This window comes from Aquarana catesbeiana, linkage group LG10 (assembly GCF_042186555.1).
Source record: "Aquarana catesbeiana isolate 2022-GZ linkage group LG10, ASM4218655v1, whole genome shotgun sequence".
NCBI classification, from domain to species: Eukaryota; Metazoa; Chordata; class Amphibia; order Anura; family Ranidae; genus Aquarana; species Aquarana catesbeiana.
In genome coordinates this window covers 252,043,750-252,171,105 of record NC_133333.1, presented here as the reverse complement: position 1 = coordinate 252,171,105, position 127,356 = coordinate 252,043,750, and the positions used below count along the sequence as shown (strand labels likewise).

At 43.8% G+C, this 127,356-nt stretch overlaps 6 protein-coding genes and 1 long non-coding RNA gene across 7 annotated transcripts; 1 reads left to right on the top strand and 6 right to left on the bottom strand.

Annotated features, from left to right (window-relative positions):
* Positions 1-2,181: 2,181 nt before the first annotated feature.
* On the bottom strand, positions 2,182-8,354 carry LOC141111381 (transcription factor HES-5-like). Its single transcript, XM_073603635.1, has 3 exons — positions 8,164-8,354; positions 6,570-6,750; positions 2,182-4,196 (listed from the first exon to the last, which is right to left on the bottom strand). The coding sequence occupies exons 1-3, from the start codon at positions 8,239-8,241 to the stop codon at positions 3,943-3,945; spliced, it is 513 nt and encodes a 170-aa protein (XP_073459736.1). The 5' UTR covers positions 8,242-8,354; the 3' UTR covers positions 2,182-3,942.
* Positions 8,355-50,549: 42,195 nt separating this feature from the next.
* Positions 50,550-52,323, top strand: LOC141111383 (transcription factor HES-5-like). Its single transcript, XM_073603637.1, has 3 exons — positions 50,550-50,606; positions 51,676-51,850; positions 51,965-52,323. Exons 1-3 carry the CDS (start codon positions 50,550-50,552, stop codon positions 52,192-52,194), a joined length of 462 nt encoding a protein of 153 aa, XP_073459738.1. The 3' UTR covers positions 52,195-52,323.
* Positions 52,324-61,587: 9,264 nt separating this feature from the next.
* LOC141111382 (transcription factor HES-5-like) lies at positions 61,588-64,422 on the bottom strand. Its single transcript, XM_073603636.1, has 3 exons — positions 64,288-64,422; positions 62,790-62,964; positions 61,588-62,673 (listed from the first exon to the last, which is right to left on the bottom strand). The coding sequence occupies exons 1-3, from the start codon at positions 64,339-64,341 to the stop codon at positions 62,447-62,449; spliced, it is 456 nt and encodes a 151-aa protein (XP_073459737.1). The 5' UTR covers positions 64,342-64,422; the 3' UTR covers positions 61,588-62,446.
* Positions 64,423-69,380: 4,958 nt separating this feature from the next.
* LOC141111379 (transcription factor HES-5-like) lies at positions 69,381-73,138 on the bottom strand. The gene is made up of 3 exons (XM_073603633.1): positions 73,011-73,138; positions 71,636-71,810; positions 69,381-71,520 (listed from the first exon to the last, which is right to left on the bottom strand). Exons 1-3 carry the CDS (start codon positions 73,062-73,064, stop codon positions 71,294-71,296), a joined length of 456 nt encoding a protein of 151 aa, XP_073459734.1. The 5' UTR covers positions 73,065-73,138; the 3' UTR covers positions 69,381-71,293.
* A 13,317-nt stretch (positions 73,139-86,455) lies between these two features.
* Positions 86,456-88,724, bottom strand: LOC141111380 (transcription factor HES-5-like). The gene is made up of 3 exons (XM_073603634.1): positions 88,668-88,724; positions 87,193-87,367; positions 86,456-86,685 (listed from the first exon to the last, which is right to left on the bottom strand). Exons 1-3 carry the CDS (start codon positions 88,722-88,724, stop codon positions 86,456-86,458), a joined length of 462 nt encoding a protein of 153 aa, XP_073459735.1.
* Positions 88,725-99,045: 10,321 nt separating this feature from the next.
* Positions 99,046-103,401, bottom strand: LOC141111377 (transcription factor HES-5-like). Its single transcript, XM_073603631.1, has 3 exons — positions 103,268-103,401; positions 101,921-102,095; positions 99,046-101,806 (listed from the first exon to the last, which is right to left on the bottom strand). Exons 1-3 carry the CDS (start codon positions 103,331-103,333, stop codon positions 101,571-101,573), a joined length of 477 nt encoding a protein of 158 aa, XP_073459732.1. The 5' UTR covers positions 103,334-103,401; the 3' UTR covers positions 99,046-101,570.
* Positions 103,402-112,069: 8,668 nt separating this feature from the next.
* Positions 112,070-118,431, bottom strand: LOC141110182 (uncharacterized). The gene is made up of 3 exons (XR_012236254.1): positions 118,310-118,431; positions 114,324-114,394; positions 112,070-112,494 (listed from the first exon to the last, which is right to left on the bottom strand). It is a non-coding gene; the product is annotated as an uncharacterized lncRNA (long non-coding RNA).
* Positions 118,432-127,356: the final 8,925 nt, after the last annotated feature.

Below are 127,356 nucleotides of genomic sequence, written 5' to 3'. Positions count from 1 at the left end.
ACATTAGTGATCATTGAGAGAAGCCCCCTATACATTGGTGATCATTGAGAGAAGCCCCCTTATACATTGGTGATCAGTGAGAGAAGCCCCCCTATACATTGGTGATCAGTGAGAGAAGCCCCCTATACATTGGTGATCAGTGAGAGTAGCCCCCCATGCTTTGGTTATCAGTGAGAGCAGCCCCCCTATACATTGGTGATCAGCGAGAGAAGCCCCCCTATACATTGGTGATCAGTGAGAGAAGCCCCCCTATACATTGGTGATCAGTGAGAGTAGCCCCCCATGCTTTGGTGATCAGTGAGAGAAGCCCCCTATACATTTGTGATCATTGAGAGAAGCCCCCTATACATTGGTGATCAGTGAGAGAAGCTCCCCATGCTTTGGTTATCAGTGAGAGAAGCCCCCTATACTTTGGTGATCATTGAGAGAAGCCCCCTATACATTGGTGATCAGTGAGAGAAGCCCACTATACATTGGTGATCATTGAGAGAAGCCCCCTATACATTGGTGATCATTGAGAGAAGCCCCCCTATACATTGGTGATCAGTGAGAGAAGCCCCCCTATACATTGGTGATCAGTGAGAGAAGCCCCCTATACATTGGTGATCATTGAGAGAAGCCCCCTATACATTGGTGATCAGCGAGAGAAGCCCCCCTATACATTGGTCATCAGCGAGAGAAGCCCCCCTATACATTGGTGATCAGCGAGAGAAGCCCCCCTATACATTGGTGATCAGTGAGAGAAGCCCCCCTATACATTGGTGATGAGTGAGAGAAGCCCCCCTATACATTGTTGATCAGCAAGAGAAGCCCCCCTATACATTGGTGATCAGTGAGAGAAGCCCCCCTATACATTGGTGATCAGTGAGAGAAGCCCCCCTATACATTGGTGATCAGTGAGAGAAGCCCCACTATACATTGGTGATCAGTGAGAGTAGCCCCCCATGCTTTGGTTATCAGTGAGAGAAGCCCCCCTATACATTGGTGATCAGTGAGAGAAGCCCCCTATACATTTGTGATCATTGAGAGAAGCCCCCTATACATTGGTGATCAGTGAGAGAAGCTCCCCATGCTTTGGTTATCAGTGAGAGAAGCCCCCTATACTTTGGTGATCATTGAGAGAAGCCCCCTATACATTGGTGATCAGTGAGAGAAGCCCCCTATACATTGGTGATCAGTGAGAGAAGCCCACTATATATTGGTGATCATTGAGAGAAGCCCCCTATACATTGGTGATCATTGAGAGAAGCCCCCCTAGACATTGGTGATCAGTGAGAGAAGCCCCCTATACATTGGTGATCAGTGAGAGAAGCCCCCCTATACATTGGTGATCAGTGAGAGAAGCCCCCCTATACATTGGTGATCAGTGAGAGAAGCACCCCCCCCTATACATTGCTGGTCAGTGAAAGAAGCTCCCTTTACATTAGTGGCCACTGGGAGAAGAATGTCCCTTACATTGGTGGCTAGTGGAGAAATGCCACATTCTCATTGGTAGTCAGTGAAGTAATATCTGCTTACATTGGAGGTAAGTGAGAGTAGGGCTCCCTTTACATTGGTGGCCAGTGGAAAATTGGTACTCTTTACAATGATGGTCACTGGAAGAACGACCCTCTTTACATTGGTGGTCAGTAGGAGGAAACTAGCTCGTAGCAGAGACTGTCAGGTGGAAGGTCGATCTGTCACTATTCACTGCTCAAGGAACCCTTACCAACCTTGGAGGAACCCTGGTGGAAGAAGGGCGAGCTAAGCAAACACACAAACACATACTCAGGATTGGATTAACCATCAATCAAAATAAACACGTGCTTAGGGCACCTAGACTTCTCCCCTAGCTATAATACCCAGGATAAGTGCACTCAAAAACAAAGTTTCCTTCTCATTTTTGCCCCTGTGCCCTGAGCTAACCAATCCCACCCCATTCAGATCTATATTCACCAAGAGCAGTGGCCTCAAGTTCTCCCCCTCCTGGCTCCACAGGAGCATTACAGCCCCATAGACTTCCACTGAGCTTATCTACTGTCACCTCTCAGCAGGTATATGAGCCTCATAGACTCCATTGTTGGGTGGTGCTTAGGGCATCAATTCCCCCGATCCAGTCCTGCACATACAGTGCATGTTTAGAAACCAAAGAGAAGACATTTAACTCAAACCATTTTTTATTGTACAGATAACAATGTAACATTTCTGTATAAACTCCACAAATATTGTAGATAAGAACCTACAATACAAAGGTTCCTCCACACAGTACCATTGTGCAATAAGGTACAGTACAGAAACCAAAAGATTTCCTAAGGCACTGACATCCTTGGTGGGCGACCATATTGGCCGTCCATAATAACTAAATGTCGGGGTTGAGAGATATTTTGGAAACACAATTTATTGGCTGCTCTGGGTTACAAGGATTTGACATGGTGGGCTGACTATCTAAGACGAAGAGCAGACAGTCATATTCTACCATAGAAGAGGACACGGAGACCTCGGACAAGGCCTTCTCTTTATACCAGTCCTGAAAATGAGCCTTAAGTCTAGATTCACAACCTATGCGGTTTTTTAGTGCCTTTTGCAGAAACGCACTACAGTCCATTTAACATGGTTTCCTACGAGACTGGTTCACATCTATGTGTTTTTCAGCCTCTGCGTTTCTGGAAAGGGTCAGGGACTTTTTTCCCTGCAGCAGATTGCGTTTTGCGCGTAACAGACCCGCAAGAAAAACAAAATGTTGCATTTTTGATGCGTTTTGCATTTATTTTCTCTGTTTAACAAACTGTGACTAGCCGATTGTTAAGGAGCAGGCGGCCGCCGCATCCTTAACAACCGATGAGTCATCAGCTGTCAGCAGGGTTCCCCACTGACAGCTGAATGTAAAAAAAAAATTGGCGGCAAAGAAAAAAAAAAATGGCGTGGGGTCCTCCCCAATCCATATCAGGGCCTTCGGGTCTAGTATGGAATTTAAGGGGAACCCCATGCCAAAATGTAAAAAAAAAAAAAAAAAGGGCATGGGGTCCCCCCCTAATCCATACAAGGCCCTTCAAGAAAGGGACAGGGACTTGGGGGGGGACCACATGCTATTTTTTTTCTTATTTTTTCTTTTTACATTCAACTGTCAGCGGGGAAGCCCGCTGACAGCTGATGACTCATCAGTTGTTAAGAACGTGGTGGCTGCCCACTCCTTAACAACCAGCTATTCACAATTTGTTAAAGAGAAAAAACGCAAACTGCATAAAAAATGCAGGTTTAAAAATGCACCGGAGAACCGCATCAACCGCAACCGCATAGATGTGAACCTAGCCTTAAAGAGGACCTGTCATGACAGATATATTAAGGTGAGCCCCCTCTGATCCTCATACCAGTTGCCTGGCTGTCTCTACCCTTAAAAGATGGAATTGGAGGACCGGGCTGGCATACTTATCCCGGGTCAGCGACTTCAAGTATGAAGATGGTGAATGAGCATGACAGCCAGGAGGAGTGGTCAGCACTGGCAGCCTATTAGTTTCAATGGGCTGCCAACGCAACGCACATTAACATGTAACATAACGCGCCTTAACGCACGGACATCGAAGCAACGCACAAATGTAAATGGGGCCCCCCATGCTTTCTGAGTCGGTCACCTCGTAAGTGGGAATCAGGAATTGTAATGCCATTTTCTGCATGCTTGGGTCAGACCAGAGAATGTGGAGATCAGAGACAGACAGGCAATTAGCATTTTCAGAAGGAGGTCAGAAATGTTTTTTTTTTTTATAATGGATTGTCCCATCCTATAAGTGCATGATACATTCTTCATTATGAAGCAGACATTGATCTCCATCAGATCACCTTCCACTAGGGAAATACAAGAGGGAAAAGGAAAGACTTTAGATTGCAGCAATCTCTGCGTCCTCCTGGGTTTACAGTCACTCATAAAGTCCTATCAATGTGATATGACATGGGGATGGTCCAGCTCCTCTACCATGGTCTCCACAAAGGCTTGAAGCTGCCGGTTGGGGGTTGGTGCTTTGCCTGTTGGATGGAGGGCTGAGAGGAGGCCTGGAGGTGACTGGGATCTCGGGGTGTCTCCAGTCGGTGGAAGTGGTTCAGTAGTCTGATCTGGGCCTCCTCCTCAACACGATGGATGGTGAGATAGGACAGGGTCTCGTGCAGACACTTCGAGTAGCCTTGTCTGAATTGCTTCTGCTCTGTTCTTGGGAATGGTTTGCCACCTGGAACAATTAACAGGAGAGGAGACTTGTGACTTCTCTGTGCGCAATACAGATTACAGAATGATATTCAAAACATGAAAGAACGACCAGCGGAACATGGGGGGTCATTGGCCATTGGCTTTACCAAATGGTGTTGGAGGACACATGCCATAGGGATCCCACCAGTCTGACTTCTGGTTTTCTACCAGATTATCAGCTCTTCTCTAAATTGTGACTTGTTTACTTTCATGTCATTTCATTTTTTTAAAATGGGTGGAAGTCAGATTAGTATTCTACGCTGAGATCCGGGGTGGAGCAGTCATCTGTGCAGGTTTATCAGTCTTCTGGGAGTAGGGGCCTCTAAATACTATTATCTATCTATCTATCTATCTATCTATCTATCTATCTATCTATCTATCTATCTATCTATCTATCTATCTATCTATCTATCTATCTATCTATCTATCTATCTATCTATCTATCTATCTATCTATCTATCTCTCATTCCTTCCCTTATTTCCCTCCTCTATCCATATGTCCATCCATCTTTCTATTCACCTGTCCGCCAATCTATCCTTCAATCCATCCACCCATCTCCCCCTCTTTCTATTCTTCAGTCCATCCATAGATCCATCTGTCTGCCCTTCCTTCACTCCCTATATCTATATTTCCATCTGTCTATATGGTCTGTCTGTCTTTTCTCTATTTATAGCCCACTATCCATTCATCTATCCCTATCTACATCTTTTTATTCACCTGTCTGCCCATCTATCCTTCAGTCCTTAGTTTCCTCTATTTATCTGTCCTTCCTTTACTTGCTCCCCCCCCCCCTATCTGCCCAACAGTCCATCCATCCATCCATCCAGTCACCCCCCCCCCCCAATTAATCCATATATCCATCTGTCCATCCATACCTCCCTCTATCCATATGTCTGTCTGAACAAACATCCATCACTCTATCTATCTATCTATCTATCTATCTATCTATCTATCTATCTATCTATCTATCTATCTATCTATCTATCTATCTATCTATAGCCCACCATCCATTCATCTATCCCTATCTACATCTTTATATTCACCTGTCTGCCCATCTATCCTTCTGCCCATCAACCCATCCCTCCCTCCATTCATCAATCCATCTGTATACCCATGTGTCTGTCCTTCCTTCACTCGCTCCCTCAATATGTCCATCCATCCATCCACTCATCCATCCATCCATCCATTTATCTATCCAAGTGTCCATCCATTCATCCACCCCCTATTCTTCAATCTCTCCATATACCCATTTGTCTGTCCTTCACTCGCTCGCTCCCTCCCTCTATATGTCCATCTGTCCGTCCATCCATCCATCCACCCATCCACTCATCCATCCATCCATCCATCCATTTATCTATCCAAGCATCCATCCATCCATTTATCTATCCAAGCATCCATCCATCCATCCATCCACCCATCCATCCATCCATCCATCCATTTATCTATCCAAGCATCCATCCATTCATCTGCCCCCCTATTCTTCAATCTCTCCATTTGTCTGTCCTTCACTCGCTTGCTCCCTCCCTCTCTGTCCATCTGTCCGTCCATCCATCCATGTATCCATCCATCCACCCCCCTATTCATCAATCCATCCATATATCTATGTGTCCATCCCTCCCTCCATATGTCCATCTATCCATCCATCCACCCATCTACTCACTCATCCATCTATCCAAGCACCCATTCATTCATCCGCCCCCCTGTTCATCAATCCATCCATATATCTATCTGTCCATCCCTCCCTCTATCCATATGTCCGTCTGTCCATCCATCCGGCCCTCTGTACATCTACCTCTCTATGTATGTATGTATGTATGTATATATATATATATATATATATATATATATATATATATATATATATGTATGTATGTATGTATGTATGTATGTATATATATATATATATATATATATGTATGTATGTATATATATATATATATATATATATATATATACATACATACATACATACATAGAGAGATAGATGTATAGAGGGCCGGATGGATGAACACAATGGTTAATATAGTTATATACAAAGTTATACTTTATATTCCTCGGTTAGCTGTATTCATATCTTTTGGCCACACGAGGGCGCTGTCTGTCTGTCTGTCTGTCTGTCTGTCTGTCACACTTATTGCCTTCAGTCTACTATACAGCAGTCTGAGTTGTAGTAGATGATACAAAGTTGAATATAAAATAGAGCTATAAAAAATAAAACAATGTCCTTTGTAAACCAACCCTCCTCAATGGAATCTTTATTGTAAAGTACTGACTGTGATCTGTCATGTTATACTGTTTATTATGTGAATAAACTTATTTCTGTTAAATAAATAAATACATAAAACAATGTCTTACCATCGCTGTCTCTGCCCATCGTCTGCCGCAGGAACTGCACAGCGATTTCCAGCACGTCGGCCTTCTCAGGCTTGGAATCCGGTTGCAGCAGCTGGAACTCTTGCTCCAAAATTTTGCGCAGCTGATTGATGCTGCTGTTAATGCGATCTCTGCGCATCTTCTCCACCGCTGGCTTCCTTATCTGTAACATGGATTTAAAAAGTAAATACATTTTCAACTAAAACATTAAAAAAAAAAAAAAAAAAAATTTAAACTCTGCGGCAACAAAACGGAGAGGAAAAAAAAGATCACCAAATACACAATAAAAACAAAGTATATATATTTTTTAATTACATTTTTTTTCTTAATTATTTAATTAAAAAAGGAAAAACATTTTTAAAACCAAAAAAATTTGGGACCCAAATGCAAAATGGAAACAAGAGGCTTGTTTATTGTTATATATTGTTAATGAACTTGTTTATTGTTATTATATATTGTTTATTAACTTGTTTATTGTGTGTGTGTATATATACATATATATATGAAAACAAGTTTATTGTTTCTATTTAGCTTTCAGGTCTCAAATCTTTTTGGTTTTATAAATGCTTTTCATAATAATAGTTTTAAAGTGCATCTAAACCCAAGAACAAAAAATAATAGTATTGCGGCTTATGTGGTGGCTGCATTCGTTTTTATATTTTTCATCCCCCCCCCCCCCCCCTTTTATTTTATCCTGGTGATCTGGCCTGAAACTCACTTCCTGTCCTAGGGTGACAACTCTACTGAGCAGCATTGTTACCATAGGACAGGGAGTGTGTTAGGGCTACATAACTCCTCCCCTTCTTCTCTATAACAGGGGGAGGTGTTTTGTAGTCTATGGAGATAGCTCAGGCAGGGACTGATGTGAATATACAATATGTAAAGTGCTGCATAAATTATCAGCGCTATATAAATGTCTGTAATACATAAAAATACAGTAATACTACTACTACTACTAATAATAATAATATTAATACTACTACTAATAATAATATTAATACTACTACTACTACTACTACTAGTAATAATAATAATAGTAATAATAAAAATAATAATACTAATATTATTATTACTAACACTAATGATAATAATAATATAAATAATAATGCTATTATTATTAATACTACTACTACTGCTACTAATAATAATAATACTAATATTATTATCAATAATACTGATAACTATAATAATAATATAAATAATAATGCCAATATGATTAATACTACTACTAATAATAATAGTAATAATAATACTAATACTATTACTACCACTAATGATAATAATAATATAAATTATAATGCTAATATTATTAATACTACTGCTACTACTACTACTACTACTAATAATAATAATAATATTATTAATAATACTGATAACTAAAATAATAATATAAATAATAATGCTAATATGATTAATACTACTACTACTAATAATAATAATAGTAATAGTAATAATAACACTAATATTATTCTTACTACCACTAATGATAATAATAATATAAATAATAATGCTAATATTATTAATACTACTACTACTACTACTACTACTAATACTAATAATAATAATAATAACGTACCCTATTCTTCTCCTTGGTGGTGAGCTTGTGTTCGGAATACTCCGGGGAGATCAGGCAGGTAGCGGCATTGACAGCCATGATCACTAATCCTGGTCACCGCGCGGCGATCTGTTGGCGGCGTGGTGTCCCGGCTGTATTTATAGCACACGATCTGCATATCAATGTATGAGTGTCTGTGAGCTCTGAGTTTCCCACACTGGCTGACCAATCACAGAGGGCGCTGGACAAACAGACACATTCATTCATGCCTGTGAACGGAACCCCCCCCCCCCCCCCTCCACCCATCCCTTCCCTTCAGCTGTCAGGAGTGTGTGCTGTACAAAGGACACAGACTCATCATACAGGGGGGGGGGGGGGAGGCCACAAGACCTGGGAAAGCCCCACCCACAGCGTTTGCTACCTGCTGGGGGAGTGGGGGGGGGGGGGGCAGGATGACAAAAGCTGACCTGTTGTTGTAACACAAGAACAATGGCCTGGGGGGGGGGGGGTAGGAAGCGACGTCTCAGGTGATAAGCAGAAAGTTTGGTGTTTAGGGGCCCCATTTACACTGCTGTATTTTAATACATGCGATCGGACGGGCTGAAATGCATTTTGTGCGTTTTGAAACAAAGGAGGCGTTTGCTTATCCTGCATTTTAGTGCGTTGTCAATGGCAATGTATCGAAATGCATTTTGATACGTTGGCAACAGGTATTAACAAGGCTTGGCCAATGGCTGTCAAAACGCATGTGGACTCACTAAGAAGATGCATATTGAAGTATGACAACGCACCTACCTACAGCGCCTGGAAAAAGTATTCATACCCCGTGACATTTTCCACATTTGGTCATGTTACAACCAAAAACATACCGTGGGGACGGAAAGTATTCAGACCCCCTTAAATTTTTCACTCTTTGTTATATTGTAGCCATTTGCTAAAATCATTTAAGTTCATTTTTTTCCTCATTAATGTACATACAGCACCCCATATTGTACACACAGCACCCCATATTGTACACACAGCACCCCATATTGTACACACAGCCCCCCATATTGTACACACAGCACCCCATATTGTACACACAGCATCCCATATTGTACACACAGCATCCCATATTGTACACACAGCACCCCATATTGTACACACAGCATCCCATATTGTACACACAGCACCCCATATTGTACACACAGCACCCCATATTGTACACACAGCACCCCATATTGTACACACAGCACCCCATATTGTACACACAGCCCCCCATATTGTACACACAGCCCCCCATATTGTACACACAGCCCCCCATATTGTACACACAGCACCCCATATTGTACACACAGCATCCCATATTGTACACACAGCCCCCCATATTGTACACACAGCACCCCATATTGTACACACAGCACCCCATATTGTACACACAACACCCCATATTGTACACACAGCACCCCATATTGTACACACAGCACCCCATATTGACAGAAAAACACAGAATTGTTGACATTTTTGCAGATTTATTAAAAAAGAAAAACGGAAATATCACATGGTCCTAAGTATTCAGACCCTTTGCTGTGACACTCATATATATAACTCAGGTGCTGTCCATTTCTTCTGATCATCCTTGAGATGGTTCTACACCTTCATTTGAGTCCAGCTGTGTTTGATTATACTGATTGGACTTGATTAGGAAAGCCACACACCTGTCTATATAAGACCTTACAGCTCACAGTGCATGTCAGAGCAAATGAGAATCATGAGGTCAAAGGAACTGCCTGAAGAGCTCAGAGACAGAATTGTGGCAAGGCACAGATCTGGCCAAGGTTACAAAAAATTTCTGCTGCACTTAAGGTTCCTAAGAGCACAGTGGCCTCCATAATCCTTAAATGGAAGACGTTTGGGACGACCAGAACCCTTCCTAGAGCTGGCCGTCCGGCCAAACTGAGCTATCGGGGAGAAGAGCCTTGGTGAGAGAGGTAAAGAAGAACCCAAAGATCACTGTGGCTGAGCTCCAGAGATGCAGTTGGGAGATGGGAGAAAGTTGTAGAAAGTCAACCATCACTGCAGCCCTCCCCCAGTCGGGGCTTTATGGCAGAGTGGCCTGACGGAAGCCTCTCCTCAGTGCAAGACACATGAAAGCCCGCATGGAGTTTGCTAAAAAAAACACCTGAAGGACTCCAAGATGGTGAGAAATAAGATTCTCTGGTCTGATGAGACCAAAATAGAACTTTTTGGCCTTAATTCTAAGCGGTATGTGTGGAGAAAACCAGGCACTGCTCATCACCTGTCCAATACAGTCCCAACAGTGAAGCATGGTGGTGGCAGCATCATGCTGTGGGGGTGTTTTTCAGCTGCAGGGACAGGACGACTGGTTGCAATCGAGGGAAAGATGAATGCGGCCAAGTAGCCAAGTACAGGGATATCATGGACGAAAACCTTCTCCAGAGTGCTCAAATTTTTTTGGGGGGAGGGGATTTTTGCCAACACATAATGTTCATACATCTTGGGGGGGGGGGGGGGGCGTAGTTTGGTATGTTCGCCATGGGCTCTAGATTGCCTTGTCCCGGCACTGGGCGTGAGGCCAGCTTAAGGGCTCGTCTGCTCTAGCATTGGTGGGGCAGTAAAATCCAATGGTTGAGTGGTGGTTTTACCGCGTCCTCAACCGTTACCCCCCTTTAGCAACAGAGACAGCGGCCGGGGAGTGTACACATGCCGCAGCTGTAATGCTTTGCTTCGTGGCAGGAATTATACCACCTAGAGTGCCCACCGAATGCAACCCACTTGAATGTGCATGGGGCCAATCTGCAAGCACCCTATAACCGTGGGCAAAGCACGTGGTTGCAGCACGCCAGTGCAAGGTCCATGGGGTTAAAGTAGGCAGTAAGGAGACAATACAACTCCTCACTGACTGTAAAATGCTCTCTGAAGAGGAACCTGAATACATACCGCAAGTGTGAACAAGCCCTAACCATTCCTGTACAAAGCACCTGTGGAGCCTCTGGAAGAACCCTATGCAAATACAGGCTTTCTGAAAGTCAATATTTGCATACAGTGCATCCGGAAAGTACTCATTTTGTTATGTTACAGCCTTATTCCAAGATGGATTAAATTCATTATTTTCCTCAAAATTCTACAAACAATCCCTCATAATGACAACGTGAAAGAAGTTTGTTTGAAATCTTTGCAAATTTAATAAAAATAAAAAACAAAAAAATCCCATGTACATAAGTATTCAAAGCCTTTGCCATGACAACTTAAAATTGAGCTCAGGGGCCTCCTGTTTCCACTGATCATCCTTGAGATGTTTCTACAACGTGATTGGAGTCCACCTGTGGTAAATTCAGTTGATTGGACATGATTTGGAACGACACACACACCTGTCTATATAAGGTCCCACGGGTAACAGTGCATGTCAGAGCACAAACCAAGCCATGAAGTCCAAGGAATTGTCTGTAGACCTCCGAGATATGATTGTATGGAGGCACAGATCGGGGGAAGGGTACAGAAAAATTTCTGCAGCATTGAAGGTCCCAATGAGCAAAGTGGCCTCCATCATCCGTAAATGGAAGAAGATTGGAACCACCAGGACTCTTCCTAGAGAGGGCCACCCGGCCAAACTGAGCGATCGGGAGAGAAGGGCCTTAGTCAGGGAGGTGACCAAGAACCCGATGGTCACTCTGACAGAGCTCCATCGTTTCTCTGTGGAGAGGGGAGAATCTTCCAGAAGAAGAACCATCTCTGCAGCACTCCACCAATTAGGCCTGTATGGTAGAGTGGCCAGACGGAAGCCACTCTTCAGTAAAAGGCACATGGCAGCCCGCCTGGAGTTTGCACCTGAAGGACTCTCAGACCATGAGAAACAATGTCTGATGAAACAATGATTGAACTTGTTGGCCTGCATGGCAAGCGTCATGTCTGGAGGAAACCAGGCACCACTCATCACCTGGCCAATACCAACCCTACAGTGAAGCATGGTGGTGGCAGCATCATGCTGTGGGGATATTTTTCAGCGGCAGGAACTGGGAGACTAGTCAGGATCGAGGGAACGATGAAAGCAGCAATGTACAGAGACATCCCTAATGAAAACCTTCTCCAGAGCGTTCTGGACTTCAGACTTCCAACAGGACAACGACCCTAAGCACACAGACAAGATAACACAGGAGTGGCTATGGAACAACTCAAGTGGCCGAGCCAGAGCCCAGACTTGACCCCTGTGAATATCTCTGGAGAGATCTGAAAATGCGACGCTCCCCATCCAACCTGATGAAGCTTGAGAGGTCCTGCAAAGAAGAATGGGAGAAACTGCCTGAGAATAGGTGTGCCAAGCTTGTAGAATCATACTCAAAAAAGAATTGAGGCTGTAATTGGTGCCAAAGGAGCTTCACCAAAGTATTGAGCAAAGGCTGTGAACACTTACTGTATGTACTGTACATGGGATTTTTTTCGATTTTTAATAAATTTGCAAAGAACTCAAACTTCCTTTGCATTGTCTTTATGGGGCATTGTTTGTAGAATTTTGAGAAAAATAATGAATTTAAAGGGGTTGTAAACCCTCGTGTTTTTTTCACCTTAGGTGAAAAAACTTCTGACAGTGACACACCCCCCCCCCAGCCCCCTCGTTTTACTCACCTGAGCCCTTCGATCCCTTGGCAGAGACACGCTGGACCTCTCTGCCTGGGGTTCTCGGCTCTTCACTGGATAGATTGATAGCAGCGCAGCCATTGGCTCCCACTGCTGTCAACCAAATCCAATGACCCGGGCGTCGGCTTCTCCTAGAGGGTTATACGATGCGGGGAGGAGCTGATAGCGCCGCCCGTGGACCCCAGAAGAGGAGGATCGGGGCCACTCTGTGCAAAACGAACTGCACAGTGGAGGTAAGTATGATAGGTTTGTTATTTAAAAAAAAAAAAAAATGAGGGTTTACAATCACTTTAATCCATTTTGGAATAAGGGCTGTAACATAACAAAATGTGTAAAAAGTGAAGCGCTGTGAATACTTTCCGGATGCACTGTACATATAGGATGCACTGCACATGTTGTCTGCTCAGATTAATCAATCAAACAAAAAGTCTTCAATTGTCTAATTCATTTTTTCCTTTTTACCGATGTTCAGCCAGGACTGTTTACTGGCAGCACAGACACAGGATGATCGCCAAATCAGGTGTCACATCTAGAGACACTCACCTCACCTACATCTACAGGGATGTGCAGTCAGGGGAGGCAGGTGAGGCAGAGCCTCATCTGCCATGAACATTAAAAAAAAGAAATAAATACCAAACCCCCCAAAATAAACGATCAAGCTTCGAGGGTCGTAGCTTGGCGACTTGGGGTCACAGAGACCCCAAATTTAGGGAGTAGGTGGCTGAAGACCTGCCCCACTACTTACATCTATAGTTCCGGAGATACGGGGCTCCTTGCGCAGAGCGCAGAGCGGCCACTTTAAATACAAGCCGACACGCTCTGTTTGCAGCAGACAACCATCTCATACAACCATCTCATACAACCATCTCGTGCAACCATCTCATATAACCATCTCATACAACCATCCCATACAACCATCTCATATAACCATCTCATGCAACCATCTCATGCAACCATCTTGTGCAACCATCTTGTGCAACCATCTCATACAACCATCTCATACAACCATCTCGTGCAACCATCCCATACAACCATCTCATGCAACCATCTCATACAACCATCTCATGCAACCATCTCATGCAATCATCTCGTGCAATCATCTCGTGCAACCATCTTGTGCAACCATCTTGTGCAACCATCTCGTGCAACCATCTCATGCAACCATCTCATGCAACCATCACATACAACCATCTCATGCAACCATCTCGTGCAACCATCTCATGCAACCATCTCGTGCAACCATCTCGTGCAACCATCTCGTGCAACCATCTCATACAACCATCCCATGCAACCATCTCATGCAACCATCTCATACAACCATCCCATGCAACCATCTCATGCAACCATCTCATGCAACCATCTCATGCAATCATCTCATGCAGCCATCTCATGTAGCCATCTCATGCAACCATCTCATGCAATCATCTCATGCAACCATCTCATACAAGATCATGGTGCTCATTGGAAAAAGTAACTTTTGGCTAAAATCAGTTCTTTCCACAATTTTTTTTTTCTTTTTGCAGTTTTGAGCACAGAAAATAATCTGGCGAATGTGCGCGGTGAACGCTCGCCTTCTTTTTAGAATTAGATTAAAATTGTGGGAAGTTGCACACAATTGTGCATGGTCACATGGCCTTAATGGGCAGTCCATTGCACAAGTCTAAACTTGCCCCTGTAACTTCAGACGTCGTCGGCCAGTCCCGGGGATGACAGTTTCCCAGGAGTACAATGCAGGAGACAGTCACCAAACAAGTCGTTTTGGTTCCACACAACCATTCATCAAAGAACAATACAGTGACAAGTGAGCAGCACTTGTGGCCTTTGGCCTTTTAATGGTATGATCTCATGGTTGTGTGCACTCTCCCCTCGTAACCCACTAGGGTCGGGGGTATTGGCCAGCGGCCAGGTCTGTAAGCACACCGCCTTACTGGAAATTCAAGACCAGCTGGGTGCTTTGTTCTCAACTGTATGTTATTTTCCAAAGACACATTTAATATGCTGAGACAGCCGGCTAAAGGTTACAAGTTCACAAATCTGACTCATCTATAGAAACTTTTCTTAGATTATTTAATAGCCCGGGGTGGGAACTTGACGTGTGTCTTCATGAGAAACATTTTTGTTCCTTTCTGTTTGGCCTGAAGAAGATTTCAGATCTTCCCACAAATGTATTCTGATTATGTTCTAAAGAGAATGACAGCTGTAATAGGGGCGACAGAAGCAGCCATATCAGGACTAGGTCTGTTGGTGGCCCAACCCATATGTACGATGGACAAAGGCGTCTATCTGGTTGACCTGTTATGTGGCTTATCATTTACCTGCTAATCTTCTGGGCAAAGCCAACAGTAGGCAAATCCCAATTTGGGACTTGGTCCATTGATGGCTTGACCCATATGAATGATGGACAAAGGCCTCTTTTTGGTTGACCTGTCATGGGACTGACCATTTACCTGCCCATCTTCTGGCCAAAGCCAACAGTGGGCAAGACCTATATATATGTATGGGGCATATCTTGCGACTGGACCAATTTTGCGACTGGACCATTGATGGCTTCACCCAAATATATGAGGGACAAAGGAATCCTTTTAGACTGACTTGTTATGGGGCTTATCATTTAGCTACCTGTATCCTTTGCATGGAGGTTTTGGGCCTAACAATACTGAACCTGACCCTAATGTACAACACTTATACAGTGTGATGGAAGCCATTTTCTCTGCAAAGCCAACACAGGGCAGAGCCAATTTTGGAACTGGATCATTAATGGCTTGATCCATATGTATGTATGGGGCTTATCTTTTTCTGCCTGTAGCCCTTGCATGGAGGCATTGGGCAGAACAATTCTGGGCCTACCCTTAATGTACAACACATATACAGTGAGAAGGAAGCCATGTTCTGGTCAAAGCCCATTTTAAGACTGGACCATTGATGGCTTGACCCATATGTACAATGAACAAGGGACTTTCTTAGGTTGACCAATTACGGAGCTTATCTTTGCACAGAGGCTTTGGGCCTAACTATTTTGAACCTATCCTTAATGTATAACACATATACAGTGAAAAGGAAGCCATTTTCTGGACAAAGCCAATGCTGGGAAAAGCACATTTTGAGACTTGATGGCTTGACCTTCAAGTACAATGCACAAATAAATCTTTTTAGGTTGACTCCGTATGGGACTTATCATTTACTTGCCTGTAGCCTTTGCATGGCGGCATTGGGCAGAACAATATTGGGCCCATCCTTAATGTAAAATACATCTACAGGGAGAAAGGACGCCATTTTATGTGCAGAACCAACACTGGGAAAATCCAATTTTGAGACTAGACCATTGATGACTTGACCCATATGTATGTACAGTATATGGCTTATCATTTACTCACCTGCAGCTTTTGCATGGAGGCATCGGGCAGAATAAAATTGTCCCCATCCTCATGTACAACACATCTACAGGGAGAAAGGAAACCATTTGTTGGGCAAAGCCAACACTGGGCCTGTTGTTAATGTACCACACATAGACATTAAGAAAGCAGCCATTTTTTGGGGCAGAACCAAAAAGATAAATGCACCAGGTAATGAGAAAGGCAGATATTTATTTTTGTGGAACCAATATTAGGCCTATTAATAATGTATCATACATATACAATGAGAAAGGCAGATATTTTCTGGGGAGAGTAAGTAGGGCTAGATAGAAAGGCAACAGTAACTCAAATAACCACTCGTTACACCCAAGGTATGCAGAATACCATCTCACACAACACATCCAATCTTGAAGCAGATGGGCTACAGCAGCAGAAGAGCACACCGGGTGCCACTCCTATCAGCTAAGAACAGAAAACTGAGGCTACAATTGGCACAGGATCACGGAAATTGGACAGTAGAAGATCTGGAAAAACGCTGTCTGGTCTGATGAGTCTGGATTTCAGCTGCAGCATTCAGATGGTGGGGTCAGAATTTGGCGCACGGATCCATCCTGCCTTGTGTCACTGGTTCAGGCTGGTGATGGGGGTGTAATGGTGTGGGGGATGGGATATCACCGGTTCAGGCTGGTGGTGGGGGTGTAATGGTGTGGGGGATGGGGTATCACCGGTTCAGGCTGGTGGTGGGGGTGTAATGGTGTGGGAGGATGGGATATCACCGGTTCAGGCTGGTGGTGGGGGTGTAATGGTGTGGGGGATGGGGTATCACCGGTTCAGACTGGTGGTGGGGGTGTAATGGTGTGGGGGATGGGGTATCACCGGTTCAGGCTGGTGGTGGGGGTGAATGGTGTGGGGGATGGGGTATCACCGGTTCAGGCTGGTGGTGGGGGTGTAATGGTGTGGGGGATGGGATATCACCGGTACAGTCTGGTGGTGGGGGGTGTAATGGTGTGGGGGATGGGGTATCACCGGTTCAGGCTGGTGGTGGGGGTGTAATGGTGGGGGGGGATATTTTCTAGGCACACTTTGGGCCCCTTATTACAGATTGAACATGGTTTAAACACCACAAACTATGTGAGTATTGTTGGTGACCATGTCCATCCCTTTATGACTACAGTGTCCCCATCTTCTGATGGCTCCTTCCAGCAGGATAATGCACCATGTCACAAAGCTCCAATCATCTCACCACTGGAAAATGAGGTCACTGAACTCCAATGGCCTCCACACTCACCACATTTCATCCAATAGAGCACCTTTGAGATGTGGTGGAACGGGAGATTGGCATCATGAATGTGCAACCGACAAATCTGCAACAACTGCGTGAAGCTACCATGTCACTATGGACCAAAATCTCTGAGGAACGTTTCCAACACCTTGTTGAATCCATGCCACCAAGAATGAAGGTCAAAGGGCCAACCCAACCTAATAAAGTGGTCGTGTACATTAGACAGAGGCAGATATTTTCATAGCTGATCCAGTCTTTGGTCTATCATTACAGCAGACAGGGAAAGACTTTTTGTGGGCTGAACCAGTTGTGGACCTATCCATACCCTCTCAGCCACACAAGGTGGAAAGAGGCGACTGTTTTGTTGTCTTAAGCCTTATTGGGTTTATCAATCACCTGGCAATGATATTGGACAGCGGCACGTATTCTTTTGACTGGTCCAGTCTTTAGTTTATCAATAAAGTATTCAGAGGAAGACTTTTTGTGGACTTATAACCAGTTCCGGGCACACTCAGCCACACAAAGTGGAAAGAGGCCGCCATTTTGTTGGCTGCATCAGTTTTTGAATTCAACAAGAACCTGGGACTTTACTATAAACACGTGGTCATTTTGTGGTCAGATTTTTCCATTGTTCCTTCTCCTTTCTGCAATGTTTTCTTTATTTTTTCCCCACCCCCAGCACATATCACCCTTATGGTAGGTAGATAGGGATGCATTTCTGTGGTGTCTTCCCATCTCACAGCCAAGAAAAGAGCTGATTGTTTATTGTGGGAACGATGAAAACACGGGAGTCGGGAGTTTCAATGCACAGCAGCTACAGAATAAGTCAACAAGAGCTTTGTGCTTTATTGTGTTTGCCTTTGTGCTCAATGTTTACCTCCCAATGAGCGACACAGAACTCTCTCCCCATCTTCCCACACTTTCTTCTTTGTTGTGTCCTGAAACAGGACACTACTGTTAGATATTTAAACAAGAAAATAAAGAGAAAAAAAGAAAAAAAAGTGACCTTCAGAACGCAAAAAAAAAAAAAGGGTTCCATAAATATAGCACTACCCACTGAAGGAGCCACTGGATGGAGATCGAGCTGAAGAAGGGACTTCTCTTCTGTCCGACACTCCTGGTAGTGGTGACATGAAGTCAAGTGTAATGACCCCGATTTTCCGACGGAAAATGTTCAACGGGAGCTTTTTGCCGTAAATTCCGACCGTGTGTGGGCTCCATCGGACATTTTCCATCGGAATTTCCGTCACACAAAATTTGAGATCTGGATCTCAAATTATCCGACAACAAAACCCGTTGTCGGAAATTCCGATCGTGCGTACACAATTCCGACGCACAAAGTTCCACGCATGCTCGGAATCAAGCAGAAGAGCCGCACTATTGAACTTCCTTTTTCTCGGCTCCTCGTACGTGTTGTACGTCACCGCGTTCTTGACGTTCACAATTTCCAACCAACTTTGTGTGACCGTGTGTATGCAAGACAAGTTTGAGCCAACATTCGTCAGAAAAAATCCATGGATTTTGTTGTCGGAATGTCCGATCAATGTCCGATCGTGTGTACGGGGCATTAGGACACAGAGTGGCACAAGGGGATAATGTTGCAGGCAGCGCCAGCTGTTGGATGCATGACTAGGGTGGTTCAGATAACACCTACTACCATAATAATGAAACCTGTACCTTACCACCCCCCTTATCTTCCATAACGACACCAAAAACTGCGTTGGAGTTAAATGGCCGGTTTGGCCTTCTATTTAACCAAAAAACCATAGTTGAACATAAAACATTCCTAAACACTCCAGCTCAAAGATGAAGAAATGGTTGTAGATCCTTGACGACACCATCTTCAGACAACTTTGGAATCTGTGATATAGTTAAGTTAGGTTCTGTCCCCAGCCGCCAAAAACACTGCCTCGAGGACTACCCTAACTGACCACAGACCCCTACCATCTCAACTACCTGGTCGGTCTAGACTGAACCAGACCAACCGGGAGGACTCCATACCCGAGATGGGTCCCGCCGTTTCATCAATATACCTCATGTTTTATACCCTCGTCAAGGACCCCAACCGCCAGCGACCATCCTCTTCAGGATAAAGGAATATAGTGTAGCGCTAAATAATAAATATACGTGACATAGGACCAGAGTGATGAATGAACATAAATCCTGAGTTCACTGTTTGGAACAAAAGAACACAAATAGTGATAAAGTTCAATAAAAAGTGTCCATCAAGTGCACAATGATGAATCCTCAATCCAGAGTATAAATAGTGTAGATAACATAAAACTGGCAGTATAGTTGTAGGTTGTGAAGAGATCCTCTGTCATAAAATTATATAGATGGGTACTCTTACCAGATATGGTGGACCTACTTACCAGCAGTAGTGAGTCAATCGAGCTTATGTGGGTCGAATGCCTCACGGTTTAGGCTTAGGCAGGAGAGGGATCACTTCGGACAGGATACGACCACTCTTCAGCGGTGATGGTCCAGGCAGGGTTCCTCAGTCCTTGTAGTTCTCCAATATATGACAAAAAACCTCCACTCAGTGGGGAAACCCTCAGGGGGTCAGAGTATAACCAGAGGTCAATCAACCCGAGGTGAGAGTGGGAAAAAGAGAAAAAATTGCGGTACATCATATAAAAATGAGTACAAAAAAACTGGTGATCACGAGTGTAAAAATGGAACAAAGAGCAATATGGGGAGCAAGCGTAGCAAGCCCGACGCGTTTCGTCCCAACGGACTTCAACCGGGGCAGGAACTCTAACCAGACATCTTCACCAGGGCGGGAGGGAGGAACATTCCTCCTACGGTTTCCAGACTGCAAGTGATGCCCCCTTCGCTCCTCCCCTCAACTACTATCTCTTCTGCTACTCCCCATCACCCCATCAGCTCGTCCAATCAGTTAAGAGTACCCTGACTTCTATCCCCAACCCCCTAAAATGTAACCTGCTACTGCCTGGTTTTGCTTCCACCCTGTCATGTATGTCCTTCGCTTATCATTTTATTTAACCACTTACGGACCGCCTGCTGTTATTATACGGCGGCTGTATAAAGAGGAATACTGTTGTTATGGCAACAGATAGCTGCCATAACCCCGGTATCCTCTTCTTCAGCGGGCGGTCCTCCTACAGATAAAAGTGGATTCGCCACAAGATCACTTTTATCGGAGGAGGGAGAGGGCCACCCCTTCCGCCGCGCTCCAGTGGTCTCTGCCGCTTACCGGACGCGCCGGTGGCGGCGGAGACGATCACGTCCCCTCCCCTGGATGCCTGGCTGCCGAGTGAGGGGAAGATGGCCCCCCACTCGGCTACACAGCATTGACTGCCAGAAGCGTCGTCAAAGGTTACTTCCGCCCAATGCTCTTAACCGCTTCCCGACTGCCTCACGCAAATATACTGCGGCAGAAGGGCACGTACAGGCAGATTAACGTACCTGTACTTTGCCCTTTAAGAGGCGGCTCGCGGGCGCGCCCGCCGGGAGCTCAGTGCCAGTGATTGCGGGTCCCATGGACTTGATGTAACCGATCGTCATAACCGATCGTCTCACGGTGAGGAAGAACGGGGCGATGCTAATGTAAACAAGCATCTCCCCGTTCTGCCTAGTGACACTGACACTGATCACAGCTCCCTGTAAATCGGGAGCGGCGATCAGTGACGTGTCACACATAGCCCCTCCGCCCACAGTTAGAACAGTTAGAATCACTCCCTAGGACACACTTAACCCTACAGCGCCACTTAGTGGTTAACCCCTTCACTGCCAGTCACATTTTTACAGTAATCAATGCAATTTTATAGCATTTATCGCTGTATTAATGCCAACGGTCCCAAAAATGTGTCAAGATTGTCCGATGTGTCCGCCATAATGTCGCAGTCATGATAAAAATCGCTGATTGCCGCCATTACTAGTAAAAAAAAAAAAATTAACAATAAAAATGGCATAAAACTATCCTCTATTTTGTGGACGCTATAACTTTTGCGCAAACCAATCAATAAACGCTTATTGCAATTTTTTTTACCAAAAATATGTAGAAGAATACATATCGGCCTAAACTGAGGAAAAAAAAAAAAATTTTATATATATTTTTTGGGGATATTTATTATAGCAAAAAGTAAAAAAGAATGCGTTATTTTCAAAACTGTCGCTATTTTTTGTTTATAGCGCAAAAAATAAAAACCGCAGAGGTGATCAAATACCAGCCAAAGAAAGCTCTATTTGTGGGGAAAAAAAAAACGTCAATGTTGTTTGGGAGCCACGTCGCATGACCGCGCAATTATCAGTTAAAGCGACACAGTGCCAAATCGCAAAAAGTGCTCTGAGAGGGATTTGGGAGGCTTTCTCTCGACGTTCAGGGAAGTAGCTTTTCAGGTTCCTATGGAGCCACCCCGACATGCACACATCTGGCAAAGGGAGGCTTCCAGTTCAAACTGATGCTGCAAACTGCAGAAGCAGCTAGGGAGGACTGACAGGGCATGCATGAGCAGTGGTGGTAGCAGAGGGGGAATTCTGGGACTTGTAGTCTTGAGGAGGGGAGTCAGGAGGACTTTTTCTGAATGTTCAGGAAAGCGACACACAGGAACCGCAGAGGCTTTCCAGGTTCCCATGGGATCACCCTTACGTGCCGAGCTCTGGAGAGAGAGTGAGAGGCACCAAGCTGATCCTAAGGCACACATGAGCAGTAGAGGTCGTGGAACTGTGGGACATGTAGTCCCAGGGAGTTGGATTAGGGAGACGTTCTTTGGAGGTTTGGGGAAGTGGCACACAGGAACCCAAAGGCTTTTCAGGTTCCTATGGAGCCACCCTTACATGCAAGCCCCTGGGAGAGAGAGAGAGGCCTCAAGTTGATGCTACGAAGTGCACAAACAGCTAGGGAGGACTGACAGGGCTTGCATGAGCAGTGGCGGTGGCAGAAAGGGAATTCTGGGACTTGTAGTCTTGAAGAAGGGAGTCAGGGGGCTCTTTCTCTGCAAGTTTAGGAAAGTGGCATACAGGAACCCAGAGGCTTTCCAGGTTCCTATGGGGGTCACCCTTATGTGCCGAGCTCCAGAGAGAGAGGCTCCAAGGCACACATGAGCAGTGGAGGTTGTGAAACTGTGGGACATGTAGTCCCAGGGAGTGGGTTTAGGGAGACTTTCTTTGGAAGTTCAGGGAAGCGGCACACAGGAACCCCAGAGGCTTTCCAGGTTCCTATGGGGTCACCCTTACGTGCCGAGCTCTGGAGAGAGAGAAGCTCCAAGCTGATCCTAAGGGACACATGAGCAGTGGAGGTTGTGGAACTGTGGGACATGTAGTCCCAGGGAGTGGGATTAGGGAGACTTTCTTTGGACGTTCAGGGAATTGGCACACAGGAACCCAAAGGCTTTTCAGGTTCCAGTGGAGCCACCCTTACATGCAAGCCCCTGGGATAGAGAGAGAGAGGCCCCAAGCTGATGCTACGAAGTGCACAAGAAGCTAGGGAGGACTGACAGGGCTTGCATGAGCGGTGGCAGAAAGGGAATTCTGGGACTTGTAGTCTTGAGGAAGGGAGTCTTTCTCTGGAAGTTCAGGGAAGTGGCACACAGGAACGCAAAAGGCTGGAATGGTGAATTACCGGTAATAAGGTGTAAATGTTTCTAGACATTTCTGATACAAAGGACTTACATCCCCCCCCCCCCCGCTAGAGTCCCTACAATTATATTTCCTATCCCTTGGAAAGCTGAATGCTTGCTAGCAAACCCAGAAGTCTTGATTGGCGGGGTACACCTAGCCCACTTCATGGTCATGCAGATATTTATCAGGTTTACAAGGAAGAGTGGAGAAATGCAGCATGCGTCTGACAGATGAGGCCTCCTTAGATATTCATCTCACCTTGAAGGTAAGGCGTGGGGACAGAATGTGACACTGGAGACACTTTGGTGTCAATCAGGACCTGCACAGTTTCCCACAGTCTACAGCCCCTGGCAAGACAATAGGAGGGGCTTCTAACGGCCATATGCTGATTTGTGTGTGAATTGGCCTGAGATTACAAGACAGAAGGGAGGCAAGCGCCGTCTGTCATAACCAGGAATCAGCACAAGGGCTGTCCTGCAGATACATGGAGTGATACAGAAAATTAAATGACCCCCCATATCCCCCCCCCCCCCCCCTTATTTTTACCCCTGCTCCACACTCCAACATAGGCTGGTAGTTCAATTGGCTTTAGTTTTGTGTATATACACTCACCGGCCACTTTATTAGGTACACCTTGCTAGTAGCGGGTTGGACCCCCTTTGGCCTCCATTCTTGGTGGCATAGATACAATAAGGTGTTGGAAACGTTCCTCAGAGATTTTGCTCCGTAGTGACATGATATCATCACACAGTTGCTGCAGATTTGCCGGCTGCACATCCATGGATGCCAATCTCCCGTTACACCACATCCCAAAGGTGCTCTTTTGGATGAGATGTGGTGAGTGTGGAGGCCATTGGAGTACAGAGACCTCATTGTCCAGTGGTGAGATGATTGGAGCTTTGTGACATGGAGCATTATCCTGCTGGAAGGAGCCATCAGAAGGTGGGGACACTGTAGTCATAAAGGGATGGACATGGTCCAAAAACGCAGAGGCACAAAAATGCATTAATGTGAACATGGAACCCATGTTAAAAAAATTCCCTGCATTTCTGCAAAATACAAAAAGCATCAAAAAACACATTAGTGTGAATCAAGCCTTAGTTCTGCTTCAAACTATCCTGGATTGTTTCCTGTGTGACCAATAGGGGGCAGCGTTCGATCCCTGAATTACCTAAAACTGCGGCTCTAGGTGGGGCTTGAACTCCCAACCTCAGCATTGCTCATCAGTTACTGTCCTATGAGAACCTATAAATGGATCCTAGTATTGATTGGCTATCAGCAGGGGGGAGGCAGTGAGCCTGCACTCCACAACTATTATTATTACTATTATTATTATTGTCATTATTAATGTTACTATTTTTATTATTGTTATTATTGCTAATACTGCTGCTATTATTATTATTATGATTATTATTGTCATTATTGTTGTTACTAATACCTTTGTTATTATTTACGCTATTATTATTTTTATTGTTTTTATTATTATTGTTGTTATTATCGTTACTATTTTAATTACTGTTATTAATGCTGCTGTTATTATTTTTAATTTTGTCATTATCATAGTTATTGTCATTATTATTGTTGCTAATACTGTTGTTATCATTATTTTCGTTATTATTATTTTTCATTATTACTATTGTTTTGATTATTATTATTATTGTTGTTATTATTGTTACTAATACTGTTATTATTATTTTCGTTAATAATATTTTAATAATCATTTTTATTATTATTGTCATTATTATTGCTACTATTACTGCTGTTATTATTATTAATTTTTTTGTTGTTATTATTGTTACTATCTTTATTATTGTTATTAAAACTGTTGCTGTTATTATTATTATTTTCGTTAATAATATTTGAATAATCGTTTTTATTATTATCATTGTCATTATTATTGCTACTATTACTGCTGCTAATATTATTAATCTTGTTGTTGTTATTATTGTTACCATCTTTATTATTGTTACTAATACTGTTGCTGTTATTATTATTATTTTCATAATTATTATCTTTATTTATTATATATATATATATATATATATATATATATATATATATATATTTATTATTGTTGCTAATAATTTTTGTTATTATTATTACTATTGTTGTTATTATTATATAATAATATATTGCAGCATGTATATATCGGCAACAGTGTGCAAAGAGCTGCATATTTTTCCTAACTGTAGCCTACATGTGAACTATTTCGGGCTCCCAGCATATATTGCACACATAGCTTATTAGGGTTGGGTTTCAGAAACAGATGGTATATTTCATTTTTTTAAATAATTTTTTTTACTTTTCTTCCTCCTTTTTACTATCTCTATGCAATACTCCAACGTCAGCTGCACATCATTGCATAGTGCCGACAAGGGGACCATGCCCGAGCATTGTGCATCAATGCTTGTAATCTCCACTGGGGGGCGCATGGGACAGCGTGACAACACAGAAACACAACTGGGAGACAGTTGTCACCCTATGACAAGAAGTGTCTGAACAAGGAACCTTCATGCCAAGGTGTTTTTTTTTTTCAAGCTAAAGAGTTAAAAAGACTGAAAACTTTAAGAATTGAGTTTATATCTATTTTAGGATAATTTATTAAATAAAAGTTCTCTGGATCGATTGCTTACTTTGAATTGTATTATGGTGTCCTAATTGCTTTATAGCCAAAGCTTTTTTTTTTTTGTTTTTCATTTTGGAGTCAGGAACGGTTATGACCCGTCAGGATTTTTTTTTTCTATGGCCATCTGTATCCCATTTGGGAAATTTTCCTTCACTTCCTGTCCCATAGCCAAAACAGGAAGTGAGGGAATCCCTTGTTGTCAGCAGGACTAGTGTCCCCACTGAAGATTTTCCCTGTGTTCCTGTTCTGGTGACAACCCAAAATTTGTGATTTTCTTTCACTTTCCTCAGGGTGATAAAATGGTTAACAGGACAAATAGAGAGGGTGACGCTCCCTAAGGGAAACAAAAAAAAGTTTTGCTGTTAGATATACATTGAGTTGTTGCAGACCTCCATAAGCAAAGTTTGGATTTAACACGGACACATAAGTATATTTGTATATGTTATGATTATTGGAAAATCCACAATGCTTTCTATGGAGAGGCAACTTTTCTAAGTGCCATAATAATGACAACAATATAACAGTAATAGTAATTTAAGAAGACTGGAGTTTTTTTTTATATTTTTATACAGTTTTGATTGTATTTATTTTGAAAAGATTACAATAATGATAACAATAAAATATTAACATAATAACAATAATAATAACAACAATAATAATAATTTAACAGTACTGGAATTCTTTATATTAAAATACAGTTTCAAGTGTATTTATTTTGAAGTTATTATAATATTAATAACAATAAAAACAATAACATTATAGCAACAATAACAACAATAGTAATAATTGAACTAAATTAGGAATCTTTGTATTATAATACAGTTGAATTGTATTTATTTTGCAGTTTTTATTATTATTATTATTATTATTATTATTATTATTATTATTAATAATAATAATAATAATAACACCATATTAGTAATATTAATAATAATAATTTAGCAACACCTGAATTTTATATTATAATAAAAACAACAACAATAAAAGAAATAACAATGTAACAAAATAATAACAATAACAACAATAATAATAATGTAACTAGACTGGGGTTCTTTATATTATAATACAGTTTTGATTGTATTTATTTTGAAGTTTTTATTATTATTGTTATTTTATTATTATTATTATTATTATTATTATTATTATTATTATTAATTTATTATTATTATTATTATTGTTATTATTATTATTATTATTTTACCATTTTATTATTAAATAAAATACTACCATTAAACAAAAACAACATACAGGGATATACAATGTAATACTGACATAAAAGCACACTCATAGGTTGGACTTGATGGACTTGTGTCTTTTTTCAGCCTCACCTACTATGTAACCAATACCTGAATTCTTGATAATAAAATACAATTTTGGAAGCCCCTATATTATAATGCAGTTTCAATTGTATTTATTTTGATATTATTATAATAACAATGTAACAATATTAACAACAATAATAATAATAATTTAATTAGAGGTACTGTAACTGGGGTTCTTTATATTGTCATACAGTTTTGACTGTATTTACTTTGAAGTTTAAAATAATAATAACAAAATAATATTATTAGGACAGGGACTGATGTGAATGTATAATATATATGTTAAGTGCTGCGTAAAATGATAATGCATTATAAATACCTGTAATAAATAAATACAAAGATAATAAAAATATTATTATTACTTGTAGTAGTACTAGTAGTAGCAGTATTAGTATTAATACTACTACTAATAATAATAATAATTTTATTGTTTGCTATTACAATTCCACAATCCAATAGCCACCAGCTATATGTGTAGGTGTTGAACAGAAAAAAATTGTTTTGTTAGAAAATGAAGTGCAAAGCCCACATCCCTGATATACTACAGCAACAGACCCTCTAAATGGGACTTTTAAGGGCATGTACAACAACAAAAAATGTTTAAAAAAGTAAATTTTATTGGTACATATTAAAACATATTCCGTACAAAAGTTAAAAATGGGATGCAATTCAATGACAGATGATTATTTCTGACGTACAGATATGATGAGGACAAAAAAATCCCAACGCGTTTAGAATTTAAGCTTTTTCTTCTTCAGGGGAAAGTTATTTGTCAAGAAATAGTTATCTACAATATAGAAGATAATATTAGAACCATCATGAATTGACCACATTTGTAGTTTAGTAATGGTATATACTTTTGTATGGAATATGTTTTAACCACTTAAGGACCGGAAGGATTTTCCCCCTTAATGACCAGGCCATTTTTTGCGATACGGCACTACGTCGCTTTAACTGACAATTGCGCGGACGTTCGATGCTGTACCCAAACAAAATTTATGTCCTTTTTTTCCCACAAATAGAGCTTTCTTTTGGTGGTATTTGATCACCACTGCAGGTTTTAATTTTTGCGCTATAAACAAACAAAGGGTGACGATTATGAAAAAAAAACAATATTTTTTTACTTTTTGCTTTAATAAATATCCCCAAAAAAATGGAAAAAACAAAACAAAACAAACTTCTTCATCAGTTTAGGCCAATATGTATTCTTCTACATGTTGTTGGTAAAGAAAAATTGCAACAAGCGTATATTGATTGGTTTGCGTAAAAGTTATAGCATCTCCAAAAAAGGGGATAGACTTATGGCATTTTTATTATTTATTTATTTTTTACTAGTAATGGTGGCGATCTGTGATTTTTACCAGGACTGCGATATTGCGGTGGACAGATCGGACACTTTTGACACTTTTTTGGGACCATTGTCATTTATACAGCGATCAGAGCTAAAAAAAATAGCCACTGATTGCTGTATAAATGTCACTGGCAGGGAAGGGGTTACCACTAGGGGGCGATCAAGGGGTTAAGTGTGTTCCCTAGAGAGATGTTTCTAACTGCGGGGGGGGGGAGTGTAGTGACTGGGAGTAGAGAGAAATCGCTGTTCCTGATCACTAGAAACAGCAGATCTCTCTCTCTCCTCCCCTGTCAGAATGGGGATGCATTGCATGAATCTATCTATGGTCGCCGCTGCCACCCCCCTATTCAGGTGTCTGGCCCCTTGTCGGGTGCCGGGCACCTGAATTACTGCGGCGGGGTTTTTTGGAAGCGCCTGATTAGAGCCGTAGTCTCTAATAGGCTTCCAAAATGGTAAACAGCGGGCGCAACAGTGTTGTGTTGTTCGCCTCTCAGCCAATCAGGTGCTCGGGTCTGGTTACCTGTCACCTGACTGGCTGAAACAACAGGCGCTGTGATTGGATGCCTGATAGAGAGGACCGGAGACATCAAGGAGCGTGGACGTGGAGGATGTCACTGTGACCCGCTGCGAGACAGGTAAGTCCCGACTCCCGGGTGATGCACACTGGCAGCATTTGATGGAGCACAGTAGCGGCAAATGATGGGCACACTGGTAGCAATTGATGGGGCACACTGGCAGCAATTGATGGGCACACTGACAGCAATTGATGGGGCACAGTAGCGGCAAATGATGGGCACACTGGCAGCAATTGATGGGGCACAGTAGCGGCAAATGATGGGGACACTGGAAGCAATTGATGGGGCACACTGGCAGCAATTGATGGGCACACTGGCAGCAATTGATGGGCACACTGGCAGCAATTGATGGGGCACAGTAGCGGCAATTGATGGGCACACTGGCAGCAATTGATGGGGCACAGTAGCGGCAATTGATGGGCACACTGGCAGCAATTGATGGGCACACTGGCAGCAATTGATGGAGCACAGTAGCGGCAATTGATGGGCACAGTGGCAGCAATTGATGGGTACAGTAGCTGCGTTTGATGGCACAGTGGTGGAAAGTTATGGGTACAGTGGCTGCGTTTGATGGGCACAGTAGCTGCATTTGATGGGCACAGTAGCTGCGTCTGATGGGCACAGTGGATGCAATTGATTATTTTTTTTAGTTTGTTTGCGCCCCCCCCAAAAAAAATTTTGAGCACCAGCCGCCACTGGTGTAGATATTGAATCGCATTTCCTCTCCCAAGGAATCATATCAACTGATGTCACCCGTTTTGTACGTCTGATAAATATTCAGCATTCTCGTTGCCGCATTTCCCCGCCAATTCGCGACCTTCACCACTGAGCAGACTATTTATCCTCCCCCGGTGAATGGCCCCCCAAATTTTTAATTATGTCTTCCTGGGTGTCCTTTCAAATTAATTAGCCTTTTCCACTGCGTGCGCTTCCAAAGATCCCGGCGCCCCCCCGGGCCTTTTCCTGGGAGAGTTTCAGCCAGCAGATCTTCACAACAATGGGCTCCGTCTTTCTGAATGGGGTGCGGTTTCAACGTTGCCGCAGTTTTTTTATTTTTATTTCGCGGGATTCCAGTCTATAATCCACTCCATCAGCGCACGGCTTGTGAGGCCCTCGCCGGCCGCCCATTCCCACACTCCGTCGGCAATTGTTAACTTGTGCCAACAATACAGGCTAAATTGACTGTGAAGGACCTTGGGGTAATGACTGATGAACAGGTGGAGGGTGAGCTGGGGGGGAGGGGGGGGGGACCGCGGGGTCTGAATAGGGACGAGACCTCGAGAGTGTTAATAGCTGAAAAAGTTTAAAAAAAAAAAAAACTCAGCCTGATGTTGGGAATCAGTGACATTCCAGTCCCACGATAATAAAGAGACACGCTTCTAGGCGGGAGAGAAAAGATCAAAAGAAAGGAAGTTGAAGGCCATTCATGTTCTGCCGATTGCCTCCTCCAGCTTCCTAAAAAAAAAAAAACTCGACCAGGCCTCTTCCCTATTCAGAATATTTATCTTGCGATGAGATCATGGCGATTCTGGGAAATAAAAGCACGCATTCTCCCAATGGAATGTTGGCCAGAACGCACTTCACAAAGCGCGGCCGCAAAGGGCAACGCTCCTTTTTTTTTGGTTTTCTTGAGGCCGAGTGAAGAAAAAAAAATTTCTTTTGTACTGTACTTCCAGTTGCGTCATTAAGGGATAGAAATGCTGCGACCGAATCTTTTGTTTCTTTTTTTTTTAATTCACTTTGAAAAGGAGAGATTTGAAAAGGAGTTTCGGTAGTATAGGTAATCCAAAAGAGATTAAAAAATAAAAATTTTAATTTTAGAGATTTGAAAAGGAGTTTCGGGAGTATAGGTAATCCAAAAAAAGATTAAAAAATAAAAATTTTAATCTTAGAGATTTGAAAAGGAGTTTCGGGAGTATAGGTAATCCAAAAAAAATGAAAAAATAAAAATTTTAATTTTAGAGATTTGAAAAGGAGTTTCGGGAGTATAGGTAATCCAAAAAGATTTTAAAAAAAAATTAATTGTAAAAAAATAATTTATTTGTATCAAACAAGTAAAAATGTATCAAAACGATAAAAAAAGATATAAGTTGTTTCTGCTTGTGAACCCTTTTTTAATGTTTTGATACATTTTAATTTTTTTGCTATTAATAAATGTGTTTTATTCGTTTTATTTACTTTAAAAGAAATCTTTATTTAGTTTTTGTGTTTTTAATTCTAATTGTTTTTTTTTTTTTAATTTTAGAGATTTGAAAAGGAGTTTCAGGAGTTTAGGCAATCCAAAACAAAAAAAAAAAAAAACCCAAAAAACAAAAAAACAAGAAATGTATTTGTATCAAACAAGTAAAAATATATCAAAACGATTAAAAAAAAAAAAAAAAAAAAAAAAAAAGAATTAGGTTGTTTCTGCTTACAAACCCTTTTTTAATGTTTTGATACATGTTTAATTTGTTTGCTATTAATAAATGTGTTTTATTAGTTTTATTTACTTTAAAAGAAATCTTTAAATCTTTATTTCATTTTTGTTTTTTTAATCCTAATTGTTTTTTTTTTTTTTTTTTAATTTTAGAGATTTGAAAAGGAGTTTCAAATCTCTAAAGGATGCATTAAGGTGAAAAAACAGGAGGGTTTACAACCCCTTTAAGTTGTTTCTGCTTGTGAACCCTTTTTAATGTTTTGATACATTTTAATTTGTTTAATAAATATGTTTTTTTAGTTTTATGCACTTTAAAATAAATCTTTATTTAGTTTTTTTTTTTTTTTTAAACCTAATTGTTTTTTTTTAATTTTAGAGATTTGAAAAGGAGTTTCGCGCGTGTAGGTATTCCTAAAATATTTTTAAAAATCAAACAAGTAAAAATGTATCAAAACAGTAAAACAATAATTAAGTTGTTTCTGCTTGTGAACCCTTTTTTTTTTTTTTTTTTTTTTTTTTAATGTTTTCATACATTTTAATATGTTTGCTGTTAATAAATGTATTTTATTATCTTTTTGGATTATCTTTGCTTCCCAAATTCCTTTTCAAATCTTTAAAATTAAAGAAAGAAAATCAGGATTAAAGAAAGATTTCTTTTAAAGTAAATAAGTACTTTTTTTTGAGGAATCGGGATTTGGTTCCAAAAAGGGAAATCATATTAAAGATTGGTGGAGGAAATACCATTTTAGGATCCCCTTTTTGTTCTAAAGATTTAGTGGTCTATTTATATAAAAAAAATGTAAAAAATGGACAAATATTACACAAGTAGAACTATAGACAAAACTTTTTTTTTATTTTTTTGATATAGTAAGGAAGGTTTATAACCCCTGTCAGTTTTTTTTTTCCATCTGTGTCTCAAAGGGAGATTTTCCTTTGCTTCCTGTCTCATAGCCAAACAGGAAGTGAGAGGAAATCCCTCCAAAGTGAGGGAACTCCTGATTGTCACCAGAACTAGTGTCCCCGTTGGAAGATTTCCCCTCTATTCCTGTTCTGAGGACGACCCAAAATTTAGAATTTTCTTTCACTTTCAATGGTAATGGTAAACGGGACAAATAGTGAGGGAGAATCTCTCTAATATGGACACAGACAGCAATGAAAAACAGATGTTCTAATCCCTCTCCTCCCTATCCAAAACTAAAAAAAAAAAAAAAAAGAAGGTTTGCCTTTATTTATATATTGATTTCCTATGATTGTCAGCTCCATCTAGTGGCCATAGTGCCTTTTTTTCCCCATTAAATGCAGGAAAATACCACATTATGGCCATTAGATGGAGCTCCATACACTGTATAATCTGATTGTAAAATATTCTTTAAGGTAACCATACACTAGACCTTTGATGGCGAACCTTGGCACCTCAGATGTTTTGGAACTACATTTCCCATGATGCTCCACTACACTGCAGAGTGCATGAGCATGATGGGAAATGTAGTTCCAAAACATCTGGGGTGCCAAGGTTCACCATCACTGGTCTAGACTATATGTTAAAAAGAGTTATCTTTTAGTTGTGTTGATACATTTCTGTTTGCTATTAACACATTTTTTTTTTCAATAGACGTACTTCCAAAATCCTTTCTTTCTTGACCCTTTTCAGTTGTATTCATGAGGAATCAAGATTTTGTTCTAAAAAAAAGGAATTCTCATCGGTGGAAAGAATCAGGCAGTCACGTGACCACCGTAATTGGCTGTCAGAGTGGTCACATGATCGGGAGCTGGTCCTGCCATCATTGTTAGAAACCGAGAGCTTGGTAACTGCACTGGGAGTTTGCAGTGAGTGCGCCCTCGTGCTGTGCCGCCCATGGACGCATACGTGCCCATCCCATGATCTGACGTTCGTGGCGATACCTCACATGTGTGGGACAATCGCTGTTAGCGTGCGTGCGGGACAGACGGGGGATGGGGGCACTTACATTATTTTTTTCTTAATTATTAATTTATTATTATTATTATTATTTTTTTTTACAATGTTGCTTTGTTTTATTAATTTTTTTTAATCACTTTTATTGCTGTCACAAGGAATGTAAACATCCTCTGTGACAGCAATAGGTATGTGACAGGTACTCTTCATGCAGAGATCTGGGGTCTATAAGACCCCCAAATCCCTCCTCTGCCCTTGAAAGCATTCAAAACACCAAGATCAGTGTTTTTGAATATTTCCAATTTAAAAAATATGGCGACATTGACATCCGGGAAATTCGGAAGTGGTGTCAGGTCATCACTTCCAGGTTACCATAGCGGAGACTCAATCAAAGCCAATCCCGGTTTTGTTTGGCTGTCCGGCCAGCCTGCCAACGTGCCAGCTGGTCCCAGTGGGACAGGAGAGCACAAGCAAACTGTGAAAGGTGGCGAAGACATCCCCTCCCGCTGCTTGTAATAGCAATCGAGTGGCTAGTTAGCCGCTAGGTTTGCTATTACAAGTGATCGGACCGCCGGCTCTAAAAAATGTTACCGGGTGATGCCTGCCGCTGCATATCACCAGTGTCAAATGATGTACTAGGTATGTGATTTGGTGGCTAGTGGATATACATATATATCCACTTGCCACTATACACTATATTACCAAAACTTTAATGACATCCCAGTCTTAGTCCGTAGGGTTCAATATTGAGTTGGCCCAACCTTGGCAGCTATAACAGCTTCAACTCTTCTGGGCAGGCCGTCCACAAGGTTTAGGAGGGTGTCTATGGGAATGTTTGACCATTCTTCCAGAAGCGCATTTGCGAGGTCAAGCACTGATGTTGGACGAGAAGGCCTGGCTCGCAGTCTCCACTCTAATTCACACCCAAAGGTGTTCTATCGTGTTGAGGTCAGGACAGTCAAGTTCCTCCACCCCAAAATCACTCCTCTATGTCTTTATGGACCTTGCTTTGTGCACTGGTGCGCAGTCATGTTGGAACAGGAAGGGGCCATCCCCAAACCGTTCCCACAAAGTTGGGAGCATGAATTTGACCAAAATCTCTTGGTATGCTGACGCCTTAAGAGTTCCCTTCACTGGAACTAAGGGGCCAAGCCCAACCCCTGAAAAACAACCGTTCTGGCAACCGCCAAACCCAGACACGTCCATCAAATTGCCAGACAGAAGCGTGATTGGTCACTGCAGAGAAGACATCTCCACTGCTCTAGAGTCCAGTGGCAGTGTGCTTTACACCACGGCATCCAATGCTTTGCATTGCACTTGGTGATGTAAGGCTTGGATGGAGCTGCTCGGCCATGGAAGCCTATTCCATGGAGCTCTCTACAACTGTTGTGCTAATCTGAAGGCCACATGAGGTTTGGAGGTCTGTAACTATTGACTCTGCAGACAGATGGTGACTTCTGCGCACTGTGAGCTTCAGCTTCTTCTTCTGTCATTTTACGCGGCCTACCACTTTGTGGCTGAGTTGTTGTTGTTCCCAGTTGCTTCCACTTTGGTATAATACCACTAACAGATGACCGTGAAATATTTAGTAGCCAGGAAATTTCACAAATTAACTTATTACACAGGTGGCAACCTATCACAGTACCACACTTGTATTCGCTGAGCTCCTGGGAGAGACCCATTCCTTCACAAACGTTGGTAGAAGCGGTCCGCATGCCTAGGTGCATGATTTTATACACCTGTGGCCATGGAGGTGATTGGAACACCAGAATCCAAAGATTTAGAGGGGTGTACCAATACTTTTGGCAATATAGTGTGTGTGTGTGTGTGTATATATATATTTATATTTATTTATAGCTCTAATGAAGGGTGAGTAAATTACATAAACATGTTGACTTGATCTTATTGCTATCAGTCAATAAAATATTCTTCTGGATTTTTATCACCTTTGATGTAGCGCTGTTGCTACATTTTCCATATCTGTATTTATGAGGTTACGTGTTATCTAGCTGCCTACACACTGAGAACATTTGAATTTTCCTAGCATTTGGTCCTCCTTGAGAACATTTGGTGAGGTCCTCCTTGAGAACATTTTGTGAGGTCCTCCTTGAGAACATTTTGTGAGGTCCTCCTTGAGAACATTTGGTGAGGTCCTCTTCGAGAAGTTTTGGTGAGGTCCTTCTTGAGATCTTTTCGTGAGGTCCTCCTTGAGAACATTTGGTAAGATCCTCTTCAAGAAGTTTTGGTGAGGTCCTTCTTGAGATCATTTGGTGAGGTCCTCTTCGAGAAGTTTTGGTGAGGTCCTTGTTGAGATCTTTTCATGAGGTCCTCCTTGAGAACATTTGGAGAGGTCCTCAACGGTGCTGGTTGAAGCTATCTTGTATCGTTACATTCATGTAGAGCACTGTTCGTGATACTTTTTTTATTTGCACCAACATACATTTTTTCAGGACAAGCTTTTGGGGTATGCCCCCTTCTTCCAGGTCCTGATAAGTATATGTACATTCATGTACATATACTTATCTATTTCTGCCCATCTACCTATCTTTCTTCATATACCCCAATCAGAAGGGAATTCTGTGAGTCCTCGCTGCCTTGGAGTTTCCCACACTCAGCAGCCAATCAGTGCGTCCGGCTGAACAATACCCGGGAGCTTCAATTACTGGAAGCCAAATGAAGTGTGGAATTGCCTTAGGATAACCAGGCTGTGCTGAGCAGCAGGTGGAGTGTGGAGGGACAATGGGGTCAGTGGCGGTAATGATACATTAGATGCTGGGAAAGTCTGGTGTGGTCAGGAGACACGTGCTCAATCTGCCTGATGGGGACAGATCAGAAGTCTGGCGGAGGAAGGAGATCGGAGATCAGATGACCACAGTGCTGGGCGATGGCCATTAGGGCTCATTCACACCGCGTCCTACGCAGGTCAACGCAGACTCAGCACGAGGGCACATAGAAAACTATGTCATGTTTATGTCACAGAAGTCTTCTCCTGTTTTTATTGAAATACCTCCTATTATTCCTTTCGTTTTACTATTTGCCATCAAATTGTTGGGATTTTTGGTACTTGCATGTAAGATTCTGAATTCAGACATTTTATGCAAATGTGTGTAAATCCCTTGAAATTTTACATTAATTATTTTTTATTTGCCTGTTTATTTCTGTAATAAAACTTATTTATTTGCATAATTTATAACTTTTATATTATTTTTTTTTTTTATTTGCATGTTTATTTTGTATATTAACAACTTTTCTATTTTTGTATTTATTTATTAATATTTATTTATGACATTTCTATTAATTGTTTTTTTTATATAAATTTTTATATTTTTATATTTGACTGTCAATTACTTTTATACTTATGATTTTTTATTTGCATAATTATTTTCATATTAAAGCCTTTTTTATATATATTTTTCATTCTTATAGTAATTTTTATTTTTTTTTTCCATATTATTTTTTTCAATATTTTTTAACATTTTCATTTGTATGAGTTTTTTTTTTTTTATATTAATGACTTTTGTAAATTTTTTAATTTGCATTTGTTTTTTATATTTATGAAATATTTAGATATACAGTACATATATATATATATATATATATATATATATATATACTGTAAGTATAACAATAAAACAATAAAAACAAATACAAGTATACAAGTACAATATATATATATACTGTATATCTAAAAATTTCATAAATATAAAAAACAAATGCAAAAAAAAAAATTTACAAAAGTCATTAATATAAAAATGACAAAAGTCACTAATATATACTGTAAGTATAACAATAAAAACAAACAAACATATATATATATATATATAGAGCGGCAAGGATGTGGAATGGAGCGGCAAGGATGTGGAATGAGCGGCAAGGATGTGGAATGAGCGGCAAGGATGTGGAATTCCCTTCCACAGGCGGTGGTCTCAGCGGGGAGCATTGATAGCTTCAAGAAACTATTAGATAAGCACCTGAATGACCACAACATACAGGGATATACAATGTAATACTGACATATAATCACACATAGGTTGGACTTGATGGACTTGTGTCTTTTTTCAACCTCACCTACTATGTAACTATGTAACTATATATATATATATATATATATATATATATATATAAATATATTTATTTATGTATTTTTTTTTATATTTATACAAACACATACACTGTATATATAAAAATGAAAATATCATAAACATAAAAACAAACAAATTGCAAATTGATTTTATATTTATATACAATTTGTTTGTTTTTATATATAAAGTGTATATATATATATATATATATATAGCTGCAGCAAGCCAGATAGAGTTCCGCCTCATTTCCTGGCTGATGGACATCAAACATCATCTAGCTCTTTCCGCCGCAGCCTGATTGTCCCTGACCCCGCCCCCTTTCATTCATTGGGTTTCGGTTCTTTCGGCTATGAACGGTCAGCATCACGTTACCTAAGGTGATCGGCATGCAGATGAACACCCGCTCTTCTGGACTGACATCCACCCAGCAAGGTATTTTGATATTTGCATAACTCCTCCCCAAGAGCCCGCCCACTGCTTACATCAGGACTCTTGAGAGGAGTATGAGGGCGGGGGCTGTGATGTTCTTAGGAAGCCATGTACAGCACCCTGCTGGCTCCTCCCACCAGCCATGATCTGCCTGCATTGGATAGAGAAGCACAGAGACCCGGTGATGATGTCACAGGCTCTATAATAAGGTCATGAAAAGATTTTATTTCAGAATGTTAATTGGGGGGGACCAGGGAAGGCAATATAAACTGTTCCTATTATCAGCAGCCCCCCCCCCCCCCCCCCCAGTGTCATGGTGGGAACCAGTTCTGCCTCTTGTATTATAAAGCCCCCGGACTGGGAGGATTGGGAAGTGGATGAGTGGGAGGAGCCAAATAATCATGCTGCAGTTGGATTGGCTTTACCAGACAATGGGCTGATTGGATTAGACATCTCCAATGATGTCGCCCCTCATTTACATATCACAATGAATCACCGAGAGACCTACAAATGGACACCAAGGGGTTTTATTTTTTATGTATTTCCCGGATATTTGTAGATTTCATTTTAAATAAAATAATAATTTCACCGGGGGGGGGGCATTCTGGAGGTGGGGAAAGTGGTCTGGTGCTCACATTGGCTGATTTACTAACTTGACACATCCAATCACATCGCGGGGAATTTGAGAAGAATGTAAGACCAAAACCTTTATTTTTAGCTTTGTATAAAGTAGGGAAAGTCTACAACCTCTGTCGGGTTTTTTTTTAATCAAAAGTCCGAAAAGAGCGCCAGACCAGCGAGCTGAAAGTGCAAAATCATTTGTTCGTTCGTTCGTTCCGTGTTCATTCAACAAGTCGATAGATTTTGCGCCTGCGTGCCTTCTATTTCTTTGTCTTCAAACTATTGTTGAGGTGCTGATTCTGCATCCCCTTACACCTTACTCTACACCCCCTGCATCTCCTTACATCTTACTCTACACCCCCTGCATCCCCTTACACCTTACTCTACACCCCCTGCATCTCCTTACACCTTACTCTACACCCCCTGCATCTCCTTACACCTTACTCTACACCCCCTGCATCCCCTTACACCTTACTCTACACCCCCTGCATCCCCTTACACCTTACTCTACACCCCCTGCATCTCCTTACACCTTACTCTACACCCCCTGCATCCCCTTACACCTTACTCTACACCCCCTGCATCTCCTTACACCTTACTCTACACCCTCTGCATCCCCTTACACCTTACTCTACACCCCCTGCATCTCCTTACACCTTACTCTACACCCCCTGCATCTCCTTACACCTTACTCTACACCCCCTGCATCTCCTTACACCTTACTCTACACCCCCTGCATCCCCTTACACCTTACTCTACACCCCCTGCATCCCCTTACACCTTACTCTACACCCCCTGCATCTCCTTACATCTTACTCTACACCCCCTGCATCTCCTTACATCTTACTCTACACCCCCTGCATCTCCTTACACCTTACTCTACACCCCCTGCATCTCCTTACACCTTACTCTACACCCCCTGCATCCCCTTACACCTTACTCTACACCCCCTGCATCCCCTTACACCTTACTCTACACCCCCTGCATCTCCTTACACCTTACTCTACACCCCCTGCATCTCCTTACACCTTACTCTACACCCCCTGCATCCCCTTACACCTTACTCTACACCCCCTGCACCCCCTTACACCTTACTCTACACCCCCCTGCATCTCCTTACATCTTACTCTACACCCCCTGCATCTCCTTACACCTTACTCTACACCCCCTGCATCTCCTTACACCTTACTCTACACCCTCTGCATCCCCTTACACCTTACTCTACACCCCCTGCATCTCCTTACACCTTACTCTACACCCCCTGCATCTCCTTACACCTTACTCTACACCCCCTGCATCTCCTTACACCTTACTCTACACCCCCTGCATCCCCTTACACCTTACTCTACACCCCCTGCATCTCCTTACATCTTACTCTACACCCCCTGCATCTCCTTACATCTTACTCTACACCCCCTGCATCTCCTTACACCTTACTCTACACCCCCTGCATCTCCTTACACCTTACTCTACACCCCCTGCATCCCCTTACACCTTACTCTACACCCCCTGCATCCCCTTACACCTTACTCTACACCCCCTGCATCTCCTTACACCTTACTCTACACCCCCTGCATCTCCTTACACCTTACTCTACACCCCCTGCATCCCCTTACACCTTACTCTACACCCCCTGCATCCCCTTACACCTTACTCTACACCCCCTGCATCTCCTTACACCTTACTCTACACCCCCTGCATCCCCTTACACCTTACTCTACACCCCCTGCATCCCCTTACACCTTACTCTACACCCCCCTGCATCTCCTTACACCTTACTCTACACCCCCTGCATCCCCTTACACCTTACTCTACACCCCCTGCATCTCCTTACACCTTACTCTACACCCCCTGCATCCCCTTACACCTTACTCTACACCCCCTGCATCCCCTTACATCTTACTCTACACCCCCTGCATCTCCTTACACCTTACTCTACACCCCCTGCATCCCCTTACACCTTACTCTACACCCCCTGCATCCCCTTACACCTTACTCTACACCCCCTGCATCTCCTTACACCTTACTCTACACCCCCTGCATCTCCTTACACCTTACTCTACACCCCCTGCATCCCCTTACACCTTACTCTACACCCCCTGCATCCCCTTACACCTTACTCTACACCCCCCTGCATCTCCTTACATCTTACTCTACACCCCCTGCATCTCCTTACATCTTACTCTACACCCCCTGCATCTCCTTACATCTTACTCTACACCCCCTGCATCCCCTTACACCTTACTCTACACCCCATGCATCTCCTTACATCTTACTCTACACCCCCTGCATCCCCTTACACCTTACTCTACACCCCCTGCATCTCCTTACACCTTACTCTACACCCCCCTGCATCTCCTTACATCTTACTCTACACCCCCTGCATCTCCTTACATCTTACTCTACACCCCCTGCATCCCCTTACACCTTACTCTACACCCCCTGCATCTCATTACACCTTACTCTACACCCCCTGCATCCCCTTACACCTTACTCTACACCCCCTACATCCCCTTACACCTTACTCTACACCCCCTGCATCCCCTTACATCTTACTCTACACCCCCTGCATCTCCTTACACCTTACTCTAAACCCCCTGCATCTCCTTACATCTTACTCTACACCCCCTGCATCCCCTTAGATCTTACTCTACACCCCCTGCATCTCCTTACACCTTACTCTACACCCCCTGCATCTCCTTACATCTTACTCTACACCCCCTGCATCCCCTTACACCTTACTCTACACCCCCTGCATCTCCTTACACCTTACTCTACACCCCCTGCATCTCCTTACATCTTACTCTACACCCCCTGCATCTCCTTACACCTTACTCTACACCCCCTGCATCTCCTTACATCTTACTCTACACCCCCTGCATCTCCTTACATCTTACTCTACACCCCCTGCATCTCCTTACACCTTACTCTACACCCCCTGCATCTCCTTACACCTTACTCTACACCCCCTGCATCTCCTTACATCTTACTCTACACCCCCTGCATCTCCTTACACCTTACTCTACACCCCCTGCATCTCCTTACATCTTACTCTACACCCCCTGCATCTCCTTACACCTTACTCTACACCCCCTGCATCCCCTTACACCTTACTCTACACCCCCTGCATCTCCTTACACCTTACTCTACACCCCCTGCACCCCCTTACACCTTACTCTACACCCCCTGCACCCCCTTACACCTGGTAGGTACCCCGAAACGCATCAGTTCTCCTCCTAAGTACACCCAGCACTAGAAGACTCTCTCAAACACTTTACATATTTTCTAAAAATGTAACCCATGTATGAAATTGGCAAGCTTTGACGTGGCAAATGGAAATGTAGGTGCTCCATGTATCTGGGCTTGGGTGTAAATTTATATTGTTCTTCTTGGATTCTGTACTGTCCATTGCACATACACTATATTGTCAAAAGTATTGGGACACCTGCCTTTACACACACATGAACTTTAATGGCATCCCAGTCTTAGTCCGGAGGGTTCAATATTGAGTTGGCTCCGCCCTTTTCAGCTATAACAGCTTCAACTCTTCTGGGAAGGCCGCCCACAAGGTTTAGGAGTATGTCTATGGGAATGTTTGACCATTCTTCCAGAAGCACATTTGTGAGGTCAGGCACTGATGTTGGACGAGAAGGCCTGGCTCGCAAGGTCCAAAAAGACATGGGTGAGCAAGTTTGGGGTGGAGGAACTTGACTGGCCTGCACAGAGTACTGACCTCCACCCCATAAAACACCTTTGGGATGAATTAGAGTGGAGACTGCCAGCCAGGCCTTCTCGTCCAACATCAGCGCCTGACCTCACAAATGCTCTTCTGGAAGAATGGTCAAACATTCCCATAGACACACTCCTAAACCTTGTGGACGGCCTTCCCAGAAGAGTTGAAGCTGTTATAGCTGCATAAGGTGGGCAAACTCAATATTGAACCCTACGGACTAAGACTGGGATGTCAATAGAGTTCATGTGCGTAAAGGCAGGCGTCCCAATACTTTTGACAATATAGTGTATTTTTAGGCGATTCCCATGGCCACTGGCTCCGTACCTTTTCTTTTTGTGATGTGTATCTTGTATAGTGTGATGATGGAGATTCTCAGGGATGGGGGTCATTCGATACTCTTCTAAGCAAAGCCCGGAATCCAGATGGCCTCCAGGGTGGAATTACAGCTGAGCACACAGTGAGGTCATAGTATGGCACACGTCTATTGTTATCGGCCATGAAAGCCGTCTATAGAGAACTGCTGTGGGAAAGTTGAAGAAACTTTAAACTCACACACCTCTGCCAGAAAGAATCCCCCCCCCCCCCCCCCCCCGGGGGGCCGGCACCTGCCTGAGACTGCGCCCCCTGAAGGACGTTCAATGAATAGGAGGCCGGACTGAAGGTCGCTGCGCGTCGGATGGCGATTGGCAGCTTGTTAAAGGAGTTCTCCTTTTTGGGGCCGATACACACCGGATAGAGTCCAGCGCATTTCTAATCTGCATCAAAAAATGCATTCATAGTGTTTTCTATGTGTGCCGATAGAACTGATATCATTGGTGTCAGTGGGAGGAATAGTGCCCCAACATTGGTATCAGTGGGAGGAATAGTGCCCCATCATTGGTGTCAGTGGGAGGAATAGTGCCCCATCATTGGTGTCAGTGGGAGGAATAGTGCCCCATCATTGGTATCAGTGGGAAGAATAGTGCCCCAACATTGGTATCAGTGGGAGGAATAGTGCCCCATCATTGGTGTCAGTGGGAGGAATAGTGCCCCATCATTGGTGTCAGTGGGAGGAATAGTGTCCCATCATTGGTATCAGTGAGAGGAATAGTGCCCCATCATTGGTATCAGTGGTAGGAATAGTGCCCCATCATTGGTGTGAGTGGGAGGAATAGTGCCCCGTCATTGGTGTGAGTGGGAGGAATAGTGCCCCATCATTGGTGTGAGTGGGAGGAATAGTGCCCCATCATTGGTATCAGTGGGAGGAATAGTGCCCCATCATTGGTGTGAGTGGGAGGAATAGTGCCCCATCATTGGTATCAGTGGGAGGAATAGTGCCCCATCATTGGTATCAGTGGGAGGAATAGTGCCCCATCATTGGTGTCAGTGGGAGGAATAGTGCCCCATCATTGGTGTCAGTGGGAGGAATAGTGCCCCATCATTGGTATCAGTGGGAAGAATAGTACCCCATCATTGGTATCAGTGGGAGGAATAGTGCCCCATCATTGGTATCAGTGGGAGGAATAGTGCCCCATCATTGGTATCAGTGGGAGTAATAGTGCCCCATCATTGGTGTCAGTGGGAGGATTAGTGCCCCATTATTGGTATCAGTGGGAAGAATAGTGCCCCATCATTGGTGTCAGTGGGAGGAATAGTGCCCCATCATTGGTATCAGTGGGAGGAATAGTGCCCCATCATTGGTATCAGTGGGAGGAATAGTGCCCCATCATTGGTATCAGTGGGAAGAATAGTGCCCCATCATTGGTGTCAGTGGGAGGAATAGTGCCCCATCATTGGTGTCAGTGGGAGGATTAGTGCCCCATTATTGGTATCAGTGGGAAGAATAGTGCCCCATTGTTAGTATCAGTGTAAATAGTACCCCAAGGGTCGGATAAAAGGAGGCAAAGAGCCACATCTGGCCCCCGGGCCGCAGTTTGGAGTCCAATGTAAGTGAATTTCCTCTCATATACATCCAGATCATTTCTCATCCAATTACTAAAACCTCATATAACCTCCAACATGTTCATATCATTTTTAATGACACCAAATCCCCGGAGATCCCGCCTTGAAGGTCCTTGTGCAGGCACTTCCTGTTCTGGGGTGACAACACTAATTGTGCTCCTGCGTTGTCACCTGGGATTCCAATGGAGACTACAAGTGGCCATTTCAACACAGACATGATCCACTGTTGTCACCATTGGGGATCCCACCGGGAGAAAAGTCATGTAGATAACAATAATCTGTATGTAGATGGGAAGTGGCTGCAAAGAGGCTGCAGGAGATCAGCAGCGCTGTAATGCAACAAAGTATCAAAAAATGTGGAAAGGTCATATTTGATCATTTTAAACATTTGATTTGTTTCTATCCTCGTACTTTTCTCTAGTTATGTTCAATTTCATATATAAACAATTTTAAAGTGACATTTTCTACAAGTGACTATGGCGGGTGCGGCGGTAAGTGGCGATGTGACGATCGCTCTGTCCATTCGATGAAGAAAACACAACGAGGTTCCCAGGATGGAGACGTCACACGCTATTCCATTGTCTTTAATTCACAAGAAGGGAGACATTGTGGGCGGGTTTGTTCCGGTATTTCCCACATGGGGGGTTCCCCTCCGTCTCCAGCTGTTCCTTTGTCCCGGAAAATCGTTCGTTCAGACACACTTCTATTGTCTCCTCTGTCCTTGGGATGTAGGAAATCTCAACAACCCCCCCCCCCAGTGTACATTTACATTGTGACCACAGAGAGTCCTAAAGATTGATTGGAGGGGAGACCATCAAGTCATTCCCCGGGCTTTCCCAGTACGAGCCATGTCTGTTCAGGTCTCTGCCTATGATTCTCTATTGGACTTATATTCGACCGTTTTACTGTGTAATAAAACTACCTAGATATTTTACTTCAATCTTACCCTCCGATCTCACCTTCGATCTCACCTTCGATCTCACCTTCCAATCTCACCTTCGATCTCACCTTCGATCTCACCTTCCAATCTCACCTTCGATCTCACCTTTGATCTCACCTTCCAATCTCACCTTCGATCTCACCTTCCAATCTCACCTTCGATCTCACCTTCCGAACTCACCTTCCGATCTCACCTTCAATCTCACCTTCGATCTTACCTTCCGATCTCACCTTCGATCTCACCTTCGATCTCACCTTCCGATCTCACCTTCAATCTCACCTTCCAATCTCACCTTCGATCTCACCTTCAATCACACCTTCGATCTCACCTTTGATCTCACCTTCTGATCTCACCTTCAATCTCACCCTTCAATCCCACCCTCAATCTCACCTTCGATCTCACCCTTCGATCTCACCTTCGATCTCACCTTCCGATCTCACCCTTCAAATTCACCTTCCATCTCACCTTCGATCTCACCCTTCGATCTCACATTTCACTTTCACCTTTCATTTCATCCTTCAATCTTACCTTTATTCTCACCCTTCGATCTCACCTGATGCAGGAAGTTTGGATTATAAGTGATCCCCTTTATAGACCCAAAGCTGAACTCCGGGGACATAAAATCTCTACCTTTGAGGCGATCCCCTCTCAATACAAGGGGTAACTTCCTGTTTTGCCTGGGGACTGAAGAACAAGGTGATATACTTACCTTATCCATCAATCCCATTGGCTGCCTCCTCCGGACTGGTCCAGACTGGTCTCCAAAGCTTCTTCTTCTCTTTACTGGCCAGCCGGTTGCCCTCATCTGACGTCATCCTGTACAATGCAGGGCCAGCCGTTCAATTCCAAGAGTCAGACAGCAGAGGGCAGTAGAGGAGAGATCCCTCTTTAGAGAGTTAAGCTACAATGTGTTTCCATAGGTTTCCCTCTGAGATTCCGTTTCCTATGTGATGACATCCACCATCTGTGAACCAGGTGACTCTTATTTCCATATGAAAAGTGTAAGCTCTGCGTACGAGAATCAAAGACCTCATTGACCCTCTAATGATACACATTCCAATGGAGGGAGCAAAATGGTTTCTGTTTTGTCAATACGAAGAATGAAAGGAAATTTACTTTTATTGAAACAATTCCAAACAGGACGCATCAAAATCCAACGTATTACAAGGAACGTGTCACCCAACACGCCGTCCACTTCAGGTATATTCAGGTATGTAAACGGTGTGCGCACCACACATGTGAGGTGTCACTGCAAACGAGCGAGAGCGATAATTCCAGCACTAGACCTCCTCTGTAACTCTAAACAGGTAATATGTAAAAAAGTTAAAGCGTCGCCGCCTATGGCGTAGTAGCGTAGTTTGTCGACATTCCACGGACATGTGCCTTTTTAAAGCGTGACATGTTTGGTATTTATTTACTCGGCGTAAGATCATTTTTCATATTTTACCCAAAAATTGGGGTATATATTATGTTTTGTTTTTTTTAAATTCATGATAGTGTATTTTTTAAAAATGTTTAATTGCGTTTATTACATGGGGTATCTGCTAAAAATAAAACAAAATAAAGAGTATGTTTGGATGTTACAAGTACATTTTTTCTATCAAAAAATAATGGGCACAGCGGGTGTACAGACCCGGGAACCCCTCATAATGGGCACAGCGGGTGTACAGACCCGGGAACCCCTCATAATGGGCACAGCGGGTGTACAGACCCGGGAACCCCTCATAATGGGCACAGCGGGTGTACAGACCCGGGAACTCCTCATAATGGGCACAGCGGGTGTACAGACCCAGGAACTCCTCATAATGGGCACAGCGGGTGTACAGACCCGGGAACTCAGCACAGGGATGGTGGGAACCCCTCATAATGGGCACAGCGGGTGTACAGACCCGGGAACTCAGCACAGGAATGGTGGGAACCCCTCATAATGGGCACATCAGGTGTACAGACCTGGGAACTCAGCACAGGGATGGTGGGAACCCCTCATAATGGGCACAGCGGGTGTACAGACCTGGGAACTCAGCACAGGAATGGTGGGAACCCCTCATAATGGGCACAGCGGGTGTACAGACCCAGGAACTCAGCACAGGGATGGTGGGAACCCCTCATAATGGGCACAGCGGGTGTACAGACCCAGGAACTCAGCACAGGGATGGTGGGAACCCCTCATAATGGGCACAGCGGGTGTACAGACCCAGGAACTCAGCACTGGGATGGTGGGAACCCCTCATAATGGGCACAGCGGGTGTACAGACCCGGGAACTCAGCACTGGGATGGTGGGAACCCCTCATAATGGGCACAGCATTAAATGTTTGATCCTATGAAATGGAACACAATATTGTCTTCTGCAGGTAATAATTACACAGTGGCTCGTTTCCATAAAATGTATTCTAAACGTCTTTTTTTCCCACGCTGATGGCCGGATCCGGCACATGTCCGATGAATGGGCACACTTCCTGCCTTTGATGGTGCTGGCAGCAATTCACACCCACATGTCAGGCACACTTCACACACTCAGCAGACACAGGTGCCACCTTCTATGTAGACCAGACACACCGCCGAGACGCATCTGTCACTCCTGATCTCCATCGCCGATGGGAAGTCTCAGCCAATCAGGTTGCAGACTTTGTTCTATAAGTCAGGGAGCTGAGTGTGCGATGGACAGAGGTAGACTCTGGATGTCTCTTCTGTTATAAATGCTTCTCTCTGCCTGTCAGCGTTGTTGACTTTGGCTTTGACGGTTGCAGAACCCTAACCTAACACTAACTGCCGCATTGATAACATTACGATGCGACTTTCATGTGACTTTTGAGAGCTTACATTGCGGTTTATGGCACTCGAGTCACAGAAAAGTCGCATCTAAGTAGTGCAAGAACTTTTTTTTTTAAGTCGCATAGATTTGAGCGGCTTATAATTGAAACACATGTGTTTCGACTTGTCATGTGACTTTATGTGTCCAAAGTCCCATGATGCCAAAGCAGTTAGGGGGGCAGTAAAAATACAGCTCAACCACTGGGTTTTACCACCCCTGAACTGCTAGTGTGGAGGATCGCTAAGGCTAGGTTCACAGCAAGCATTCCATGAACGCACTTATTGGTGCTTTGGCACTACACACATAGGGCAGTCCATCCTCTTCAATCATTTGCCCTACTTGCAAGAAACGTGCCAAGGAAGATCAGGTACCTTTTTGGGCATTGAGCTAGTGGGGATGAATGGGGGGCATATGTGCTAGAAGGGAAAATTTTGTGTGGGGGGGGATTTGTGCTAGGAGGGATTTGGAGTGGAGGGGGAGAAGTTGTGAGAGGAAGTTTGAGGGATTTGAAGGGTAGAGGATTTGTGCTGGGAGGGGTGATTTATTGGGGGGGGGGGAGCATTTGTGCTGGGGGGATTTTAGCAGGGATAACTGGATTTGTAATGGGAGGAGGGGGAATTTATGCTTAATGGAAAAGCATGCAGATTACTGCTATTTTTTTTTCTTGGGGGGGGGGGGTTGGCTGATGAATTAATTATTTATTTATTTCAGGTACTTATATAGCGCCGTCAATTTACGCAGCGCTTTACATATAAATTGTACATTCACATCAGTCCCTACCCTCAAGGAGCTTACAATCTAAGGTCCCTAACTCACATTCATTTACTAGGGCCAATTTAGACAAGGTCCAGTTAACCTACCAGCATGTCTTTGGCATGTGGGAGGAAACCCATACAGGCACAGGGAGAACAAGCAAACTCCAGGCAGGTAGTGCCGTGGTTGGCATTCGAACCAGCAACCCTTCTTACTGCTAGGTGAAAGTGCTACCCACTACACCACTGTGCCACCCCGTAAAGCTCATACATCTTGGAGGGGTGCAGTTTGCCATGTTTGCCCCGGGCTCTAGATGACTTTGTCCTGGTACTGAGCACAAGCATGATGCACACTATTTGAGTGTTCCCTGAATGAGTGTAATAATGCATGTTTTTGCGCATGTTCACTGAACGCTCAGGTGTTCATGTTAACGGAAAGCTCAGGTATTCATGTTCACAGAATGCTCAGGTGTTCATGTTCACAGAATGCTCAGGTGTTCATGTTCACAGAATGCTCAGGTGTTCATGTTCACAGAATGCTCAGGTGTTCATGTTCACAGAATGCTCAGGTGTTCATGTTCACAGAATGCTCAGGTGTTCATGTTCATGGAACGTTCAGGTGTTTATGTTCATGGAACGCTCAGGTGTTCATGTTCACGGAATGCTCAGGTGTTTATGTTCATGGAATGCTCAGGTGTTCATGTTCACGGAACGCTCAGGTGTTTATGTTCACGGAACGCTCAGGTGTTTATGTTCACGGAACGCTCAGGTGTTTATGTTCACGGAACGCTCAGGTGTTCATGTTCATGGAACGCTCAGGTGTTTATGTTCACGGAATGCTCAGGTGTTCATGTTCATGGAACGCTCAGGTGTTTATGTTCACGGAACGCTCAGGTGTTCATGTTCACGGAACGCTCAGGTGTTCATGTTCACGGAACGCTCAGGTGTTAATGTTCACGGAACGCTCAGGTGTTAATGTTCACGGAACGCTCAGGTGTTAATGTTCACGGAACGCTCAGGTGTTCATGTTCACGGAATGCTCAGGTGTTCATGTTCACGGAACGCTCAGGTGTTTATGTTCATGGAACGCTCAGGTGTTTATGTTCATGGAACGCTCAGGTGTTTATGTTCATGGAACGCTCAGGTGTTTATGTTCACGGAACACTCAGGTGTTTATGTTCACGGAATGCTCAGGTGTGAATGTGTCCGGAATACTCAGGTGTTCATGCTCACAGAACGCTCTAGATTGTACAGTCAGATTGTCATATGTGTGATAGGCTTTATCTGACAGATATCGGCACACTAGGACCGTGCCAGACTCTCAAGGGAGCAATTTTGAGCCACATGCATGAGTTGCCCCACCCCTAATTACATCCCCCATTAGATCGCTGTGATATCTGTGCCTGATACATTAATGGAAGCCCATACTCTGCTTTCCTCACATACTTGAATTTGGGTGTTTGAACCTGGTTCCTTGGTATGTACTACGTTTCATTTAAATTCAGAAAGAAAGTCATCCTTCGCCGAGGGCAGCATTCACATAAAAAATGCCAAAAACCTGAAAAATCAGTCATCTACAAAAATTTGCTGCAAATAGTACTTAGTTAAAGCTTTTCAACTTTGTATTGTTACAGCAAGCAAAAAGACAATGCAATCAGCATTAAATCTGAAAAACAACAATTATTGCAAGTAAAAAATGTTACATATAATTTAGTCCATTCTCAAAAAAACTGCAATGTGTCATTCTGTGAGATAAGATCTTGTCCCCGGTCTTTCCCACACTACCCCCTGCATCCTGTATTATCCTCTGCTATTAGAGGCTCCAGATGTCACCGTGCAGAGTGACACAAGTCTATTGTCCCCGCTGCTCTGTGATTGGCTGCTGAGTGTGGGAACCTCTTCCATGCCAGCTCTCCATACATTGTTATGCAGAGAGAGGGGTATATATATAGAGGGGTGGGCTGATTACCAACAGACACACAGCACCACCCCCCCCCCCCAAACACACCTCTGCCTGACTGCTACCAGCTCCCCCAACATGGCACCCTGCAGTATGAGGACATTGGATCATCAAGAGGCCAATAGGCTCCGAAAGGTGAGATTTCCCTCTAGTACTAACTTCCTATTTCCATTCCATTATTATGTATTTCATCTTAGCTTTGCCCCCCCCCCCCCCCCCAGTCATCATATCATTATTTTAATTGACTTAAAGTGTATTTCCACTTTTGCAGTAACATTTTTGATCAAATCTGGGTTACCGTGCTTATTCTTTAATCAATTAGGCTTATCTTTAGAACCTTGTAGTTGGTATTCATTACAGTTCTTTTATATAAACTGTTCATTTCTATTTTTTAACTATATGGGATTAATATTTTGTATTTATTAACGGATACATTTGAACTATATGGCAATAATATTTTGTATTTATGAATGGATACATTTTAACTATATGAGATTAATATTGTGTGTTTATTAAGGGCTACATTTTAACTATATGGAAATAATATTTTGTATTTATTAATGGATACATTTTATCTATATGGAAATAGTATTCTGTATCTATTAGGAGATACATTTTATTTATAGGGAAATAATATTTTGTATTTATTAAGGGATGCATTTGAACTCTATAGGCTAACTGGGGTTGATTTACTAAAGGCAAATAGACTGTGCACCTTGCAAAGTGCAGTTGCACTCTGCAACTGTAATTGCTACAGAGCTTAGTAAATTAGATGAATGGTCACTTTGCAAAGAATATCCAATCACATGCAAGGAAAATAAAAAAAAAAACTGCATTTTTGCTTGCACGTGATTGGATGATGGAAGTCATCAGAGCTTCTGCTCATTTACTAAGCTTTGGAGCAACTGCGCTTGTAGAGTGCAACTGCACTTCGCCAGGCCCATCGTCTATTTGCCTTTAGTAAATCAACCCCTATGTATTGTATCAGCCAATCAATGTTAGGTTGCTATAGACTCTGCTGGTGATAACAGAGGTACTAAACATCCGTTGCTCCAAGTAAAGATTTAGCCGGCAACTCCAGGATCCTATGAAAATCTTTATTTGCTACATAAAGGTCAAGATTAAAAACAGCTGACGCATTTCGGCATAATACAGCCTTGTTCACAACATATTCACTAACCATCCGTTGTCTTGTTTTGTGCAGTGGAGGAAGCCCGCCATTGAGAAGATGAGGAGAGATCGCATTAACAGCAGCATCGAGCAGCTGCATCTCCTACTGGAGAAAGAGCTCCAGAAACATCAACTGCCCTCCAAACCGGAGAAGGCCGACATACTGGAGATGACGGTCACCTTCCTGCAGCTGCAAATGGCTGAGAAAAGTAAGTGTCCCCTTGTCATTGATTTTATGATTCTTGCTGAGAGATGTTGGCATTGAGGATTGTAGAAGGTGACAGTGGACATCATATAACTGACATGTGTCTTGTCTATTCCAGATGTGACAGCAACCTCCATCCAAGTCCATAGAGATGGCTATTCCACCTGCTTCCAGGACTCTGTGAACTACCTATCCCTGCACACACAGACAGACCCTCAGCTGATGCAGAACCTCCAGGGGGCTCAGATGGTGACCGGCGCTCCATGTCCTTCTGTACTCTCCGTCTCACAGACCCCCAGAAAGCACAGCCCTCCAGACAGCAGCAAAACCCTATGGAGACCCTGGTGATGAAATTGTCACCTGGACTGACTTGTGCTTGAACTCTTTACACAATGAAGTCTTGTGTAGACGTTGCACTTTGTAGGCGGACTCCTTCCTTGTTGCCTTAGTGAGCAGAGCTTGGTAGAAGAGCTTGATTTTGTGAGAAGCTTCCCTATGGGAATTTATTGTTTTCCATTTTTGGATACTATTTCGTACATAGTTTAACCCCTAGGAGCTGGCGCCTGCCGGCCCTTTAAGAGGTTTAGAATGCCGGGAGGCAGGGCAGGGCAGGGCTTATAGTCATGTGACCGCCGTGATTGGCTGTCACGGGCGGTCACATGATTGGAAAGCGCCTGATCACAAGCAGTGAACGGGAGCTTTCCGTTAGCCGTCGGTAACTGTGCTGGGAGTGGGCAGGTCGCGCGCTCCCCGGGCACAGCTCTATTTGCACTATTGTGCGCATATTTGTGGCCGCTTGCCCGCCAAGAGGTCACATATTTGCGTGCGCTCCAGTGACGGCGCGTTCATTAGGGGCGCCTGGGCGCCGCCCCTTCTGTGTAGAATAGATAGATTCATGCATTGTATGAATCTATCCATGGCTGCCGTTGCCATCCCCTATTCATGCATCCGGCCCCTTTTGGGACGCTGGGCACCTCAGCAGCGGGGGGTATTTTTTGGGGCACCTAATTAGAGCCAGAGGCTCTAATAGGCTTCAAAAAAGGTGGACTTGGAGCACAGAGCATTGCGCTTGCATTCCACCCAGGTCCGTTAGAAAAGTGAATAAATATTCGCTTTTATAACACTGAACCGCCTCTCAGCCAATCAGGAGACGCGGGTCTAATACCCGTCACCTGATTGGCTGAAGGCGCAGTGGCTGCAATTAATGGACACAGTGGCTGCAATTGAAGGGCAGAGTGGCGGCATTTGATGGGCACAGTGGCGGCATTTGATGGGCACAGTGGCTGCATTTGATGTGCACAGTGGCTGCATTTGATGGGCACAGTGGCTGCAATTGATGACACAGTGGCGGCATTTGATGGGCACAGTGGCTGCATTCATGGCGTGCGCTTCTCTTTCAGATCCATACCAAACTCAAAGGGCCTGGTATGGATCTGGGGGGGACCCCACACCATTTTTTTTTTCATTTTGGCGTGGGGTTTACTTTCAAGATCCATACCAGACTCAAAGGGCCTGGTATGGATCTGGGGGGGACCCCACGCCATTTTTTTTTCATTTTGGCGTGGGGTTCTTTTTTAAGATCCATACCAGACTCAAAGGGCCTGGTATGGATCTGGGGGGGACTCCACGCCATTTTTTTTCATTTTGCCATGGAGTTTTCTTTCAAAATCCATACCAGACTCAAAGGGCCTGGTATGAGTCTAGAGGGGGGGGAACCCCATGTCGTTTTTTTTTTTTTTTCATTTTGGGTGTCTCTTTCAAGATCCATAACAGACTCAAAGGGCCTGGTATGGATCTGGGGGGGGGGGGGGTGCCTGCTCCAATTTTTTTTTTTCATTTTGATGTGGGTTCTTTTTTCAAGATCCATAACAGACTCAAAGGGCCTGGTATGGATCTGGAGAGGGGGGGACCCCCACGCCGTTTTTCTTTTACATTTTGGCGTGGGATTCCCCTTCAGAATCCTCAGAGCACAAGTCGCATGCCAAAAGTCGGGTCATGATGATCTGACTTGGATGCGACTTCCATTCAAATCAATGGGCTGAAAGTCAGATCAGTTAAGACGGATCTCTTAGGGAACCATTGATTTTGACATGTCATGCGACTTGGACGCTGTAGTAATTGTATTTGGGAGCGGAAAATAGAAAAGGCAGAGAAACGCGGCGAAACGCACATTAACGCCAATACAAAAAGCTACTAAAAGAGTGTTTTTACAGCTGATTTTTCCTGGCGTCGGCACTGGCTTTGCAGCTAATTTTTTTTTTTAATGCGGCAATTAGCTTATCGGTATTACCAGTCCTGAAAAATGGAAAGTATTATAAACAAGTAATGCATATTGCATGTGTTGAATAGTAAGAGCAGAGTGGATCCGGATTGCTCTGTTGGTCATACAACGCTTGCACCAAGCGACATTCATGTGACTCCTCCGGGGTTGTGGGGAACTTTGTACATTGTGACAAGGAGATTCTGTTTGGATTCAAATTGAATCTATTTAATTATTTTGTAAATTGCAATTTTTTTGTATTTGAAACAGGTGAACGTCTTCTTGTCATCATCCCGATAATAACTGTGTAATGCTTTATATCAGATGGGATGACATCATTATAGTGACAACCAATCAGTGGTCTGTCAGTGTCCTGGATCTGTACCCAATCACGGTTCATGTGCTACAAATATTCTTTATTGTTATAGAAATATTTATATATTCATTGTTATATTTCAGATCTGTATATGACTTCAACAAGTAATAAAACGGTGTATATCTTGAATGTGTATGTGGTTTTTACTTCTTATGCCACATGTTAAAGCAGAACTAAACTCTCTCAATCAACCCTGGCGGTTTCTAATCCTCATGCGGCTAGCATTAGTAAATAGATAGGAAGGTAGAACATATTTATTTGTTTTAAACTTCTTTCTTTAGTTGCTTCCTGGTTTCTGGCCTAGGCCAAAATGATGTCATATATTATTATTATTATTATTATTATACAGGATTTATATAGTGCCAACAGTTTACGCAGAGCTTTACAATATAAAAGGGAGACAATACAGTTATAATACAACAAAATACAAGAGGATCAGGAGGGTTCTGCTCAGAAGAGCTTACAATCTAATAGGGTGGGGCAAGTAGTACAAAAGGTTGTAACTGTGGGGAATGAGCTGATGGAAGTGGTAGGAGATTAGTTGGAGATGTGATCGGCTTTCCTGAAGAGATGAGTTTTCAGGGATCGCCTGAAGGTAGCAAGAGTAGGGGATAGCCGGACAGGTGGATGTAGCGAGTTCCAGAGGATGGGAGAGGCTCTGGAGAAATCCTATACATCCCAGGATTCTTCATGGGGGGAGGCGCTTTCCCAGCTAAACACACCCTCCTTCTTGCATGCCCGAGCTAAGGGCAGGCGGACTCCGGGAAGTAAATGCTACATGAATCATCTGCCCTTACTCGAGATGGCCGTGGCTAGAAATGCTAGGAGGGTGTTTTTCAAAGTGATTTTTCGACAAAATAAAGCATGGAGACATGGATGGATGGGGGAGTTTGCTTTGAAGATTAAAAATCTACTAAGTTTCAAATTGTGGTGCTCAGATACAGTTGTGTTCTTCTTTAAGAAAATGTCCATCAATTCATCCAGATATTCATATGACTGTCTATCCATCCCTTTGTCCATCTATGTGTTCATCCATTTGTCTGCTCATCTGCCAATCCATCCATCCATCCATCCATCCACCCACCCATCCATCCATCCATCCATCCATCCATCCCTTCTTCAATTGATCCCTCCCTCTCCCTATCTATCTATCTATACGTCCACCTGCCTATCTGTCCATCCATCCATCCATCCATCCATCCACCCATCCATCCATCCATCCATCCCTTCTTCAATTGATCCCTCCCTCTCCCTATCTATCTATCTATACGTCCACCTGCCTATCTGTCCATCCATCCATCCATCCATCCACCCATCCATCCATCCATCCATCCCTTCATCACTCATTGCCTCCCTCCTTCTATTCAAATGTCCATCTACCCATCCATCCATCCATCCATCCATCCATCTTTTCTTCTATAACTTTATCTTTTTGCCCACCTTAACTTGTTCCTTCCCTTATTTCCCTTCTCTATCCATATGTCCATCCATCCATGCCTTCCTCCCTTATCTATCTATCTATCTATCTATCTATCTATCTATCTATCTATCTATCTATCTATCTATCTATCTATCTATCTATCTATCTCTATCTCTCTCTCCCTCTCTCTCTCTCTATCTATCTGCACCCTCATTCAGCATTTGTGAGGTCAGGCACTGATGTTGGATGAGAAGGCCTGGCTCGCAGTCTCCGCTCTAATTCATCCCAAAGGTGTTCTATGGGGTTGAGGTCAGGACTCTGTGCAGGCCAGTCAAGTTCCTCCACCCCAAACTCGCTCATCCATGTCTTTATGGGCCTTGCTTTGTGCACTGGTGCAAATCATTTGGTGGAGGGGGGATTATGATATGGGGGTTGTTTTTCAGGGGTTGGGCTTGGCCCCTTAGTTCCAGTGAAGGGAACTCTTAAGGCGTCGGCATACCAAGACATTTTGGACAATTTCATGCTCCCAACTTTGTGGGAACAGTTTGGGGACGGCCCCTTCCTGTTCCAACATGACTGAGCACCAGTGTACAAAGCAAGGTCCATAAAGACATGGATGAGCGAGTTTGGGGTGGAGGAACTTGACTGGATTGCACAGAGTCCTGACTTCAACCCTGAAAAGAAGACCTTTGGGATGAATTAGAGCGGAGACTGCGAGCCAGGCCTTCTCGTCCAACATCAGTGCTTGACCTCACAAATGTGCTTCTGGAAGAATGGTCAAACATTCCCATAGACACCCTCCTAAACCTTGTGGACAGCCTTCCCAGAAGAGTTGAAGCTGTTATAGCTGCAAAGGGCGGAGCCAACTCAATATTGAACCCTACGGACTAAGACTGGGATGCCATTAATGTTCATGTGTGTGTAAAGGCAGGCGTCCCAATACTTCTGGTAATATAGTGAATCTATCCACCCATCTATTCCTTTCTCCCTCCCTTAGCTATTCATCTGTCTGGCCCTCCTTTACTTGCTCCCCCTCATTCTCCTCCTCTAAACACCTGTCTGTCCATCCATTCCTCCCTCCCTTCTATCTATCTATCTATCTATCTATCTATCTATCTATCTATCTATCTATCTATCTATCTATCTATCTATCTATCTATCTATCTATCTCCCTGTCATTGGTGTGCGCAGCCTGTTGCACTATACTATACCCAGCACTGGTGTCAGCAAACGCATTATACCCAGTACTGGTGTCCGTAAGCGCATTATTAACCCAGCATTGGTGTCAGCAAACGCATTATTAACTACCCAGCATTACCCCTCCCACACTGCACAAATAGCCACACACTGCACAAATAGCCCCACACTCCATAAAATACCCCCCACACTCCATAAAATACCCCCCACACTCCATAAAATACCCCCACACTACACAATTACCCCCCACACTGCACAATCACCCTCCACACTGCATAAAATACCCCCCACACTGCACAAATTTCTACCCCAGTCACCCCACTAAGGACTTTGCCTCAGTGTGATGGCTCACTCACCTCTCCTGGCAGTCAGGATCATCTGCCTCCCAAATCCTCTCCTCCTGGCTTCCATACAGGCCTAGTGACAGGGGACCCAGAGAACACAATCTCCCGCCCTGAGGTGGCAGCAGGACCCTGGTTTGGAGCTCTGGTCGATCGTCAATGCCTAGGTGGGCGGATCGATGAGCGGATCCTTCCTCCGCTCCATTCTCAGCTCTGTTCTCTCTCTGGGCTGCAGCAGCGTGCAGCGGAGAGGACAGAAGAGATGGAGAGGTAAAGCCGATGGCCGATATATGATGACGATTTTTGTGGCCGATATTTTAGGCCGATTTGAAAAAAAAAAAACCTCACCCACTCCACTCCTCCCTGCTTGCTCCTGTCACTCTACCAAACACTTGATGTCCTCAGTACAGATGGCACTGGTTGGCTTAGGCAGGTGGCACTGGCAGGTGGCACTGTCTGTCACTGGCAGGTGGCACTGGCAGGTGGCACGTTGCACTGTTTGGAGGGTGCACTGATTGGCACTGACAGATGGCACTGGCAGGTGGCACTGATTGGCAATGGCACTGGCAGGTGGCACTTATTGGCAGTGGCACTGGTTGGCACTGGAAGGTGGCACTGGCAGGCATTGGCAAGTGGCACTGGTTTGAAACTGGCAGGTGGCACTGGTTTGGAACTGGCAGGTGGCACTATTGGCACTGACAGGTGGCACTGATTGGCGTGGCACTGGCAGGTGGCACTGATTGGCGTGGCACTGGCAGGTGGCACTGATTGGCGTGGCACTGGCAGGTGGTGGCAGGTGGCACTGGCAAGCACTGGTTGGCACTGGCAGGTGGCACTGATTGGCGTGGCACTTGCAGGTGGCGGAAGGTGGCACTGGCAGGTGGCTTTGATTGGCAGGGGCACTGGTTGGCGGTGGCACTGGCAGGCACTGGTTGGTGGTGGCACTGATTGGCGGTGGCAGGTGGCACTGGCAGGTGGTACTGGTTGGAGGTGGCAGGTGGCAATGGCAGACTGGTTGGCACTGGCAGGTGGCACTGATTGGCAGTGGCACTGGCAGCTGGCACTGACAGATGGCACTGACAGATGGCACTGATTGGCACAGGCAGGTGCCACTGGCAGGTTTCACACTGAGCGGAGTGTAACAGTGTGTGAAACTGACAAGGAGCTGTCCACACTCAGCGCTTGATGCTTGTGTGAAACTGACACGTAACAGGAGGAGAGAGACAGAGGGATCTGTCAGAATTGAGGTTGATGTCGGGGTGGGCGGGACCCGGCCGAGGTGGGCGGGGCCAGCAGCTGTCAAACACCAGCCAATGATTGGGCTGCTTAAGAAAAGGGGCGGGCCACATACACGTAGCTGCCCGCCCAGATCCCATTGGCTGGTGTTTGATATTGGCCGGGTCCCGCCCACCCCGGCCGGGTCCCGCCCACCCCCGACATCAACCTCAAATCTGACAGATCCCTCTGTCTCTCTCCTCCTGTTACGTGTCAGTTTCACACAAGCATCAAGCGCTGAGTGTGGAGAAGGAAGGAAGAGCAGCGGCCAGTGCTATATATCGACCTAATGGCCAAATATCGGTCGACCTCTAGTCCTTTATCAGCCCTGCCTGCGGGCCATTTTTAACCGGTCCGCGGGCCGCAAATGGCCCGCGGGCCGGTACTTTGAGACCCCTGGTATAGTATATTATTGCTGGTATAGTTCATTGCTTTTGAAGTTTTAAAAGTTTGCATGCGGCCCCCCATGGGATATGAAAACTTGTCATGTGGCCCTCAGGCAATTTGAGTTTGAGACCCCTGCATTAGGGTGTGCACACCAGAGCACAATCACACATGAGTGTATATCAGCAGAGCAGTGGACGGTGTCAGTAGAGCAAAGATTGGTGTCAGTAGAGCAGTGGATGATATCAGTGGTTTTTAATTTTTATTATTTTTTTTCAATTTTATTTTTTATTATTTTTTACAATTTATTTTTACAATATTATTTTAATAAAAACATTTTTAGGAGCCCCGTTATGGGGCTTTGGTGAAATATCAAGGGTCTAAACAGACCCCTGATGTCTCACTTTTGAGACAGAGAAAGACACTGAGGACAGAGATTTCCCAGTCCCTTTCTCTGCAACCTGCAGTAAACATAGTTTACTATGCTTCAGTTAAGAACGAAGACAGGAGCGATCCGTAACAGATCACTTGCTGTGTTCATTCAGAGAAGGAAGAGGAGGGGAGAGGGGGAAAGCTGGCAGCACTGCAGGGGGAGAGAGGAAGCAGGGGGAGTCGGGACCACACAGGATGATTAGGGTGTGCCCAGGCACACCCAGCACACCCTGTGCACACGTCTATGCACCCTGTCAATGATTCTACACACTCTTGGCTGTCTAGATTGAAGTAAAGAAATCTCTTGGGGGTGTTTTACTAAAGCAAAACAAAGTTATCCTGAGTTCCAGCCAATTGTGTTGAGTGTAATTTTAAAATTAGGTATATGGAGGGGGGGGGGGGGGGTATAAAATTGCTGGGAACGACATACTGTGGCTGTCACAAGCTAAGCAGCAAATAGTCAGGCAGATAAAGACAAATTCTATCCCCCCCCCCCCCATGAGTTCCCGGTAGTTCCCCACATTGACAAATTGGAAAAGTTTCTCCACCACACAGAACATTCTATATTTTCCATAAGCACTGAGCACACAGGATGCATTATTTGTGCTAAACACACTTAGTTCTGTCTTTGAAAACAATGCACAACAAATGTATCATTTTAATAAGTATTTTATTTTCACAGAAATAAAAAAGAATGACGTTTTATCAAACAAGAGCGGAGATGTCACATAAACTCCACACAACCAACGTAGACAAACATTGCCTACCCATAATACACACGGGCAAATATTGCAAACGATACTGTGAATTCTATTCAACTTTTATAATATTTACTGCAAATATTGCAGAACATCCGGGGGTTTCGCCTTCACAAGAAGGCAATGTAGACGATCAATAATATAAGGACGATCACATGGTGATTACAAGTTGTATACATTGTCATTACAATAGAACATTAATAGAATTCACTGAAAAGCAATGAAAAATAATTATCCCTGGACTAAATCACATCAAATAAAACTGTCACCGCTGCAAGACAGAGACAGTTCACCGCCTCTCAGGACTAAGACTGGGGGGGGTCACAATGGCAAGTTTTGTTAGTGTGATCATGGCAGGGATCGTTATATCTGAAGTTGCATATAGTAGTGATTGATTGCACATGTTTGATTAATTGTGCGCTCATTAGAGATTATTCACTCTACATGCTACATGTTACACTCCATTGTTCCCTATATGTCGCATTCAATCAATTGCACAATCGCGCTAACAAAAAAAAAAAAACAATCGCCCATGTGCCCCCCCAGCTTATATTTGTCACCCAAGAATGCTGCATTCATGAACACTCACCGGGTTCTTCATTTCAATTCCCTTGCAGCTGTCGGCATCCTTGTTGCAATAAAATGTTGCAAAAATATGCAACACATTATACAAATATTATTAATCATTGGGCTATATTTAGGAAAGGTATGGGATTCGAATTGCCAGTGTTGCCTCAAATCAGCCAATCAGATCCCACTTTGTATTCTCCTAAAAAAAATATATTATAGGATTATGATTGATTACCATGGGGCAAACTAGGCACCTTCTAATCCCATTGATAAATGAGATCTACAATATAAAATGTCACTTTCATGACAGACACAATCACATTAGTGACTTCCTGGATACTCAGGGGTTGATTTATTAAAGGCAAATAGACTCTGAACTGTGCAAGTGTTTAGTAAATGAGGGGAAGCTCTGCTGACTTCCCTCATCCAATCGAGTGCAAGCAAAAATGTTTTTTTTTTAATTTTCCTTAATGCGATTCCTTGCAAAGTGAAGACTTAACTCATTTACTAAGCTCTGGAGCAACTGCACTTTGCAAAGTCTTTTAGCCTTTAGTAAATCAACCCCTGAGTATCTATAATGTAACTAATAATATATAATATATTGTAATACATAATATAATGCAATGTGACTTTAAAGTGGAGCTCCACCCAAAAGGGGAAGCTCCTCTTGTCTGCCTCCTACCCCTCGCCCCCCCCCCCCCCCCCCCCCGCTGCCACATTTGGCACCTTTTGGGGATGGGGGGGTACCTGGTTTGCAAAGTGCAAAGTCTAAAGGCAAAAAAACTGTGCTCTTTGCAAAGTGCAATTGCTCCAGAGCTCAGTAAATGAGGTAAAGCTTCACTTTACAAAGAATACCCAATCACGTGCAAGGAAAATTAAAAAAAACAGCATTTTTGCTTGCATGTGATTGGATGATTGAGGTCAGCAGGGCGTCTGCACATTTACTAAGATCTGAAGCAAATGTTCTTGCTGTGTGCAACTGCACACCTTTGTATCTTAGTATACTTAGTATATGTGAAATGTACTCTGGTTTTAATATAAAACACAATCCATACTGGTTCATAATGGACTTAGTGTTTACCTGCAGCAACCAGATGCTTGCATTTTGAAGCGAGTACTTAAAAAATTATAGCTGCAATTTGATTGGTTGCTGTAGACACCATGCCATTCATTGGCCCAACTGAATACTTCTAATAGGCTTACTCTGTACCCTTAGGGTAAACATGCATACATATGCAATATATTACATGTTCCATATTGGAAACCTCACACTAACAATATAATCCTTAGACTGAATATTAATCTTACTGTCCAGCTTTACAATAAAGCAGATAGATAGAGAAATACATATACAGCTAATTCCATATAGGAATGCAACAGAGCTAAGATCTGATCCCAGCATTAAATATAAAGTCGTAGAAGATCATTTTATGATTACATTATGTTAAATATAACCTTACTCTCTATCAATATGATAAGATACAGTGACGGGGTCAGACCCCTGAGTACTATTGGAAGCATTGTATGCTCCTTGTACACCCAACCCAATGTACTCAGCTCACAGTCCTGAGAAGTGGAGACAAGTCTCTACCAGGGTCTCCATAGGGATTTGCTGCTGTCTGGAGGGCTGTTCTTGCTGGGGGTCTGTGAGACTGAGAATACAGAAGGACATGGAGCGCCGGTCACCATCTGAGCCCCATGGAGGGTCTGCAGCAGCTGAAGATTGACATCTGTCTGTGTGTGCAGGGATAGGAAGTTCACAGAGTCCTGGACGCAGGAGGAGTAGCCTTCTTTATAGGCTTGGCTGGAGGCATCTGGAATAGGAAAAGACACACATTGGTTATATAAGGTCCACTGTCACCTTCTACAATCCTCAATCTGAACATCTCTCTGCAAGAATAATAAAATCAAGGACAAGGGGGACACTTACTTTTCTCAGCCATTTGCTGCTGCAGGAAGGTGACCGTCATCTCCAGTATGTCGGCCTTCTCCGGTTTGGAGGGCAGTTGATGTTTCTGGAACTCTTTCTCCAGTAGGAGACGCAGCTGCTCGATGCTGCTGTTAATGCGATCTCTCCTCATCTTCTCAATGGCGGGCTTCCTCAACTGCAAAAAACAAGACACAGGATGGTTAGTGACTTCATAGTAATTGCATGGATGTGGAGAAAAAAAATAGACTTATTTCAAGAGGAAAAATAATTATCTGTGGAAATCTAGGAGTAGACAGAATGGTAAGACCTAGAGAGGTGACTGAATGAAAGACCCAGGATGCCAGGATGGGGAGATATAGGACAGGATGGGATCTAGAAGGATATTGGATGGAGATACCTTGAGGGGTGGCAGGATGATCTTGGAGGCACCAGGATGGGGAGATATAGGTGGACATTGAATAAGAAGACCTAGGGGGGTGACAGGATGATCTTGGAAGTGCCAGGATGAGAAGATATAGGAGGACGTTGGATGGCAAGACCTAGAGGGGTGACAGGATGGGGAGATATAGGAGGACCGGAAGAGAAGATCTAGAGGGACTGACAGGATGAGGGATCTCTTAGGTGCCAGAATGAAAAGATCTAAGAGGATATTGAATGGGAAGGGCGACAGGATGATCTTGGAGGTGCCAGGATGGGGAGATATAGGAGGACGTTGGATGGTAAGACCTAGAGTGGTGACAGGATGGGGAGATATAGGAGGACGTTGGATGGCAAGACCTAGAGTGGTGACAGGATGGGGAGATATAGGAGTACTGGAAGGGAAGATCTAGAGGGACTGACAGGATGAGAGATCTCTTAGGTGCCAGAATGAAAAGATCTAAGAGGATATTGAATGGGAAGATCTAGAGGGGTGACAGGATGATCTTGGAGGTGCCAGCATCGGAAGATATATGAGGACCGGATGGGAAGACCCAGAGGGATTGACAGAACGAGGGATCTTCTAGGTGACAGGATGGGAAAGTCTAAGAGGATATTGAATGGGAAGACCTATAGGGAAGACCTAGAGGATGTTCTTAGAGGTGTCAGGATGGGGAGATATAGGACAGAATAGGAAGGTTTAGGGGGATGACAGGATGTTGGATCTTGAAGGTGTGGGGATGGGAAGATCTAAAAGTGGGGGGAACAGAATGAGAGACCTTGGAAATATCAGGATGGGAAAATCTAGGAAGACAGGATGAAAAATCTAGGGGAGTAACAGGATGGGGGAACTTGGAGGTGCAAGGATGGAAAGTTCTAGGTGGACGGGATGCAAAATCTTTAGGAGTTGATAGAATGGGGGATTTTAGAGGTGTCAAGATGGAAAGTTCTAGGTGGACAGGATGGAAGATCTCTAGGGTTGACAGAATGGGGGATCTTAGAGGTATGAGGATGAGAAGATCTAGATAGAAAACAGAATTAAAAAATAAACAAGCTAACAGGAATCTAGAGAGAAACTTACTTTTCTGGGCTGTCGGTCAGCACAGTGCAGTAGAGGGCTGCTGGAAGGAGACATGGTGTCCGGTCAGTGAGTGTAGAGCAGTTCCTATGCTCAGTGTCCTCTCTGTAGAAGAGATTTCAGTGATGTGCAGTCACAGAGCTCACCCTCCCCTCTATATACCCCTCACTCTGCATAATAATGTGTGAGGATCAGACTTTGCAGAGGTTCCCACACTCAGCAGCCAATCACAGAGCGGCGGGGACAATGGACGTGTGTCACACCGCAAGGTGGCATCTGGAGCCCCTAATAATAGTGAATAATGTAGGATGCAGGGGGCAAGCTGTAGGACAGAAGTGTGGGAAAGACCTGCTTCAAGATGCCCTTTAACATGTGACATATTGCAAAGTCCACTTTGACTTTATATTGCTTATAAAGAGCAGGAGGGTGAGTGCAATATTTATAAGGCTAAAGAAAAGAAATAAACACTTTATTCCATTATTTAGTATACGGATGCCCATGGGACTTTTTGGAGGCACATCAACACATACATTACAGTTATGTATAAAATCGTAATTTTATTCGGTATTCACAAATAAAAACATATACAATGTTAAAAACTTTTATTATACAAAGAACTGATTTACCAGCACCAGTCCCATACAGATATACGGTAATCAGTTTATATGACTTTCAACCAAAATCTTCGATTCAGAATCTTGCAGGATATACAGATGGACAAAATTGCATCACAAATGACAACGTGTTTCATGAACAATAATTTACATCATGAGGAGTCAATGCCACTGACAGAGGGTTTGATTTACTAAAGGTAAATAGACTGTGCACTTTGCAAAGTTGCTCCAGATCTTAGTAAATGAGCAGAAGCTCTGCTGACTTCCATCATCCAATCATGTGCAAGCAAAAATGCTGTTTTTTAATATTTATCTATCTATCTATCTATCTATCTATCTATCTATCTATCTATCTATCTATCTGTCTTTCTATCTAGGGCCGCCATCAGGAGGGTACAGCCGTTACAACTGTAAGGGGCCCTGGGTCCCGAGAGGCCCGCCTGGGCCAGAAGTAGGCAGGACGGGTGAAGGGGATCTGTGCTGTGTAGTATAGAAAGGATCTCATAGTTTCTGCAGTTCTTGTGTCATTGATTTTTGACATTGAGCTCTTTACTGCCACCTCTGGCTACGATGTGCATGTGCACCCCTCGTGTGACAGTGATCTGCCTGTACTATGCTTCTCAGCAACATGTCAGCTTTGTGAAAACGAGCTGGGACCAGGTAGAAAGTTACAAGTAGGGGCTGTGAAGGAAAGGGAGGGGGTCTGTTTGTGTACAGGGAGGGGCAAGAGGCTTGTGTGTGTACAGATTTGTGTATGTGGGGCTGCCATATATACAGGTGTGTGTGAGGGGGGGCTCCCATATATACAGTTGTGTGTGGGGGGGGGGACTGACATATATACAGGTGTGTGTGTGAGGGGGGATCCCATATATACAGTTGTGTGTGGGGGGACTGCCATATATACAGGTGTGTGTGAGGCGGGGCTGACATATATACAGGTGTGTGTGGGGGGGACTGACATATATACAGGTGTGAGGGGGGGCTGACATATATACAGGTGTGTGAGGGGGGCTGACATATATACAGGTGTGTGAGGGGGCTGACATATATACAGGTGTGTGTGAGGGGGACTGACATATATACAGGTGTGAGGGGGGGCTGACATATATACAGGTGTGTGAGGGGGGCTGACATATATACAGGTGTGTGAGGGGGGCTGACATATATACAGGTGTGTGTGAGGGGACTGACATATATACAGGTGTGAGGGGGGCTGACATATATACAGGTGTGTGAGGGGGGCTGACATATATACAGGTGTGTGTGAGGGGGGGCTGACATATATACAGGTGTGTGAGGGGGGCTGACATATATACAGGTGTGTGTGAGGCGGGGGCTGATATATATACAGGTGTGTGTGAGTGGGGCTGCCATATATACAGGTGTGTGTGAGGGGGGCTGACATATATACAGGTGTGTGTGAGGGGGGCTGACATATATACAGGTGTGTGAGGGGGGGCTGCCATATATACAGGTGTGTGTGTGGGGGCTGACATATATACAAGTGTGGGGGGGCTGCCATATATACAGGTGTGTGTGTGTGAGTGGGCTGATATATATACAGGTGTGTGTGGGGGGGCTGACATATATACAAGTGTGGGGGGGCTGCCATATATACAGGTGTGTGTGTGTGAGGGGGGCTGACATATATACAGGTGTGTGTGAGGGGGGGCTGACATATATACAGATGTGTGTGAGGGGGGGCTGACATATATACAGATGTGTGTGTGAGGGGGGCTGACATATATACAGGTGTGTGTGGGGGGCTGACATATATACAGATGTGTGTGTGAGGGGGGCTGACATATATACAGATGTGTGTGTGAGGGGGGCTGACATATATACAGATGTGTGTGTGGGGAGACTGACATATATACAGGTGTGTGTGGGGAGGCTGACATATATACAGGTGTGTGAGGGGGGGCTGCCATATATACAAGTGTGTGTGTGTGGGGGGGGGGGGCTGCCATATATACAGGTGTGTGTGAGGGGGGGCTGAGGTGCGTACAGGTGAGGTGGCCGGTGTGCGGATTCGGTAGGATGGCCATAGGCAAGCCGTGGGGAATATTGGTGGTCAGGCGAGGGGAGGGGGTGAGGGGTCCAGGCCTAAAGCTGTGTAAGGGGCCCAAAAATTTCTGATGGTTACCCTGTTTCTATCTATCCAATATCTATCTATCTATCTATCTATCTATCTATCTATCTATCTATCTATCTATCTATCTATCTATCTGTCTTTCTATCCAGGGCCGCCATCAGGGGGTACAGCCGTTACAACTGTAAGGGGCCCTGGGTCCCGAGAGGCCCGCCTGGGCCAGAAGTAGGCAGGACGGGTGAAGGGGATCTGTGCTGTGTAGTATAGAAAGGATCTCACAGCTTCTGCAGTTCTTGTGTCATTGATTTTTGACATTGAGCTCTTTACTGCCACCTCTGGCTACGATGTGCATGTGCACCCCTCGTGTGACAGTGATCTGCCTGTACTATGCTTCTCAGCAACATGTCAGCTTTGTGAAAACGAGCTGGGACCAGGTAGAAAGTTACAAGTAGGGGCTGTGAAGGAAAGGGAGGGGGGCTGTTTGTGTACAGGGAGGGGCCAGAGGTTTGTGTGTGTACAGATTTGTGTATGTGGGGCTGCCATATATACAGGTGTGTGTGAGGGGGGACTGACATATATACAGGTGTGTGTGAGGGGGGCTGACATATATACAGGTGTGTGTGAGAGGGGGGCTGACATATATACAGGTGTGTGTGAGAGGGGGGCTGACATATATACAGGTGTGAGGGGGGCTGACATATATACAGGTGTGGGAGGGGGCTGGCATATATACAGGTGTGTGTGAGGGGGGGGCTGACATATATACAGGTGTGTGAGGGGGGCTGACATATATACAGGTGTGTGAGGAGGGCTGACATATATACAGGTGTGTGAGGGGGCTGCCATATATACAGGTGTGTGTGAGGGGGGGCTGAGGTGCGTACAGGTGAGGTGGCCGGTGTGCGGATTCGGTAGAATGGCTCATAGGCAAGCCGTGGGGAATGTTGGTGGTCAGGCTCGGGGGGGGGGGGGGGGCGAGGGGTCCAGGCCTAAAGCTGTGTAAGGGGCCCAAAAATTTCTGATGGTTACCCTGTTTCTATCTATCCAATATCTATCTATCTATCTATCTATCTATCTATCTATCTATCTGCCCTGCAGCCTCATTCCTCTATCCATCCATCCCTTCTTCCCTCCCTTCATCCAAGTATCTATCTCTCTATCTAATCCAGGGGTCTCAAACTGGACTACAAGTCCCATGAGGCATTGCACAGCTGACAGTTACAATCATGACTCCACAGGCAGAGGCTTGATGGGACTTGTAGTTTTGCAACAGCTGGAGGGCCGCCAGTTTGAGACCCCGGATCTAATCTATCTAATCTATCTACACTATATTACCAATAGTATTGGGACGCCTGCCTTTACATGCACATGAACTTTAATGGCATCCCAGTCTTAGTCCGTAGGGTTCAATATTGAGTTGGCTCCGCCCTTTACAGCTATAACAGCTTCAACTCTTCTGGGAAGACCGTCCACAAGGTTTAGGAGTGTGTCTATGGGAATGTTTGAACATTCTTCCAGAAGAGCATTTGTGAGGTCAGGCACTGATGTTGGACAAGAAGGCCTGGCTCGCAGTCTCCGCTCTAATTCATCCCAAAGGTATTCTATCAGGTTGAAGTCAGGACTCTGTGCAGGCCTAAACCTTGTGGACGGCCTTCCCAGAAGAATTGAAGCTGTTATAGCTGCAAAGGGCGGAGCCAACTCAATATTGAACCCTACGGACTAAGACTGGGATGTCATTAAAGTTCATGTGCGTGTAAAGGCAGCCGTCCCAATACTTCTGGTAATATAGTGAATCTATCCACCCATCTATTCCTTTCTCCCTCCCTTAGCTATCCATCTATCTGGCCCTCCTTCACTTGCTCCCCCTCATTCTCCTCCTCTATCCACCCATCTGTCCATCCATTCCTACCTCTATCTATCTATCTATCTATCTATCTATCTATCTATCTATCTATCTATCTATCTATCTATCTATCTATCTATCTATCTATCTATCTATCTCCCTGTCAATGATTCTACACACTCTTGGCTGTCTAGATTGAAGTAAAGAAATCTCTTGGGGATGCAAAGTTATCCTGAGCTCCAGCCAATTGTGTTGAGTGTAATTTTAAAATTAGGAAAGATTCTTTGAACATGATTGGATGTTTGAAGCAATGGAGAAGTGTATGGAGGGAGGGGGGGGGGGGGGGTATAAAATTGCTGGGAACGACATACTGTGGCTGTCACATGCTAAGCAGTGAATAGTCAAACAGATAAAGACAAATTCTAATCCCCCCCATGAGTTCCCGGTAGTTCCCCACATTGACAAATTGACCACTGAGCACACAGGATGCATTATTTGTGCTAAACACACTTAGTTCTGGCTTTGAAAACAATGCACAACAAATGTATCATTATAATAAGTATTTTATTTTCAAAGAAATAAAAAAGAATGACGTTTCTCAAACAAGAGCGGAGATGTCACATAAACTCCACACAACCAACGTAGACAAACATTGCCTACCCATAATACACACGGGCAAATATTGCAAACGATACTGTGAATTATATTCAACTTTTATAATATTTACTGCAAATATTGCAGAACATCCGGGGGTTTCGCCTTCACAAGAAGGCAATGTAGACGATCAATAATATAAGGACGATCACATGGTGATTACAAGTTGTATACATTGTCATTACAATAGAACATTAATAGAATTCACTGAAAAGCAATGAAAAATAATTATCCCTGGACTAAATCACATCAAATAAAACTGTCACCGCTGCAAGACAGAGACAGTTCACCGCCTCTCAGACCTAAGGCCGGGGGGGTCACAATGGCAAGTTTTGTTAGTGTGATCATGGCAGCGATCGTTACATCTGAAGTTGCATATAGTAGTGATTGGACGCACACATTTGATAAATTGTGCGCTCATTAGGGATTATTCACTCTACATACTCAAACTAGGCACCTTCTACTCCTATGGATAAATGAGATCTACAATATAAAAATGTCACTTTCATGAAAGACACAATCACTTAGTGACTTCCTTGATACTCAGGGGTTGATTTACTAAAGGCAAATAGACTGTGCACTCTGCAAGTGCAGTTGCTCCAGGGCTTAGTAAGTCAGGGGAAGCTCTGCTGACTTCCCTCATCCAATCAAGTGCAAGCAAAAATGCTGTTTTTTATGTTGCTTGCATATGATTGGGGATTCTTTGCAAAGTGAACTCATTTACTAAGCTCTGGAGCAAATGCACTTTGCAAAGTCTTTTAGCCTTTAGTAAATCAACCCCTGAGTATCTATAATGTAATAGACTTTAAAGCGGAGCTCCACCCAAAAGGGGAAGCTCCGCTTGTTTGCCTCCTACCCCCCCCCCCCCCTCCGCTGCCACATTTTGCACCTTTCGGGAATGGGGAGGCGGGGGGGGGGGTACCTGGTTTGCAAAGTGCAAAGTCTATTTGGGGGTTGATGTATTAAAGGCAAAAAGACTGTGCTCTTTGCAAAGTACAATTGCTCCAGAGCTTAGTAAATGAGGTAAAGCTTCACTCTTCAAAGAATACACAATCACGTGCAAGGAAAATAAAAAGACAGCATTTTTGCTTGCATGTGATTGGGTGATTGAGGTCAGCAGAGCGTCTGCTCATTTACTAAGATCTGAAGCACTTGTTCTTGCGGTGTGCAAAGTACACAGTCTATTTGCCTTTAGTACATCAACCCCTTTGTAACTTGGTATACTTAGTATATGTGAAATGTACTCTGGTTTTAATATAAAACACAATCCATACTGGTTCATAATGGACTTAGTGTTTACCTGCAGTAACCAGATGCTTACATTATGAATCGAGTACTTAAAAAATTATAGCTGCAATTTGATTGGTTGCTGTAGACACCATGCCATTCATTGGCCCAACTGAATACTTCTAATAGGCTTACTCTGTACCCTTAGGGTAAACATGCATACATATGCAATATATTATATGTTCCGTATTGGAAACCTCACACTAACAATATAATCCTTAGACTGAATATTAATCTTACTGTCCAGCTTTACAATAAAGCAGATAGATAGAGAAATACATATACAGCTAATTCCATATAGGAATTCAACAGAGCTAAGATCTGATCCCAGCATTAAATATAAAGTCGTAGAAGATCATTTTATGATTACATTATGTTAAATATAACCTTACTCTCTATCAATATGATAAGATACAGTGACAGGGTCAGACCCCTGAGTAGTATTGGAAGCATTGTATGCTCCTTGTACACCCAACCCAATGTACACAGCTCACAGTCCTGAGAAGTGGAGACAAGTCTCTACCAGGGTCTCCATAGGGTTTTGCTGCTGTCTGGAGGGCTGTTCTTGCTGGGGGTCTGTGAGACGGAGAATACAGAAGGACATGGTGCGCCGGTCACCATCTGAGCCCCATGGAGGGTCTGTAGCAGCTGCAGATTGACATCTGTCTGTGTGTGCAGGGATAGGAAGTTCACAGAGTCCTGGACGCAGGAGGAGTAGCCTTCTTTATAGGCTTGGCTGGAGGCATCTGGAATAGGAAAAGACACATGTCAGTTATATAAGGTCCACTGTCACCTTCTACAATCCTCAATCTGAACATCTCTCAGCAAGAATCATAAAATCAAGGACAAGGGGACACTTACTTTTCTCAGCCATTTGCTGCTGCAGGAAGGTGACCGTCATCTCCAGTATGTCGGCCTTCTCCGGTTTGGAGGGCAGTTGATGTTTCTGGAACTCTTTCTCCAGTAGGAGACGCAGCTGCTCGATGCTGCTGTTAATGCGATCTCTCCTCATCTTCTCAATGGCGGGCTTTCTCAACTGCAAAAAACAAGACACAGAATGGTTAGTGACTTCAAAGTGGAGAAAAAAAAGACTTATTTCAAGAGGAAAAATAATGATCTGTGGAAATCTAGGAGTAGACAGAATGGTAAGACCTAGACAGGTAACTGAATGAAAGACCGAGGATGCCAGGATGGGGAGATATAGGACAGGATGGGATCTAGAAGGATATTGGATGGAGTTACCTAGAGGGGTGACAGGATGATCTTGGAGGCACCAGGATGGGGAGATATAGGAGGACATTGGATGAGAAGACCTATAGGGGTAACAGGATGATCTTGGAGGTGCCAGGATGGGGAGATATAGGGGGAGATTGGATGGCAAGACCTAGAGGGGTGTCAGGATGATCTTGGAGGCACCAGGATGGGGAGATATAGGACACTGGATGAGAAGACCTAGAGGGGTGTCAGGATGGGGCGATATAGGACAGGATGGGATCTAGAAGGATATTGGATGGAGATACCTAGAGGGGTGACAGGATGATCTTGGAGGCACCAGGATGGGGAGATATAGGAGGACATTGGATGAGAAGACCTAGAGGGGTGAAAGGATGATCTTGGAGGTGCCAGGATGGGGAGATATAGGGGGACATTGGATGGCAAGACCTAGAGGGGTGACAGGATGGGAAGATATAGGAGGACTGGATGGGAAGATCTAGAGGTATTGACAGGTTGAGGGATCTCTTAGGTGCCAGGATGGAAAGATCTAAGAGGATATTGAATGGAAAGACCTAGAGGATGATCTTAGAGGTGACAGGATGGGGAGATATAGGACACGATAGGAAGGTTTAGAGGGATGACAGGATGTTGGATCTTGAAGGTGTGGGAAGGAGGAAGATCTAGAGGGGGTAACAGAATGAGAGACCTTGGAAAAGTCAGGATGGGAAGAACTAGGAGGACAGGATGAAAAATCTAGGGGGATAACAGGATGGGGGATCTTGGAGGTGCCAGGATGGAAAGTTCTAGGTAAACGGGATGCAAAATCTTTAGGAATTAATAGAATGGGGGATTTTAGAGGTGTCGAGATGGAAAGTTCTTGGTGGACAGGATGGAAGGTCTCTAGGGATGACAGAATGGGGAATCTTGAGGTAAGAGGATGAGAAGATCTTGGAGAAAACATAATGTTTCAAAACATAATGAAAAAATAAACAAGCTAACAGGAATCTAGAGAGAAACTTACTTTTCTGGGCTGTCGGTCAGCACAGTGCAGTAGAGGGCTGCTGGAAGGAGACATGGTGTCCGGTCAGTGAGTGTAGAGCAGTTCCTATGCTCAGTGTCCTCTCTGTAGAAGAGATTTCAGTGATGTGCAGTCACAGAGCTCACCCTCCCCTCTATATACCCCTCACTCTGCATAATAATGTGTGAGGATCAGACTTTGCAGAGGTTCCCACACTCAGCAGCCAATCACAGAGCGGCGGGGACAATGGACGTGTGTCACACTGCAAGGTGGCATCTGGAGCCCCTAATAATAGTGCATAATGTAGGATGCAGGGGGCAAGCTGTAGGACAGAAGTGTGGGAAAGACCCGCTTCAAGATGCCCTTTAACATGTGACATATTGCAAAGTCCACTTTGACTTTATATTGCTTATAAAGAGCAGGAGGGTGAGTGCAATATTTATAAGGCTAAAGAAAAGAAATAAACACTTTATTCCATTATTTAGTATACGGATGTCCATGGGACTTTTTGGAGGCACATCAACACATACATTACAGTTATATATAAAATCGTAATTTTATTCGGTATTCACAAATAAAAACATATACAATGTTAAAAACTTTAATTATGCAAAGGGGCGTATTTACTAAAACGGGAAAGTGTAAAATCAGGCTCACTTTTGCATGGAAACCAATCAGCTTTCAGGTTTTATTGCCAAAGCTTAATTGAACAGGCTGAGGTTAGAAGCTGATTGGTTTCTATGCAGAAGTGAGCCTGATTTTGCACTCTCCGGTTTTAGTAAATAAACTCCAAAGTACTGATTTACCAGCATCAGTCTCATACAGATATACGGTAATCAATTTATATGTTTCAACCAAAATCTTTAATTCAGAATCTTGCAGGATATACAGATGGACAAAATCGCATCACAAATCTCAACGTGTTTCGCGAACAATAATTTACTTCATTAGGAGTGGATGCCACTGACAGACGGGTTGATTTACTAAAGGCAAATAGACTGTGTACTTAGCAAAGTTGCTCCAGATCTTAGTAAATGAGCAGAAGCTCTGCTGACTTCCATCATCCAATCATGTGCAAGCACAAAATGCTGTTTTTTTTATATTCCTTGCATGTGATTGGGTATTCTTTGCAAAGTGAAGCATTACCTCATTTACTAAGCTCTTAAGCAACTGCACTTTGCAAAGTGCACAGTCTTTTAGCCTTTAGTAAATCAACCCCAGAGTATCTATATTGTAATAAACTTTAAAGCAGAGCTCCACCCAAAAAGGGGAAGCTCTGCTTGTCTGCCTCCTACCCCCCCTCCGCTGCCACATTTGACACCTTTTTTTTTGGGGGGGGGGGGGTAGCTGGTTTTGACCAGGTTTGCCCCCCCCCCCTCCTTCCCCTGCAGCCTTCTGGGACACATCACAGGTCCCATAAGCCTGTGGCCCATTCACAAAGCACAGCGCGCTTCGCTCATGCGCAGTAGGAAACTGTCTTTAAAGCCGCATGGCTTCACTGACGGTCTCCCTTAGTCAAGATGGCAGTGCCAGAACCCAATAGCAGATTAAAGAATTGGCTCGGATGAGGACACTGCTGGATGACTGGACAGGGAAGAGTCCTAATATTAGTATTTGTAGCAGCTGACTTTTGGTGCACAGTCATGTTGGAACAGGAAGGGGCCATCCCCTAACTCTTCCCACAAAGTTGGGAGCATGAAATTGTCCAAAATGTCTTGGTATGCTGACGCCTTAAGAGTTCCCTTCACTGGAACTAAGGGGCCAAGCCCAACCCCTGAAAAACAACCTCCACACCATAATCCCCCCTCCACCAAATGATTTGGACCAGTGAACAAAGCAAGGTCCATAAAGACATGGAGGAGCGAGTTTGGGGTGGAGGAACTTGACTGACCTGCACAGAGTCCTGACCTCAACCCGATAGAACACCTTTGGAATAAATTAGAGTGGAGACTGCGAGCCGGGCCTTCTTGTCCAACATCAGTGCCTGACCTCACAAATACTTCTCTGGAAGAATGGTGAAACATTTCCATAGACACACTCCTAAACCTTGTGCACGGCCTTCCCAGAAGAGTTGAAGCTGTTATAGCTGCAAAGGGTGGAGCCAACTCAATATTGAACCCTACAGACTAAGACTGGGATGTCATTAAAGTTCATGTGCGTGTAAAGGCAGGCGTCCCAATACTTTCGGCAATATAGTGTATATGATGCAACTTGTTCATCTGTATTTCCTGCAATTTTATATAATTAATACTTGAAGTGAAGATTTTTAAAAAAATATATAAATTGATTCTATTCGCATGAGACTGATGCTGGTAAATCAGGCCTTTGTATAAAAAAAAAGTTTTGAACATTGTATCTGTCTTTTGAATAAGAATATATTTTTATTTGTGAATGCTGAACAAAATTAAGACTTTCTATATAATATATGTATTGATGTACCTTCAAAAAAAGTCCCTGGGGCACCTATAGCTGTGTATTATAAGAAAAGAAGAAAGAGTTATTAAGCCAAGTATTTTTACAAGCTATCCACAGACCTTAGGTAACAGTCATCCAATAAAGACCAATATGGACATTTTTGGTGAAAATCTCATGGGGGGGGGGGGGGGATTTACTAAAACTGTAACCAATCAGCTTCTAACTTCAGCTTGTTCATTACAATAAAACCTGGAAGCTGATTGGCTACCACGCACAGCTGCACCAGATTCTGTGTGCACCAGTTTTACAAAATCCCCCCATAGTTGGCAGATGTACCCCAATTAGGCCCCCTGCCCACTACATCCAATGGTCATCTTAAATCTATGTGCCATGGAACTCCTTCAAAATTCAAAAGCTTCAGGGACATCCCTAAACATGACTGGTCACATCTATGGAGAGAGATGAGGAGCTGCACTGAGGACACCTCCAACGGTTCTTCAACCTGTCCTAACCTTCTCCTCCTCAACAAGTCTCAGCTGTTGGTGTCCCACAGACATTAGACTTTCTCCTAATCCAGCCAATAGTCATTTAACATTTATGGGCATTATTAGGACTTGATATCACGGTTACAATTCATAGCAGATCAGAGGTCCCTGGTGAATGAGGAAGATGAATGGGGTATCTGAAGAGGAGGAAGAATGATATATTGTCCATTATAGGATTGAACCATTCATTTCACCTTTTAGTACAACACAAACTTATCAGTGTGCTCCAGATGTATCATTAGTGAAGATATGTCTGAGGCTTACTAATGAAGATGGTGATTTCCATTGATTGTATTGGATATTCCCATGTCTGGGGGGGTTGGTGTTCATAGAGACTCCTCTGTGGGGTCTCCAGAGACAGAGGATGGTGCGGTGTGATAAGAGACTCTCTGCATGTCATTGACACCTCATTACCCACAACATCAAAGACTGACACTGGCCTCCTACAGGCCCTACCTCTGGACCAAGGCGGATGGAGTTTGTGAGAGGTTATATGTAAGAGAAACACGTCTCTTTTTTTTTTGTCAAACTACACAAAGCGAATTTGGACTTCTGGTACTAAGCAGGGCCGCTGTTAGAAATCATGGGGCCCCATACAGCAGTGGCATCACTATGGGGGCACCGGGGGTGCGGCCCACACCCAGGTGACACCCGCAGAGGGGTGTCACCATCCTGAGGGTGGTGGAGGGTCCCGGAGGCAGGGGTCTTTTCAGCCAGAACATGCCGGTGTCACCCTAGCCCTGAGGGTGACTCCCGACTCTCTTCACTGCTGCTGCCACTGCCTCCTGTCACAAGGACATTGCCTGGAGAGTGACAGTCTGGGCTGTGGTTGCACACTGAATCCTCCCCCACTTGCTGCCCAGGTGCATAAGGGCAGGGGTGCCTATACTGATGGAGGGGTCTGTACTAAGGGCGTCTGTACTGATGGAGGGGGGCCTGTACTACTGAGGGAGGGGAGGTCTATAATGATGGAGGGGGTCTGTACTGAGGGAGGGGGTCTATACTGATAGAGGGGGGTCTATATTGAGGGTGGGGGGTCTATACTGAGGGGGAGATCTATACTGAGAAGGGTCTATACTAAGGGGGGTCTATACTGATGGAGGAGGGTCTATACTGAGGTAGAGGTGTCTATACTGATGGAGGGGGTCTGTATTTAGGTAGGGGTGTCTATACTGATGGAGGGGGTCTGTACTGAGGTAGGGGTGTCTATACTGAGGTAGGGGGGTCTGTACTGAGACAGGGGGGTCTATACTAGTAGAGGGGGGTCTGTACTGAGGAAGGGGGGTCTATACTGGGGGAGAGGTCTATACTGATAGAGGGGGTTTATACTTAGTAGGGTCTATACTTGGATGGAGAGTCTGTATTGAGGGAGGGGTGTGTGTACTTGGGGGGGTTTATACATGGAGGGGGGTCTGTACTGACAGGGGGGGCTATACTTAGTAAAAAAGAGGATCTGTACTGAGGGGTTGGGGGGTGATGGAGGAGGGTCTATACTGAGGGAGGGGGTCTATACTTAGTAGGGACTATACTTGATGGAGGGAGAGTCTGTATTGAAGGAGGGGGGTGTGTACTTGGGGGGAGGGTTTATACATGGAGGGGGGTCTGTACTGACGGAGGGGGGGCTATACTTAGCAAAAGAGAGGATCTGTACTGAGGGAGGGGGTCTGTACTGAGGGAGGACTATAATTGGTGGAGGGGGTCTATACTTAGTGGAGAGGGGGTCTGTACTGAGGGAGGGGGTCTATAATGAAGGGGGACTATGCTTGGTGAAGGGGGTCTCTACTGAGGTGAGACTAGGGTTGGTGGAGGGGGATGACAACCTGTTTTACCACACCAGCTGACAACAACCCTAGTGATGCCACTCCCATACAGCCCTCCTGACGGGGGCCCCCCACCACGCCTACATCCCACTTACCCAACTGGGGTACAGCGGAAGAGCAGCACTGACTTTATCCGCCTACACCCCAAGAATAAAAAAGAGTCCCTCCTCTCCTCCCACCTCCTGGGCCCCCCTCTGTTATTCTGATGGGACCTAGAGAAATGTAATTTAAAGGGGAAGTCCACCCTAATACTAAAATCTCTAAATCTACAGACATCCGCAATCTAAGACTAACCTATCTAGCCCTGTAAAGAAGAAATCGCTATACATACCTTTTTTAAAGCCGATCTGATCCGGTCTCCAGCGGCGGAACCTCTGCAAAGGACACGACCGCCAACGGCTGTGAATTGAATGGGAAGTGACGTCATCCATAGACTTACTATGGGGCTTCCATTGTCAGCTGCCTCTTCTGCCCTTGCCTCTACAGCGAAGCCACCGCTGACAGCTCAGTGTGGGACCGGAGTGGGCCGGCTTTAGAAAAGGTATGTATAGCAATTTCTTTTTTACAGGTTTAGATAGGTTAGTCTTAGATGATGGGTGCCTGCAGATTTAGAGATTTAGTGTTAGGGTGGACTTCTACTTTAAGCCCTGGTAAGCAAGTAGGAGTGGGGGTGTGGTCTAGTGAAATCCATTTATTAATTTAGGCAAAAATGAACAATAAAGCTGCCCCGGGCCCCTCTGTTTAGATGATGGGGCCCGGGCCCAGCACAACAGAACCGGTTGTACTGCCTTACCAGCGGTAAGTGGTACTAAGTGTTCTAGAACTCAGTATTCTGAAGCCCTCTACTACTCCAGTACTAAGCAGGTGCACTTTAGAGAAGGCCCGTTAGGAAGCATCCCTTGAGAAAGTCACGTGACATGTGACGCAACGCGTCGGGAGGCGGAGTCAGTGACTGCATCGCAAGTGTTCGGTAACACAGCGAATGCTGCATGAGCGGTGTTGAAGCTGTCTGACTATTTTACCAAAAGCGATCTAGCTACTACTAATATGTGAGTGGATTACATTGTTTGCACAGCTCCATATTATTTAAATCACTGCGCAATGATGGCTTGTTCCTTTATTTTTATGTGAATCATCACCTTACTAATGTAATTCGTTATGCAACTGTGATCTATCTGGAATAACAAGCAAATCTGTCAAAGGCATCGGACTGGACATTTGTATGCAGATCTGACCTTGATTAGTACCAGCAGACATTATTTATTATTTTTCTCACACTTTTTATCTGTCATCAATTATTTTGGGATAAGCGACCCCCTATAAGTTTTTTGGTGTACTTATTTGCACTCATATATTTCAATTTTGCATTATATTTATCATGGTTTAGGTTTGGACATACATGCATTTATTTAACAGATTGGGAGGGTTCAATAAGCGCACCAACACATTTTATATTGATTCATAGGTGTGCAAAGCCTATTGTATTAAGGTGCACGCCCCAAAGCTCAAACACGCATTCCTTTCTCTGCGGTCTCAGCTGCACAGGACAGTGACTGAATGGGAAGTGGTCTGTGCTGAGAGACTTCCTGTTCATTCACAAACTGAAGCATAGTAAACGCAGTTTACTATGCTTCAGTTATGAATGAACATAGTGAGCGACTGTGTTCATTTAGAAAATGAAGAGGCTGGTAAATTACATATTTACTCGCCCCTTCCCCCCGTTCTCTATCCTGAAACATCCCCCCCCACTGTAGCCGGGTGGGAGAGAAGAGGGGGGCCAACCCGGGGGGGGGGGGGACGACACCCAAGCAGTAAGGCGACTCGGCACAGCAAGTAGTGATTAGGGTATGCCCAGGAACACCTGGCACACCCCTTGTGCACTCCTATGTTAGGAAGTCTTTAGTCAGCATGCCTTACATTCCGCCACCACCCCAATCTGACATTGAAACCCCAAAAATTACTCAGTACTTCTGGGTATGGGGTGGGGGGACATCTGACAGTCCTCTATTACATGTCTTATAAATAGTGCACCTGAACAGCCTATCACAAGGCACTAGTCAGGGCCGTCTTTAAGGCAGGGCAAACGGGGCAGCTGCCCTGGGCCCTGTCATTGTTGTGGGGCCCAAAGCAGATGCCTCATAATTGCCATCTATCCCGGTTTAAATTCCTCCTTCCTTGAGGTTTTAGTCCCGTCCTGTGTCCTGATATCTCAGTGTGAAGTTCTGTTACTAATACTGCCCAGCTCTGCCTATTATTGTGTACAGATGATTCACCTGCAGACCCTGTGTTTACATAACGGTATTGATATATAATTAGCAGCAGAGGCCAGCAGCATTCATATGTAAATAGAGGTTGTATTTATATGTATATCATGCCCCCCTGAGGTCATATCCACCACCACCTATACTGAATGCTGCCCACTGGGGAGGTAAAGGGGCATGCTTGAAAGTCCTACCTACAACTGTGGTCATTAAGCCTAACATCAGCCTGTTCTGCAAGCAAAGGTAAGCAAATTAGTGGGGGGGGGGGGGGTAGTTTGGGGTGTGCAGGTGAGCAAGTAGGTGGTAGAGAAGGAATTACAGTTTGGGGTGCACAGGTGAGCAAGTAGGGGATGCATGGAGGTAAGGAAGGTGGGTGCAAGAATGAGCACAGGTAGAGTTAAAGGGGAGGAGGACTGGAGTGGAGAGGATGGGGGAAGTTTGGGGTGCAGAGGTTAGCAGAGGTTTTAGGATGTAAAGGTGTACTGACAGGGTTGATAAAGATGTAGGTCTTTACATTAGTGGTCAGTGTAAACCCCCATTACATTAGTGGTCAGTGTAAACCCCCATTACATTAGTGGTCAGTGTAAACCCCCATTACATTAGTGGTCAGTGTAAACCCCCATTACATTAGTGGTCAGTGTAAACCCCTATTACATTAGTGGTCAGTGTTGAAACTCCTCTTTATATTGGTAGTCGGTAAAAAAAAAAAAATCAGCATTGCATTGATCACACCCTCCCCTCCCTCCAGCACTGCCACTGATCCCAAGAGTACTAGGAGTTTTCTGACTATTAATAGGTCCCCTCACCTCCCCAGTCCATAGTGTGCAGGCAGTGAGGAAATGATGTGCTGTAACCTCTAGCAACCAATCAGTAAGCAATAATGATGTGCAGTAACCTCTAGCAACCAATCAGTGAGCAGTATTGATGTACAGTAATCTCTAGCAACCAAACAAGCAGAAATCATATGCTGTAACCTCTAGCAACTAATCAGTGAGCGGTAATGATACTCTGTAATCTCTGGCAACTAATCACAATCGCTGCCTGATCTGATTCAGTAAACTGATTTTGAGTCTAGCTGCTATTTATTGTATGTCTCGGAGCAGGTGGAGAGCGAAACTGCATGGAGGGGGGCCCAAGAAATTTTTTTGCCCAGGGTCCAATCAATATTAAAGACAGCCCTGGCACTAGTGCTGCCCTTCTGTTGACTACTGAGCTTATTCTGGATTTTGATGAGCAGTCAGGGCTCCAAGTCAACGGGTAGTGGGGAGCCCAGGGAAGTAAAGCATGCCTTTGGTGCCTCCTTTAAAAAGGTACCTAAAGCGGACCTTCAGTCATTTTTTCAACTTTCCATCTATTAAATATTCTGCCCTTGTTGTTGTTGTAATAACTTTGGATAGTAAAACATTTTTTTCTGCCAGTAAATCCCTTATACAGCCCACTTCCTGCTTCTTGTCTGGTCATTAGCCTAGGGATATGCAATTAGTGGACCTCCAGCTGTTGCAGAACTACAAGTCCCATGAGGCATAGCAACACTCTGACAGCCACAAGCATGACACCCAGAGGCAGAGGCATAATGGGACTTGTAGTTTAGCAACAGCTGGAGGTCCGCTAATTGCATATCCCTGGCCTAGACTTTTGACATCATTCACAGCTCTCTCTCTCTCACTCTTGTAAGAGTTTGCCAGGAAGGGAGGGGAATGAGTCATAAGAGAGTCAATGAGAGCTGCAGAGCTGGAGGTGTGCCTCTGTGTGTCTGTGTAAATCCAGGAAGTGAACAGGCAGCAGCTTCAGCTGCAAACAGTTAAAATGGCTGCAGCCAGACTCAGTGGAGGGAGATTTTTACAGCATATTTGCAAAGTACAGAATCACAGTATACAGTATATAAAAGAATATGCAAAGTGGTTTGAGGGAAACTTCAGAATGGCAAAGATGTTTTATTACAGACTGTGAGCAGACTGCAGTTCCTCTTTAAAAGTGGTTTTAAACCAATAGATATACCCGGTAAGTTGTACCTGTTTATCTGCAGTCTTCTCTTCTCTACAGACATTCAAATTGCAGAATTTACAATGGTTGTCTGAGAGTTCAGAAAACAGGGTGGAGAGCTAAAATTACACACTGCAGAGCTCAGTGAGGAGAACTCTGAGAGCTGATTGGAGGGAAGTGACACCCCCCCCCTTTCACACAGCACACAGGAACAGAGCTGAGACTGTCAATCACAGGGGTGTTGCAGGCATGGCCAGATGAGCTGCATGATGGAATTTTCGTACTGGGATCATCCTTAGGAAACCCACACAAGTTGCAGATGTGCCCCAAGGCTCAACCGGACCCAAAGCCCTGTAGCACATCCGCACATGCACTAGGTGCCATATTACTCTGTGGGAGAGGGAGGGGGAGAAGGCAGGGAAAACATGTTGTTCTTTGGGGAGAAGCTCCATTTTAAAGTGGGACGCGATCACTACCAGGTCAAAACTAACATAAACTCATCCAGTAAAAGAGAAGCATGTAGACTTACCATTCAGGTGGCCCATGTTTTCAAACTCCAGAGCTTGGTTGATCTTTGGCTGCTGCTGGTATTTGGATGGTGGGAACCTCTCATAATGGGCAGAGAAGGGGTACAGACCCCGGGAACTCAGCACAGGGATGGTGGGAACCCCTCATAATGGGCACAGCGGGTGTACAGACCTGGGAACGCAGCACAGGGATGGTGAGAACCCCTCATAATGGGCACAGCAGGTGTACAGACCCGGGAACTCAGCACAGGGATGGTGGGAACCCCTCATAATGGGCACAGCGGGTGTACAGACCCGGGAACTCAGCACAGGGATGGTGGGAACCTCTCATAATGGGCACAGCGGGTGTACAGACCGGGGAACTCAGCACAGGAATGGTGGGAACCCCTCATAATGGGTAAAGCAGGTGTACAGACCCGGGAACTCAGCACAGGGATGGTGGGAACCTCTCATAATGGGCACAGCGGGTGTACAGACCCGGGAACTCAGCACAGGGATGGTGGGAACCTCTCATAATGGGCAAAGCAGGTGTACAGACCTGGGAACTCAGCACAGGGATGGTGAGAACCCCTCATAATGGGCACAGCGGGTGTAGAGACCCGGGAACTCAGCACAGGGATGGTGGGAACCCCTCATAATGGGCACAGCGGGTGTACAGACCCGGGAACTCAGCACAGGGATGGTGGGAACCCCTCATAATGGGCACAGCGGGTGTACAGACCCGGGAACTCAGCACAGGGATGGTGGGAACCCCTCATAATGGGCAGAGAAGGTGTACAGACCCAGGAACTCAGCACAGGGATGGTGGGAACCCCTCATAATGGGCACAGAACGTGTACAGACCCGGGAACTCAGCACAAAAATCGGAGAATGAAGTCCAAGAGCCCCCGATAGGTAGAAGAAGCTGGCAGGTGGTTTAATTCTTCAGCATTTACCAAAGCCTAAAATATAAGTTTTGGGTGGAATGACTCTTTCATATGCCACCAGTTTATCTGGAAACCAGTGAGTGGCATCACACACACACGGTCAGATTGGGTTTCTAATTTGATCCGTCATCTGAGCAGATTTTACCAGGGTGGGGTTTTATTTGAACAGATTCTATAGGATGATCCCCAAAGCACAGCACAAGTCACCCATTAATATTTTTTTTTTATTTGACAGAAAATATATAAACTAAGAACCGACTTTCTTTTATATCTGGGGTGCCATTGGTTTACAGAGAAATGCAAAGTGGCTTTGATGTCCTTAAAACCTGTTATCTCATATTTGACAATAAAGGTAAAAAAAAAAAAAAAAAGTAAAAAAATATGCAAAAAAGCACCAATTTGGGATAAATAATAATGATTTATTATAAATATTAAGCGTGTTGTAACTGCACAACAATTGTTTGACTCTATACAGTATACGGCATGGAGCATATTTGTATATAAATAAAAAGTAACAAGTGAGAATGTCGTAGTACAATATGTTATATGTACAATGCAAACATTGCAAACTTCATTCCGAGAAAAATTCTCTGTTTAAAATCTGTTACAAATTTTGCAAACCATAATATGTTATATTTAACATACAGACAATTCCTGCAAATATTACCTACACTCTGCATACATAAACATTCACTTTTCAATACTTCTTGCAAACATTGCATACTGGATCTGATCTGTATTGCTAATATAGCAAAATCTATGATCCTTGTCTATAAGGCCTGCAAACATTGCAGAACACTGAAGTGATACATCACATATATTCATTTTCTTTATGAAAGAATTATAACAAATGACAATGTACAATACGTTACATTTTATACAGTTTTGCACCAAATGCATTACTATTGTTCTCATTTCCTAACGAGAATATAAATATTGTATTATATTGATATTTTTGATACTTTTTGTATAGAAAAAAAAAATTCTAAGCTTGAGCCGTGGTTCACATTGATGTGATTTGCATCAAATCAGCAGAAATTGCCGGCAATGGCACCGTTTGAATCGGTGCGACGCCGCATTTGTGTTTCTGTACTACTTTTGGGGACTCCGGGGTGCGATTTGCATTGATGTCTGTGCAGAAACCCGCACAGATGTCTCTGAAATTGCCCCCGAAGTCGGGCGGGACTGACGGTTCAGCTGAACTCGCGGGCACTTTGGGGATCGGAGGGCACATCTGGCAGGGGATCAGGCTGCGGCAGGCATCTGTCAGCGTCTCCTGTGCCCTCTTCTCTTCTGAAATCACAGCGGCTTCCGCCTTGCATCTCCTCTTCTCCTCCTAGACATCCAATAGGATCACCTGACCCTTCAGCCAACTGGGAAACAGATAACAGAACCGCGTCCTGATTGGCAGAGAGGCGATAAAAAAGCAAATATTCATGGGTGGGCACCGAGCGCAATGCTCTGCACCACGAGCCCACCCTATTTTGAAGCCTATTAGAGCCTATGGCCCTATGCTTAAAAAAAAAAAACACCCCCGCCGTTGTAATTCCGGTGCCTGGCATCCTGAAAGGGGCCGGACGCCTGAATAGGGGGTGGCTGCGGTGGCCATGGATAGATTCATGCTATGCATGCCATTAACCATAGAGGGGGTGACGTGGAGAGAGAGGGCGGCGCCCGTGCGCCCTTAATGGATGGGCCATCCCTGGGTAATCATATATGCTACAATCATTGTACCATAAACTTTGGATTTACCAAAAATAATATAATACCAGTGTGAAAGGGGTCTTAAACTGCATAGATGTTAGTAAATCTAAAGGAGATTGTACAATCAGATTGTAACACTTTAGTCTGGTATCTGACTAGTATAGAGATACATATGACATGTCAGTGATACATTGTACCACTGAGAACATCCACAGAATGTGGCAACGAATAATTATTTGCCTTTATATCATTAGTCAAAGCAAATTACACTGCATTTGCATTATACCTGAATGATCAGCATCATAAAGTGCACTTTAGGCATGCTAAAGTGACCACTCCAGCAATATTATCCTGTGTCATTTTAGCATGCCTAAAGTGTTACTTAGCATATCTTATTTTCAGTTGCAGTTTGGTGAATCAAGACCATAATTTCTCTATAGAGAGTTCATATAGCTTACATTGATACAATGTAACACTCAGAACACTCGCTGTATATAATATGGATCCTGATCCATTTTCTTCATAGAAGATAACTATCAATATTTATAAATGTGCAACCACTTTCATTTAAAGGAGCAATGGATATGACCTCTGCTCCTAGATCCATATATAGGCAACAAATATATATAGGACTATAGGAGCAGATGGTCTACTTCTATCATGCAATACATAGTACTATCAGATCACATTGTCATTACACCCACTTCATGAAAAGTATAGTGAATAAATGCTATAATAAATACTATAAGCTTACCCTCCAATATATATATATATATAGGCATACCCCACTTTTAAGTACACAATGTTTTTTTTTTTACTAGAGCTGGAACATGCAAAATCAGGCTCACTTCTGCATAGAAACCAATGAGCTTCTAACCCCAGCTTGTTCAATTAAGCTTTGTTAATAAAACCTGGAAGCACATTGGTTTCTACGCATAAGTGAGCCTGATTTTGCACTTTCCAGCTTTAGTAAATAAACCGCATTGTGTACTTAAAAGTGGGGCATCCCTGTATATTCATATATATATATATAGACAGATATACAAAAATTCCATATAGGAACGCATCAGAGCTGTAATCTGCTCCCAATATATAACAAACAGTAATATCAGGTCACATTGTGATTATGAACACTTCATAATAAGCGTACTCTCTATCCTTATGATAAGATACAGTGATAGGGATCAGATCCCCATGTACAGCTATGGTCAGGTATGCTCCTTGCACACCCAACTCATTGTACACAGCTCACTGTGTAGACAAGTCTCTACCAGGGTCTCCATAGGGTTTTGCTGCTGTCTGGAGGGCCGTTCTTGCTGGGGGTCTGTGAGATGGAGAATACAGAAGGACATGGAGCGCCGGTCACCATCTGAGCCCCATGGAGGTTCTGCTGCAGTTGAGGGTCTGTCTGTGTGTGCAGGGATAGGAAGTTCACAGAGTCCTGGAAGCAGGTGGAGTAGCCATCTCTATAGGCTTGGATTGAGGTTGCTGTCACATCTGGAATAGACAAGACACATGTCAGATATATGAAGTCCACTGTCACCTTCTACAGTCCTTAATCATAAGTGCCCCGTTCACATATGATTAAGGCGACTTCATCGTGGCTTGGCTACGACTTCTTTAACGGAAGTCAATGCAAGCCGCCTTGAAGTCGCCCCCAAGTGGTGCAAAAACCTTTTTCTAAGTCGGGGCGACTTGAGTCGCACTGATTAGAACAGTTCCTTTGCCCTTCATGGGGTGTGACTTGTCAGTCACGACAGTATGAACCAGCCCTAATGGGGGCTATTTACTAATACTTGAGAGCGCAAAATCTGGTGCAGCTCTGCATAGCATCCAATCAGCTTTCCAGGTTTTATTGTCAAAACTTAATTGAACAAGCTGAAGTTAGAAGCTGATTGGCTGCCATGCACAGCTGCCCCAGATTCGGAGTGCTCCAGTTTTAGTAAATCCCCCCCAAAGTCTTTCAGCAAGAAACACAAGATCTAAGACGAGGGGGACACTTACGTTTCTCAGCCATTTGCTGCTGCAGGAAGGTGACCGTCATCTCCAGTATGTCGGCCTTCTCCGGTTTGGAGGGCAGTTGGTGTTTCTGGAACTCTTTCTCCAGTAGGAGACGCAGTTGCTCGATGCTGCTGTTAATGCGATCTCTCCTCATCTTCTCAATGGCGGGCTTCCTCAGCTGCAAAAAAACAAGACAAGAGATGGTTAGAAACTCTGTTATCACCAGCAGAGTCTATATCGATCGAACATTTATTGGCTGATATAAAACATATAATGTATATCCCTTAATAAATGCAAAACATTTATCTCATATATATAAAATGTATCCTAAAATAAATACAAGCCAACCGTTTATATAAAAGAATTTCCTCTAGAATTTTGGAATGTTTATCAGCTACAAAAGTTCTAAAGATGGGCCCAGTTAATTAACAAAAAATAAATAAATAGGAGCAATATCAAAAATTTCTTAAATTTGACTGCAAATATATCCCTTAATAAATACAAAACATTAATCCCATATAAGTAAATAAATATCCCTTAATAAATACAAAATATTATTTCCATATGGGTAAAATGTACCCTTTAAATACAAAACATTAATCCCATATAGTTCAAATGTATCCATTAATAAATACAAAACATTGATCCCATATAAGTAAAATGCATCCCTTATTACATGCAAAATACTATTTCCATATAGTTCAAATGTATCCCTTATTACATACAAAATAATAATCCCATATAAATAAAATGTATCCCTTATTACATACAAAATAATAATCCCATATAAATAAAATGTATCCCTTAAGAAATACAAAATAATAATCCCATATAAATAAAATGTATCCCTTAAGAAATACAAGTTCACAGTTTAGAATTTCCTCTAGAATTTTGGAATGTTTATCAGCTACAAAAGTTCTAAAGATGGGCCCAGTTAATTAACAAAAAATAAATAAATAAGAGCAATATCAAAAGTTTCCTAAATTTGACTGCAAATATATCTCTTAATAAAAACAAAATATTATTTCCACATTGGTAAAATGTATCCATTAATAAATACAAAACATTAATCCCATATAGGGAAAATGTATCCCTTAATACATACAAAATATTATTTCCATATAGTTAAAATGTATTCCTTAATAAATACAAAATATTAATCCCATATAAATAAAATGTATCCACTAATAAATACAAAGTAACAGTTTATATGAAAGAATTGCATCTGGAATGCATAGCAACTACAAAGGTTCTAAAGATAAGATGAATTAATTATAAAATAAACTCGATAACTCAGATTTTATCAAAAATTTGACTACAAAAGTGGAAATACACTTTAAGGTAACTAAAACAATCATACATAATGACTGAGGGGGGTGTGATAAGTTGCTGCATTTGCACACTACTTTAGCAAAGCTAAGATGAAATACATAATAATGGAATGGAAATAGGAAGTTAGTACTAGAGGGAAATCTCACCTTTCGGAGCCCATTGGCCTCTTGATGATCCAATGTCCTCATACTGCAGGGTGCCATGTTGGGGGAGCTGGTAGCAGTCAGGCAGAGGTGTGTTTGGGGGGGGGGGGGGGGTGTGCTGTGTGTCTGTTGGTGATCAGCCCACCCCTCTATATATACCCCTCTCTCTGCATAACAATGTATGGAGAGCTGGCATGGAAGAGGTTCCCACACTCAGCAGCCAATCACAGAGCGGCGGGGACAATAGACTTGTGTCACTCTGCAGGGTGACATCTGGAGCCTCTAATAGTAGAGGATAATACAGGATGCAGGGGGTAGTGTGGGAAAGGCCGGGGACAAGATCTTATCTCACAGAATGACACATTGAAACATTTATTGACACATTGATTGTCTGCTTCTGATCATTTCAGTTGGATTCATGCAATGATTTGAAGAATCTATATATACAAAAATCGATGTACAATATTTCCCAAACATCTGTTACTAATTATTGGCTAAAGCCCCATACATAGGATCAGAAAATCATACAGAAAATACAAAAATAAATGACATCACTTCCTGAATTTTGATTCTGTTGTGCAAGAATTTTCGTACTTTAGTAACCTTTACATTTTTGATATGGAGACTAGCATGCAAATAAAAACAGACGATCATTTGTCCGATAATCTCATGGTGTGTACTAGGCTTAAGACCTCATGCACACAGCTGTACTGTATTTCACATGTGGCATACCGCTGTCAGTCATCAGTGCTGGATTTATAAGGGGGCAAAAGGGTAAAACGCCCCGGGCTCCCTGCCAGAGGGGGCTCCAGACTTTCTGTATAAAAAAATTAAACCCTATTTTCCCTCAAGACTTCAGTAGTGTGTTCCTTGAGGAAACTGCCCAATTTGCAGCCTTTGCCAAGCTCTGGGCATGTCTCACTCCATCTCAACAGGCAGTTTTATTACATGATAAAGGGCTTGCTGATACCTTTCCAGGTGGTTATGTAGCTCTTAGAATATACAATCACCGGCCACTTTATTAGGTCCCCCTTGCTAGTACCGGGTTGGACCCCCCTTTTCCTTCATTCTTCATGGCATAGATACAACAAGGTGTTGGATAACGTTCCGCAGAGATTTTGCTCCATAGTGACATGATAACATCACACAGTTGCTGCAGATTTGTCAGCTGCACATCCATGATGCCAATCTCCCATTCCACTACATCCCAAAGGTGCTCTATTGGATGAGATGTGGTGAGTGTGGAGGCCATTGGAGTACAGGGACCTCATTGTCCAGTGGTGAGATGATTGGAGCTTTGTGACATGGTGCATTATCCTGCTGGAAGGAGCCATCAGAAGATGGAGACACTGTAGTCATAAAGGGATGGACATGGTCAGCAACAGCTGCAGCTCCTCCAGAGTTACCATGGACCTCTTGGCTCTTCTCTGATGAATGCTCTCTTTGCCCAGCTGGTCAGTTTAGGTGGATGGCCATGTCTTGGTAGGTTTGCAGTTGTGTCATACTCTTTCCATTTTCAGATGATGGATTGACTAAGATTGTCCTGTATTTGTCTCCATCCATCTTCCCATCATCTCTGACCAGCTTCCCTGTCCCTGCTGAAGAAAAGCATCCCCACCACATGATGCTGCCACCACCATGTTTCACGGTGGGGATGGTGTGTTCAGGGTGATGTGCAGTGTTAGTTTTCCGCCACACACAGCATTTTGCTTTTAGGCCAAAAAGTTCAATTTTGGTCTCGTCTGACCACCTTCTTCCACATGTTTGCTGTGTCCTCCACATGGCTTCTCACAAACTACAAACAGGACTTCTTATGACTTTCTTTCACCAATGTCTTTCTTCTTGTCACTCTTCCATAAAGGGCAGATTTGTGGAGAACACGACTAATAGTTGTCCTGTGGACAGATTCTCCCACCTGAGCTGTGGATCTCTGCAGCTCCTCCAGAGTTACCATGGACCTCTTGGCTCTTCTCTGATGAATGCTCTCCTTGCCCGGCCGGTCAGTTTAGGTGGACGGCCATGTCTTGGTAGGTTTGCAGTTGTGCCATACTCTTTCCATTTTCCGATGATGGATTGAACAGAGCTCCGTGAGATGTTCAAAGCTTGGGAGATTTTTTTTATAACCTAACCCTGCTTTATCCCTGACCTGTCTGGTGTGTTCCTTGGCCTCCATGATGCTGTTTGTTCACTAATAAACCTCTGAGGGCTTCACAGAACAGCTGTATTTATACTGAGATTAAATGACACACAGGTGGACTCTATTTACTAATTAGGTGACTTCTGAAGGCAATTGGTTCCACTAGATTTTAGTTAGGGATATCAGAGTAAAGGGGGCTGAATACAAATCCACGCCACACTTTTCACAGATCTATTTGTAAAAAATTTTGAAAACGATTTATCATTTTCCTTCCACTTCACAATTATGTGCCACTTTGTGTTGGACTATCACATAAAATCCCAATAAAGTTAATTTATGTTTCTGGTTGTAACATGACAAAATGTGGAAAACTTCAAGGGGTATGAATACTTTTTCAAGGCACTGTATAATTTAATTTCTATGTTGAGGGACCCCCCAAACTTGAAGTGTCCCAGGCCATCCAAGGTCTAAATCCAGCACTGCCAGTCATCAATATAAGTGGATGGCTGTTCGTGGGTAGCTGATGACTTCTGCGTCAATGTTTACCAGCTCACATGCATACGGTACATTTCATGTTTTCTCTTAATGGACGACCCTCTGAGGCAGTCTTTCTAAACCTTTTTTACTCCAGAGGAACCCTTAAAACAGTTTTCAGGTCTCAGGGAACCCTTTCTAAAAAACACAGGAGATTATTGGAAAAAATGCTTCATATTGGTGGCTACTGGTGATACTGGTAGAGTTATTGCAAACACATTTTCAAAGGCTTTTTTTTTCTAGTGATATCAAGAATAATATTATTATGCTTGTTATTTTTCTTTTTGGTGCAAGTTACCACAACACTATTATCCCGTAAATTTTAAGATCAAAGATACAACTATGTTGGTGTCCCTTGTTAATTTTACATTGTATTTTTGTAAATGTGACTGCCGACTCCCAAACTGTCATTTGAAGTAAAACACAAAGCCAAGTATTATTCTACACAATTCTTTTATTGTGTATTAAAAAAAGAAAACAAATAAAATTATATATCTGCCAATAGAACTTAACCAAAAAGTGCATTCTATGCATCCAAAAATATAGAAAATATACCAAATCAAATCATTATTATTCAGCCAAAAAATAAAATGAAAGCCTCATGCATGTGTCCTGCTTCTTAATATAGGGGGTCAGCAATGCCAAGAGTTGGCGAAAGCAGGGGTCCGTCTTCCGGAGATAATTCCGAAAATCATCCGGATTATTCTCCTGGAGCCCCCACAGCAAAGGCATATGACATAATTGGTCATCATTATTAAAGCAACCAATTTTTGGTCCAAGAAATCCTCCTCCTCCTGTTCCTGGACTGGACTTGGGCCAAAGCAATAACTCCAAGGCCAATAATAAATAACACGTTATCTCCTCCGATTCAGCAACATGACTGGTTGACGAACGGCCGTTCAGAAACGAACTGAAAAGTGTGAAAATGAAAAGCGCGAATCAACACTCACCAAACTTCTACTAACACAAAATTAGCAGAAGGAGCCCAAAGGGTGGCGCCTGACAATTGAACTTCCTCTTTTTCGGCTTGTAGTACGTCTAGTTTGTCACTATTTTCGTGTTTGTTGGCCGACAATTGTGTGCTGTTTGTATGCAAGACAAGTTTTGGGCCAACACCCTTTGGATAAAAGTCCGAGGCTTTGTCTGCGGAACATCCGATCATGTGTACAAGGCTTAACAGGTAGATGAAATGATCATTGGTGCCATCAAATGGGAGGTCAATCAGTCACAGCTCAAGGAACCCCTGGATACTCCCGGAGGAACCCTCGTTGGGAATGACTGCTCGAAGGTAAAAAAGTTTAATTTATTAAATCTTTCCTCATAGCTGAGGTCCTCCAGCCCCCTTATTCATTTATAGTGAAAAGAGGCACATATGGGAGTAAAGTATTATCAATAATATCTCACCACTAGAGGCATCATTCTTACACTATTGTACCAAGACTAACCATTCCAAAAATGCCTCAAGTGGTCAACATATTTAAAGTCTCATTTTTGGAGTGGTTAGTCTTGGCTCCCTTATTAATTTAGTTGCCAATCACTGGACTCATTCAAGCACAAGGATATCCTTCCTATTAATTAGTGATCAGATTCAGGTGATGTCCAGCTACGAGATCTCCTATAGACACTGGCTCAGTTCACACTGGTGCGATGCCTGTGCAATGCAAATTCAGCCATAAAAACTGTATGGCTTAAATTGCATTGCATTCGCACCAAAATGGTGCAGGACCCTTTTTTTGGGTCCTATACCTCCCACTGACACCAATGATTGGGGCACTATTCCTCCCACTGATACCAATGATGGGGCATTATTCCTCCCACTGACACCAATGATGGGGCACTATGCTTCTCAATGACACCAATGACGGAACATTATACCTCTCACTGACAACAACCATGGGGCACCATTCTTGCCATTTACACCAATGATGGGGCACTATTCCTCCCACTGACACCAAAGATGGGGCACTATTCTTCTCGCTGACACCAATGATGGGTCAATTTTCCTCCCATTGACACCAATAATGGGGCACCATTCTTGCCATTGACACCAATGATGGGGCACTATTCCTCCTCCTGACATCAATGATGGGGCACCATTCTTGCCATTGACACCAATGATGGGGCACTATTACGCCTACTGACACCAATAATGGAGTAATATTCCTCCCACTGACACCAATGATGGGGCACAATTCCTCCCATTGACACCAATGAGGGAGCACTATTCCTCCCACTGACACCAATGATGGGGCACTATTCCTCCCACTGACACCAATGATGGGGCACTATTACTCCTACTGACGCCAATGATGGGGTACTATTCCTCCCACTGACATCAATGATGGGGCACTATTCCTCCCACTGACACCAATGATGGGGCACTATTCCCTCCCACTGACACCAATGATGGGGCACTATTCCTCCCATTGACACCAATGATGGGGCACTATTACTCCTACTGACGCCAATGATGGGGTACTATTCCTCCCACTGACACCAATGAGAGAGCACTATTCCTCCCACTGACACCAATGATGGGGCACTATTACTCCTACTGACGCCAATGATGGGGTACTATTCCTCCCACTGACGCCAATGATGGGGCACTATTCCTCCCACTGACACCAATGATGGGGCACTATTCCTCGTACTGACACCAATGATGGGGCACTATTCCTCCCACTGACACAAGTTATGGAATTCATTTACTCTCACCACCAAGCCTCTGGCACTGTTTAGTCCTACCAATGTTAGGGCATTTTCTACTCCCACTGGCCACAGTCTGCCCCCCTTCCACCACCTAAAGTTTGATTGGCAGTAAATTACCCCTTTGTGTCAGAAGCTTGGAGACCCCTGTGTGTAGACCAGTGTTTCCCAACTAGGGTTCCCCCTGAGGTTGCTAGGGGGCTCCTTGGGCAGTGAGCAATGATGGGTACATCTCCCAACTACAATGACCACCAACACAAAGGGGCAATTTTCCCCTAAACATCGGTGCAAGTGGTCCCTTCTACATTGACCACTAATGTTAGAGGATAGCGCAATTTATACTGCCTGCCTTCATTTGTTATTTCAAGATTACTAAAAAATAGTTTTGTAGGGGATTAGTAACAAAATGATTTGCCCTGGTTGTCAAATATTCTAGGCATGCCACATTACTTATTCTTTTATTGAAAACCTTTTCAACTTTTTGATCATGCTAATGTAGTACGAGCTGTAGGTGGAATCCTTTTTAGCAGGACCTGATAATTAATTCCAGGGTTCCTCAGGGGTAAGGGGGTTGAGAAAGGCTGCTCGGGGCTCTACTTGTAACTCGGAGATGCTTTTTGGGTGGATGAACACCTTCATTAATCAGAAAACAGATGTAAAGTATAGAAGTCCATAGATAAGAGTTGGCAATCATCTTGACTTCCAATCAACATGTGGTATCTGGGTTGGATATTAGTGATTAAATCACATTGTTGCTCTTCGGATTGTCATACAAATGAAGGGCAAAGGTCTTCTTGCTTAGCAATAACGTGTGGCTACATTAACACTCGGTGAAATGCTCATTTCCACCATTGGATCAGCAATTTTTAACGTGCTCAGATTCCGCCATGCTGCAGCAGGAGATAAGAGGTCTTCCATAATGGAGGAGGGACTGGAATGCATCTTCTAGAACAGGATGGAACCAATTAATTTCACCCCTGAACGCATCACAAACGTATCAGTCTCCCGCAGACGGGTCATCGGTGATAAATATGTCTGAGGATTTCTAATGAAGAGGGTGATTTCCATTGATTGTATTGGAGAGTCCCATGTGTCTGAGTGGTGGTGTTCATAGAGACTCCTCTTGTGGGGTCTCCAGAGACAGAGGATGGTGCAGTGTGATAAGAGGCTGTCTAAAATGTCAATGACACCTCATTACCCAGAACATCAAAGATGAGGAGTCACTGTACAGCGTGTGGGAGGTCTAGGACTACTGTCCCCAGGGTGCGTAACAAGTCGGAAATGGTTTATACTCAACTGAGAAGCCAGACGTTCCTGTGAAGGTTGTCATGTATCCAGGCCATGGTATAACTATAGTAGAAAGGCCAGCCAGACGCTGATTTTGGTTTGAGCGTTTCTACAAAATTCGGAAAAATTCTGTTGTCAGAGCCAGGACTGCCATTAGAAATCATGGGGCCCCATACAGCCTACCTGCTAATCTTCCCTCCTTCAATATACACTATATTACAAAAAATATTGGGACGCCTTCCTTTATACACACATGAACCTTAATGGCATCCCAGTCCTAAGCCGCGTAAACCATATCGAAAGCGAATAGGTTACTAAAGTACGAAAATTCTCACACAGCAGAAAATGTATTTGTATTGTATTTTTGGACGAAAACTGTTCTGATTAAATGAAAATCGCACGATCTGACATCGTACAAGAAAAAATGTTGTGTTTGTCCCTTCAGAAACTTTTGGACGACAGCTGTGGACGAACGTTCAGAATATCATACGATCACGTCAAAAGCAAAACTTTTTGTCCAGTTTTCTCATCGTGTGTACGAGGCTTTAGTCCGTAGGGTTCAATATTGAGTTGGCCCTTTGCAGCAATAACAGCTTCAACTCTTCTGGGAAGGCCGTCCACAAGGTTTAGGAGTGTGTCTATGGGAATGTTTGACCATTCTTCCAGAAGAGCTATCTTTATGGACCTTGCTTTGTGCACTGGTCCAGATCATTTGGTGGAGGGGGGATTATGGTGTGGGGTTGTTTTTCAGGGGTGGGGCTTGTCCCCTTAGTTCCAGTGAAGTGAACTCTTAAGGCGTCAGAATACCAAGACATTTTGGACAATTTCATGCTCCCAACTTTGTAGGAACAGTTTGGGGATGGCCCCTTCCTGTTCCAACATGACTGCCCACCAGTGCACAAAGCAAGGTCCATAAAGACATGGATGAGCGAGTTTGGGGTGGAGGAACTTAACTGGTCTACACAGAGTCCTGACCTCAACCCGATAGAACACCTTTGGGATGACATAGAGCGGAGGCCTTTTCATCCAACATCAGTGCCTGACCTCACAAATGTTCTTCTGGAAGAATGGTCAAACATTCCCATAGACACACTCCTAAACCTTGTGGACGGCCTTCCCAGAAGAGTTGAAGCTGTTATAGGGTGGGCCAACTCAATATTGAACCCTACGGACTATGACTGGGATTCCGCTAAAGTTCATGTGTGTGTAAAGGCAGGTGTCCCAATATAGTGTAGTTTTAGGTGATTTTATTGGTGGGGTGAAATCACCTTTTAGTGTTACAGCCAACAATTTATTTGATTTTGCACTTTATATTTATATATATATTTTGTATTATATTAATTGCGCTGATTGTTATTGAGGCTTTTGATTTCACATAAGTCTAGTACACTTGGTCCGACAAAAAAAAAAAAAAAACGTCCGACAATTGGCCCGTGTGTATGGCAGCCGGTCCAACAGAAGAAGTTTGGCCGGCTTCTGTCGGATGAGCATGCTGGAAATTTGGAAAACCAGCAGCCGACCGGCCCCTGATCGGTGCTCCCAGCCAATGGCAGAGAGTGCTGACCAGAGTGTTCTGGTGGGGGACAATACAATACAGAACAATACAATACAGAACGATACACTACAGGACAATGCAATACAGAACGATACACTACAGAATGATACAATACAGAACAATACAATACAGAACGATACACTACAGAACAATACAATACAAAACAATACAATACAGAATGATACAATACAGAACAATACAATACAGAACAATACAATACAGATTGATACACTACAGAACAATACAATACAAAACAATACAATACAGAACGATACAATACAGAACGATACACTACAGAATAATACAATACAAAACAATACAATACAGAACAATACAATACAAAACAATACGATACAGAATAATACAATACAGAACGATACAATACAGAATAATACAATACAGAACGATACAATACAGAACACAATAGCTCAGCAGTGGGGAATCCCTGTACTAACGTCAGATTGTTAGTACAGCGACTCCGACCTGAGCTGTCAGACCCGCTGGGTTGAACGAAAAAAAATGATGTTGTGTACTAGGCTACAGGCTAACATGCAGGGGGGTTTAGAGGCAGAGAAAAAACACCAGACGCCCCAACAGCCATGTTACAAACATCCAGTAAGCATGAGGCCTCACATTTCTGTTTTAACCTGAGTTGTTTTTTGTTTTTTTTTACTATCTTCAAAATTATGTTGGGGATCTTTCTTGTTCCGTTTATATTTTATATTCTGTGTCCCTGCTAAAGAGATTCACCTTCACTATCGGTCCTGTGACCATTGCCTCCGGCATAGAAAGTGATGGGAAATTCAAAGTATCTGAGTTGCCACAGGTACAGAAATCTCCAATGGGACCATTTGTTCCAAGTGACAACAATCTAAGCAAGATTACCCCTTGGCAGGGTTGCCAACTGTCAGTAAATTTACAAACAGTTTGTAAAACCCATATTTTTTGCATCTGTCCATGAATGTGCGTTACGCACATTCATGGACAGATGACAAAAAAAAAAAAGATTTTACAAACGGCTCATAAATGTACTGATAGTTGGTGATCCTGCCCTTTGGTTTTCGAGAATTTTTTCCCCACTTCCCTCTGTGTATCTCGGACAGGAAGTGAAGAAAAATCTCCTTCATGGATAAAAGACGAAATAAAAACTTTAACATTCCCCACTCCATCTAAAACTAAAAAAAAAAAAAAAGTTTTGGCTTTACATATACTTTACAAATATTCCCCTGCACCTGATTGGATACGTTCTTTGGGGAGGGATTTAGTAAAACTTGAGCACAGAGAATCTGTTGCAGCTTTGCATAGTAACCAACAGTGGCGGATGGTGCTATACATTTTTTTTTTGTTGGGGGGGGCGCAAACAAACCCCTCCAGGTCTGCACTCACCACGGTCACGGCTCCCCTGATACGGCTCCCTTCCGCAGCTTGACTTGGTCTGGAAACTGGAAGTGACGCAATGGCGAATACTGATTCGCTATTCGCTGGGAGGGTTCGGGGGCAGCGCTCTGCGCCCCGAGGACATCATAAAACAAGCCAATTAGAGCTTCAGTCTCAAATCACATGCTTGTACAAAAATTATGGACCTAATGGAAGCCCATTAGCCCATGAGTGTACACACATGGAACGATTGATTCTTAAATAATTGATAATATGTCTAACATTTTTTAACTTTAAGATGTTAAAAAATGTTAGTCATATTATCAGTTATTTAAAAATAAATCATTCTATTTCTAACGAACTTTGGGGGCGCCCCCCGCCCTGCCCCCCTTATGGACCGGCCACCTCTGGTAACCAATCAGCTACAAGGTGTAAGGCTGGGTTCACAGTCCAGAGTCTGGTGCGTTTCTGTTCACTGGTTCAGGTGCAATTCAGTACAAATGTTTGCCTAAATTTGCGCCTGAACCGGCCCCAAAAACGCACAGGACCCTTTTTAAAACTGCGCCGCGGCTGCCCCCGGACACTTGTGAACCGGCTCCATTGGGAGACGGTCACATTCACGTGTTATACAAATTGAATGTGGTTAAAAACGCATCCAATTTGCAAATATGTTAACCCAGCCTTATTCTCAAAGCTTCATTGAAAAAGTTGAAATTAGATGCTGATTAGTTATTATGAACAGCTTCTCTGGGCTCCAGTTTTAATAAATTCCCCCTTGGTTTTTTTTTTTTTGTGTCCACCATGACAGGTTTGAAAAAATATTATCGAAAGAAAGTCCCACACCAGTTTCAAGTCATTAATAATGTTTATTGTTTGAGGTTTGCACTCAACATATAAAGTTTTTCTTTTATATTCCTATTATGTATTCATTCAAAATTTGCTGCACAAAGTACATAAACATGAGCTTGTACATAAATGTCTTATTAATTGCAAATATTGCAAAGTCCAATATGTTAGAGATAACATTATAATAACTTTTGCAAACTCTGCATACCAAAAAACAAACAGCGACAGCGCAAATATTGCGTACGGCATTCTGTGTCTCGTAATTATAAGGTATTTTGCAAATATTGCATACCATAAATATCGTCGATTTGAACGAATTAATACTGCAAATATTGCAGAACATTGTAAATTGAATACATTGTATCATCCTGCAAACATTGTGAATTGAACACATTGTATCATCCTGCAAACATTGCAGAACCTTATCCTAGTGAATTGTATCACCAATAACATTACATTGTACTTTATACACAAAACATCCAAATACTGAATGGTCTTATATACTCATTTCTCAAGGAGAATTACAACAGTGTAATATGAAATCAAGTTCTATACTTTACTGTATAAAATAATATTCATTAATATTCCTAATATAACACCACAATATATGGTACTCCCATAAACACAATAGTTTAAATGGGTGCTGAAAAATCTGCAGCCTACCTTAAGGCTTGCCATACATTATACAATTGTCTTGAACATTTTTCCTTCAGATTTACCAAAAACTTGAACTACATAGTTGAAGCATAGGCGTGAGCAGTGTATTGCATTAGGGTTTGCACCCTAAAGCTGGGCTCACACAGCAGGAGTCCGGTGCGTCTCCATTCACCGTTTCAGGTCCGATTTCAGCCCAAATTTTGGGCTGAATTTGGACCTGAAATGGACCAAAAGACGCACCGGACTGCTGTGCAATTCGCACCGGAGCCACTCCGGAGATGTGTGAACCGGCTCCGAGGAGAGCCGGTCACAATCTCCTGCTATGTAAATTGGATGCGGGGAAACCCACATCCAATTCGCAATCGTGTGAACCCAGCCTAAAGCACAAACACACATGTATGTCTACATATATACATATATATATGACACCGGCACATTGATCTCCCTGCCGGCACAGTGAAAGAGAAGTGCATAAACACTTCTCTTATGGCAGAACCGGTAATAGGGAGATCTTTCCCACCTTCCCGCTGGCACACAGAGCGATCATGCTAACGTGCATGGGGGTGATTAAGGTGTGCCCAGGCACACCCGACACACCCTGTGCGCGCACCTATGAGTTGAAGGTAAATCGAAAGGAGATTGAACAGGAAAATGGTATAATACTGAGAAGACCAACAGAATGTGACAACAGAGGACACCCTTAATTATCATCATTATTCAGCATAAGCTACCTTGCATCGCACTTCTAATAGCATGCATTCATTTGTATGCGTACAGAGCTATTGCAATTTACAATGGAATCATTGCAACACAGAGAGCATTCATAGAATGCATCCAAATGGAATTTGATCTATTTTCTTCATAGAAGATAACTATACATTTGTATAAATATACAATATATTCTAAATAAGAACAACTAATTGTGATAGGGCCAAGTTAATGGTAACCCTACTCATTATCTATATAAGGATAGAGATAGATAGATAGATAGATAGATAGATAGATAGATAGATAGATAGATAGATAGATAGATAGATAGATAGATAGATAGATAGATAGATAGATAGATAGATAGATTCTCTACCATTACAAACAAAGTAATATCAGATTATACGGTATTTACACAGCCTTAATCAAAAGCTTACTTTCTAATAGATATAGATCTATATATAGATCTATGTCTATATATATATATATATATATATATATATATATATATATATATACATATACTGTATATATAAAATCTATAATGGAATTCAGATGAGCTGAAGTAATATGCAAATTATAGCAGAGATCACATAGTGAATAAACTCTATAATAACTACCATAAGCTTACTCTCCAATATAATATTATACATACATATATGTATACAGTATATTTTCTATATTGGAATTTAAATGAGCTGAAATCTGCTCCACTCATAATACGAGATCACACAGTGAATAAACTCTATTAATAATTTCCATTATCTCTATTCATATAGAGTAATAATGCATATATATATATATATATATATATATATATATATATATATATATATTTATATATACACATATGGACAGATATACAAAAATTCCATATAGGAACGCAGCAGAGCTATGATCTGCCCCCAATATATAACAAACAGTAATATCAGGTCACATTGTGATTACGGCCACTTCAGAATAAGCGTACTCTCTATCCTTATGAGAAGATACAGTGATAGGGATCAGATCCCCATGTACAGCTGTCAGGTCAGGTATGCTCCTTGTACACCCAACTCTATGTACTCAGCTCACAGTCCTGAGAAGTGGAGACGAGTCTCTACCAGGGTCTCCATAGGGTTTTGCTGCTGTCTGGAGGGCTGTTCTTGCTGGGGGTCTGTGAGATGGGGAATACAGAAGGACATGGAGTGCTGGTTACCATCTGAGCCCCATGGAGGGTCTGAAGAAGCTGCTGTTGAGCGTCTGTCTGTGTGTGCAGGGATAGGAAGTTCACAGAGTCCTGGAAGCAGGTGGAGTAGCCTTCTCTATGGGCTTGGATGGAGGTTGCTGTCACATCTGGAATAGACAAGACACATGTCAGTTATATGAAGTCCACTGTCACCTTCTACATTCCTAAATACTAACATCTCTCAGCAAGAATAATAAAATCAATGACAAGGGGACACTTACTTTTCTTAGCCATCTGCTGCTGCAGGAAGGTGACCGTCATCTCCAGTATGTCGGCCTTCTCCGGTTTGGAGGGCAGTTGTAGTTTCTGGAACTCTTTCTCCAGTAGGAGACGCAGCTGGTCGATGCTGCTGTTAATGCGATCTCTCCTCATCTTCTCAATGGCAGGCTTCCTCAGCTGCACAAAACAAGATAAGAGATGGTTAGTAACTACATAGTGATTGCATGGATAGAGAGAAAAATGACTAATGTCAGGAGAAACCAGAATAAAGCTGGAGGGAATGCTAAGAGGACATGGGATGGGAGAACATAGAGAGGCAACAGGATGAGGGATCTTTTAAGTTGACAGGATGGGGAGATCTGGAAGGACATTGGATGGAAGGACGTAGAGGGTGGCTGAATGAGAAACCTTGGAGATGCCAGGATGGGGAGGTTTAGGAGGTTATTGGATGGGAAGATCTAGAGGGGTGACAGAGTGAGGGACCTTGGAGGTGACAGGATGAGGACATATGAGAAGACAAGATGGGAAGATATAGAGAGGTGACAGGGTGAGGGATCTTGGAAGTGCCAGCATGGGGAGAAATAAAAGGACAAGATGGGAAAATCTAGAGGGGTGACATGGTGAGGGATCTTGGAGGTGTCAGGATGGGAAGCTCAAGGAGGACAGGATGGGGTGAGAGGATAAGGGATCTTGGGGGTTGTCAGGATGGGAAGTTCTAAGAGGTCTGGATAAGCAGATCTAGAGGGGTGACAGGATGAGGAGATATAAGAGGACACAATGGGAAAATAAAGGTGAGGGATCTTGAAGATGTCAGGATGGGAAGTTCCAGGAGGATAGGATGGGGTGGAGGATAAGGGATCTTGGGTGGTGCGAGGATGGGAAGTTCTAGGAGGTCCGGAAGGTAAGATCTAGAGGGGTGACAGGATGAGGGACCTTGGAGATGATAGGATTAGGAGATAAAAGCAGACACGATGGGAAAATTTAGAGTGGGTGACAAGGTGAGGGATCTTGGAGATGACAGAATGGGAAGTTCCAGGAGGACAGGATGGGGTGAGAGGATAAGGGATCTTGGGGGGTGTCAGGATGGGAAGTTCTAGAAGGTCTGGATGTGAAGATCTAGAGGGGTGACAGGATGAGGGATCTTGGGGGTCTCCAGCACTTGGAGATCTAGAGAGTTGATGGGGAGAGGAATCTTGGAGGTGCCAGGATGGGAAGATCTTGGAGGACAGGATGGAAGATCTAGAGGGGTAACAGAATGGGGGATCTTGGAGATGTAAGGTTTGGAAGATATAGGGGGAAAACAGATCAAATAAATGAAGGAACAAACAGGAATCTAGAGAGATACTTACTTTTCTGGGTTGCTGGGTCAGTTGGCGGTCAGCACCGTGCAGTAGAGGGCTGCTGGAAGGAGACATGATGTCTGGTCAGTGAGTGAAGAGCAGTTCCTATGCTCAGTGTCCTCTCTGTAGAAGAGATTTCAGTGATGTGCAGTCACAGAGCTCACCCTCCCCCTATATACCCCTCACTCTGCATAATAATGTGTGAGGATCAGACTTTGCAGAGGTTCCCACACTCAGCAGCCAATCACAGAGCGGCGAGGACAATGGACGTGTGTCACACCGCAAGGTGGCATCTGGAGCCTCTAATAGGGGCAGAGGGGGAGGAATAATGGGACTTTCTGCTGAAAGAAGCTTGCAGTGTGGGAAAGGGCTACTTATTCTATTATCTGATACCTGCAGAGAAGGAAAGCTTCCACAAGAGCCTGCAGCTACATGTGGACAATAAAAACAGTTGATGACTTCAGATGTCACTGGGAAATAATGACCTGGGACACATCAATAAAAAAAAACAAAAAAACTGAGAAATTAATAGAAGATTAGAATTTTGTTTACCTTGAAAGTTTGATATACAGTATTTGCAAGCAATGTTTTGGGGTAATCCTTGTAAAAGACCCCATAAACACTATTAGATTTTCTGCAGATTTTGTCTTCAGATTTATCAAAACCATATAATATGAGGTCAAACCTTAAGAAATTCAATTTGTATGCAATCAGGCAGGCCCTCGCACTACATGGTTTTGGTAAATCTGAAGACAAAAATCTACAGAAAATCTAATAGCGTGTATGGGGTCTTAGACTATTCTATGTCAGGATGGGAAGTTCCAGGACAGGATGGGGTGAGGGGATAGGGTATCTTGGGTGGTGTGAGGATGGGAAGTTCTAGGAGGTCTGGATGGGAATATCCAGAGGGGTGACAGGATAAGGGACCTTGGAGGTGACAGGATGAGGAGATAAAAGAGGACACGATGGGCAAATCTAGAGGGGTGACAAGGTGAGGGATCTTGGAGATGTCAGAATGGGAAGTTCCAGGAGGACAGGATGGGGTGAGAGGATAAGAGATCTTGGGGGGTGTCAGGATGGGAAGTTCTAGAAGGTCTGGATGGGAAGATCTAGAGGGGTGACAGGATGAGGGATCTTGGAGGTCTCCAGCACTTGGAGATCTAGAGAGTTGATGGGGTGAGGAGTCTACCCTGTAAAAGAAAAGACGCTTATACAGTACTTACCTATTCAGAAGCCGCCCGGATTAGGTCACATGAACGGCTTCCAAAGCTGGCTTCAGTGTAAAGTGTTTTTTACCATCTGTGTCCCATTTGCGAGATTTTCCTTAATTTCCTGTCCTCCTCAAGACAAAACAGGAAGTGAGAAAACCAGAACAGGTCTCCTTACTGGGAGATTTCCTATGTTTTTCTTGTATGGATAACAAATTACAATTTTACATTTTCCCATCAATTTAGGTCTTGGTGACAATGGTGACCAGGGCAGATAGTGAGGGTGGAGCTTTTCAGCAGGGGCACCTGCAATGCTATTGGTGATTCTGTGCAATAGCTCAAAATATAGAAAGGTTCAGCACTCCATGCAAAACTTCTGCAACTTTTTGAGGTCTCATCAAAAATATAGGGGAAAAAAAAGACATGTTCTACCTCCAAGGAGATGAAGGAAGAACATGTCTCTTCATTCTCCAAGGAGATGTAGGAAGAACATATCTTTTCCACTATATTTTTTATGTGACCTCAGTAAATCGCAGAAGTTTTGCATGGAGTGCTGGACTTTTGTACATCTTGAGCCATAGTATCACCGATAGCCACCCAGCAGCATTCAGGGGGTCTGGTGCTGTACTCCTGTAGGCAGGTTTAGTCTGTATTCTCCACTGTAGGTTGGGCTTGACTGAAGCGGCAATGCAGAAGGGGAAGGAAGTTGTGAGAAAGTTGGTTCCTCTATGACTACCAGTGGTAAATAGGAGACATCTGTCTGATTGGACACTGGTTCCCCATGTGACCTTTGTGGCCATCTTGGGTCAGGCAGAGTCTATTTAAGTCTCCAGCTCCTGGGGGTTTGGCATGCTTTATGCGAGTGGCTAGCATAGGGACAGGATCCCTGTCTGGCAGGGACAGTGCTTAGAGGTGGGGAAAGGATACAGAGGAGTAGGGAATCTCCTCGTTGGAAGCCTTTTGTTTGGGTGTGGAACAGCCATACCGCATTCCATTCCAACTCTTCACTGTAGATCCTCTGCTACTGTTTGTAAGTGGCTCTGGTTGGTTTTGCCTACCCACCGGGCCTGTTTGTATGTTGTTGGAACCCTTACAACAGTGGTCTCCAAACTGTGGTCGGGGGCCGGATGTGGTCCTTTGTTCACCTTTATCCAGCCCTTGGGGTACTTTTCCTCCCACTGATACAATACACTATTCCTTCCACTGAAACCAACAACGGGGCATAATTCCTGGTGGTGACATCAACAACAGGGAAACTATTTCTCCCATTGATTTGTCAAACTGACACCAACAATGGGGCTCTATTTATCCCGCTGACACCTACAATGGAGCACAATTCCTTCCACTGATACCAATGATGGGGCACTAACTATTCCTTCCACTGATACCAATGATTGGGTACTATTACCCCCACTGATACCAATGATGGGGCACTATTACCCCCACTGATACCAATGATGGGGCACTATTACCCCCACTGATACCAATGATAGGGCCCTATTACCCCCACTGATGCCAAGTATGGGACACTATTCCTTCCACTGATACTAATGATGGAGCACTGATTATTCCTTCCACTGACACCCAGGATGGGGCACTATTGCCCCCACTGATACCAATGATGGGGCACTATTACCACCACTGATACCAATGATGGGACACTATTCCTTCCACTGATACCAATGATGGGGCACTAACTATTCCTTCTACTAATACCAATGATGGGGCACTATTATCCCCACTGATACCAATGATGGGACACTATTCCTTACACTGATACCAATGATGGGACACTATTCCTCTCCCTAATACCATCTTCCCCTTAATACCAAAGATGCAATGTTTACTCCGACTGATGCCAGGGCAAAATCTACTCCCAATGGCCACAGTCAGGCCGCTCTAAAGTCTGAAGGACAGTAAACTGGCCCTTTGTTTAGAAGGTTTGGAGACCCTGTCTTACAATATACTGTTTGCATCCACCTCGACCTCCGAGTGTATTCTTTGCCACCGGTGCCCCATGCTGCCCACACTCCAACAATGGCTGCTTTGCAAGTCCCATAGTGGGTTTTCCAATGGTGACAGCAGTAGACAGTGCCTACGTCATGTGTTAAAAAGCCTACTTATAGCCTCCATTGAAAGCTTATGTGCCAGGGTGACAACACAGGAGCACAATGGGGAGAGAGAGTTAGAGCATTGTAACCATATAACAAGAAGATTCTAAACAAGGACCTTCATTACAGGATCGCCAGATATTATTTCAAATTTATATTGGCTTATATGAGATTTTAGTGACTGGGTTTTTTCGCGCAAAGTTCTAAGATCCACAGACAATGCCGAAAAGTTCCAGTTCCTTATGGTAGGAGTTCCGTCCATGAAGGATGTTGAGGACCCATCATAGCTCCGAGAGTTGACAAGGTGTCCTTGTCACAATTAGGTGTCACATCTTCCCCCTACATCAAAGGGTCAATAAAGTCAGCCAACACAATCACAAGTCAACACACACCAACCCAGCTCCATTATATTAATGTGTTAATATCCTGCTACTCTATTTCCACCTGAAAAGGTAGAGAAAGCCAAACACAACACTCTGGTATAAAGGATCAGGCATGGCGGGGGGTGAGGTTTAGCTCCCATTACCTTCTCACATATATCATTAGAGGAAAACATTCATATTGTTTCATTTATTTAGTAAACTCTCAGCTGTGATCACACGTATCATGCACACTTGTTGGGTGTCATGATGGTATCAGCTACAGGAAGCAGATCAGAGATAGGCAGATATACCTCACCAAGAACTGGACAGGTATGGTCATGACAGGTGAAAAGGTATTTTATTTTTCTCCATAAAAACAATCGGCAACTGGTTGCACATAGATATTACAATCTTTTAAAAACCATCTAAAAAAATGAAGGACTGGGGAATCTCTGTCCTCGGTACCTTTCTCTGCTATTTTACCAAATCCCCTCAATGGAGCTCCTAGCCTGCCTGAGGAAGGAGCACGCATGCTCCGAACGTGAGCGCTACGGCCTAGCCCCCCCCGCTCTCCTCCACCTGACGTTATCTTCCTAGGAACCTGCTGACGCGCTGTCTGAGGGAACCCCAAGCCATCGGAGCTACGGACTCCACCGCAAGCGGCCGAGGCCGGCCCCGCCACAGCCCAGCTGGTTCGTGATGTGACTCTGCGTTGCCCAGGAGAACCTACCTATGCCTATTTCTTATCACACAAATGTGAGTGTACAATTTGTAATAATAAAGTGTTGTTTTTAACTACCTACTACCCTTATGCCGCGTACACACGGTCTGACTTTTCGGGCTACAAAAGTCCGACGGACGCCGACGGACAAAATACGGCTGACAATCCGATCGTGTGTGGGCTTCCCCGGACTTTCAGCGGACTTTTCCAGCCGCAAATCTGACGGACTTTAGATTAGGAACATGCTTCTAAATCTTTACGTCGTAACTCCGCCGGACCCAGAAATCTGCTCATCTGTATGCTAGTCCGACGGGCAAAAACCGACGCTAGGGCAGCTATTGGCTACTGGCTATCAACTTCCTTATTTTAGTCCGGTGTACGTCATCACGTACGAATCCGTCGGACTTTGGTGTGATCGTGTGTAGGCAAGTCCGTTCGTTAGAAAGTCCGCCGCAAGTCCGCCAAAAGTCTGTCGGACTTTTGTAGCCGAAAAGTCCGACCGTGTGTACGCGGCATTAGAGCAGCGCTGCTTTTCTTTCTGCTTTATCATACCACAGAGTCCCTTCTACTCTGACAAGCCGGCTGCCGCTCATCATAGAAGCCTTAACCATCTTTAACTGTTTATTATCCCCTGGACATATCTTATCCCCCACGCTAATGCCCCTTATCTACCTATCAGCAGCACCTGTCAGCGCTCCATTCCCCCTCTGTTACCAACTCAACATTGGTAATCATTTTCTTTACAGCAGTTTTTATGAATGAGCCCAATGCAATAAAGACAAAAAGAAATGCGGGTCAAGAAGAGACTAGACATGTACATCTAAGAATTGCAATATGTTTACATTTCATATTAGTTTCCACATTCAAAACGAATTTTAATTGAATTTTATTTTTCATTCGTTATTTTGAATGATTCGTTTACAATCGTCACTATTGTGATTTGAAAATTCGGATACATCCAAATAACAACTAATTCCACATGTCTAGAAGAGACTGAAAGTGGCCTGCTACCCATTGACAAGCCCACAGGTGGCTCGGCAGTTTTAGTGTGAACCTGAGCAGTAACAGATCCATTTATTTGGTTGAACATCATCCCGAACTTGTAGCAGGAGAACCCCCCCCCCCCTCCCCCTTCCAAAGACAGAAGGACCCACCCCCCCCCCTTTCCAAAGACAGAAGGACCCACCCCCCCCCTTTCCAAAGACAGAAGGACCCCCCCCCCCCCCTTTCCAAAGACAGAAGGACCCACCCCCCCCCCCCCCTTTCCAAAGACAGAAGGGCATCAGAGTTTATAATAAATGCCCATATATACGAAAACTGTCAGGGTCGTATAATTGTCATCTAAAGTCCATGGGCACACAGACTCACTCATTAAAGTGATTGTTAACATTCACCCTGTAAAACAACCCATTCAGTTTAAAATAGAAATGGAAGGCAAAACATTTGTGTATAGATATATATATATATAAAAAAAAAAAAAAAAAAAAAAAAAAAAAAAAGTTTTCCCTTTTTTATAAGTGATCACATTCCCTCTGTTCTCAGCTGCATAAGAGCTATTGGGAGGAGAAGCAGCAGCACACTGATCTTCCCAGTGAATAGCTGTGTGCGTGTGTGTGTGTGTGTGTGTGTGGGGGGGGGGGGTGCCAGGACACGTCTGATTATTGGCGGAGAGCAGGATGAGTTCCCAGCGCAACTAGAGAACTGACCACGCTATACTCTCATGCCTAGCGCGGTCAGTTTTTAAAGTGGTGTTCCAGCCGCAAATTTTTTTTTTTTTTTTTAAAGTCAGCAGCTACAAACACTGTAGCTGCTGACCTTTAATAAGGACGCTTACCTGTCCAGGGAGCCCGTGCCGCCATCCTAATGAAGGGAAACAGGCAGTGGAGCCTCGCGGCTTCAATGCCTGTTTCCTACTGCGCATGCGCGAGTCGCGCGGCGCTTTGTGAATGGGGCGGCTGTCACACAGGTCCCAGAAGACAGCGCGCCCCGTTTCCCAGGAGGCAACGCTAGGGGTGAAGAGAAGGAACAGCTCCGCGGAGAAGGAAGCGGCAGATGAGGACGATCTGCCTAGCAACAGCCATTTCTGGTAAGTATAACATTTTTATTTTTTTTTCAATTATTCTTTAATGTATTTTAAGGAGCCTTTTTATGTAATTTTTTTTTTTTTTTTTTAGGGTGGACCACAGCAGAGGGACTGGCAGGAACACCAGAGATTTTACACAAAGGAAGCAATACAAAGAGAACAGGAGACTTTTCCATAGAAGTACATTGTACAGCATAGAGGAATATGAAATATTGGGTTTACATATTCTTTAATAAATACATTAAACATTTTAATTACATAATAACATTATAATAACAACATCGTTCTGAGTGTTACAATGATAAAAATAATCAATATAATTTCACATTAATTTTTTTTTTTTTTTTTGTGGGGGGGGGGGCTCGTCCGGGAAATGAGCCAAATATTTCCATTTAGAGTCCAGTAGAGGAAAATCAATTGTACAGCCGTCCGTATTGCACTTATCCAATGAATTCATCCATCTGCATTATAATGAGTTTGTCAGGATAAAAAATATCCATGAAAGGCGCCCCAGAGACCGGGGACTGTCAGGTCCGGGTTCTGTCTGAGCTCCATTCTCCTTGTTTGGTTGCAATGAATCTGCAATTTGTGCTTTTTTATTTTATTATCATCTAATTTTATTTTTACAATTGTATTTTATTTTTTTACTTTTTTTTTGTTTTTTTTAAATTCACAGTGTGCAGGTATTGGGGGCCCATGTTGAACTGGTAATGGGCCCAAAGAGCCCCCTTTACTAGTTCTGTGTGGGCCGAGCTCTGCCACCTCCTGATTATCCTGTTTGCCCCTCGTGTGAGGCTCGTGTGCAGCTGCAAACAAGGTGGGCTTTAGAGCTTCCTTACACACGGGGCGATTGGCTCTGTGCCCCCCCCCCCCCCGTAGGGCCATCATTTACTGGCATGGAGATGCACAGGTGCCACCCTGTACCCATGTCCTATTTAGGTCTATTGGGACACAGCTGTTGTGTCCCACTATGAAATGCGGGTGCGGGTCCCTGAACGCTCACAGGGTGAGTTTGAGGGTCCGTACCTAGCGCACCTTAGTGCTCCTATATCAGGGATATGCAATTAGCGGACCTCCAGCTGTTGCAGAACTACAAGTCCCATGAGGCGTAGCAAGACTCTGACAGCCACAGACATGAAATCCAGAGGCAGAGGCATGATGGGACTTGTAGTTTTGCAACAGCTGGAGGTCCGCTAATTGCATATCCCTGTCCTATAGGGACGCAGTAGCTGTGTCTGTGCAGCCCCCCGTGTCCCAATAGACTAGAATAGGACACCAGCACGGGGATGCAAGCAGCACCTGTGTTATCCCTGTGCCGGTAAAAGATGGACCTGCATGGTGCAAACCGCCCCATGTGAACTCGGCCTGACACCCTTACACCACATACACTATATTACCAAAAGTATTGGGACGCCTGCCTTTACATGAACTTTAATGACATCCCAGTCTTAGTCCGTAGGGTTCAATATTGAGTTGGCTCCGCCCTTTACAGATATAACAGCTTCAACTCTTCTGGGAAGGCCGTCCACAAGGTTTAGGAGGGTGTCTATGGGAATGTTTGACCATTCTTCCAGAAGAACATTTGTGAGGTCAGGCACTGATGTTGGACGAGAAGGCCTGGCTCGCAGTCTCCGCTCTAATTCATCCCAAAGGTGTTCTATCGGGTGGAGGTCAGGACTCTGTGCAGGCAAGTCACATTCCTCCACCCCAAACTTGCTCATCCTTGTCTTTATGGACCTTGCTTTGTGCACTGGTCCAAATCATTTGGTGGAGGGGGGATTATGGTGGGGGGTTGTTTTTCAGGGGTTGGGCTTGGCCCCTTAGTTCCAGTGAAGGGAACTCTTAAGGTGGCAGCATACCAAGACATTTTGGACAATTTCATGCTCCCAACTTTGTGGGAACAGTTTGGGGACGGCCCCTTCCTGTTCCAACGTGACTGCGCACCAGTGTACAAAGCAAGGTCCATAAAGACACGGATGAGCGAGTTTGGGGTGGAGGAACTTAACTGGCCTCCACAGAGTCCTTACCTTAATCCAATAGAACACCTTTGGGATGAATTCGAGCGGATACTGCAAATCAGGCCTTCTTGTCCAACATCAGTGCCTGACCTCACAAATGCTCTTCTGGAAGAATGGTCAAACATTCCCATAGACACCCTCCTAAACCTTGTGGGCAGACTTTCCAGAAGAGTTGAAGCTGTTATAGCTGCAAAGGGCGGAGCCAACTCAATATTGAACCCTACGGACTAAGACTGGGATGTCATTAAAGTTCATGTGCGTGTAAAGGCAGGCGTCCCAATACTTTTGGTAATATAGTGTATGTGTCCATGGGTGGCAGTGCTATCGGTGCTGAGAGCGCCTTCCCAGCACAGTGACCCAGATGTCAATGAGAGCTCTCAGTCTCTGCTAATGATCGGGAGCCAGGCAGTAAAACTGCAGCCCAACTTTCTATTTGTACCCCCCCCCCCTCATTCATTAGTGTAAGCAAGGCCTCTCTGATTGGGTTTATGAATACATAACATGACTCTTCCAAAAATCCCAATTATTCAAATAATCTTCTGTCAGTTCCAGGATACCATGAAATGTGATCGAAGTTGTAATTCACATGTAGTGGCCCTTTAATTGCTGAAAACAAAGCGAACGTTACCGAGGCTGGATGGATTCTAATCCATGAAGAGGAAGCTGGGGGGGGGGGGGGGCGTTATTTGTAGATTTTGATGCAGAATGTAACTTTGTATACAATTTCCAGGATCTGTCGAAATAAGAAACAAAGTCAGCACTAGAACAGAAATCCTACATAATAATCCCTAAAAGATCAATATTCTCCGGGGAGTAAAATGTGAGTATTGATCACACCTTTCCAATTCACAGCAGAACATTCCACTATTCATTTTGGTTGGCTCCCAAATGCACTAAGGCAGTGGTCTCCAAACTATGGATACTATTCCTCCCACTGATACAAATGATGGGGCACTATTCCTCCCAATGATGGGGCACTATTCCTCCCACTGATACCAATGATGGGGCACTATTCCTCCCTCTGATACCAATGATGGGGCACTATTCCTCCCACTGACACCAATGATGGGGCACTATTCCTCCCCCCTCTGATACCAATGATGGGGCACTATTCCTCCCACTGATACCAATGATGGGGCACTATTCCTCCCTCTGATACCAATGATGAGGAACAATTCCTCCCACTGATACCAATGATGGGGCACTATTCCTCCCAATGATACCAATGATGGGGCACTATTCCTCCCACTGACACCAATGATGGGGCACTATTCCTCCCACTGACACCAATGATGGGGCACTATTCCTCCCACTGACACCAATGATGGGGCACTATTCCTCCCACTGACACCAATGATGGGGCACTATTCTTCCCACTGACACCAATGATGGGGCACTATTCCTCCCACTGATACCAATGATGGGGCACTATTCCTCCCACTGACACCAATGATGGGGCACTATTCTTCCCACTGACACCAATGATGGGGCACTATTCCTCCCACTGATACCAATGATGGGGCACTATTCCTCCCACTGACACCAATGATGGGGCACTATTCTTCCCACTGACACCAATGATGGGGCACTATTCCTCCCACTGACACCAATGATGGGGCACTATTCCTCCCACTGATACCAATGATGGGGCATTGGTATCAGTGCCCCAACATTGTCTGACACTCAGACATTTTCTACTCCTACTGGCTACAGTCTGGCCCCCCCCTAAAGTTTGAAGGACAGAAAAACTGTTTAAAAAGTTTGGAGACCCCGTGTACTAAGGCAACACAACTCCACTCAACAAACATCCCATAATAAAACGCTACTGTGTGTTGTGCTGCTTTGCCAAAAACGGGGCCTGACTGATTTTTTTGGCTGTTTCGGTGCATTGCCAACCTAGTCATTTGAATGGGCTGCCCTAATGTGGTTGTAAACCTCAGACATGAAATCTGAACAAAGCACAACCCTCTATAGTGTGTACTTGTCCCAATCCAGAGCACTAAGTGTCTTTTATTTCTGCTGCCTCCTTCCCCTGCTATCTACATGAGTCACTTTTGACAAGTTTTCCTGACACCATGAGAAATAAAGGTGACAGGGGAGGGAGCTCCAGCACACAGCCTGTGATTGACAGCCTCAGCTCTGTTCCGGAGTGTTATGTGAAGGGGGGGGGGGGGGTGTCCCTTCCCTACAATCAGCTCTCACTGAGCTCTGCAATGTGTAACCTCAGCTCTCCGCCCCCTGCTTTCTGACAAGCTTTATATATTCTGCACTTTGAATGGCTGTAGAGAAGAGAAGGATGCAGATAAACAGGTACAACTTATGTAGGAGGATTTGTTTCATCTCTGTGTTTTACCTGAGGCCAGTCTCTGCACTGGGGATAGGGAAGGGTTTACAGCCACTTTAATGCAACGCACATAAACACGCATGCATGAATTGCCACAGCCGTATCATTTTCTTTCATAGTGGGATCTACCAATATCAGTGATGTTCCCATCCTTTGCTGCAGTCAGTTGTTGGCTGTGACCGCAGTCACATTTTACACACACTCCAAGTCACACTCACCTACACCCCCCCGCCTTCTGCTCCCTCTGATCCTTAATTCCTCGATGTCCGGTGCCGCACTTCTCCTTCATCTGCGGGGGAGGGGAAGGATTTGGTGTTAGCAGCTCTTCTATAAACCTCTTCATTATAGAAATTATAATCCCAGACACAGAACTCCTCATATCGGACTTTACATGTTGAGGTCGTTGGAAAAGCCATTTTCCAAATCTGCAACTCTCATTAACCACCTTTGGAAATTTTACCCCCCCCCCCCCTCCACCTTCATGACCAGGCCATTTTTTGTTATACGGCACTGCTTTACTTTAACTGACAATTGCATGGTTGGGCGACGTTGTACCCAAATAAAATTGACGTCCTTTTTTTCCCACAAATAGAGCTTTTTTTTGGTGGTATTTGATCGCCTCTGCGGTTTTTATTTTTTGCGCTATAAACAAAAAAAGAGCGACAATTTTGAAAAAAAAAACCAACAATATTTTTTAATTTCTGCTATAAAACATCCAATAAAACAAATGTACAAAAAATCGAATTTCTCCATAAATGTAGGCCAATATGTATTCTGCTACATATTTTTGGTAAAAATAAATCCCAATAAGTGTATATTGATTGGTTTGCGCAAAAGTTATCGCATCTGCAAACTATGGGATGTACAGTTGTGCTCATAAGTTTACATACCCTGGCAGAATTTATGATTTCTTGGCCATTTTTCAGAGAATATGAATGATAACACAAAAACTTTTCTCTCACTCATGGTTAGTGTTTGGCTGAAGCCATTTATTATCAATCAACTGTGTTTACTCTTTATAAATCATAATCACAACAGAAACTACCCAAATGACCCCGATCAAAAGTTTACATACCCCAGATCTTAATACCGTGTATTGCCTTCTGTAACATCAATGACAGCTTGAAGTCTTTTGTGGTATTTGTGGATAAGACTCTTTATCTTCTCAGATGGTAAAGCTGCCCATTCCTCTTGGCACAAACCCTCCAGTTCCTGTAAATTCTTGGGCTGTCTTGTATGAACGGCACATTTGAGGTCTCCCCAGAGTGGCTCAATGATATTGAGGTCAGGAGACTGAGATGGCCACTCCAGAACCTTCACTTTATTCTGCTGTAGCCAATGACGGGTGGAATTGGCCTTGTGTTTTGGATCATTGTCATGTTGGAATGTCCCATACGTCCCACATGCAGCTTCCTGGCTGATGAATGCAAATGTTCCTCCAGTATTTTTTGATAACATACTGCATTCATCTTGCCAACAGTTTTGACCAAATTTCCTGTGCCTTTGTAGCTCACACATCCCCAAAACATCATCGATCCACCTCCGTGTTTCACAGTAGGAATGGTGGACCTTTCATCATAGTCCTTGTTGACTCCTCTCCAGATGTAGTGTTTATGGTTGTGGCCAAAAAGCTCAATTTTGGTCTCATCACTCCAAATGACTTTGTGGCAGAAGGTTTGAGGCTTGTCTCTGTGCTGTTTGGCGTATTGTAAGCGAATACTTTGTGGCATTTGCATAGAAATAGCTTTCTTCTGGAGACTCGACCATGCAGCCCATTTTTCTTCAAGTGCCTCCTTATTGTGCATCTTGAAACAGCCACACCTCATGTTTTCAGAGAGTTCTGTATTTCACCTGAAGTTATTTGTGGGATTTTCTTTGCATCCCGAACAATTTTCCTGGCAGTTGTGGCTGAAATTATAGTTGGTCTACCTGACCGTGGTTAGGTTTCAACAGAACCCCTCATTTTCCACTTCTTGATTAGTGTTTGAACACTGCTGATTGGCATTCTCAATTCTTTGGGTATCTTTTTATATCCCTTTCCTGTTTTATACAGTTCAACTACCTTTTCCAGCAGATCCTTTGATCAATTCTTTTGCTTTCCCCATGACTCAGAATACAGAAACCTCAGTGCAGCACTGGATGAGAGATGCAAGGGTCTGTCAGGAGTCCAGAAACTCATTGACCTTTTATACACACACACTAATTACAAGCAAACAGATCACAGGTGAGGATGGTTACCTTTAATAGCCATTCAAACCCCTTTGTGTCAACTTGTGTGCATGTTATCAGGCCAAAATCACCAGGGTATGTAAACTTTTGATCAGGGTCTTTTGGGTATTTTGTGTTGTCATTATTATTTAAAAAGAGTAAATACAGTCGATTGATAATAAATGGCTTCAGCCAAACACCAAAAAGAAAAGTTTTTGTGTCATCATTCATATTCTCTGAAAAATGGCCAAGAAATTATAAATTTTGCCAGGGTATGTAAACTTATGAGCACAACTGTATACTGTCTGGAATTATTTTATTTTTTATATATTAGTAATGGCGGCGATCAGCGACTTATAGTGGGACTGTGATATTGCCATAGGGGTGTGCAGGGGGTGTGCCAGATATGCCTGGGCACACCCTAATCACCCAGTGCGGCTCAGATTCCCCCTGCTATTTCACTAAAGCTCCTAAAAAAAAAAAAAAAATAGTAAAAGAATTGTAAAAAATTATAGAAAAATAAAATAATAAATAACTACTGACACCATCCACTGCTCTACATACACTGTCCACTACCCTACTACATTTTAACTTTTTAATATCTATTTATAGTGCGTATGAATATATATACAGTATCTCACAAAAGTAAGTACACCCCTTACATTTTTGTAAATCTTTTCTTCTATCTTTTCATGTGACAACACTGAAGAAATGACACTTGTCTACAATGTAAAGTAGTGAGTGTACAGCTTGTATAACAGTGTAAATTTGCTGTCCCCTCAAAATAACTCAACACACAGCCATTAATGTCTAAACCGCTGGCAACAAAAGTCAGTACACCCCTAAGTGAAAATGTCCAAATTGGGCCCAATTAGCCATTTTCCCTCCCCGGTGTCATGTGACTGGTTAGTGTTACAAGGTCTCAGGTGTGAATGGGGAGCAGGTGTGGTAATTTTGGTGTTATCGCTCTCACTCTCTCATACTGGTCACTGGAAGTTCAACATGGCACCTCATGGCAAAGAACTCTCCGAGGATCTGAAAAAAAAGAATTGTTGCAGGAATGTGGTGCGATTCGTTGCCCGAATCACATGTGGTGTCTGCAAGGCACAAGTGTGAACCCAGGCTCAAACGCAAGAACAGTGCATTTTTTAGGCTTCAACGGAGAAGCTGCAGAAAAGTGTGTACTGCGTTTTTTCGCTGCAGTTTTGCCATGGTTTGCGTTCTTTTTAATCTGCCCAACAAAAAATTGGCCGAAAAAAAAAATGAAAAACACCCCAAAAAAGCGGGAAAAATGCATCAAAAACATGTGTTTGCAAGAACGCAAAACTTGCATTTTTCAGACTTCAATGGAGAAGCTGCAGAAAAGCGTGTAGTGCGTTTTTTTTTGCTGCAATTTTGCCACGGTTTACGTTTTTTTGAATCTGCTCAACAACAAATTGGACTAAAAAAAGCCTAAAAACTGCAAAACACCCAAAAAAAGCAGGAAAATTGCATCAAATACATGTGTTTGCAAGAACACAAAATGTTGTTGTTTTTTTTTTTTAGACTTCAAACGGAGAAGCTGCAGAAAAGTGTGTAGTGCGTGGTTTCTTTTTCCGCAATTTTGCAACGGTTTGCGTTTTTGTGTTTGCAAGAACGCAAAATGCACTGCAGAAACGGATCGAAAGCAAACTGCACAGGTGTGAACCGGGCCTTGCGAATTTTGCAAAAATCTTAAGTGGCTAAAGATGTTAAAATCAATGTAATGCAATCCTGGATAAAATACAAAGTAACACAAATTCCAAAAAGTCTAATAAAAAAAAAGTTGCATCTGGTATGTAAAGGCAGCAATTGTAAGAAACAGGAGAAAATCATTAGGGGGCTGTGCTATACCATAACCTGCCAGATGTAGATTTTGCTCTAAATATTAAATATTTTTTAATTTGGTGAAAAAATTAATTTCTAAGCCCCCCAAAGATCCGACTTACAGGACCAGAACCCCCCCGTGCCTGGTTACCTTTACTCCAATGCTGTAGTCAGAAGACAGTCTCAGATAAGGGCCGTTTGACGTATGGCCGGGGCGGCTTATATAGACTCCTCTAATTCTGCATAATAATGCGTGGAGATTCTGCCAAGACGGAGTTCCCACACTCCCCCCCAGCCAATCAGTCGCATCTCAGGGGGGCACAATACAAGTCGTCTTCATTCACCCTCATTAGGATGCATTGACTGGATAGACCAACATCTGGGGGCTGCTGATAATGACCAAACAATGGGCAATGTCAAGCCCAGAGGATTTGCTACCTAAATTTACTGCATCTAGAAAAAAAAAATATTAAAAAAAATGATATGTACCCACAATAAATCTGTAACTATAATGGGATTCATGAGATTCAATGTTTTATAAAGGCAGAAAAATATACAAATGAAAATAAAATAATAAAACAGTTTTTTTTTTTTTCAATTTGTATAGGGTGTGGCTTGTTTAAAAAAATACCCTCACGTTAAAAAAAAAAAGGAAAACGTTACACATTTAAAAAATTAGATGTATCTATCCACAATAAATCTGTAACTATAATGAGATTCATGAGATTCAATGTTTTATATAGGCAGAAAAATATACAAATGAAAATAAAATGTTTTTTTTTTTTTAATTTGTATAGGGTGTAGCTTGTTAGAAAAGAAAAAAAAAGTATTTTATTTTCATTTGTATATTTTTCTGCCTTTATAAAACATTGAATCTCATTATAGTTACAGATTTCTTGTGGATAGATACATCTAATTTTCTAAATGTGTAATGTTTTGCTATATATATATATTCAGGTGTGAGGGGGGCTGACATATATACAGGTGTGAGAGGGGCTGACATATATACAGGTGTGAGGGGAGATGCCATATATACAGGTGTGAGGGGGAATGCCATATATACAAGTGTGAGGGGGGCTGGCATATATACAAGTGTGAGGGGAGGCTAAAATATATACAGGTGTTAGGGGGGGCTGACATATATACACGTGTGAGGGGGGCTGGCATATATACAGGTGTGAGGGGGGCTGACATATATACAGGTGTGAGGGGGGCTGACATATATACAGGTGTGAGAGGGGGCTGGCATATATACAGGTGTGGGAGGGGGCTGACATATATACAGGTGTGAGGGGGGCTGACATATATACAGGTGTGAGGGGGGCTGACATATATACAGGTGTGAGGGGGGCTGACATATATACAGGTGTGAGAGTGGGCTGGCATATATACAGGTGTGTGAGGGGGGCTGACATATATACAGCTGTGAAGGGGGCTGACATATATACAGCTGTGAGGGGGGGCTGACATATATACAGGTGTGAGAGGGAGCTGACATATATACGGGTGTGTGAGGGGGTTGACATATATACAGGTGTGAGGGGGGCTGGCATATATACAAGTGTGAGGGGGGCTGGCATATATACAAGTGTGAGAGGAGGCTAAAATATATACAGGTGTTAGGGGGGCTGACTTATATACACGTGTGAGGGGGCTGGCATATATACAGGTGTGAGGGGGGGCTGGCATATGTACAGGTGTGAGAGGGGGCTGACATATATACAGGTGTAGGGGGGGGCTGACATATATACAGATGTGAGGGGGGCTGGCATATATACAGGTGTAGGTCCAGACATATATACAGCTTTGGGGGGGGGCTGAGTGCGTACAGGTGAGGTGACCACTGTGTGGATTCGGTGAGATGGCCTGTGGGAAAGCACTGGGGAATGTTGGTGGTCAGGCTGGGGGGGGGCAGGCCTAAAGCTGTGTAAGAGCCCTTTCACACGAGGCGGACTCCATTTGCACGGAGCCCGCCTCGGTCCGCCGGCTCAGCGGGAGATCAGTCCGTTGATCTCCGCTGAGCCGGCGGATGACAGGTCCCTTTCTGCTCACTGAGCGGGGAGGGGCTTGTCAGGCGCCGCTGCCGCCTATGGAGGGATCGGACGAAAACGGACAGCATGTCCGTTTTCGTCAGATCTCACCCGATCCGCCAGCGACGGACCTGGACGTAGGGCCATCCGTCTGCTTTTCATCGGATCGGAACCGGGTCGGATGCCAGCAGACATGTCTCCGCTGACATCCGACGCTCCATAGACTAACATGGAGAGCCCGTTCAGGTCCGCCGTCAAAACTGACAGGCGGACCTGAACGGTCCGACCGTGTGAAAGGGGGCTAAGGGGCCCAAAAATTTCTGATGGCTGCCCTGGTTACATCATACAAAGACATTGTAGGCAAATGAGCTCTTCCAACCTTGTGGTAACAGTTTGGTGAAGACCCTTTTCTGTTGCATCATGACTTTGTACAAAGTCAGCTCCATAAAGACCTGGTTTGACCAGTTTGGTGTGGAGGAACCTGAGTGTCCTGTACAGAGCCCTGACCTCAACCCTACTGAACACTTTTGGGACGAATTAACACACAGATTGTGAGCCAGGTCTTCTCATACAACATCAGTACCCGACCTCACAAATGAACACAAATGGTCCCAGACACACTCCAGAATCTTGTGGAAAGCCTCCCCAGAAGAGTGGAGGCTACTGTAGACATGAAGGAAGGGATGAAGGGGGGCTCCTTATTAATAGCCAAGGTTTTGGAATAGGAAGGCTGACAGGCTGATCCAGTATACTGTAGGTTTGATGGTCAGATGTTCATTTTGGGCCATGTAGTTTATTGTAGGCTAACATCTAAAGTGTACCTTCTTTTTTTTGCCACACTGTAATAAATGTGAGAACTGCCATTGTGGTATCTGTGAAACTGCATTTTACGAGATGTAATCAGAGAGGTGACAGTAGGAGGCTGGGTGACACCTGGGTGTCAAAGTGTGTTCCTATTATCTGTAGCAGGTCTTTGTGACAAGTGTCACCTGCATATCAAAGGAGGGAGAGATGAGACTGCCCATTCTGCAGCACCGGTGACCTCTAGACAAAAATAAGAACTTCTAATGTATACCACCACTATAAAAGCCCCATGGGTATAAGTTCCTGAGGTCTTCCAGAAATGCATGACTACATCTGCATATGTAAAAAAAAAATGCTACACATCTATGAGTGTTCACACCCAGGAGAGTGAACTTTTAGCCATGGTCATCACGGCTGGGATGTGACCATGCCAGTCCGAACTGTGGTTTAGGGCTTGACAGCCCACTTTTGTTAAACAAACAAAAGTAAAAGGTCAAACAAAATAGTGTCCCATGCAGGGGATTTTCATCATTTAAGCAGATAGTGGAAAAATGCTGAGCCTCAATCTTCACTGGTCCCTCAGACCATCTCATCCAGCTCTCCTGGTTCTCTGGGCTTTCCTGGTTCTCACAGCCTTTGAGTTGCAACACCCTAACTGCACGGGCCCACACCCTGGTCTCCTAATAGGGGATCTCCTGGCACCCCGGGCTCTCTCACTCCTCCTAGACCTCCAGATTCCCTCAGTTCACCAGTCTAGCCTAGCCGTCTTGACCACCCCAGTTCTATGGACACAGAATCTTTCCTCCAGCATGGAGTGTTGTCTCTTTTGGGTGGAGTACAACACCTGTCTCCTAACGGGAGCACTGAGCTGTGCCCAAGCCTATCATTATAGGGGCCATGTGCACTGCACTCACAGCCTGCCAGTCTCCTGCAAGACCTGGATACTGGGTTGGCGATTTCTTTCCTCCGTAAACTCTTTGAAGTCTTCAAACTCTGGAACCTAATCTGGGAATACCAAAACCCGGAGAAAGCTGTGAAAACTGTTTTCTCTGCTCAAAATTGATATTCCAGAGTCCCGCATTGTTTATTCATGGGAACCCCATGTCCCTTTTTTTTACTTTTACTTTTTTACTTTGCACAGTGGCACTTCCTTGCACTGTCACACCACCAAAGCAACTAGGGGTGAACAAAAGGAGAGTGAAAACTTGGGCTAGAAATGACTTGGACCTATACATGGGGGTTATCTGTTTACCATGAATAGCCAGTCCAATCTGAGCATAGGGAGTTGATAAAGGTGTCTGAAGGATCTCTAAGGTAGTGGTCTCCAAACTGCAGGCCTTTGCTTATCTTTATGCAGTCCTTGGGGCACTTTCCCCCAACTGATAAAAGGCACTATTCTCCCAACTGACACCACAATGGGGCATCATTTCTGGCGCTGACACCAACAATGGGCTGTTATTCCTCCCCATGACACCAATGATGGGGACTGGGGTACTATTCCTACCACTGACACCAATGATGGGGCACTATTCCTCCCACTGACACCAATGATGGGGCACTATTCCTCCCACTGACACCAATGGAGGGGCATTTCCTCCCACTGACACCAATTGTGGGGCACTATTGCTCTCACTGACACCAATCATGGGCCACTATTCCTTCCGCTGACACCAATGATGGGGCATTATTCCTCCCACTGGCACCAATGATGGGGCACTGTTCCTCCCACTGATACCAACGATGGGGCACTATTCCTCCCACTGACAACAACATTGGGGCACTATTGCTCTATCTGACACCAATCATGGGCCACTATTCCTTCCACTGACACCAATCATGGGTCATTATTCCTCCCACTGACACCAACAATGGGGCACTATTCCTCCCACTGACATCGACGGGGCACTATTCCTCCCACTGACACCAACATTAGGGTGCTAACTCTTCCCCAAAACCAAAGAAGGGCATTGTTTACTCCTATTGATGGTATAAAATGTTCTACTTCCACTGGTCACAGTTTGGCCCTCCTAAAGTTTGAGGGACAGTAAACCGACCAATTGTTTGGAGACCCCTGCCTTAAACTGCATCTATAACCAAAAAAATTTAAGTTTTGGATAGCGTTTCACCGGGAAAGAAAGTGGGGGGAAATCCAAAATCTTACAGTTGTCACCAGAACAGGAATAGTGGAGAAATCGTTCAATAAAGTCGACACTTGAGGTGACAACTGTTTGCGGGGAGATGTCCCATTTCAGTTTCCCAACCTGTTGGGTCTTCAATCTCACCAGTGGGGCACAGACAGGAGTTCTAACTTATTAATGCTGCATCCAAAAAAATGGGCAAAGCTACACTTTAAAGAGTTCACCACTACAACTGAAGAGTGCGCAACAAGCCCCCATTCTGGTTAGCAGATGACCATTTGACATTTAACTAAAGCTTCATTGTAAAAAATGCTACTTAGTCCTCCCTCTGTACCTTAATGTCAAGGGGCAGAGAGATGGACTGCTTTACTGTTCAACAATGTTCCAAGAAAAACAAAATTCAAAAAAGGGTTTCATCTGTAGGGGCTTCTAACCCTCCACAGACCCTTTCATACTGCAATCTGATCCATGTTGACATTTAGCGGTGGTCACTCTTCTCACATACGTCTTCGGTGACTACACAAAACATGACAACCATGTAATGTATATACTACAAGGATCAATACCTGTTCCTCATTCCCCCCAGCTCCAGTTCCCTTGGCAGCAGTCAATAGCTGTCCCCTCCTCTCCCCCCTGCTCCGGGGTCTTTCCCACACTCAGCAGTCCACAGATTAATGACATAGACAATGGCAACTGTGACAAGCCTGTATGGCAGGAGGCACTGCTAACATCTGGGGCTGGTAATATAATAGAGGGATTCACGGGAAGATAATTGTGGGAACGAAGACGATCTCTAGCTGAAATGCACGAGTTAAGTGTTTTCTCTGACATCTGCTGCGCTGATGTCTAAGCAGGTCTAAGCTTAGTGTAGGACTTGGTGAGTATCTATTATGACTTAAATATGACTTTCCAAGAAGCATCTAAGGCAGCCTTTCTTAAACTTTTCAACACGGAGAAACCTTTAAAATAAATGTAAGATGACAATAATTACTATATCTACAACTCATGGTATATTAGCAAGGTGGTCAGAGGAAAGAATGTCCCTAAAGCCAGCCATAAGGGGGACGGAAATTCAGCTGATTCAGCAGAAACCGCCTGAATCTCCATCCATGTATGGCTGTTCCTGTTCATATGAAGTTGATTGTTAGATTGACTTCTGTTAACTGGAAATTATGGAAAAGATTTCTCAGTGTATTCTGACAGTGGAGAGTTCTGAGGTCAGAATATTATGTCTCAGTGGGGATGATTTCCTCATCCACATCACTTGTGTGGATGGAGGCATCTATTCCTTTTGTTCATTAACTTGCTGGATGGAGTGGAATAAACAACCTTTCTACAGCCAGATTTACATTGGTGGTCAGTAGGAAGAATGATTAATAGATTGCTGCTTAGTAGGAAGAATGTCCCTTACATTGGTGGCCAACCGGAAGAATGTTCCTTACATTGGGGGTCAGTGAGTAGAATGTCCCTTACATTGGTGGTCAGTGAGAAGAATGCTCCTTACACTGGTGATCAGTGAGAAGAATGCTCCTTACACTGGTGATCAGTGGGAAGAATGTTCCTTACATTGGTGATCAGTGGGAAGAATGTCCCTTACATTGGTGATCAGTGAGAAGAATGTTCCTTACATTGGGGGTCAGTGAGTAGAATGTCCCTTACATTGGTGGTCAGTGAGAAGAATGCTCCTTACACTGGTGACCAGTGGGAAGAATGCTCCTTACATTGGTGGTCAATGGAAAGAATGTCCCTTACATTGGTGCTCAATAAGAAGAATCCTCCTTACATTGGTGGCCAGTAGGAAGAATGTCTCCTATACTGGTGGTCAGTGAGGAAATGCCCCTTACATTGGTGATCAGTGGGAAGAATGCTCCTTACATTAATGCTCAGTGAGAGCAATGTCCCTTACATTGAAGGTCACGTGGAAGAATGCTCCTTACATTGGTGGTCAGTGGGAAGAATGTCCCTTACTTTGGTGTTTAGTGGGAAGAATGTTCCTTACATTGGTGGTCAGTGAGAAGAATGTCCCTTACATTGGTGGTCAGTGAGAAGAATGTTCCTTGCATTGGTGGTCAGTGAGAAGACTAATTCTTACATTGGTGGTCAGTGAGAAGAATGTCCCTTGCATTGGTGGTCAGTGAGAAGACTAATTCTTACATTGGTGGCCAGTGAGAAGAATGACTCTTATACTGGTTGTCAGTGAGGAAATGCCCCTTACACTGGTGATCAGAGGGATCAATGCTTTTTACATTGGTGGTCAGTGCGAAGAATGTCCCTGACATTGGTGATCAGTGGGATGAATGCTTCTTACATTGGTGGTCAGTGGGAAGAATGTCCCTGACATTGGTGATTAGTGGGATAAATGATTCTTACATTGGTGGTCAGTGGGAAAAATGCTCCTTACATTAATGCTCAGTGAGAGCAATGTCCCTTGCATTGAAGGTCACTGGGAAGAATGCTCCTTACATTGATGGTCAAGGGGAAGAAAGCTTCTTACATTGGTGGCCAGTGGGAGAATGTCCCTTACTTTGGTGTTTAGTGGGAAGAATGTTCCTTGCATTGGTGGTCAGTGAGAAGAATGTCCCTTACATTGGTGATCAGTGGGAAGAATGTTCCTTACATTGGTGATCAGTGAGAAGAATGTTCCTTACATTGGTGATCAGTGAGAAGAATGTCCCTTACATTGGTGATCAGTGAGAAGAATGTCCCTTACATTAGTGGTCAGTGAGAAAAATGTTCCTTACATTGGTGATCAGTGAGAAAAATGTTCCTTACATTGGTGGTCAGTGGGAAGAATGTCCCTTACATTGGTGATCAGTGAGAAGAATGTTCCTTACATTGGTGGTCAGTGGGAAGAATGCTCCTTACATTGGTGGTCAGTGAGAAGAATGCTCCTTACATTGGTGATCAGTGGGAAGAATGCTTCCTATTTTGGTGGTCAGTGGGAAAGTTGTTTTTTTTATTTTATATTTAAATTACAGATTTTATAAAAATAAGACTACTCATTGTTTTTGACAGGAGTACTGCATTAAACACGAAGGCCAGTCTTGCAGAAGCAATCAGACCATCTACAGCGTAAACACAAACACTTTGGTCACCTAAATATTCTTGTCTATGCTACAGAAAAGTGAGGTGGAAAGAGTATGAAGCCAGGAGCAAACACCACCAGCGTCAGTGAAACAAGAGCAATCATGAAAACATTTTTTTCCTGGACTTATTGCTATTTTCTCTATGGGTGCCTACTCAGACCCACCAGTTTTGGTGGAAAATAGCCAGGTTGGGCAGCGCTCGTCTCACATTGGTTTGTTTGTGTATATTTTTGTTTCTCTCAAAGAGAGGATGTAGCAAAACATGAGCAGATAACGCCTGTCTGTTTTCTCAGGCAATCACATGTCTGTTTCCAGTTGCCAGACAAAACCACAACAATTCCCGCAGCAGTGAACTGGAAATCCTGCCAACACAGAGGTGTGAAAGTGTGCCGGAGAACTTCAAAGTCAGGAAAGGAGGTTTATGAGGCCAGGAGCTGATAAGGGGAAGAGGTGACAAGTGAGAGTGGCACACTTCCCCATCCTCCTCCTCCTACAAGGACAACTTCAAGAAGAACAACAAAGGGAAGAGAATTTGAACTTGCTGAAGTCTATCTAAGTTGAACGTCAAGCAGTCTATAGGCCCTGATTCTTCTATATAGATCTTATATCACTAGAGGGGTCACCAGCAGGAGGAAGGAGGTCCTGATTCTTCTATATAGATCTTATATCACTAGAGGGGTCACCAGCAGGAGGAAGGAGGTCCTGATTCCTCTATATAGATCTTTATATCACTAGCGGGATCACCAGCAAGAGGAAGGAGGTCCTGATTCCTCTATATAGATCTTTATATCACTAGAGGGGTCACCGGCACGAGAAAGGAGGTCCTGATTCCTCTATATAGATCTTTATATCACTAGAGGGGTCACCAGCAGGAGGAAGGAGGTCATGATTTCTCCATATAGATCTTTATATCACTAGAGGGGTCACCGGCACGAGAAAGGAGGTCCTGATTCCTCTATATAGATCTTTATATCACTAGAGGGGTCACCAGCAGGAGGAAGGAGGTCCTGATTCCTCTATATAGATCTCTATATCACTAGAGGGGTCACCAGCAGGAGGAAGGAGGTCCTAATTCCTCTATATAGATCTTTATATCACTAGGGGGGTCACTAGCAGGAGAAAGGAGGTCCTGATTCCTCC

Bases quoted from the DNA above. Each gene is read 5' to 3' on its own strand.
- LOC141111382 (XM_073603636.1), bottom strand. From the start codon at position 64,341: ATGTCTCCTTCCAGCAGCCCTCTACTGCACTGTGCTGACCGACAGCCC. The intron at 62,965-64,287 runs GTAAGTTTCTCT...TGTTTTTTGCAG, and splicing joins CTGACCGACAGCCCAGAAAA to TTGAGGAAGCCCGCCATTGA. The intron at 62,674-62,789 runs GTAAGTGTCCCC...TTCCTATTCCAG, and splicing joins GCAGCAAATGGCTGAGAAAA to ATGCCTCCAGCCAAGCCTAT.
- LOC141111379 (XM_073603633.1), bottom strand. From the start codon at position 73,064: ATGTCTCCTTCCAGCAGCCCTCTACTGCACTGTGCTGACCGACAGCCC. The intron at 71,811-73,010 runs GTAAGTTTCTCT...TGTTTTTTGCAG, and splicing joins CTGACCGACAGCCCAGAAAA to TTGAGAAAGCCCGCCATTGA. The intron at 71,521-71,635 runs GTAAGTGTCCCC...TTCCTATTCCAG, and splicing joins GCAGCAAATGGCTGAGAAAA to ATGCCTCCAGCCAAGCCTAT.
- LOC141111381 (XM_073603635.1), bottom strand. From the start codon at position 8,241: ATGGCTGTCAATGCCGCTACCTGCCTGATCTCCCCGGAGTATTCCGAA. The intron at 6,751-8,163 runs GTACGTTATTAT...TCCATGTTACAG, and splicing joins CCACCAAGGAGAAGAATAGG to ATAAGGAAGCCAGCGGTGGA. The intron at 4,197-6,569 runs GTAAGACATTGT...TAATTGTTCCAG, and splicing joins GATGGGCAGAGACAGCGATG to GTGGCAAACCATTCCCAAGA.
- LOC141111380 (XM_073603634.1), bottom strand. From the start codon at position 88,724: ATGGCACCCTGCAGTATGAGGACATTGGATCATCAAGAGGCCAATGGG. The intron at 87,368-88,667 runs GTGAGATTTCCC...GTTTTTTTGCAG, and splicing joins AGGCCAATGGGCTCCGAAAG to CTGAGGAAGCCCGCCATTGA. The intron at 86,686-87,192 runs GTAAGTGTCCCC...TGTCTATTCCAG, and splicing joins GCAGCAAATGGCTGAGAAAC to ATGTGACAGCAACCTCAATC.
- LOC141111383 (XM_073603637.1), top strand. From the start codon at position 50,550: ATGGCACCCTGCAGTATGAGGACATTGGATCATCAAGAGGCCAATAGG. The intron at 50,607-51,675 runs GTGAGATTTCCC...TGTTTTGTGCAG, and splicing joins AGGCCAATAGGCTCCGAAAG to TGGAGGAAGCCCGCCATTGA. The intron at 51,851-51,964 runs GTAAGTGTCCCC...TGTCTATTCCAG, and splicing joins GCTGCAAATGGCTGAGAAAA to ATGTGACAGCAACCTCCATC.
- LOC141111377 (XM_073603631.1), bottom strand. From the start codon at position 103,333: ATGTCTCCTTCCAGCAGCCCTCTACTGCACGGTGCTGACCGCCAACTG. The intron at 102,096-103,267 runs GTAAGTATCTCT...TGTTTTGTGCAG, and splicing joins TGACCCAGCAACCCAGAAAA to CTGAGGAAGCCTGCCATTGA. The intron at 101,807-101,920 runs GTAAGTGTCCCC...TGTCTATTCCAG, and splicing joins GCAGCAGATGGCTAAGAAAA to ATGTGACAGCAACCTCCATC.